Below are 144179 nucleotides of genomic sequence, written 5' to 3'. Positions count from 1 at the left end.
GCAAATATCATATTTATATTATTTTGGTAATGTGTCATTGTTTGTCAAGATGTGAACAGATTTGGAGCCCTTATTCTATTGCTTTATTTTTAAACTTGGTGCTTTTGGATGGCAAAAAAACAAAACAGAAACAACATATTTATGTTGCAGCTGTTTTTGGACTTAGCCCACCATCTAGTGGTAGTGCATATGTGGTGACATATTTGGGCTACACACCTAATAATTGAGATCACAAGAGGTCAGTAAAAACACATTTGTCTTTACCAACATCAGTGAATTACAATGATGAGCATGTGGTGCAGAAATACACATTTGATTAGCTTTATTTTCAGAAATAAAATATGGTGAATGCGCACAAAATGGCAGTTTTGGGTGAGACAATATTGTCACAAAATAAAGAATAACACATAAGAAAAGTGCTCATTTAGACACAGACAGAGGTAGAGATACAACACAAGAGTGAGGAATTAGAAATCAGGACACTGAAGGTCGTTTCACTTTGTAAATTTACAAATAAAATGTAACACTAAGAGATTAAAAACAGCCGAGGGGATACAAATAGTACCATTATTTGAGATTATCTCTAGCACCTTGTTCATTGCGAGGTCACCGTCATGCTACCAGCGTCTCTGTGTCACTCGTCCCCCCTAGCAGATGTAGAAACTTCCTCTTCAGCGTTTCCATACCTGCAGTACTCCACGGGGCGATAATAATGAGATCCATGAGAGCGGCGATGTACGAGGAGTTTTCATATTGGAATGTCTTTTTATTTATTGAACCCACTTAACCCCTCTCTTGAAAAGCAGCACCACTTGGAACCGTACTCAACACTTGAGACTTAGTCCTCATCCTCATGTGACTCCATCCTCGTCCTCCTCTTGCTCTGGCAGGCTGCCGGGACAGGGCTCCATGGTAACGGCGACGCCCATGCCGCTGCGTCCAACGGGCATGTCGGTGACGCACGTCCATTCGTTTCTGTCTGGACAGTAACACTCGACGCTGGACAGGAAGCCGTGCTGGTTGAAGCCTCCTGGATGGACACACAACATGTTCATTGGAGCTGTTAATAAACCAATTAGGGAGCTGTTCAATTATTCTTATTTACTTTTTAATTCATAAATGTATTAGTGAAATGATTTATAAAAAGGCCAATTTAACTTTTTGATTTTCAATTGATTTTATTTACTAATGCGGTTTGTTATTCCTTCCCGACCCGACATTTCATTTGCCTGCTGCTCATCTGTTTACTGTTAACATTTGAACTGTGCTTTACTCTATTTAATTAAACAACACTCAGTCACTGAGCCACAATGAGCCTCCTGACCCAACTGTCTACTAATTAATCAGAATTATCTAATTACTTAACAAGTCGGTATTATTATTGCTTCTACATGCATAAGCGTCTTCATGTACTCACCAGCTGCAGAACTGCAAGTATTGTGACATATACCGGAGATATTAAAGGTTTTTCTTGGGGTTGTCAGAGTTAACGTGATAATAACGCGTTAACGCAAATTCTTTAACGCATTAACGCAACTTGCGATTTTTTAGATTATAGCGGGCTCAGTTTTAAAGAGTGAAGATACTGGTATCATGTGAAACTAGAAAACCTAAGGAATCCATGTCATACTTGCTTGTCGAGAAGGAGGTTAAATAACGCTCCAAAGTTATGCTACATTTTGGCGAGGAAAAACGGGCATGGCCATTTTCAAAGGGGTCCCTTGACCTCTCACCTCAAGATATGTGAATGTAAATGGGTTCTCTGGGTACCCACGAGTCTCCCCTTTACAGACATGCCCACTTTATGATAATCACATGCAGTTTGGGGCAAGTCATAGTCAAGTCAGCACACTGACACACTGACAGCTGTTGTTGCCTGTTGGGCTGCAGTTTGCCATGTTATGATATGAGCATATTTTTTTTATGCTAAATGCAGTACCTGTGAGGGTTTCTGGACAATATTTGTCATTGTTTAGTGTTGTTAATTGATTTCCAATAATAAATATTTACATACATTTGCATAAAGCAGCATATTTGCCCACTCACATGTTGATACGAGTATTAAATACTTGACAAATCTCCCTTTAAGGTACATTTTGAACAGAAAAAAAAGTGCAATTAAACGCGATTAACTATGGACATTCATGCGATTAATCGTGATTGAATATTTCAATCGATTGACAGCCCTAGTTTTTCTAGTATAGACTGATAACCAAGTGAAACTTCTTTTAAGGCGAGAAACCCCAGGTGAATAGGGTAAAACATTTAACTAGATATTGCCATGAAATTTCCCCAGTTGATTACTTATATTAAGATTTTTTTTTTTTTTATATTACAAAGTTTTCTGAAATGTTATGCTTATACAGTATATGCTAATGAGGCATTATCTAATGCTAACTCTTGGTGAATTTAGGAGAAATCTTAAGACGCAAATAGACAAAGTAGTAAAATAAACACCAAATGTATATTTTGGATGTTTTCTTTCTACTAGTCTGAAAGAAGACATGTTATGAAACAAAACAGCCCCAAATCTCAAAATTGACCAGTGCATCAAAAACAATGTTTTTGCCTGGATTGTTTCCCCTTAATAGGAATAAAACATAAATGTTTGTGGTAGTGACTGCACACTCGGTCCACAAAAACGAGATGGTACAATGGGCTTAGATACATGAAACGGTTTGTGTACTAAACAGGCCTGACTTCAGGCAATCAATAGTAATCAATACAAGCTTCTTCAAAAAAGGTATACTAAAATACCCGGGAGCAACACACACAAAAGAAATAATTAGGAAAAAGTTAAAATAGTTAAAGAAATAAAAAAATAAAAAAATATGATAAAATTAAATGACATTTATTAAATAAAATTGAATAAGAAGAAAAAGAAAAGAATCGGAAAAAAGTAAATACTAAAAAATATAAATATAATAAAATTTCATTGAAAAAAAAACACGATAAACCCAATGATACAAAACCTGTTGACCTTATTAGTGTTAATAAAAGATCATTGATCATATATTTTGTGAGTATGGGAACACTACCACAAACACTTTTTTTCTGACCTCATGTCCATCTCAAAACTTTCCTTTATAAATTTCTTTTTATAACTGTGTTAATTTTATTTCATTGCAATTTATTTACCTACATTTTATTTTATTTTATTTATTTATTTATTATATTGTATTTTATTTGTATTTTATTATTATTGTTTTATTATATATTTTTTTCTTGTTGTGAGGCAATTTGTTACGTTGTTTAGAAAAGTGCTATACAAATAAAGTTTATTATTATTATTATTATTATTATTATTATTATTATCATCATTATTATTATTACTATTATTATTATTATTATTATTATTATTATTATTATTATTATTATTATTATTATTATTATCAGCTCTAGCCTCCAGCTCTGCAGTACATGCAGTGTGAAAAGCTCACTCATGTATGAACTTTCTTGTATTTTGATTAGTGATGTAACTGACCGAGGACAAAGATGCGTCCCTGGTGGACTGTGACTCCGTGTGCACTGCGGCAGTACTGCATGGAGGCCCTGGGCTCCCATTGGTTCCTGGCTATATTGTAACGCTCCACAGAACACAGCTGGCTCCGCCCATCGTACCCTCCTATTGCGTACAGGTGAGAGTTCAGACACACCAGTCCTGCAAAGACACACAGAGAGGGAACTTAAAGGAGTAGTTGTCAAAATGGCTTTTCCCGCTTTCTTGCTGAGAGTTAAATGAGAAGATCTATACCGCTCTGTACAATAAACATGCAGCTGGAACAAGCAGTATCAGACTCATAAAGACAGACACACTCACCCAGTCCGCTGCGTATAGTGTTCATTGGTGCCAGCTGCTGCCAGGTGTTAGTGTCAGGCTGGTATTTCTCAGCAGTGTTCCAGCGATTGGTCCCATCATATCCCCCCACCACATACAGAACCCCCCCACACGCCGCCACTCCAGCGCCCAGACGAGCCACCGACATCGGGCAAACATAGGACCAGCGATTAGACTCCGGATCCCACCTGCAAACCAAACAGCAGTTGTTCAGTGCATGCAGTCAGTGTGATAATCTGTTGACAATTCCTAATGTCGTTAGTCAATTACAATAATCAAATAAGTGTATCAGCGCTGCAGAACTTTAAATGATTCGGAGGGCAGAAGCTGTGGGAAGCAACCTTCTCAATCTACATGAGCCAGTCAACTTTAAATGGATTAGGTTAAGCTGGCAGACATGTTTGGCGACTATTGACAAGCTTTACTTGAAGCCAAAGAGGATGTAACACCACAGAGAGCAGACAGAGACAAGAAAGTCCACATGATTCTGTAATTCAACAGACGTCTCTAAATACTTAAATTTAGAGACAGTGTGATAGCATCACAACCGTGCAAGAAGCAGTCACAAAAACTTTACAGGTCTGTAGTAGAGATCAAAACGAAGGTTGAGTTTGAAGATGGGAGTGGTCCGAGCAAGTAGGGGGGTAGGAAATGGGAAATTTTATGCCTCTGGTCCGATTTGGAGTTGTAGTGGTGTGATCCCATCACAAGATGGTCTCTAGTTTAAAGGTCCAGTGTGTAGGGTCTGGCGGTATCTAGTGGCGAGGTGAGGAGACTGCAACCAACTCAAGCCTCTGCCGTGTGCAAAGCGTGTTGGAGATCCACAGCAGCAGACGCAAAAACGCGAATGGCCCTCTCTAGAGTCAGTTGTTGTAAGAGTAGCGTAGGTCATTTGGAGCAGAGCCAGTGTGTAGAGTTTGTGTTTATGTGAAAAGTGAGGGGTGAAGCAAGAGAGAGAGAGCGGCGGCGACGGGAGCGGGTAACGTTATCAATTCTGGCCTAAGCAGGAAAAGTTTACAGAGTTTGATTTGTCCGTTCTGAGCTACTGTAGAAACATGGTGGTGCAACGTGGCGTACGCGCTCTCTATGTAGATATAAACGGATCATTCTAAGGTAACGAAAAGACAATGATTCTTGTCATCACGTGAGTATACACTAAAGAAAACATTCATGTTGTAATATTAATTAAATACATTTTCCAAATACGCTTATTTGCTTTCTTGCTCAGAGTTAGATGAGAAGATTGATACCACATTCACATCTGTCTGTTACATACAGTCAGGAGACAGTTAGCTTAGCTTAGCATAAAGATTGGATGGAAGGGGAAACAGCTAGCTTGGCTATGTCCAAAGGCAAAAAAACCCCCCACCTCTAAAGCTCATGAATTAACACTACCATACTTGTTAAATCAATACAAATACTGAACTGCAAAAATGATAAATTGTGGTTTTATGGGGGGTTATGTGCTGGACTATTTCTTATTGGCAGGGTGCAGTGACTTACCTGCTGTGAAACCACAACATGACATTTTTACTTAACACAAATAAACAAAATATAAGGTGCTGGCAGGTACATTTTTCACCTTTGGACTGAGCAAGGTTAGCGGTTTTGGCTTTTTTTTTTATGCTAAGCTATACTAACCTCCCTCCCTAGCTGTAGCTTCATATTTAAACAGACAGATAAAACAGAGATAAGCCGTAAACTTAAGCAAATAAGCCTATTTCCCAAAATGTTGAACTATTCTCTAAATACTGGAAACGTTGCAAAAGCAAATAATGTGAGGTATAACAACGACAACAAAGGACTGAGTCATGATGAGGCAGGTTGGACTGCATGTTAATGATTAAATCAGTTCTCGGCACTGGGTGTATTCCAGCTGTAAACGGCTGATAGGACGGTGGCTGATATTACATCACCTGCCCTCAAACATTGGCAAAGTGCCCTTGAGAAAAAGCACTAAATGCAAGTCACTTCTTGAGCTGACACTGACCCTGTGCTCTGAACCCTGAAATTACTACATGCAGCGAGGCAAATTTCAATGATAAATGTCGATGCAGAATCTCAATTTAGCACTCTTGAACAAGGAGGTATAGCTCCCTGTTGAATCTCTTACATGTTGCTTGGATTCACTTGGGAAGCATCCTCAAGAGCAGAGCCTTTACTGCCAACCATTGTTACTATAAATGCTCCTTTGATGCGTTTCACATTGAATTTTCATTTGAATAGCTTTATCAGCTTTCATTATATTTAGCAGCTTCTCATGAAAAGACTTCGGCGTCTGATGAGTTCTAATAATTCTCTTGTGACCAGCATCTTTTGGAAATATATACCCTTCGATATAAAAAAAGGGATTGAGGTTACATTTGAAGCACACTTTGCTAATAGTATCAAAAGAATCATCATCATTTGGCTTGACTTAAGTTTTTTTTTTTGCTGTTACAGCACTGTAATTGATTGAAAATGATTTATAACTGCATTAAAACTCCTCCCTGCTCGGCGGTGGCAGCAACAAAGATGTAAAGCATTCCCGACCAGATCGACATTCCTGGATAGTGTGTCTCAACTTGTTTTGAAAGAGCCCGTGCTGTAATTAGGCTAAGAGGAATACCTGCGAACTTCTCGACTGCTTTTTAGGTTGAATAGCAGCTATTCATTTCATCTCTCTCATGCCATTATCCATACTTACACTGGGCTAAATGCGCTAAGAATGTGTGCATAGGGGGGAGGAAATCCACGCTCATTACATTCATCTTAGTAAATAAGATGTCATTAAAAGCGAATTACTTCTCGAGTGCCTGGTTAAATAAATAAAGCCTCCTCACACACGTCTCACCTCTCCACTGTGTTGTGATGTGTGGAGCCCTGGGAGCCTCCGACGGCATAGATGCAGCCGTCCACCACGCCCACCCCGACCCTGTTCCTGGGGATGTTGAGGGAGGCTCGCTGGCTCCACTGGTTGGTCATCGGGTTGTAGCAGCACAGGGCGCTGGACTCGGTGTTGTTTTGAAGCGACAGGTTCCTGCCTCCGACCTGAACAGAGATTATGTTGATGTCTTAAACTTGTCAAAACAAACATTAATCCGTTCATGACTCACAGACAGAGGAAGAGAAGTGAGAAAAAGAAAGTGGGTAAAATAATTACAGTATTAAATATCAAATGTACACAGACTAAAACTTTAGTTTCCCAGTTTTGTATTTCTCATATCATATTGTATCTTAACTAGGGCTGTCAAAGCTAATGAGACAACACAAATTTGTTCTTTGATCTTTCGAAGGTTATAGCCGGCTCAGGTTTAAAGCTACCGAAGATACTGGCATCATATGAAACTAGAAAAACCTAATGAATCCATTGGTACCAACCATGTCATGCTAGTTTGTCGCGAAGGAGGTTAAATCACGCTCCAAACTTATGCTACATTTTGGCGAGGAAAAACTGGCATAGCCATTTTCAAAGGGGTCCCTTAACCTCTGACCTCAAGATATGTGAATGAAAATGGGTGCTATTGGTACCCACGAGTCTCCCCTTTACAGACATGCCCACTTTATGATATCACATGCAGTTTGAGGCAAGTCATAGTCAAGTCAGCACACTGACACACTGACAGCTGTTGTTGCCTGTTGGGCTTCAGTTTGCCATGTTATGATTTAAGCATATTTTTTTATGCTAAATGCAGTACCTGTGAGGGTTTCTGGACAATATTTGTCATTGATTTGTGTTGTTAATTGATTTCCAATAATAAATATATATTTACATTTGCATAAAGCAAGCATATTTGCCCACTCCCATGTTGATAAGCGTACTTGACGAATCTCCCATTAAGGTACATTTTGAACAGATAAAAAAATGTGCAGTTAATCGTGATTAACTATGGACAATCATGCGATTAATTGTGATTAAATACTTTAATTGATTGCCAACCTTAGTCATAACATATAACATGGCTTTGAGTGTCATTCAGAAACTAAAACTCAATGCTGAATGACATTTATGACACAACTGGTGCAACTTACAGTATAGAGCAGTCCAAACAGCGCACAGGCCCCCAGACCACTACATGCAGACCCCATGTCAGCCAGTTTTAGCCACATGTTCCTCCTGGGATCATAAGCCTCCATGGAGGCCAGTGAATGCTGCCGGTATCTGAAAAGAGACAAGGAAACGGTAAGTTCACTCGAAATGTTCTCTCGATTTTAGATGCATTCTTAAATATAAGTACATAGCAGAGAAAGACCTACAAGAAAAGGCCAGTGGCTTCATATGGTGATACATGTATGCATGGTGGGGTTTGAAATTTAGTGGTGGTACTCAAAGAAACATATAAATAAAAAAAAAAACATCTTAAATGGTAGTTTTAAGCTTATAGCTACTTGGGTTAAAACCCCAACTGTGCTTTATGACAGAGGAAAAATAGTTCAACATGCAGTTTGCCACTATAATGTATACTTTATGAAGGGTTTACAAACATAGGAGGGTGCATTCATAACCTCCAAATAGCCACTGGGTGGCAGACTGAGACACTTTCTGGATCCATATTTTGCATCTAACATTAAAAAAACACACATGGCCTGCTACTGCCAAATGTTTGTTTTGAGGAAAGTGCACACAAGTTGTGTATTATAAACTGACATCTATGCTGTGAATGCAGCTCACTCATTAACATGTATGGTATGATATAAAGTGCGAGCAATAAACACAAACTGTTGTCTCAATCAGTCTCTGATGATCAGAAATATGTCCCAAAATGTGTGTTATGGCCCACAGAGTGTCTTACAATAAGTGTTCAATCAAAGCAATGCTGTTGAGGAAACTATATGAGATAAGTACCCGCCGGCCACGTAGATGAGTTGAGTTCCCCGGTTCGGTGCAGGAGGCAGCTTCCTCAATGTCATATCCTGGAAGATTTTAGACAGGAAGTCCTTACAGGAATTGGCCTGGAGATAAAAGAAAAAAGAGATGGTAACAGAGTGAAAATTCTCATCGGTCATGCCAAGGAAACATAAAGCAAAGCTGCAGTTTACCTTGCTGAGGATGGGGCAGGACAGGAGCTGGTTCTTTAGGAACTTAGGTGGCAGGGCGTAGATATGAACCGCATTCAGGAGGGCATGCAGGTACTGGGCTCTGCCCTCCATATCCCAGCGGACCCAGTCTGTGCAGGCCTTATACACCTGACAGGGATTTATTTAGACATGTCAGTATGTGGTTTATGTACATCAAGATACACTCTTGTCAGAACTTGGACTAAAAGCATTTGTGCTATGTTTAACCTTTTTAGCATGATAGGACTGTTGACTCTGACTTTACAGACCAAATTTACAATTTGAATGTCAATTACTGTAAGTTTCCTTGACTTCTAGGTTTTCTGTGGCTGTGGTAAAACTTCAGGTAGGTCAAAAAACTAGACCATGGTGTCTCTAATTAATGGTTCCGATGTTGATCACAACAACAGGCATGCACAATCAAATTATCTTACAATATACAGCACTGTTCTTACGCTTTGATCCAAATTATGCTTTTGTAGGTGAAAAAATAAGACTGGAAAAGAAGACTGTTGAAGATGCAAAAGACCCTTTATTTGCATAAAAGAGTTTGAGTCTCTGCAGAGGTTCAACAAACTGGTTTGTATTTACGGGTACATATTGGTATATCGTAACCCAAATGACCCTCCCCGTTGGCTACCTTAATCATTGTAATGATTACCCACTCCCCTCCCCTTCTCCCCCAAAGTTTTTCCCGTAAGTTAACAAACTTTTCCATATATGGCGAATGTTCTGGTGTAATACAGATAACAAGATATCTAAACTGGAAAAACAAAGTTCGGAAACTTGTGTTTGGACAATTATTTCTCTGTTGTTACATTGCTAATGGTCATTGTATTTTACATCGTTGGAAAGCCTGTTTATTTACCTTCGCAATGATGTCCAACTTGTAAGGATCATGCATTTGTGGGATGAGCAGCACAGCTGATTATGTGGGCCCAAGAAAAATTTGCCAAAATGCTCTGCCAATGGTAAACAGTGTATTCTCATAAGGCTGCCAGGAAGCCTGCAATGACTGCCCTTCACCGTCAGGCCCGTTTGCGCTGGTGTCGACAACACAGACAATGGAACCTTAACATGTGGGGGAATGTCATGTTCAGCGATGAGTCCAGGTTCTGTCTGCGAAAGTTGGATGGCAGGGTCAAAGTATGGAGACAACGCGGAGAACGCTATGCTGATTGTTGCACCGATGGAGTAACAGCTTTTGGTGGGGGCAGTGTCATGGTGTGGGGCGGCATTTTCCTCACTGGCCAATGCAGTGAGATATCGGGATGAGATTCTGCAGCCAGTGGCGATCCCATATCTCCACAATCTGGCACCTAACTTCATCCTCCAAGAAACAACGCTCACCCCCACAGAGCCAGGGTTATCACAGACTACCTCCACAATGTGGGAGTAGAGAGAATGGAACGGCCTGCCAAGAGTCCAGACCTCAACCCAATTCAACACTTGTGGGATCAGCTTGGGCGTGCTGTACGTGTTAGAGTGACCAACACAACCACGCTTGCTGACCTGCAATGAATTCTGGTTGAGGAATTGAACGGCATCCCACAGCAATGTGTGACCAGGTTGGTGACCAGCATGAGGAGGAGGTGCCAGGCTGTTGTGGCTGCGTATGGATCTTCCACCGCTACTGAGGCTCCTGAAGGTGTATTAAATGAATAAAGTGTAAAATTGCCAATATTTCTTGTTTGTTCCTTGTTACTGATAGAGAGTTCAATCATCCAATCCACCAAACAACTCAAAACAAGAGTCAATTCCAACAGGAGAATACACTGTTTACCATTGACGGAGCATTTTGGCAAATTTTTCTTGGGCGCTACCCACATAATCAGCTGTGCTGCTCATCTCACAAATGCATGATCCTTACAAGTTGGACATCATTGCGAAGGTAAATTAACAGGCTTTCCAACGATGTAAAATACAATGTCAATTAGCATTGTAACAACAGAGAAATAATCCACCAAACATAAGTTTCCGAACTTTGTTTTTCCAGTATAGTTGCAATTACTGGATACACCTGGGTTCAACATCCTGTGGAACGATGGCTGTTCCTTCACTATCTAGTCGGTCAGGTCATTGACGCAATTTCAGAATGTTTTGATATCAACCCTTCGACCCTTCAACCCTTTGATATCAAGACTTCGGAGAAGCCTCGAACCAATACAATTCAACAACCAATAGAAACATTAATAAAAGTAACATAAGAAATGAGTTGAAAACAGGGTTATAGGAAAGGCAGAACAATACAATGATTGCAATGTGTTCCTTAAATGCCTGTCAGTCAATTTATAAATAGTTCTTTTAATGCCACACACCTCAGACTCACAGAGCACCTTCAGACTGTCCTGACTGATGAGCTCCAGCAGCTGGCAGTGAGACAGGCTGAAGAACTCCTCTTCTTTAGTCACCTAAGACACAAGAGCACGGTCAGATAAAAGGCATTCAACTACTGAAAATGCACACTTTAGTGCTTTTTCAGATTTTATTTTTTCATGTGGAGTAGGTATTATTCAGTGATTAATGTGGGAGTTGGTAGGTGGGTTTTAGAGCCAGGAATTATAGATACAGACACAGAGGGAGCATTCACACACTTACAAAAGCAGTTTCGATCATTTAAAAAAAAAAAAAAAAAAAGCGTCCGGGAAAGAAAACATGTGCAATGTACTGGCAAAAAGTAAGCATACTGGTGCCAAACTGACAGACCTTGGTCCGGGTAATCATTAAACACCGCAGCTGTACTAACCAATGAGATGTGCTGATGTTAAGGCATGACTAATTAGCTATGCATAAAAAAATGCATATAAACTGGAATGTTCTTTAGCTTCTTTAGTGACTTACTGCCTGTGCAGTCTGTATAAAGTCAATCAGCATATACAAGATCTAACATAAGACAGAATGAAAAGTGCTATAGCTTTTCTGCTGACCCTAAGCCTGTCAGGGGCTTTGGTGACGGCCTTAATGCCTGACATCTATGCAGAGCTGAGAGACCTGAAAACCACGGTGGAAACTCAAGCACAGGCAATTACGGGTCTAACAGCAGACCTGGATGCGACCAAGACGGATCTACTTAACTACAAAGGTAAGGCAGAGGAGAAGGAAAAAAAGTTGGCAGGTAACAACGGGAAATAATATGAAATTACTAAACTTAAATAGTTGAACATTCCATTCTAAAGTCTACTGTCAGAAGAGCAGCACATTTTACAAACCAAGAGCGATCTAGGCTATAATATTAGACAAATACGAAGAAGTTAAACACATAATCCCGACTAAAATGTACACAATTGAAGCTGGCAAATGCAGGAAGGACAGCTAGCAAAAGAAATAACTGTCGATGTGTGAATGCGTAAATTAGCAGACCTTATTAATTTAACGGAATACTCAAAAGTCAGACATAGTTGTCTAGATGGGGCAGTCATATAGCTTTCAAAATAAAATGGATGAATAGATTACGCTTCATTATACCCCTTTGATAATGATGTGGCGTGTATGACTATTTCGGTCTTCTTTCAGCTGCGTCCCAGACTCCTGCGGTGTGAAACGGACTCAAGACCAAGTAAAAAAAATAAATCTGAAAACATAATTCAAAGTGGAAAACACCCACAGCATACAGCCAGCTGTCCTTCCTGCATTCGTGAGTTTAAACTGTGTTGCTTTTATCCTGGATTATGACTTTAAATTCTTTGTATTTGTGTAATATTATCATACGATCTGCGCAGCCTTGATTGGTCAGTAGGCGGTGCTTTTATACAAGTTGATCTGTTATCTCGTACATAACCTGCTGTGGATATGTGTTCAGCATAAGTTACCATGGTGATCTAGCCCGGTAAGAAGTGAACCACCGTCGTAGGACTGTAAAAACCCAGGGTTAAACCTGGCGTTACCTCACTAACCCCAGCTGTGAGCCAACTGGAACAGATGATAAACAAAGAACATGTACTTTTCATGCCCTATTTTCACAGATGCATCCAAAGTGGCCTTCTCTGCAGCTCTGACTGTAGGACTGGGACCCTTTAATGTTGAAACTACACTGATCTACCCAAAAGTCATCACAAACATCGGCGCGGGTTACAACGTCTTAACAGGTATGTGTTTGTACATGTCAACGGCTCGCTGTACATTATCCCTTACATGACATGCAGAAGAAACAAATAGATTATTACGATTATTGTGAGACCATGATAACTGGAAAATTTAACTAAGCTCTCTGTCTGTTTCTTTGCACTTTAATGCAGGTATCTTCACAGCCCCCGTCAGTGGCGTCTACTTCTTCAGGTTTAATACCATGGATGGCCGGATAAGCGTTCACAGCGGTGCAGCATTGTACAAGAACAACCAACGAGTAATTCTGAACTATTCCTGGAATCACTGGGAAGACCATGAGCGTATTTCTAATGGAATAGTCCTGGAGCTAGTCCAGAGCGATACAGTGGACATGCGTCTTCCTGCAGGGTACAGTGTCCTAGATTATGGTGAACACAGTTTCAACATTTTCAGCGGTTTCCTTCTTTTTCCCATGTGAGAACAACATGGCAGGAGTGTGTTAGAGGCTGAACAACACCTCCACTTTGCTCAATAAATACACCAAGTGTCACATGTTTGCCTAACATAAAGTAAAGCACAAATGACAATAAAAAAAAGCTTCCCTAAAACCCTGACTTGTGTTTGCGTTTTCTGTATGTGCACCTCACCTCACTGAAGTGTGTATTGATATACTCTCGACTCCGCTGGTGCAGCTCCGTGCAGCCGATCTCCTCTGCGAAGCGGGCGATGCCGATGACATTAGCAGGCTCCAGGTGCTTAGTGAGGAAATCGCAGCATGCCTTGGCAACGTCATCCATCTGATACCTTGTAGAAAAGAACAGAATACGTAGGAAAAATTCAATTACGTCCTGTCTATTCTCCACCTAAATGTATAATTCAAATGTCATTTTGATGCATTTAACCAGTAAATCCTGAAAGAGTGTCAGAATAACTCTGTGTTACTGTGTAAGTACTGCATGTTTACCTCATAGCAGCCATAAGAACGTGCAACACACACTTCTCTCCCACTGTGATGTGGGAGGTGTAGGCAAAGTCAATAAGTCTTCCCACCACCTGGGGGCAGACATCACGAAGAGTCACCTCGGAGGCGCGACACTCTTTGAAGCTGCTGGTGAACATGGCTCTGAAGTACGGGCTGCAGGAGGCCAGCACCACCTTGTGCACCTGAAAAAAAAAACGTATTGACTGGAATCACTGGATTGGACTGGATACTGTATGTATCGATCAAGTGGTATTCTTCAATACAGCATGATGTTCATTTAGTAAATTATGGTCATATTTAGAGTCAAATAGACCATAAAGCAGGGTATGCTTTAGGACATAGCTACCTTGTGATTGACAGGTCGTTACCACGGTGTTGTCTGTGTTTTCGTCTTAGAACTTTAACCTTTTCACAGTGCGTTTTCAGTTCATTAAAGCTATTATTAACATTTTGGTCACCTAAAAATGTCTTACTCAGAGTGACCCTCTCGTCGAAGAGTACAGAAGCAAAGAGACGAAACTTCTGTGTTTTTTTTTAAGCCATTTTGGGCTGAAAATGTTAATTATATTCATAATATTTTATTGTTCAACACAGGCCATTTCGATAGAATATGACAATAGAGTAGAAATAATTTTGTTTGACTTATGTACTGCACTTTTTAGGCGGACGTTTTACTCGCTTTCAGTCCAAAATGGCAGAAGCATAGCTTTGCTACTGGGCGCTGATGTTGCAAATGGAACAAACAATTGGCTTTCACTTCTTGGCAGTATACGGTCTTTGCTCTCGTGTTACTTCTGGTTGCAAAAAAAACAAGATGGCGATGGTACAAAACCAAGATGGTGACAGCCAAAATGCCAAACTCAAGGCTTAAAAACTGTAGTCTGCAAACCAATGGGTGACGTCACAGTGACTATATCCACTTCTTATATACAGTCTGTGGTATCAGAACATACTGCACACGGTTAATACAAAAAAATTACACTAGATTTTGAAGAATTATGCTTTATGTTGCGCACTGTAATCTAAAGAGTTACCACAATAATATTTATTGATATATTCAGGCAGATTTTTGACTTGTCTGACAACCTTTTACTACATTTAGTCAGTGTCCGGGTTCCATACTGTGCGAGTACTTTACTGCAGGGGTTCTCAACCTTTCATAACTTGAGGCCCACTTCTGCTTGTTAAAAAAATTCTGGGGACTACCTTCTTAAATAAATGACAAACTGGGCTATAAAAATGTCTTATGCCACCGTCAGGTGTAATGACCCACATAGATATTCAGCTTACCCTCACCCATCACTCCCTGCCATTATGAATCCAAAGTATTCAGGGTCATATTTCCTCACCACACACTTTTACTGGTTTCAAAAAATGCTCAACTTTGTGTCCATGCATCTGTTACATATATGTCTGTAAAGGGGAGACTCGTGGGTACCCATAGAACCTATTTCCATTCACATATCCTGAGGTCAGAGGTTAAGGGACCCCTTTGAAAATGGCCATGGCAGTTTTTCCTCGCCAAAATTTAGCGTAATTTTGGAGCATTATTTAGTCTCCTTCCCGACAAGCTAGCATGACATGGTTGGTACCAATGGATTCATTAGGTTTTTCTAGTTTCACATAATGGCAGTACCTTCACTCTAGCTTTAAAAGTGAGCCCGCTACAACCTCTGAAATACAGAATAGCAGGTTAATCTAACCATTTGGCAGCACCTTTGCGGCCCACTAGGTGGCGCTCTGAGGCCCACCAGTGGGCCGCAGCTCAGTGGTTGAGTATAGCTGCTTTACTGCATTTAATTTCGAGGGTGCCTCACCTTGAAGTCCACCGTCCTTTCCTTGTTTGTGACATGTAGCACCAGGTCACACAACATCTCCTGCCGTCTGAATTCCTCCATGACCTCGAGGGATCTGGAAGCGTGGGTCTCGACTGCGTAGTCCAGATACCCGGACCCGTGCATTGAGGGAACCGCGATAGCTGAGAAATCAGGGTCGCGTGTGGTCCGTTTCTTCCTCATATGGCAATGCATTGTGGGAGAGGGGTACTCCAGATTGCTTTTGAGTAATTACCTGTAAAGTCTTACAGTCTTGTACAGTTCAGTGTTTTTAGTTCTTATCCCATTGGGCTCAGACTTCCAACAGAGGAAATTCCTTTGGTCTTTGACTCCGGTGAGCAGATGCCCTTAGTTCCTCCATTTGGCCTCAGATTTAACACAAAAGTCTATTCAGAAAGTAGACATTTCCCAAGTAATTAGGGATGTGGAGAGCGTAATGGTACTATCCATTGGTGATCCCGGCCACAGCCAGCAGGCAGAGCAAGCAGTCCAGAGAAAAAGCCAGTTGCCACATAAAATACGTTCAGCTCATATGTTTCTCTGAACAAATACGGCGGGTAAACAAACTTGCAGACTGATGGTGAACCACATAATACTCCCTCATCCACAGATCCAGGCTCCAACATGACTGGCAGCCTTTGAATCAGGATCAGACAGTTCCCAAAGTCAAACCATGATCATTAAAATCGCTGCTGGTCCAGATTTTACAGGTTTCAGGGTTTTGAACGTGATCCATTCTGACATTTCAGAGAGACTTCTGCAATTTAGTGTTCCACAGGAAAAAAAGGGGAAGTGGTTGGCAAATGTGTGTAACTGCACAATCGGATGTATGCTGGCAGGGATTTCTTGTTGTGATGCTTATCCTGCAAAAAAAGAAGAAAAAAACTGATTAAGTTAAAGATGAGAGACTTTCAGTGGTTTGAAAAAAAAGCTAATGGAATCAAAATCTCATGTGAATGTGACGTTTTTCCCTCGTGTATGAATGTGTGTGTGGGTGTGTGAGCGTCACACACTCAAGGTTTCACTTCCTTGCAACTGAAACAGAAAAGATGTATGCTGTTGAACTGCTGCACACCACAGCTTTTTGCCCAAGGAAATGGTTTCTGTGTTTTTAGTTTGGTTTACTTGGGAAAATACTTTCTTCAACAACTTTTAGGAGTATAATATTCTCAAATACAATCTGTAAGTGTAAGTAATCATGAATTAATTCTCTACCATTTTTATGTCATTTCATTTTTAACGATAAGATACAAGATATAGGAAGGCTGTCCCTTATAGGCTGAACTCTGGCAAAATGGTACCTCTTCATATATATTTTGACACTTTAAAATTTTGAATGGCATTTTTAACATGCTCATTTGTTTATAGGATTTATTCCGATAGACCAGAAGCCTTTTATCAACACAAGATCAGAGTAGAGCTGCGACAATTAGTCAACTGATTGAAAGAAAATTAATCTGCAACTATTTTGATAATCAAATAACCATTTAAGTCATCTTTAAAAGTGCTAAATGCGAGATTGGGAGCATTTCTATTGCCTCCGCATGGCTCTTACCTTATGGCTCTGACCTTATTCCAGGCATCTAACTAAAAACCCATTCAAAAAACCCATTGACTTCCAGATGAGGGAACCGGATGTGCTAAAATGCCAACTCATTTCCAGGTTTTAGGACTCATTCCTGTAGCTCTCTATAATAATGTATACATCCCCAAATAGCCCATTAAATAAGGAATAATCCAAAAACATTATTCATTATTCATATTCAACATTAATTAACAGCAGTGCGGCAGCGGTACTGCCCAAAAAAAATGGTCAGCCCTACTTTCTTTAACATTTGCGAGATAGAGCATTTAGCCTTGGCGGAGGTCATCTAGTTTTGTCATATAATCAGGAATAGTTAAAAGTCTTTTCCTTCCTCGCTTCTTCAAAGAGCTCAGCCAAACAGACAACTGTTTATAGCCACAGCCAAAGTGTTGAGTCACGGAGGAGTGACTGAGACTGCAGACAGTAGCCGGCTGATAACCATATCCAGAAGACACATTCACGCTATTTAAAGCAACACAAGGTATGAATGAATTCCTACCAGACACCAGAAGCAGTCGCTGACCAATCACTCCATTGTTTCCTTAAACAACTTCCACTTCTATTCTTTTCTTATTCTCTGAAGTAAAGAAGTAAATACATAAAACCACTCCCTCATGTCAGCGCAGACCGGTGTCATCTGACTGGAACCTGTTTGACCGTCTATCTTAACTTAGTGAATGTCACGAAAAGAACACGCTCACAACAATGATCTGCCTCTGACGTAACAGGAGAACACTGTGACTTACAAGTACACAAACACTTTGAGGTTTTCAAACACCTCTTATCTTGGCATTTCTGATTAAATCTCAAGGATTGTATTTCTACATTCGTCGTCGATAATCCTGAAAAAGAAAATGTAAACAAAGAACAGGTGTAAGGGAGAAGTTGAGATATGCTTTTGACAGCTTCAATGAAAGATCTTTATCATTCCGCTCTGTGGAAGACATGATGTAATTACTGTATGTGGGTATAAATGGTGCACTTGTCTCTAATAAAGCACAAATTAGAAGCCTTATTAGCGTCTTGTTGATTAAAAAGCCCCCTCAGTACAAGTAGAACACTCCATAGATTACACTATAGATTTTGAGGCAACACTTGTAAGTAATGCTTAACTGATTCATGACTCATGATGATTTAAAGCGTGCATTAATGCAGGATGTTTCAGGGATTCCTGTTGATTACCATTAACAAATGATTAAGTCACTTCATGTGACTAGTTCGCACTCAATAGATCATCAGTTAAGGAGTGTCAATTCATATTTACTTCATACGTTAATTGATATGCGACCAAGTTAGGTAACAGTTTATAATAAGGGTACAATTCATATACTTAAGTAATGCATAACTAATGCATGACATGATACATCCTGTCATCCAGTCATGTATTAGTTCATGACAACCTTGTGATTGACAGGTCGCTACCACGGCGTTGGATGTTGTCCGTGTTTTCGTCTTACAACTTACAACCCTTTCACAGTGTGTTTTCAGGTCATGAAAGTTAATTGTAACATTTTGGTCACCTAAAAATGCCTTTAATTCAGTGCAAAAAACGAAGATGGTGACGACCAAAAAGTCGAACTCGAGGTTCCAAATCCGTAGTCCACAAACCAATGTGTAAGTGACTATGTCCACTTCTTATATACGGTGTATGTTTACCCAACACAGCAAACCCAGAGCATATCCGGCAAACATGAAATATCTGCATTCCACAGAGTCACTTGCTGCTACGGCTTGAGGCAGAACAAATCAGCTCTCAAGTTGGAGAACAAGAAAACACTTCTGCTATGCTGCCTGTTCGCTCCAGTTCACAGTTCCTTAGAATCAATAACAGTAGAATATTTAGCATGAAAGAAACAAACTTTGATCCTACTAGCGACGAAACTACTCCGACCTTCTTTGAGAACCACAGCAATACTCACAGCAACTGATTTTGTTTTTCTGTGCCACCAGCATCTATCAGATGCTGTGTTTTACCGAGCAAAGCACACGGAGGTTATTACACAATCAAATCTGTTCCCTCACCTCTCACCCTACAACCAGTCGGCCTGTTTGCTGGTCATATGACCACAAGTGTGAGACGGAAAGGGAGGGAGAGTGATGCAGATGGGAGAGAGAGATTTTGAGGGCAGCGTACAGTGAGCGAGGGAGAGAAAAACAAAGAGAGATGGCAGGAGTGAAATGATCTTAGATTTAACAGAAGGAAGACTTCAAAGAGAGAGAGGGAGAGTCATTAATACAGTACAGAGCTCAGTTTTCCATAAAGGGCCATTGTGCCTGGATATATCAGCCTGTCCTACTCCCCTGATCAGGCTTTAAGGGGGTTAACAATGCATTACTGTGTAAACACAGTGCGCAGAGCTTGACTACTATATAAAGCATTGCTCAAGCCTGCAGGAGCACTGAGAGAACACAAGTTGTGACCAGTTCATTGATTTCAACTATCAATGCTTGTTTGACCAAGCTCCTGGCTGTTGGCATCACATGGTGGTGATACTGTTTGGTTTTGTCTTAATTTGTTTCTCAAATGGCTGTTTTGGAGGCGGGAAGACCAAATGCAGATTACTGGGGATTCAATGATAAAAATAGCATCTTGGATTCAGTTGTTGAATGATTTCAGGGAGGAGATCTGTGGTATTCATCGGATGAAATTTGTACTTTTGAGACACTAAAACAGAGAATAATAGTTTATTTTTCATAAATCACAGGTCTGGCTTGGTGCAGAATTTATAAGTAGAAACAAGAGAGGCAGAGAGGAGGAAGTTAACCATTTACAGGCTTCTTCTGTTGGCAGGTGGTAGTCAGCTGTCTGGGAACACGTCAGCATGTGCAGTCAGCTTTGACCTAAACGTACAACATACAGGACTTTGTATGAGGAGTGATGATACTCTGACTTAACCTTTGACAATATGTTGTCTAAGACTGCTGACTGTAATGACCACACGTCTTCAGCAATGTTTCGTAACAGCAGCTGCACAAGCTCTTCTTGCCTTGTCATCTTCCAGCGGCCCTGATGGCTGACTGGGGTCAAAGGTTTCTGATGACGTGTGCTGTTTCTTTTGCTCAGATTTCTTATATTTTAGGAATATGAAATGATACAGCTGTTGATATTTGGAGAATTTAAGAGTTAAAAAGCCTCCTCTGAAGACATTTGATGGTCAGAAACATAAATACTAAAATAACACTTGAAAACAAAAGAATTAAAAGTGCCCAATGCTTCCTCCTGACCACAAACTCGCCATATACAAACATACAAACACTATATATACAGTCACTGGACAAAGAAAATTCCTTTCTTATCTGTGGTAAAAAAAACGTGTGCGCACACAAACGTTTGGGAACGCGCTGAACAGATATGTTGGTGTATTGACACATGCAATGCAACAAAAGAAATGTTCTAATATTGTTATTGCAGTGTGTGTTGTATTTAACATGGCCGCAAATTATTATTTTCATTTTCGATTCATCTGCCACTTATTTTTTTGGTTAATCAATGAATTGTTTGGTCTATAAAATGTCAAAACAATTCCCATAACCCAAGTTGAAATATTTATATTACTTGTTTGCTCAGACCAACAGTCTAAAACGAATGACTGTAAAACAGTTAATCAACTGACTAATTGATTAATCAACTAATTGTTTCAGCTCCAGTTTATTTCTATAGGTATTTGATCCTCTTCCTTGATGATGAGAGACGTTATATTTCTCAGCAGGGAGTTACTGCGTATTTGCAATTGCATCTAGAGCTGAAACAATAATTTGATTATCCAAAGAGTTGATATTTTAACTGTTCTTTGTTGACTTAAAATGGTAGTAAACTGAATGTCTTTGGGGTTTGGATTGTTGGTCAGACAAAATAAGACATTTGAAGGTGTCACCTCGGGCTCTAGGAAATTATTATAGACATCTTCACTATTTCTTGATGTTTTAAAGTGTCAATCTCGACTGATTTTCATTTAAATAAATGTCTGTTAAGTGACTATCTATCACCAAATGAAGTAACACAATGGAGATTGAGCCTAGGCCCACTGATGACAGTATTACAATAACTATATATTTGCAGTATTATGAACTGGGTGATATTCCCCCCCAAAAATGCTGTTGTATACACACAACAAATTTAACTATGCACACAATTCTGAAAACTTGAAGCTCATATACATAGAAATTGAATTTTTCTACACTATTTCTATGCTCTTGTATCAACAAAAAGACTCCAGACTGCTAAACTCGAAGCACAATAATAGTTAATAATAGTTCTGTGTGTAGAAAAAAACAAACCCTTGTTACTGTGGAAGTACTGATCTGCCTCAGAGCTTTTCAGACTGTTCATCGCTTCAACGTCTGTAGCAACGGAGTCAACAAAGCAGCTAAATATGCTAGTGTAGGGTATCTGAGGCCACTTCTTCAGGTCGTCCTCCCATCCCTTGATAGTAGAAGGCAGAGCTATGATCACATTATCTTGTTTAAGCTGTAATAGCTGGTGTTCCCACATGATTTACTAGATTTTTTTTAAAGGTCCAATATCGTTCTTATTTTCAGGTTCATACTTGTATTTTGTGTTTCTACTAGAACATGTTTACATGCTGTAATGTTAAAAAAAAAACTTGTTTTCCCTCGTACTGTCTGCCTGAATATACCTGTATTCACCCTCTGTCTGAAACACTCCGTTTTAGTGCATTTCAATTGAATTGCAACGGAATTACGCTGCTAGGCAACAGCTTGGGTCCATGTTTACTTCCTGTCAGCTGATGTCATTCACATCCACTGCAACAGGAAATAAACTGGGACACATTTAGAATGTTTATGTTTAGAACTGTGTAATGGTCTAAATATTGTATATTTGTGACATCACAAATGGACAGAAATCCTAACGGTTTGTTTCAAACGCACAATTTCTGAATACGGGTTGTGTGTATTTCTCCGTATATTGAGCGTTTTGATAGTTCACCAGTATTTATGAAGCACTTAAACCTGCTTTATAATATAAAAGACATGAAAATCTCACTTTTTACAATATGGGACCTTTAATACAATCGCTTTAGGAGAGAGGATTAGCGTACCGTTACCATGGAAAACATGGTTGTGGTTCAGTGACAAGACGTGCCGGAAGTTGTGCCAATAATTCACGCAAGGCATCATGGGGGCTAGGAATAAGGTGGATAGATGAACATGCCATTTTTTTTTTCCAATTATGTGATTAATAGTTTTGTTTATAAAATGCCAGAAAATAGTTTCCCAAAGCATCTTCAAGTTGTTGGTTTTTTTTCAACACTCAAAAAAAATCCCTAGATTTAACTTACAATGATATAAGGAAGGAGAAAAAACAGAGAATGATTTTAACTTTAAAGGTCCCATATTATAAAAAAGGGAGATTTTCATGTTTTTTTGCTAAAGCAGGCTTAAGTCCTGAATAAATACTGTGAAAGTATCGAAACGCTCAATCCACGGGGAAATACACACAGCCCGTATTCAGAAACTCTGCATTTGAAACAAGCTGTCAGGATTTCTGTCCATTTGTGATGTCACAAATATACAATATTTAGACCCTTTACACAGATTTAAACATTAACATTCTAAATGTATCCCAGTTTATTTCCTGGTTGCAGTGTATGTGAATGTCATCAACAGACAGGACGTACACATGGACCCAAGCTGTTGCCTAGCAACGCAATTCTGTTGCAATTTCGTCGCAATTCCGTCGAAATGCGCTAAAACGGAGCGTTTAAGACAGAGTGTAAATACAGCTATATTCAGGCCGACAGTATGAGGAAAATAACGTTTTTTTTTAACATTACAGCATGTAAACATGTTCAAGTAGAAACACAAAATACAAGTATGATCCTGAAAATGAGCAAGATATGGGACCTTTAATACAATCGCTCTAGGAGATAGGATTAGCTACCATTACCATGGAAAACACCGGTTGTGGTTCAGTGACACAACGCGCTGGAAGTTGTGCCAATAATTCACGAAAGGCATCATGGGGGCTAGGAATAAGGCGGATAGATGAACATTCAATTTTTCAATTAGTTGATTAAGTATTGTTTATAAAATGCCATAAAATAGTTTCCCAAAGCATCTTCAAGTTGCAAAAAAAAAAAATCCCTAGATTTAACTTACAATGATATAAAGAAGGAAAAAAAAACAAAACAGAGAATGATTTTAACTTTAAATTGCATATTTGTAAGTTGTCTGTGATGGTTGTTTCAGCTCTCTGAAGCTCTTTATTTTTTCATGAGGATGTTTGTAACAAATGAACTGAGAACATTTGACTCTCATTATATGAATGACACAATGAGCAAAAAGTTTCAATTCCCCCTTTAACGAGTCTGCGCACTACTGAACTGAGGAAACAAACTGAATGCTCGACAACTAAAGTAAAAAGAACAAAACACTACCGGATATCTCTAGTGTCCTGTACAGAAACACACTGCTGTTACTGCGACGACGTGGTATGAAGTAACACAACAAATGTCACCATAGTGCTGCAGTAAGATCACACAATAACAACAACAGTGTGTGAATATCACAGTGATTTCTGCTCCAAAGGGCGCGTCCACTCAGCACATGAAACCCACACTTTTACTTTAAAAGCAGCTGCAGATTCACTCACCAAACAGCAGCTGTTGACTCCGTAGATCACATGAGAACAACACGGGGAGTTTCCTCAACAACTCGACCGCAGGAGGTGTTCCCTGCCCGGGTGTCTGCTCGGTTGAAGCTCTCCGTCCTGTCAGAGAAGCAGCAGATATCTGAACATTAACAGGAGAAACTGTGCGGAGCTGTGAGCTGTGTGAGTGTCGCTGCTGCTGCTGCTGCTGCTGCTGCTCTGCGTCGCCGCGGGCGGACTTCCAAAAGCTGCTGTGGTGGTGGGGAGGAATTTATGCATCAACATGACTCTGCAACTCTGGAGTATAGTAGGCTGCACTGCAAACACAGTACGAGCAGTATACGGGCATGCACACAGATCTGTACACATCAGTGGTTATCATCACATCACATCATGTTATTTTGCACTAGATGGCTACTGATCTCTACTTTCTTTCTTTATTAAACAAAAGAACATAATTCACATTCAGTATAACAATAACACAAGAGAGCAAGGGGTATATCACACTAAGCAATAATATTAAAACCATACATAGTTTAGGCCTATTGAGTGTCTTAATAGCCTTTTTTCTTTGTCAAATTAGAAAGTGGTTTCACATATTGCTCAACATCCTTAAAGGGACTGTTTGTAACTTTCAGAAATGCTTGTTAACAGCGACACCTGTGGCTGTTAAGTCAACGAAAGTCAGCGTCCTGTTGCTCGTGCTTGTGCTCGCTCTACATAGACATGAACGAGCATCGCTCAAAACAGTGAGGCGACACACGTCAGCTAAAACCACAATATCACTCTATATTTCACCTGCTTGGCAGGAATGTTAGCTGACCAGACGAAGGTCTCTCCATGAATCAGTGCTGGTCCTAGTGTTGGCTTTTCCTGCTTCAGCCCCAGAGACTGAAGCAGGAAGAGAAACGCTATCGCCTCCCGACCGCGGCCGGAGTGAACAGGGAGACACCGGCACCCGGTCGGAGACGATAACGTTTCTCGTTGCGGAGCCCCGTCACTTCACAAGACATGGGAAACCTCTGTTGGTCTGGAGGAGCTGCTGCATTTATTTCTGCACAAATGTCCACTGTACATTTACTAGATATTCTCAGAGCTAAACTAACTCTTCTGCAGTGTGTAGTGTGCGCGCATGCACGTGAGGTGGAGCGAGAACGTGCACGTTGTGTGAGTGAAGGCAAGCAGGCAGCGGAGCAGAGGAGTGGTCTGAACAGCGTAGCCACACACGAGCGCGCATATGCGAGCGCGAATGGGATCCCGATCCGGTAGATTTATACCTGTAAAAAGTTACAAACAGTCCCTTTAAATGCTTTATAAATACTGTTAAACTATCAAAATGCTCAATATACGGAGAAATACACACAGCCCGTATTCAGACATTGTGCGTTTGAAACAAGCCGTTAGGATTTCTGTCCATTTGTGATGTCACAAATATACAATATTTAGACCATTACACGGTTTTAAATATAAACATTCCAAATGTTTCACCAGTTTATTCCTGGTTGCAGTGTATGTGAATGTCATCAGCTGACAGGAAGTACACATGGACCCAAACTGTCGCCTAGCAACGCAATTCCGTTGCAATTCCGTCAAAATGCGCTAAAATGGAGCGTTTCAGACAGACGGTAAATACAGGTATATTCAGGCAGACAGTATGAGGAAAATAAAGGTTATTTTGAACATTACAGCATATAAATATGTTCTAAGTATGAACCTGAAAATGAGCACGATATGGGACCTTTAAAGAAAAGAACAAAAGAAGGTATTTATTTATAAGAAAAATATTGTTTTGGTGTTTTTGAAGGAACCAAACACCACATTTTCCCATGATAATAATGTCTTTAAAGATATTATCAATGACAAATCTGCAAAGGTCTTTATGTTTTTTTTTAATTTCTGCATGTAGTGATTGACAAGGTAATGGTAAATCGTAAATGGATTGCAATCATATAGCGCTTCTCTAATCTTCCGACCACTCAAAGCACTTTACACTACATGTCAGCATTCACCCAAGGATAAGCCTTCGGAAGCAATTTGGGGTTAAGTGTTTTGCTCAAGGACACATCGACACGTGACCGGAGGAGCCGGGGATCGAACCACCAACCTTCCGATTGGTGGATAACCTGCTCTACCCTCTGAGCCACAGCCGCCCATATCCATGAATAATTTTGAAGGACCCTTTTTGTAAAACATTTTAATTAGAATTAGTTAAATAATGGATTTTTCTCCAAAGAAGAGAGAAAAATGTTATATAAATGATTCTGAGATTTGGTAATGGTTTATTTCAGCTAAGTACTCTTAATACTTAATACTTAGTACTTAATATTTTGATCTCCCCCTTGCCTCTCAAAAATGGAGGAGGACCAACCTCCTCTGCTCTCTACGGACCAGCTTCCACTGGTATACATAGACGGCAACAAGTCAAGAGCAGCATTCCTCAGACTGAAACTGAACCTGGATCAGCCAGAGCAGGACAGATTATATAACTGAAAACACACTACAGCAGGATCATACACCCACACAGGACACCACAGAGGAAATCCACAGCAGTTCCTATGAAGTTTCATTGATGATTCATGGAGTAAAATAAAACAGCTTTGCATTTCTGCCGTGATGAATCATCTTGACTGATGAGTAAATCCTATTATAACATGGGGGATTTATATAAAGGGCACTTTATGAGTTTAAAGTTATGAGTTCAGACCCATTATAGGAAAATTATACAACACAATTGAGTGTAAGTACCAAATCAGTATTTACTCTTTTTTAAAATGTTATTATCCTTTCCAACGTAATACCATAATGTAGGAGACAATACAGTAAATCAGGGGTTCTCAACCTTTCTGATAGTTAGAAGATTTCCGAGGACCACCTTCCAAAAGAAATGACAAACTGGGCTATAAATTCATGTTATGCCACTTATGTCAGGTGTTATATATTCAGCTTACCGATAACAATCACTGCCTGCCATAATCAATCCAAAGTATTCACAGTCATATTTTCTCACCACACGCTTTGGAGCGTTTACTGGTGCAGGGTTGTCTCCAACATCCCTTTTTTGTTTAAAAAACGCTCCATTTTGCGTCACTGTATCCAAGACCTATATGTCTGTAAAGGGGAGACTCGTGGGTACCCGTTTTCATTCAGATATCTTGAGGTCAGAGGTCAAGGGAACCCTTTGAAAATGGCCATGCCAGTTTTTCCTCGCAAAAATTTAGCATAACTTTGGGGCAATATTTAGCTTCCTTCCCACCTACCAATGGATTCCTTGGTTATTTAGTTCACTAGCTTTAAAACTGAGCCCGCTACAACCTCTGAAAGACAGAATAGCGTCCGTCAGATTTTGAAGAGGTTAATCTAACCACTTGGCAGTACCTCCGCGGCCCACTAGGAGACGCTCTGAGGTCCACCAGAGGTTGAGAATAGCTGCAGTAAGTTATTGATAATAGGTAAAAAAAATAAATAAAACAGAGCCAATCATAAATGTATACAGATAAAATAAGACAAACAAGTGAAGAGAAAATGAGACCAAACTTTCTTTAGTAAATATTCATCCTTTTGATCAGGCCCCTTTTGACGTAAACCTGACGTAAACAGCTGTTTGTCTACGCGCCTACCACTGCTGATTTTGTGTGATTATTGTGAATGTTCTGATTAATAAATGTATAAATAATTCTTTGTTTGTGATGACAGTCTTTAGTTAGTTTAGTTTTAACAGCTAGCGCCTGGGCGTTGTCCAATGTGCTCTAGGCACTGTGGGGTTTTTGATGCGTTATGTGATTTTTTCTCTCCCCCTGACCCGCCGGAAATCCCCCGTCGGAAACTCATGTGCACTCTCACACACACACTCCATGAAATCTATTATAAGGCAAATGATATCACTGGTACAGACAATGTAATGTAAAAAAAACATTCCCCAGTCTAAAATATGTTATGTTATTTTTTCTCCACAACCATCTGGCGACCCCATTGGGGGACTCGACCCCAAGCTTGAGAACCACTGACCTAATAAATACAGTTGGGGAGATTTTGGCAGCGATTTATGTAACCACTCTCCAATACTTGAGTACTTGTTTAAAAAAAGGAGAAACAAAAGAACAATCTAACATTGAAGGAAGGAAAGACCTTGGTTCATTTTAACACTCCCAACAGTAATTATCATCTATATTTTTGAAGTTTAGCTAATAATACGTTTATTTTTGTTGTGTGACATTTATCAACTGCACCTGCAAATTAGCATTCATCAATTTTCAACCCACTTGTCGTGGTCGCCCTTATTCTTTCCTCCAGCTCCTCCTGTATGGGGGATCTCCAGGTTTTACCAGACCAGCTGGGAGATGTAATCCTTCTATAGGCCTCCACAGGGTCTCCTCCTGCACAGTCCTGCCTGGAAATCCCCTAAAGGGAGTCGGCCAGGGAGGGCAGACTAGATGGCAAAACATCCTCCAGCGGCATCTCTCAAGAACTCTATAAGGTCCTCTCAAATGGTTTTGGTCTCTAAAAAGCTTTAGTGAGGTTTGTATTAAACACTGGTGAATTGTTTGAACTCAAGTTTGTTTCAAGTTTCAGTTTAATTTGTCATGTGCAGGTTAACACAGGCTCAACGGTACAATGAAATGTAAAGGAGGAGCGAACGGGCCAACTCAGCACTAAAAGCAATATCTGAGACAAGATAACACTATATACATATGAAAATGAGGATTGTGTGTGAAGGTCCAAGGTCCTCTTTTCTTGTCTCTTATTTTTCTTGTCTTCATCAGTGGATGGAGTTTGCTTACTCATGCAGTTAGCTGATTGGACCTCTTGTCCACGTTGGCTTAGAACTTGACTGTGAAAGTTCATTCTCAACCTTGAAAATATAAGTTTGAAAAAAACAACCCCTTAAACTCCACCCATTGATGAAGACCATGAGATTGCAGTTGAAAACATAGGAAGACCTAGTAAGTGGACCTTTAGTTAAGATAATTTTGTTTAACTACTATTTCCAAGCTCAAGAATAACTTTTAATACTCATTTTTGTTGTCCAATGAAAATAATGCATCTCCAAATTTGGAGATTTTGAATTTTTCAGATAAACTAACGGATTAGGTGTCCTTTTATGTGTCGTAAAAAAATATCCTCCTTCATAGAGTAAATAAACTATTTAAAGACCAATTGGATCATCTGAAAAAATAAACAGAGCTGGTTTTCTAAGGACAAGAGAAGTATGTGTTTTGGAGATAAATGGTTTTTCACGGGACAGCGACGTCACGATAAACTGTTCATCTCTATGGTCTACTGCAAAATCTGAATGAGTTCCCTAACTGTTGACTTGTCTGATGATTAATGAGTTTGTTTAACACCCTGTCAGTGTACAAACAGAACTCCCTGAAGAAAAACATGAATTTAAAAAAAGCTTAAGGGCTTATTTCCATTGTGCGCCCCTGTATGAACTTTGGGATACATAAATCCCTCCTCTTGTCGTAACTCCCCTCACCTGGTCTCTTGTTGGGACCACAACATGTAAGTGCTCATCCTGACCACATCAAACGCATCCAGACCTCAGACGTACCTTGATATCCACTCCATGGACATGTCAAACAACAGGCGAGGTGAAACCACGCCCTTGGCAGACAGCCACACTGAACGCGCTTTGCCCCAGTTCTTAATAAAAACCCACGCAGACATGTTCAACAGCTTCCCACGATCACTTGATTACCTGTAATAGAGAAAGACAAGCTAATTATATTTGTACTACATCATCCTCAGACACATAAAGCCATTTTCACAAGTGATAATGATGGATATTAAAGCGAACAGACGGTGATTAGAGTCTGGGTTAGTGTTTGAGTTCATGTCAGGAGGTAACTTCAGGTTATCTTAAGGTATCTTTCTGACATATATGGTTAATTAATTCAGGACATGATACAAATCCTCATCTGAACATTCTGTAATTACCGTATGCGTCCTAAGCCACTCTGGCTGACAGGACACATGGGTGCGTTTCTTGGCACAAAGGTGACAAGAATGTGACACTGATGTTGTAAGGCAACATAAATATCTACACGTCTCACACCACACCCACCAACACCAAGAGCATGGAAACAAAAATGACCTGCAGATATGACACCAAAACAGGTTGTATCATATTATGATAGTGAGGTGGCTGCATACTCTTTTCCTGCATATAGTTTAATGCTTGGAGATTGTTGAACCCTTATCCAACCAACTGGCCCCAGAGGTATACTTTATGTCATATCTCACAGGTGTTTTATCCTATCTTTCCAAGTTTTCATGACTTTGTCAAACCATTTTTTTCCCGAATGATTCTGTTTTAATTAGTGCTTTTTAAAAATATCAATGTATTGGGATCCTAAGAGATCCAAGTCAAAAGTACCAGGTTGCAGCCTATGCAGTTTAAATAGATGGAATAGAATAGATAGATAACATGTTTGTCATGGGTCCTAATTTAAAGTAAGAAGATTAATTATGCGCACATCACGTAGGTGCGAGGCTATGCACACTGCACACTGCTCCATGCCACAATATTTTTGTGTTGACCTGACACTTTGACCTGACGAAGATCCAAGCAGGATTGAAATGTAGTAGACGATAAAATTATTGTGGTTACCTTTTCCTAACGCTTATGTCTATTTTCGTTTTACACAATATGCAAATTAACTGTAACTTTACTAAAATTATAATCCGTTGAGTTGTTTTGAGAAGTTAACATTTTGCTATGATGGTTGTTTCTTACAGTAGTTTATTCTTGCCAGTCGGTAGTCCTTGTATGTTAAATATGTTAGTAGGATGAGAGTTAAAAACACAACAGCAAATCCATGATGTTGTGAAAGATTTTGCTGATCATACTGGAGATAATAACCAGTGTGAAGCAATGAATTAAGCTGCTAGTTCACTGTGTAATTTATGAACATATCTCTTTCATTTTGATGCAATTTAATATTTGTGGCTCAATTCATTCACTTATATTTGTCTCCTCTTTTGACTATTTTTCAGCTTTTATCTTTTGTTTTGTCTCTTTTTCTGTATAGGTTATTTTATCATATGCAAATACTCTTAACTAACACAAACCTAATCTTGTTCCTGGCGCAATAAACATATAAATGACTCAAATTGTGAACAATAGAGGTCACACATCACTCCCATTTACAGTAAGATGATTATGTTAACAAGGAACATAATTTGGAAGGTGATTCACATCTGATGATTCATTCTGATTCTGTGACACAGAATATGCAGGTAAAGGTGTGGTTCATTTAAGCACATGTACAAGAATGTGCCTGCACGTGTGTGCCCATCTGTAAATGTTTCATATCTATTTATTTTTCTATTTATGCTATTGTGACTGCTTGCTTAAAGAAGATAGAAAACACAGTGATTCAGTCCCAGTGAAGGATGATTTCTCCGAACATTAACTTGATTGTTCTTTATTTTGTCAGGAATTTTTAACGTTAGAGAAAAATACATCTCTTACATGTACTATTTTACTGTTGTATTTTGTTATACTAATGTTCTACACTGTTAGGTAGTTTACTCATTCACACGGTATCATATGTTATGAACTGATCATATGTTTTTAATGTAAAATCATAATTTGTAGTGGAGTAAAAAGTACATATTGTCCCTCTGAGTTGTAGTGAAGAAGAAGTATAAAGCGGCATGAAATGGGAATAATAATAATAAATGCAGGGGCGAAAGAAGTATTCGGATCCTATAGCACAAAATGGAAATACTCAAGTAAAGTGCAAATACTTCAAAATTGTACTTAAGTGCAGTACTTGTGTACTTTATGTTCCACCACTGAATATATTTCTCACTCAACATAACAGAGAGGCATGTTTTTGTGACAAAAAAAACAAGAACACAATAGCTCTGTTTTATAAGCAGCAATGCTAGAATTACTACTTTGGTATGTGTTTCATAAATATAAGGAAACACTTTTATTCAGCTAGGTTTATCTTTGTTCTTTGCAGATGAACACCTGTGTGTTTACCTCTTCCACAGGCATTGTGCTCAAGTCCAGTCACTGCTACGAGGAAGTAATAAAACAAAGTACAACAGCACGGTGACACAGCACATTGCTTGACACAGCACATTGCTGGGCACATCTCAGTTCTGTGAGAGTGATCACTCTTCTTGGATCGACCTCTGTGCTTCCTCCTTTCCTCAGCTGCAACCAAACCACTGCTTCATTTCTTTATTGCCTTATGTCTCTCTTTACACAGCACAAGAGCAGTAATAAGAGAGAACCATAGCTTAGATGGTTCTTGGCATCAGATTTTACTTCACTACATAAAACAACTCATGCACGTCTAACTCAGAGAGAAAGACCTTGTTTGTTTGAGAACACACTTTTTAAATTAAGGGATGAAAGATGTGAAAATGCTGCTTGGTTTCCATTAAGGTCGGTTGTGTCTGGTGGAAGAACCGCAAGGATTTTTATTGACCTTTGTGTTAGTGTGATAATGAGAGGGGGGTAAATACGACAGCATGCACTGTGAATGTGCTGCCCTCTGCTGTTTGAACACAGAAACACAAGCAAATGGGAAAAACACTGTAGTTAAAGGGGTACTCTGTTAAGTTTACTCATGACAGGAGTACAACAATGCATAATGTCTTCAGTGGGTCTGGATGGAGATGTCCAAAGTTTAAAAAAAAATATAAAAACTCAGCTTGGTCTTGAGACTTTATATTTTTTTGGAAAAAATAAAATAAAGCATCTTAGACTTGAATAATTCACTTATATAAGTGAAACATATAGGAACAGGAGGATTCATAATATATTTTATACAGTGTTATCATCAAGACTGAGAATCATTTAAAAAATGTTTGACACCATGCAGACAGCCCGATTTTATGTAAGGGACAATGCCCGACGAGGTGTCCATTGGGGCCTATTAACAGCAGCCATTTTAACATGGCATCACAGAGTAAACATAGGCGTAATTCATCAAATTAATTATGGTCCCGTTTTATTAAAGGTCCCATATTGTAAAAAGTAAGATTTTCATGTCTGTTATATCATAAAGCAGGTTTAAGTGCTTTATAAATACTGTTAAACTATCAAAACACTCAATATACGGAGAAATACACACAGCCCGGATTCAGAAAGCTGTGCGTTTGAAACAAGCCGTTAGGATTTCTGTCCATTTGTGATGTCACAAATATACAATATTTAGACCATTACACAGTTTTAAACGTAAACATTATAAATGTGTCCCAGTTTATTTCCTGTTGTGAATAACATCAGCTATATATTTTTAACTACATAATTTAAAATGTTACAATATAACAAGATGCAGGGAAACAATAATATACAGTAAAAATATGTAAAATAAAAATAAAAATAATAACAATAATAATAATAATAATAATAATAATAATAATGATAATAATAATAATAATAATAATAATAATAATAATAATAATAAAAAGGTAGCTTCATCATTTTGCCTCTGTCAAATACAGGTGGCCATGCCTGTAATTGTGCACAATCCACATATGTATAAAGAAGATGAAAGGCAGTGTAGGAGCCCACATCAACACCATGCCAACTCGAATAAACATTCACTGCCTGTAGAGTCACTATTCAACCACCAGAACGGGAGGATTCCTCAGACGAGACCGTAATCCTCTCTTTCTCAGTTTTACAGCGGCTTATGCCTTAATGCGTGATGCCCATCACCAACAACACATTGGGTCCAGATGGGAGGAGGCAGAAAAGGAAGGAAAGAGAGAGAGAAAGAGAGAGAGAGGGAGAGATAGAGAGGGAGCACGGTTGATGTACATCTGTCATGCATTATTGCAGCGAATGCCAGCGCTGCTATCCTGGCTCTAGAAACTATGTGAGGAGGGGGTTGATGGGGTCCTTAAATCACAATCTGATTCCTCCTCCTCCTCTTCTCCGCTGCCGCTCCTTTTTAGTGACTATATCAACACACAAACACACTTTCTCTCTTCCACACACACACACAAACATTGTCTCTCTCTCTGTCAACCATCGGGTGCTTTCTTTCTGTCTTCCTCACACACCAACATGCACACACACACACACACACCACACACTATCCCCCTATGAATTCCTCAGGAAGGAGTCAGCCTTCTTCATTCCTCTGGACACAACTTTTCCTTAACAAGGTACTGATGGTCTTGACCTCCTCTTCAAACAAACCCTTCCCTCCAATCAGGGAGGATTGTGGAGCTGGGGCTCAGTCGAGGCCTGTGGGTATTACAGAGGAAACGTCCTGATTCTCCTTGATTACTCGCTCTCTCTTTCTTTAACTGTCTCCCCCCCCACCCCTCTTTCTGCCCCCGCTTTCTCTCTCTCTCCAAATATCTCTGTCTCAGTGGCTTCTGGCTCTCCTGATGTCTCTAACCCAATCTCGAACTTTTCTTTCCTGTCTCTGTCTGTCTACTCACTGTCTCGTCTCGTCTGCATCCATCCCTCTGATTACTCCCCGCTTTGCCGCTCAGAGTTTTCCAGTCTCCAGCTGTTTGTTAGCAGAAATTCAACAAATCCTTTCAATCAAGACTTTAAGGAGACTGTTGAGATACTGTATTGTACCTAAACATATGTTATTATTAAAACCCTATGACTATTAAGATGAATTAAAATAAGATCTGCCTTAAGTTTCACCAAACTTTGTCACGAACAACATTTTCAAGATGTATTTGTTTTTAATTTTTTCCTTTCCTCTCTAAAATCTTGCAGAACCAGAGGTTGCTGAAAACAAAGTGTTTCAAATAATTCATATTTTTCTAGTATATATTCTTCACGACAACCTCATTCTTTCCCATCATTAAATACAGTACATACATGTTATTCCAAAAACTATGAGGGGTCCAAATATGTCTTTCTTATAGAAACCAATTAGATGTTTTTCTTATGTTTATGAGACATTTTGTTTCAAATTCTACTTCTACAGATAACATTAGAAGACAATGGAAGACAGATATAGAATGACATATATTAACGTGAACACATGCATCATTATGGTAATTTAAAATATTATTTAAGTGAAGGAAAACCTCCTAAAACACTGAAGAGGAAGTTTGTCTGTAAGATGAAGAGAGGTCTGTGTTTCTTTAGAACATAAATATTGGGATTTTATTATATATATATATATATAAGTGCATGTTTATTAAATGTGGAGTCAAATTCAGTAAATCTTTACCTCAACAGTCCCTACTTTACTGAATATGACTTCCCTTTTAATTAATAGTTTATATATGGCTATTAAAAAAGTGACATGATTGTGCATCAAATGGTTTTTGTTCCAGAGTGCTTTGCAAAATAATAAAAGTGATAATGTACAGATTGTAACATCTATAATATGTGGAGTTGCTGCTTTTGTCTTCTTTAGGATTTTCTTCTTTATTTAAATCTTTTTTCCTCAGAGGAAATAAATATTGTGAATCAAGCCTTAAGAAATATAAAATGAAAACTCACACTCAAAGCGCCAGAATGATACCTGTGAGCCATAATTATTGCAGCCTGTTCTCATCACCAGGGCGTCAAATACAGATGCGTTTTCATGGCCGTTGGCGTTCGATACCGACGCAAAAGGCACGCTTAAGCGCCGGTATGAGATGCACCGAACTTTCCATGAGAAAGTGCTGTGGTGACCCAAGTGTTTTTGTTTAATTCACAACAGTAAGCACGTGTTTACTGCGACCGAAAAGTTATGGCGAGGGGTCGGACAAAGCGTCAGTATACGACGAGTTGGGATGAGAACGTGTTGGTTATTGAGACATTTCACATAAAGCCACAAACCCCATGGTGGTGCTAAAGGAAGAGTCAGGGGGTCACCAAAGACATTAGGGATTATCATCTGGGAATCATGAATGTCTGCACAAAACTAGCATGGCGATCCATCCAATAGTTGGTGAGATATTTCATTCTGGTGTTGGATGGACATTGCCCTCCGTAGAGCCGCGCTGCTAGCATGGCAAAAAGAGCTGCATTTAAGATGGAGCCTCATCAGCTCTCCATCCTGTCCAACATGTGCCATTGGTTTACACCGAGCCTGCAGTGTTCTCATGCTGTGGTTCCAGCTAAAGACATGTAAAGCATATTGTCCTCACATGACTGCCATCATTACAGAGCTAACTTCCTCACTGAACTTCAGCACCACTTTAACGGCTCTCTTGATCTTTCTGACTGTCCCCGTCTCACTCTTTGTCTCCATCTTTACTGCGTTTCACTGCCTCTCAACACTTTGTCTCCTGCTCTCTCCGTCTGCGGTGTTTTGGATTAAGGACTGTCTGGTTGGATGATGTGGTATTTAAATGGCACTGTGTGTTTGAACTGTATGGCACGCATTTGTGCAAGGGCATAAAAAATGGAGGACAATAGCGGCAATAAAGCACACAAGCCGAGACGGTGACACAACATTTTCACAGACGGGGCGAAGACGGTGACGGCTGTCCGTCATAAATCAACTATTCTAACTACGACAATGACCGGGAAGTGACACAGCAGCCGCAACGGTGTCACGAAATTCTTTTCACATTTCCTGGACAGTAACGGCGGGGCACGAGCGGGAACTGCCCCTCGAACAAGAGTCCCCTCTGAGTGAGGAGAAAGGGGGACATTGTAGACCGGGACCCAAAGGTCACCACGGCTGTTAGGCTCATGCTCTGCCTGGACGCCTGCTGACTCAGCGCTGGTCCAACCAGAGGAGGACGACCGGGACTAACGTGTGCATGTTTTGGGCCACTATTAGTCAAATATTAGTCACAGCGCCCATTTAGGTGATGGATATGAAGAGAGTTTCTGTTCTCCAGACACAGTCTAGGTGGATTTCTCAATCCCAAGGTGACCTGATGTCATAGTATTTCCTCTCCCTGCTCTCTGCGCTCCTCCAGAATCTGTTAAAGACGCTTACAGTGACAAACTTCCTGCGTCAGAGGACTCCCACTGAGACGCTGACTGGCTTCCACTGAGCTGATGCCCGAGGGCAACGCTTTGTCTTCTGTGGAAAAAAAAGAGTTGCCCTTCTTCTTCTGTATAATACTATTTACTAGATGCTATGATCTTTCATATTTCTGAGGAAAAGGTGGTTGTTTCACATGTAATCATGTCTTTACTCAGACAGGAAGTGCCTGAATTGGACCAAAAAAGGTGCCAGTACTCTAATTCCACAGTTGCATGACATGATCATCGCGTGTGTCTTGGACATATATTACATTTATACATATATCTTGGTAATGTATCCCAATTCAAATGTATTTTTGTTTGTATATAAATGTATATTTGGTTAATAAACACTTCTTATGTAGCTATTTATACAAATCAAATTGTACAGAAATATAATATTGCATATACGCTAATAACTTAAAATGTGATATCTGTTGGCCTGTTTTCTCAGCTGTGTTGAGACACAGTGACGTGGGTGCTAAGGGGTGCACACCTCACCAGGATGTTGCGGTACGCAATAAGAAGTAAGGGTACTCATGTGGACAAAATTCAGAAGTGCCCATGTTACACCAAAATCTGTGACCGCAAAGACCACATGAGGACCCCCACTGTACCTATCTTTTGCTTTTCATTTAGAGTTTTGTGAATATATCTTTAAAGTAAAAATATTAAAATACATTTATGTTTTTTAACAATTTTGTTTTGTGTGTTTCCCGTCACATATTTGGATTTTCGGAAAACAGCCGACAGAAATGGTGACCTCATGTGTTGCTGGCTCTCTGTGGTCACAGATTTCGATGTAACACCTTTATACACCAGTAGTGAGTACCGAGCGCTTCACAGGAAGTCGTGTCAATTAATCTAGATGCTAGAGGAAAAAAAAAAAGAAGATATTTACTCCTTGGTTTTTGTTAAAAAAAACTCTGGATTAAAACATGGAAGGTTTTTTTTTCCCATAATCAATTTACTTTACTTGCATTTTGATTGCTGCATTTACCTTTTGTCTCCTTCATTGCTTTTAAAAATGTGATGTTTTATAGATTTTTAAAGGAAAAGATGCCTCTATGATCAATTATTTGCATGTTTCCTCAAGATGTTTCATTTTCCAGCAGTTTTTTTTTGCATTGAATACATGTTGACTTGTCATAGTATGAAAAGCTCACGTATAAATAATGAAATTAATAATGGATGAATTCCATTTAGTTGCTTCAGTGCCCTGGCATTGTGCATCTTGGCTACTGGGACAGTAGAATAGAGCTATATGACAAGTCAAAATGTCTGCTGTGAAAACGGCCCGTTGATCCAACTTTGTGCTTCTCCGGTTGGATAATCTATGCAGCATCTTTTGTGTATAAATGGGACTGTTGTGTACATATTTGATGAAGATCCTCTAGACTGAAAGTTCATGTTGAATAAATATGAAATAAATCAGCAGTTTGTGGGCGTTTTGAGGTTTCATGTTTTGACTCATGCTTAGTCAATGTCTATTTAGCAATAGTGACATTTTCCCTACAATAGGACCGAAACCCTGACATCATTGTTTATTGTTTGTAAAGAAAGAGTAACCTGTTTTTCTTATTTCCTTAACATCGATGCCCTTTAGAATAAACCACGGGGTCATGTTTCATGTTAAATATGACAGAAAAAGAGGTTAACTTTTCTCTAAATTTCCACTTTGAAGCTAGAATGTGTAACTTTTGTTGAACAGCAGTCATGTTGTAGGGCTGGTCTTAATTTTGCTCTTAGATTAATGCAAGTTAAGATTGACTTATTGTACGTCTAAAAAAGTTAGCCGCCTGACCCCCGGGCTGAACTAAGAACCATGTTCCCATGGTAACAGTCTGTGAAACCTGCTGACCGCTTGCACCAAATGGCACAAAAAAACAGGAAAACATATCTCATTGTGTAGCGAGTATTAAGAAGAGAAAGAGTTTTTAGAGACGGTAGTAACCTGTTTGAAATATACAGCAGTGAGGACATGTCCTTGTAGCTGTTGAATTCTTCCAGAAGCCAAAACATTTTCTGCCGGACTGAAAGGAGATGAGCAGCTTGATGCGGTTGCTCTCGGTCAGCCATGTTTTTGATTGTGAAAAAAGTCCCAAGAATTCATGGCAAATCACTCTAGGGCTTTCCTCGACCAAACAAATTCTCAGTCGACGAACACTGATGCGATTTTGTCGACTAATGGATTTGTTGATTTAATCAAGTTTCTCCACAAAGAATCACACAAAAGCACCAATTTAAATATTGTGTTTACCAAAGATGTGCTCACAAGTTTCTTGGAAATAAATCATTCAGCATTAAAAAAAAAAGTTAATTCGTCTAAAGAAATCTTGGTCGACTAAGACCAAAACGACAGATTAGTCGACTAATCGAAGAGGGGGCAGCCCTAACAGATTAGTCCTACTCTATAGTCCAGAACTAAACAGCTTTGTGCAATAGATGAATGTAGACGTCTATCTGAAGTCTGACTATCATCTGTTTTTGTGCAGCCTCAAGATAATGCTGAATGCTAAAAAGTAGCGTACTATAGTAGCACAAGTAGCACAAGCGTCATAAAGACCTAACATTAGCCACCAGAAGCTACTGGTCATACCAGACCAAGTAAGGCTGTATAGCTGCAAAGCTCCAGACTGTTAAGAATGTATTTTATTGCTCCTGTATTCACCTTTTCATTTGTAAGAGGAGGGATGTGTTATTGCTTTAAAAAGTTACATTAAACGTTTGTAAATCGTCCTACAGTTAACGGAATCCCACTTAAACTTTGGTGGATTGTAAAAACCAAAAGGTCAGAAAAGATATCAGAAGGCTCTATTCAGATTAAACATGTTTAAAGGTCCCATATCATGCTCATTTTGAGGTTCATACTTTGTATTTTGTGTTTCTACTAGAACATGTTTACATGCTTTAATGTTCAAAAACACTTTATTTTCCTCGTACTGTCTGTCTGAATATACCTGTATTTACCCTCTGTCTGAAATGCTCCAATTTGTCTCATTTCAACGGAATTGCGTTACTAGGTAACAGCTTGGGTGCATGTTTACTTCCTGTCAGCTGATGTCATTCACATATGCTTCGTCCGAAATCACATACTATGCACTACATACTCAATATGTGTACTATTGTTCAACATATTTTTGTGTGAATAAACAGTAAAAGGTATGTTATCGGACGCACTGAGCAGTAATTTACGTTGTCACTTCCTGACACTAACCATGGTAACCCGTGCCAACCTCATGTGACCAGAGCGACGGTTTGTGAGAATCAAAGTCTAAATTAATAAAATAATACGCCTAGCAAAGTGGAGTCTTATACTTAACAGTTAAATTGAAGCTTTATTGATGTTACAGAGCTGTCCGTCAACGTCTGTTATGAACGTTTTCGTCACTACCGCATTGCATTGTGGGATATTTATGCTGCTGTAGTGTCCAGTGGTTGCATACTGTAATATTAAACCGTAATATAGCGTGCAATTTGCGTACTATTAGTTTCATATTAAGGTTTCGGACGTACTAAAATATCTCACATACTGTTTTAACGTAATAAATAGCTTGTTAGTATGGGAATTACGGACACAACCATACACTGCAACCAGAAATAAACTGGGACACATTTAGAATATTTACGTTTAAAACTGTGAAATGGTCTAAATATTGTATATTTGTGACATCACAAAGTTACAGAAATCCTGACGGCTCGTTTAAAGGCACAGTTTCTGAATACGGGCTGTGTGTATTTCTCCATGGATTGAACTTTTCGATATTTTCACAGTAATTAAATAGCACTTAAACCTGCATTATAATAATAATTTTAAAAAAAAGACGTGAAAATCTAACTTTTTATAATATTTTTTTATTGAAAACTATGGGTCAACTGAGGGCCACCAGATTCTTTCAATCCAACACACAACGTGTGGACATAAAGAGATATTTAGCCAGCTGTTTCCGATGTTATTTGACCATTATAATACAGTTCTGTCGTGTCTGAGTCAAAAATGACAATTCAAAGAGAAAACATCATAATCAAGTGGGTACAAAGAGTTATTTTGTGTGTTTGTGTGTCACTCTCTCGATGGACAAATAGATAAAATGACACAAAAAGACACTTTACTTTCCTGTAACTTGTCAATGAGTCAACAGGATGCTATGGTGAAAGCTGTGAAACAGAGACCTGAGGCATGGAAACTAACACAGTGACTCAGTGATTCAGTGATTCAGTGAAAGTGAATGGACTCGGACTCCCCTGCGGTAGTAACCTGTTGTAAATATACAGCAGTGAGGACATGTCCTTGTAGCTGTTGAATTCTTCCAGAAGCCAAAACATTTGTCTGCTGGACTGAAGAGAGACGAGCAGCTTGATGCGGTTGCTCTCGGTCAGCCATGTTTTTGAGTCTTAATTTCCTCAGAAGTCATGGCAAATCACTAAAGGGCTGTCCTCGACCGAACAAATTCTTAGTCGACTAACACTGATGCGATTTTGTCGACTAATCGATTAGTCGATTTAATCAAGTTTCTCGACAAAGAATCACACAAAAGCACCACGTGTTTACCAGAGATGTGCTCACAAGTTTCTTGGAAATAATTCATTCATGGTTTTGATTTGGAAACAGGCACATCTGGCTGCAGATGTTTTGAATGTTGATGAATGTTTTTTTTGATACTTTATGATTTTAAAATTTGCATTTTCAATTGTTATGTTTGTTTTATGTCTGCAACTGTGTAAAAAAATATACAGTTTTAGTCATTGTAAACATCAAAAGCCCTGATTAGACTATTATAGTGATATCATATGGGTTATAAGTACTATTTTAGAAGGATATTAGTCAATGCAAACAGAAAACTACAACCCCTGATATGGATATTATAGGAATATAATAGTGATATCAATGTAGGATAAAGAAAATATACTGTTTAGTCAATGCAAACGTTTGTTTTATGTCTGCAACTGTGTAGCTGTGCTGCTGCCTATCTTGGCTAGGACACTCTTGGAAAAGAGATTTTTAATCTCAATGAGTTTTTTTTTACTCCTGGTTAAATAAAGGTTAAATAAAAAAAAAATTCAGCATTAAAAAAAAAAAAGCATTCAATCATCTAAAGAAATATTGGTCGACTAAGACCAAAACGACCAATTAGTCGACTAATTAACTAAGAGGAAGCAACCCTAGCAGAAAGTGAATGGACTCCCCTACCCATCACTGAAGAGAGGGAGAGGTTGAAGAGGAAAAAAAAGAGCAGTGAAAGGACGGAAAGAGGGGTGTGGGAAGAGAAAGAGAGAGAGAGAGAAGAGAGAGGAGGGGCTTATAAAGTATGAACTTGTGTATGATTTGAGCTGCAGGAAGCATTAAGAAGAGGAAAGAGTGCAACCAGGACGAGCTATACTCACTCTTTTGAGCCTTTTCCTGAGGACGTGTTGCTTCATGGCTTCTCACAGGGCCACTTTTTCCAGCTGGTCACACTTTGTCTAGTTGCTCTCCTTCTCTCCTTCTCTCCTTCTCTCCTTCTGTCCTCTCAGTTGTCTTCTTGTAGCTTTTTGTTTTTCCTCTCTCCACACTGTGCGTAATTTCTATCCAGGATCGAGAGGAAAAAAAGTCGACATCACAACAACACGAGGACTGAAGAGGAATCAAGACAGAGATTTATATATATATTTCTATAAAAAAGCAGCTGTGAGGTGGAAAATGAAAGCCTTGTTGGATATCTGCTGTCTTTTCCTCCTGCTGCTGCTGCACACTCCCGGCGTGCTGTCCTTGTCCACACGTAAGTAGCACACAGATGTCCATCGATGCGCAAAAGTCGTGGCTTTGCATGGGGAAGGGTTCTGGTTCTGGTTCTGGTTCTGGTTCTGGTTTGGGTACAGTACAGTACATGGCCACTAAAGATCAAGTTGAATCTCTTATGTGTCACCTCAGAGATCTCACTGTAAACAGCTCTCTGTGTGTGACATTATGGGCTGCATGCTTTTAAAGATAAAACAGATGCAAAAAGTGGATTTCACAACAGTGCAACACATTATATAAGTGTGTTTTAGTCAATACAAACATTAAACTACAACCACTTGATATGGATATTATAGGAATATAATAGTGATATCAATGTGGGATAGAGAAAATATACTGTTTAGTCAATGCAAACATTACAAGCCCTGATAAGACTATTATAGTGATATCATATGGGTTATAAGTACTATTTTAGAAGGATATTAGTCAATGCAAACATTAAACTACAACCCTTGATATGGATATTATAGGAATATAATAGTGATATCAATGTGGGATAAAGAAGATTTATTGTTTTAGGCATTGCAAACTACTACTACAAGCCCTGAAAAGACTATTATAGTGATATTATATGGGATATAATTACTATTTGAGAAGGATATAAGTCAGTGAGAACACTGCATAAAAACTGCAAGCCCTGATAATAACATTATAGGAATCTTATTGTAGGTTATTATTATATTATTATATATGTTATAGTAGGTACATTTCATCACAATACGATATTATTACGATATTTGCTGATATCACAAAGTCTGCTACAATACGATTAAATCATATGTCCATTTAACACAATCAGTTACATTTATATATCAACTCACAAAAAGCAACTAAAATACAACTACGTTTGACAATTTTATTACCGGCTTTATTACTATGACATTGAAATGACAAAAAAAACCTTTTTAATAAAAAGAATAAATAGAAAGGGGCAATTTCAAAATAAAGACATAAAGATGATGATATGTATGTTTTCACTTTACATCAATGATATTGCATCTAGTGTTGTAAAAAATGCCGTAGTATCGATGCATACTAATATGCTGAATATTTGAAATGTTTTCAATACTCATTTTCTGCAGTATCGATACACGGGTACCAGCTATGAGTGAGTTGACACCTAAAACCTGTTATTTATCCTTTAATAACAATCTAAAATTCTATGCCCTCAATGTTGTGTCAATTTTTCCTAGTGGTATTGAAAATGGTATTAAATATCAATATTTTTCAAGGTATTGGATCAAAGTTAGAAATTCCAGTATCGTGACAACACTAAACTAGAGATGTTCCGATACCATTTTTTCCTTCCCGATACCGATTTCGACACCTGAGGTTGCGGTATATATCGGCCGATATCGTCAGCTGTTTGCTTCTGACCATGTATGGATAGTGGACAGTAGTTACCAGCGGCAGCGATCAGGGCGACAGCACAGTGAAGGTTACTGTTTTGGAGCTGCGAAGAAGAATTGATTTCCAGTTAAACAAATAGATTTTTTTCTGGGTTAATAAATTATGGTATCGCATCGGTGTGTAGACTGGCGTAATCGGCGATACAAAATTTTGGGCAGTATCGGATGCATTTCTGATACTATCGGTATCGGTATCGAAACAACTCTACACTAAATCGTTGAATCAATATATCAATTGAGATGTATCGTTACACCCCTGTAACTTATAGTGATTAAAAGAGAATAAACACTAAAAGGTCACTTTAACTCCACTAAGAGTAAAGATATGGGGCTTCCGTAGGAGGGTAAAATATGTAAATCCCAAACAGGAACACATAAAGTGATGTTTCATTGGGTAACATGGTATTTGAAATATGTTTCCAGTGCAAAATAACTCTTGCATAATGAGGGCTCACAGGATCCACTCTGGCTGATTTCTGGGACACGTTCAAAAAAAGGACAAATGCCACTTTGTCCACTTGACACCTCCTGTTATTGATGTGCTCCTGCTCAAGTGTATCTGTTGTATCCCAGCAGAGAGAGCTCATCTCCCAGGAGGCTGAATTTCAACAAGTCCAGGCCATAATTCGTTTAACACATGGAGGGAGAGCAAGGGGTGGTGGGGGTTTACTGACCGCAACAAAACAGTGACATCATTTGCTCGGGGTTTGGAGAATGTTAACCGGCAGCTTAATGCACAGTAACGTAAATAAATCAAAGTTATGTCCGCTTCCCCCGTTAAGTGGCTGGATTAGTTTTTATGGTGAGCTCACTGGCAGAGAGCAGCTCCCTCGGAGAGGATCTCCTGTTATTCATCCTGTTTGAAAGGCGCTAATAAAAGAAAGTATAGTTTCAGGGGCTTACCGAAGACAATGGGACCTGATTATAAGCTGCCCTGCTGTTTATTACAGGGCCTAATTGGTCATTACTGTTTTATTCACTGTAATAATGGAGGGCGCTTCCCTTTCACTCGGTGTGCTGTGGTTTACAGATGCCACTGATATAAAACAGTTTAAATGTGGAATTTTCTTACCAACATATAATTAGTTTTTAGTGCAGCTCATAATCCCATAACGGTTTGAGTTTAAATGTTCTGTTAGCACATAAAGAGGTTGGATATGATCATTTAATACCAAATAGTCGATTCTGAAACACACAAAATCCTGAAAAATCTTCTTTTTTTAACCTGAAATTAACTTCTCATATCCTCCGGTACATGTCCCATTTCTCCTGTTTGTTCTCGGCCTAATTTGATTTGACATTAGTCAAGATAATCTCTCCTCTCTCCAGATATGAACATCAGTTAAATACCTAAAATGTTAGCTATGTACATAACATTTTCTATCTGTTCAAAATGTACCTTAAAGGGAGATTTGTCATGTATTTAATATTCTTATCAACATGGGAGTGAGCAAATATGCTGCTTTATACAAATGTATATATATATTTATTATATATGAATCAATTAACAACACAAAACAATGACAAAACAATATGCTCAAATCATAACATGGCAAACTGAAGCCCAACAGGCAACAACAGCTGTCAGTGTGTCAGTGTGCTGACTTGACTATGACTTGCCCCAAACTGCACGTGATTATCATAAATTTGGCATGTCTGTAAAGGGGAGACTCGTGGGTACCCATAGAACCCATTTTCATTCACATATCTTGAGGTCAGAGGTCAAGGGACCCCTTTGAAAATGGCCATGCCAGTTTTTACTCGCCAAAATGTAGTGTAATTTTGCAGCGTTATTTATCCTTCTTTGCGACTAGCTAGTATGACATGGTTGGTACCAATGGATTCCTCTGTTTTTCTAGTTTCATATGATGCCAGTATCTTCACTGGTGGCTTCACTAGCTTTAAAACTGAGTCCGCTACAACCTCTGAAAGATCGATTGCTTTAATGCATTATCGTGTTAACTTTGACAGCCCTGCTATACACTGTATAAACTTTATATAAAAAACTAAAATCTGCTGCTGTCTCCTCCGTCTCCCTTCAGATGGTGTTGCACGGCTCATTGTCACTAAATATTGCGTGACTTCTTCCACTTGGCTCGTCCGCACTGGCCCCTCAAAATGTTCCACTTGTACGTCTATTGAACAGCACACAGAGGAAACCTTTCCTTGAACTGTTGCATGGAAGAGTGGAGAGTAAATAGTTCTTTAGAAAGAGGAGAGGATGTCATAAAGAAACATGTTTTCAGTCCACCAAAGACATAAAATCAGCCATAAATGTCAGTGGAGACCCCCATATGCCCAATATCTCCATCCTCCTCTCTCGCACTCATCCCCTGCCCTGATCAGAGCTGTGCTCCAAGCACCCTCAGCCTCTCCAAACAAATAATATTTTACAAGCCATTTCCTCCAGTGAGCGTGTCGAGTAGAGACAATAAACAGCAGTAATTGTGTCTATCACTGTAACGTTTGAACTGCGGAGGGAAGGGGTGTTCACACCCCGCTCTGGGGCACCGTCCCGTCCTCAGCGCCAGGAATACATAAACACTGATTGTTATTCAGCCGGATCAGCATATTATTGGCTAATCACGGTCCCCCTTTATGTCCGCCGTATCCGGTGACAAAGACAGCCTCCATCTGTGAGGGTGTTTGTTTGTGTTCATGTGTGTGCATAAATGTGTGGAGGTGTTGGAGCTGGGGTCGTGATATTGATATTAGTGGGGATTTACAGTTGAGTTAAAGGGTAACTTCAGTGTTTTTCTACCTGGACCCTATTTTCTCATGTTTTTGTGTCTAGCTAACGCAGACAACAATGTTTGAACTTTGTCCAGCATTGAGGGATAACGCTGTAACTGGCAACCGGGAGACATCAATGTAGCGTTACGTCCACTAAAAGTGCTGTTTTTTGCTACTGAGCAGGCTCAGATTGTTATCATAAGTGTCTGACTACATTATGGAAAGGACCCTACGTAGGAATAAAACGTTTTTCTTATCTTTCTCTTGATCCGGTCGGTTTGTTTTTGTGTCCAAGTCCTGCTCAAAGAGAAGTCTCGTTGCGAATACTGGATATCCGTGTACTCTGGCTCAAATAAATTAACTTCAAAGATCTCATCCACTTTGTCAAAATCATCTAAATATTCATCCATGTCGTTGAAAATCTTTTGGATAACAGTAAGCTATGCTTTCTGTACTCCAACACAACAAACTCTGCCCGGCTGGCACTCGCATTTCCACTGTGGATGTATTCCACTATTCCACCGTCACGTCACCTCGCCAGATTTCAGAACGAGACTTTTCCTTGAGCGAGACTCTTTCCATAATGTCAGAGACTTATAATTACAATCAGAGTCTGTCATGGCCAAAACAAGCACTTTTAGTGGATTTAAATGACGGTGCCAGCTTGCCCCAATAGCACCATATTGCAGGCTGCGAGCAGCTGCCCTCTACAGCGCTCTCCCTCAATACTGGATCAATTTAGAAAATTGTTGTGTCAGTAGTTAGACACAAAAACATGGGAAAATAAGATCCAGGTTTAACTTCTTCAAAGGCGGCTCCCACATAAAAGACCACACAAAGTCTGTCAGCGTAAGGTGGCTGGCATCTGAATAGATGTGGCCCCCAGGCGCAGATTTGTTGTGGTCTGACAAAGTGTTGACTCTCACTGCGCAGTCATTTCTGCATAGAACTCGTCTGACTTAACTTGTTTTCATAAAGCCGTCTACTTAGGTGGGCAACATTTTTTTAAAATCCTCCAATCAGAAGAAATAAACTCTCTAAATCTCTTTGGTTCTCTCGTGAGCTGAAACCTGAGAACAAAATATACAACATCAAAACAACACGATTCGGTCACTCAAAGCCGGCGTCACACACAGACACAGTAATTAAAACACTCACAAATATTATTTAAAAATATCTTTTAAGTGCTATAGAGTGTTAAAGTCCTTCAGAGAAATGAGTTTCTCTAACTATAATTTATTTTGCAGTTTGCCACTTGTTTGGTTGTAAATTAACATTCAGCTGTAACAAATGATAAATAGCAAAAGTATTTATTTATTTGGCAACGTTCCTATAGAGATTACCAACATGTTTTACAGGATTAAAAACCCAAGACCACACAGACAAATAAGCAAACATCAGTACCCAAGTACTGTAAGCCAAGTGAGAGAAACAAATGTAGGCAAGAGTGATGAAAAACAGCAGAAATTATCAAACAATTAAAACAAATGCATAAAAGTAAGAAACTGAAAACAGTGTTTAAACAGCTGCTCTTTAAAAAAAAAAAAACTTTCACATGTTTTATCCCCAAAATAGTGCTTGCTTTACATTATTGACAACCATTTGTCCCAAGTTTTTAAACCTTTTCCCACATTTTAGCATGAAAATCAACCTGCAGAAACATAAAACTTGCTTCAGATAGGCAATACAACACAGTGAACATTTCCTTACTTTTATTTTTTTTGCCATAGTTTCGTCACAGTTTCATCAAGCTAAGGACTGTTTTTCTGTTCCACCATCTGAAAGTCAGCTGCCACCAGTCACCTTTTAACTGTAAGGCAACAAATCACAAAATTCACATTATTATCACATTGCTGTCATCAGCAGGGTTGTTATAAGACTTTAGAAAGGTCCAATCAGAGCCACAGACGACGTTATACAGTTGCTTTCTCATGCTGAGTAGAAGTGGCGAGTAAACTGACCTTAACGTGTCCGTCTCCTCCAGATGTAGCAGTAATCTACCCCCAGGACCCCGTCCTCCGCATGGGGTCCAACCTGACCGCCAGCTGCTGGGTCCACCCCGACCTCGGCGTCCACGCCAGCTCTCTGTTCTGGACGCTCAACGGTCAGCAGCTGCCCAGCTCGCTGTACAAAGTGCTGAGCCCGACCAACCTCAGCGTGACGCTGGCCGGACTCAACGCCTCCCGGCAGACGTCCGGCGACAATTTGGTCTGTCACAACCACAAGGGACACATCCTGGCCGGCTCCTGCCTCTACGTCGGCAGTAAGTTCAACTTTGTCAGTTGTTACAGGTCCATATTTTTTAGTTTGTCATTATATTAGTATATTTATTGTGTGTATGTTTTTTTGGCCAACATTTCTCTGAGGAATATGTTTCTGCTTCACGGTCAGTTAATGAAAAATGGTAAATAAAGGGTAGAAGAGTGAGAGGAGTGAGAAGGAAATGGGAATAAAGGGAAACAACAAGGAAGCAGTGGGCAGATTTTAATGTGTCTCTGTGGCTGTATTTTATGTTTAGTATTCCTGAGAGGCCTCAGTGACCTGTGTGGTCCATTACTCGCACAATCACTCACACAGCACACGGTCATAGGACATTTTACACACACACGTGTTTGTATTTCTACGAGGACCAGCATTTACATAATGCATTGCCTGGCTCCTAAATTACTTTATTTTTTACAGTGAACGTTATTGGGCGATCTTATCAATGTAGTCCCTTATAACAGTGGTTCCCAACCTTTTTTCCTTGAAGCCCCCCTACTTGTATCTAAGAAAATATTTAAATAAACATATTTTCTGACATCATAACCCTAAAAAAAAATTTAAATCCTCAAACAAAATCCTCGATTTGAATAATGTGATTCATTGTATTAAATTAGTCTTTTTCTAAATAAATCAACTGTGTTTAATGAATATAACTCGTCCGTGCGGGCCTTCCTTTGTGTGTGGCGAGCGGGAGAGCAAACAGTTTTTATACCGCAGTGAAAATGTTGTTTTTGAAAGGCTAAACACCAACAAATATGGATTGAAGCAGAATATTTTGTTAGATAAATACATGTTGTGATTTTTGGAAATGATTACATCTATCTTTTTTCCCAATCATTTTTTACTTTTGGACTTTACAACACCCTGGAGTTATTAGAAATGTGATCACACAAGTTGGAAACAATCCTACGCAGCCACGGCTGGACTCTTCTACAAATAGTATAATGCTAATAAGATTAGTGTAGCCTGATCTTTATCTGCAACTGTGCACAAATACAGGGTTTAAACAGAATGTGGCCTACTAAGTAGCACAAAATATATGTTTTTGAATAGTTTAATATACAGATTTTTTTATAAATGATCCAGTCAGTGTGTTATTATGATTGTAGTTATACATGTGCAAATCTAATTTTGACAACCTCAGAGCAGACTTATCCTGGCCCTGTGATCTTTGATGGCCCTAGATTGGGAACCACTGCCTTATAATAACCTTAAAATAACCTTATTTTCTACAGAGTCAATCCTTACCTTCAAGAAATAGTTTGACATTTTGGGAAATACTCTTATTCGCTTCCTTGCGTAGAGTTAGTTGCTTATTATCACCGATGGAAATGATGGCTGAAGCTACACAAGTTGTAATAAACTAGACGCATCCTTAAACTCTCAAAGAGCCCTTTGAAGAAGTAAGGAGAAGCCTCACTCTAAAAATGATCCTCTTAAAGATAGAAGAACATGAAAACACACACACACACGCACACATACACACGCACACACGCACACACACACACACACACACACACACACACACACACACACACACACACACACACACACACACACACACATGCACGCACACACGCACACATACACACGCACACACACACGCACACACACACACACACACACACACACACACACACATACACACACACAAATACACACACACACCTTTATCTTTGTTACTCCTTTTCTGACAGTTCCCATAGACAGAAAAACACCTGGCATTTCTAAAACTGCGAAAGGTGATGAGATGAAAAATGACAAAAACTTAAACCATGAAGAAACATGTGCTTGCCTTTTGTCAGACACACACACGCACACACACACACACACACACACACACACACACGCACACACACACACACACACACACACACACACAGACACGGAGGAGATGCAGTCGGGATCCTAATCTCTGTGCGACGCTGGTGTTGAGCACCCGGTGTCCTGAGAGACGAGGAATGTTGGCAGGGATCCCGAGTCTGACCAAATCAGACAGCACACACACACACACACACACCGACACACACACCACCACCAATTAAGAGAAACACACACCAATTTCTGAGGAACATCACCAGTGGGTGAATTACACTCAGAGGTAACTTGCTACTCTCCTCTCTCCTCACCCATGTCTCTCACTCTCCTTTCTCCCCTGTCTTCCCACCTGTCCCTCTTTCTGTCCCAGTGCCTCCAGAGAAGCCGGTCAATCTGACCTGCTGGTCCAGGAACACCAAAGACCTGACATGCAGCTGGGCCCCGGGAGGAAGAGGAGAGACTAACATCAGCACACAGTATACGCTCAAGTACAAACTCAGGTAAATACGCACAGACACTACAGCTACACTCAGTTCACTAGGGTATCTGAAAATCAGCTCATATACACACTGATTCAATTGGTTCAATTAGTACAACACACCCTTTCTAATAGTAAAGTGACTATGCCATATAAATGAATGGAGTGAAAACCAAGCAAAAACAGCCTCGAGTTCAAATGTTCTAAACATCCAACTTGGTTAGTAGTCCAGCAATAATGTAACTTGACCTCACAGGAATTGCTGCAAAAGCTATTTTACTTGTATCGTACCCCTAAAGGTATCCTCTGACATATAAAAAGTTTTAGTGGATAATCTGAAGGGAAAATCCGGTTGTGTCTAGAAGGTAGCACGCAAATTGCGAAACACTCGCGAGATGGTTTTTAGGTTAGGCGTTGACCTTGATTTGGTTAAGGTTAAGATAGGTCGTTGGGCAGTGAGAGTTTTTGCACGTTTTTGCAAGTTTTCTCACTTTGCGGGTTACCTTCTAGACTGGACCGGAAAACCCTGAAAACTGGGAAATTCAAAACGGCCAACATCCGCCCTATTGACAATAATAATGTCATGTTTAAAGGGTTAAAATCTGAGATGGGCCATATTTCTGTTACTTGTTTTTGAAATACAATTACGTTTTAAGTATTTTGTAATTGGTATTTGACAGGGCTGAAAACAAGTTACTTTAGAGTGGAGTATTTTCAAAATACTCTCAATACTTTCTCCATGATTCATAAAACTTAAAAAATAAGTTAATGTAAACACACCTTAAAATGAAGAACAATACACTGAGACACACTCACACACAGTGATTTTGTAAGGCCACTCAGTATTTCCGTTATCAAGTTCATCTTCTAGATCTGGGTAGAATAGGACCAGTACAGAATAGGACCAGATCTGGGTAGAATAAAACCAGATTTAGGTAGAATAAGACCAGATCTGAGAAGAATAAGACCAGATCTGAGAAGAATAAGACCACATTTGCGTAGAATAAGACCATATTTGCGTAAAATCAGACCAGATCAGAATAGGACCAGATCTGGGTGGAATGAGACCAGACCAATGATTCTTCAAGGAAAAATACAGTATGGTCAAATCACAACAATGTTGGCTTGTACGGTCACCGAAATCTGGCTAAAAAGTCGTTATTGGTCGGATTATACTTAGGCGAAACTTTCCGTTGATACAATTCCTCAGGACTATTTGTTCTCTCATTCAGAACATTTTGAGGACACAAAATCCGTTGAGTTTGTTTTTGTTGCAATTTGAATGAGGTTGAGCCCACAGTTTTGCCTATTGCCAATGTTCCCAGTCCAAATCAACATATTTCAGGAGATGTTTTTATGATGCTGACGTGCATCAAAAAACAAGCTGGAAACAGAGAAAACACCTTATCTGTTTGGCAGATCTTGTTTTAAGAGAAATAACAGCGGTAGCTGCCAGAGGGTGGAAACCCTTCGTTCGTAGAAAAGTCACATCTCATGAGAATTAGGAAAACGGGTTTTCATCTGGGAACGATACAGTTCCGAAAATAAGTTTCAGATGGGTTGTAAGCTCTGGTCACATTTTTAAATAATTAAATCAGCAATTTAAAAGCAGAAAAAGGGGAAATGGTTTGACATGGATTGCCTGCATTTGTGCCAACTGCAGGGAGATCTCTTACTGCAGCCAGATTAGTGTAAATAAGGACCTTATAAAACTACTTGTGACTGATAAACTGGCTACACATTATACAATAACTTCTATATCGCATGCATTATTCATGGATATTAATGCTGTCAAGAGTTATTTGAGTATTTTCTGTTTTGCTCCCAGGTGGTACGGCAAAGAGAAGGAGTGTGAGGATTACACTCATACGCAGCCTTACTACTGCAGCATCACGCGGGACCTGCACCTCTTCACGCCCTACGAGATCTGGGTGGAGGCCTCCAACCAGCTGGGCCGGGCCACCTCCGACGTCATCACCCTCGACATCCTAGACGTGGGTGAGTGTGAACTTTGACCCTCTTTCTTCAACTGTTTTTCAGAGCTTTAGATCTCAGTGTCAATGAGCCCTCAGGCTAGAATACAGTAGGACAGTGGATACCAGGCTTTTAGACCTGCGACGCCTCATCATAGGTTACACACGTCTACGACTTGTGAGCAGTTCAACCAGTGACGGATTTAGTGATTTTCCCCTCTCCCTGTTGTCATAGTCGTCTATGGTTCCACATAAAATAATAAAAAGTTCAAAATCGCACAATATATATATTGTTTTTATTATTTATTCAAGCTTTATTTAACCAGGAGTAAAAACTCATTGAGATTAAAAATCTGTTTTTCAAGAGTGTACTGGCCAAGGTAGGCAGCAGCACAGTTACACGGTTGCAGAGATAAAACAAAACATAACAATTTAAAACAAAGACAAAAAGCAAATTACAGAATCATAAGGTATCGAAAAAAACATTCATCAGCATTCAAAACATCTGTTGCAGCTGTCATCTCATTGATAGCGCTTTGAAAGGTCAGCGGCACACAAGGTCAAAATTGAAATAATCTGAACTTCTGAAGTGAACTGAAGCGCTCGGTGGCGATTTCGAGCAGTGCGCCACGCCGAGCTTCCGCCTAGTCGGGAGGCACCGCGCTCCCCAGAGGACAACGATGGCACAGCCAGTGCAGAGTGATTTCACCGCTGATCATGTGTGGGCGGCGATATGTTAGTGAGTTATGTATTCCTGACAGAAGAAGCTCTTTAACTCTTTGAACATGTTTGAAGGATTTATTTGTTTATCTTAGTATCCGTTGATTAAAAGGAATAGTTAGACATTTTGCTTTTGAGCTAGATAAGAGCATTGATACCACTCTCATGTCTCAGAGCAAGGAGGCAGTTATCTTAGTTTAGCATTGAGACTGTAAGCGGGGGCAAAGATCTAGACGAAACATAAAAAAATATGCCCTCCAGCACATCTAAAGCGGATTAATTAACACGTCGTGTCTTGCTTCTTTAATCAGGTGGAACATTTTGCTGCAATGACAACAATTTGTGGTTGTAAAGGGGGTTATGTGCCAGACATTTTCTTGGCTAGAAGCAGTGACTTCATGTTTGCATAGCAACACCTACAGTATAGAGCTAGTAGGGATCCCAAAGTTTCTAAAGATGTGTGGAATAAAATTATGTAATAACCTTAAAGGTGCTTTATACAATATTCAGAGCATTAATATAGCAGCAAACAACTATTGTCTAAGTAAAGATATAGAGGAGTACTGTCTACCTGAGCAGAGAATGAAGTCACTCTCCCTCTGTGTGTGTTGAAATCTGAGCTTCTTCATGTTTTGTTGACATAGCTGGGGCGTGCGTGCATGCTTTTAGTGCATGTTTGTGCATGTGAGCGTGCCCCACTGACTAGCTCACGGCCGCTGCTCTCATATGGCGGTTACAGCTGTTAATGCTGCCGCGGAAGCGTAGCACCCACCCTCCGGTTCCCCTCCAGATTAACACTGTTACGGTACGTTCAAACCAAGCGCGAAGCGAACTTTTCACGCGGCACGATTACAAAAAAAGTCAATGCAAAGAGGCGAAGAGATGCAAATTCACGCCGGGTGACACGAATGGCAAATTTGCGGGAGTTGAAATATTTCAACTCGAGCGAGAACTAGAGTGTGACCATGTTGAGAGCCGTGCGGAGGCAATAGAGATGCTTCCAATCTTGCATTTAGCACCTTTAAAGCTACTTAAAAGTGAAACGAGGAGGGCAACTGCTAGTTAAGCGGTTCATTCCTGCCCCTATTTATCATCTCATGACCCCTCAGATTTATTTTGTGACCCACAGGTTGACTTCCGCTTTAGCTTTAAATTGGCTTTTATTCCCACAGACAGGACATTGGCTTGAGTTCTGTGGCTTTTTGGAGAAAGTACTCATCCAGCTTTACACTGATAGGAACTGAGCGGTGTTTCCTTTTAAAGCTTTGTTATGTGGTCCGTTGCCTAGCTTAGTGCGGTTTAAGCAAGTGGACCACAAGATCAAAATTCTTCTTTCTCTCATTATCCTCTCAAAACACACACACAATGATACACACATGCACGCACACACCTGGATGACGAATGGAAACGCCCTCGCTTTTGATGAGCTCATTTTCTCTTTACTCATGCTCACTGGACACACATACAGAAAACACGCACAGAAAACACTCGCTAACCCCCTTTTATGTAGCGTTGGAATGTGCCAGACTGATCCTCGAACTTAATCCCGTCTCCGAGCCGGCCGCAGACCCCCCGAGGCCTGAAGAGTTTCAGGGCTTTGAGGCTTTAAGACTTGGACCTGAAATAATACAACCTGATTAGCTCGAAGCTCTTCACCTGGTTCAACACGCTGCTAACGGTGTCGGGGAAATGTACCGAGAGGAAGCCCATATAGAGTTTCGGGGTTGAACACGTCATCGGCACGGAAACAAGTGTCCGTCAAACTGTAATCCCTTTTCCGTTCCCTAATGTATGCACGCACACACACCTGTTTACACACCCCGAGGGCAGGGCAGGGCCTAGTAACAGTATAGAAACAGAGAGGCAGGCAGAGTGTAGGCGGATTCTGGACTTGTGTGAGCGTGGGGGTTTTTGTTTCACTCAGGTTGCCCCGGCCATTCTTTTCATGCAGTTTCCACAACAGTAGCGGGTCATAAAACACAGCAACCACACCTACGTGGTGCTGCTGTGAGTCACTCGCGGCTACGGTCATGTCCAATCAGTTATGAAGGCGAGGCGGAAACACCTACAGTTTTCTCTGCATTCCTCAGTCACGGGGAGCCCTCAGAACCGAGAGACGAGAGGCAACTTGTATCGCCGTCTGACTCTGAGACGTGGATATGTTAAGGGATGACATAATATATATGTTAACAGTGATTCATCTGTAATTTGACATGTCTCACTGACTTTTATTGCCAAGTGCACATAATGTATAATGGAAAAACACATTTCCTCAGCAGACAAAAATAACTATTAAAAATACCATTTAAACCATTTTCTCTTCTAATTATACTACAGAAGGTTGCAATTATTTTAATTATATTGTTATCCAAAGATATCTTGGATTTTATTGTGATTACAGAACAATTGTCTTGAAAAAAGCAAATAAGAATGACGTCATAGAATGTCTTCAAAATCTCTCAAAATAAATATCTGAATGACATTTATTATCAGGCTCTGCAAATTAAAGGTAGTCAAATAGGACATTTTGAAATGCCATGTATGTTATGAGACCTCATACCTTATATGAAATAATATTAGTATATTGGATCTTTATTACAGAGAGCACTGTCATTTACTGTCTCATCTTTTAATGATATTCAATTCCAGCATCTTTACTGATTGTAAACAAAAATACAGATTAAGTGGCATCATCATTTTTTAAACGATACCCAGCCCTAATGACAAAGCACTAAAGCGAGGCCGGCCCGGCTATGTCAACAAAGCACAGAGAAGCTCAGATTACATCTCACACACACAGAGAGAAAGAGAGAGACTTCATTCTCTGCTCAGGTAGACAATACTCGTCTATATCTTTACATAGACAATAGTTGTTTGATGCTATATTAATGCTCTGAATATCAAATAGAGCACCTTTAAATACTATTTATTTTTATTTGAAAAAAAGTGCAGAAGATTTTGAAGTAGTTTCTCCAGACCTGAGTCTTGTCGGCAGTCCTGGTCTCATCTCTCTTCGTCCAAACATCCACCAATCAGAGGGGGTAGGGCTGTAGCCTCTTTGTAGCCTGAGAGGCAAAACATGGAGCAAAGAAAGTCCATAAAACACTTGTAAAGAAGCTTGTAAAGCTTAATTGCTGTGAGCGCAGGAATAACTGAAACCATATTAGCGTTTTTATAAACTCCTCTCTTCTCTCATCTGAAACATGGACAATTCTATCTTATTGCATTTGTCCCTAAACTTGTCATTGGTTTGGACTATTAATGTCTCCACTGTACCAAGAGGCTTTAAAACTTTAGTTTTCTTAGTTTTACTCTCCTCTTTTGTGTTAAAAATAAACATTTTTCTAATATGGATGACTTTTGCGTGCCACTGTTGGGTTTGTACTTTTAAAATCACCCATGAGGACGAACTGACACGTCTGAAGTATAACACATAGAGAGTCTCCGGTTCCTCCGAACACTGGGGACCAGAAACAAAGTCCTCTGAAACTCTCGTGTCAACTCCCACTTTTTCCCCTCCACTGAATCTTTCCCATCTTCGTCTTCTTTCCCCTGGGTTCGTCTTGTTTGTTTATTGGTAAGGGATGACATTATGAAAAGAAACTGCAATATATATTGAAACGATCTCGAAAGCCCAAAACGAAAAAACGCGAGCAAAGTTAAAATAATGGTCTGTCAGCACATGTTTGTTTGTCGAAAAGATAATCGTTGTCAGATGAAGAAGCCTCTTCCAGCTCACACAAGTCAAGTCTTCAGAAACTATAAGGCACTCAGAGACCACAAACCCCCGCCAACGCTGAACAATCCTTCAATGAGCTGTTACACATAAAGACATCACTCCTACCGCTTTAAATTTGAATTGAGTGGATTTCTTGACCCTGCAAACATAACCCCTAAAATGTAGAAAGAAGCCCCTCTAGCTACGAATTCTTGGCTAAAAATGATAATCTGGGCCATCTGGCCACCAGAAGTGTATCATTAAGTTCTTAGGATAGAAATATACTTGTTAATAGATGTAATAAATTAAAAAAGTACCTCAGTATGTGCTTCTCATGAAATCGTTTGTGCATTTGAGAGTTTGCACTGTTTATGACATTATAGTCACGCACTGTTTTTCTCAAAACATAAATAGAAATCCAGCAGGTCACACACATAAAACACTCTTTTTACGATATTTCTGAAATCCTTTAAGCTGCTCTAATGTGAACTGAGTCGCTTGTCGTGACGAACCAGCAGAGAATTATAAACAGTTCCCCTCAGCTCTACCGAGCTTTAGCATCTTTCAGCTCATTATTTTTGTTTTCTGGCCCATAACTCTACTGTTTTGGTTTATTCTCACCGCTGTCATCAACCTCATTTCCAGCAGCAGGGAGCTGTTTTTAGTGAAACATCTCTGTTAAAAATCAGTACACTCTTGCTCAGCACCAAACAACTGACAAAACTAGGAACTAAATGGTGAAAACAGTGAAGCATTTAGCAGCTAAAGAGCCACTTATTGTTGGTGGAGACCAAAACTGAGCTAAAACAGTCAAAATTGGACTTACATTTGTCAGGTGGCCAAAGACAAAACTCCTAATGAATGATAATGTTGCTCTGTGTGTAAATAAGTTTGCCAACATGTTCACTATAACAACTTTAAATGGTCACAATATGTCAATGTTGTGTTTTTAACTTGTTTCGCTGCCCCCAAGTGGCCAAAAAAAAAAGCAAATAATGCTGCTTTAAAGATCCCTCTTCTCCTGTCTGTATACAAAAATATACCAGTTTGGTGTAAAGTAGATGCAACAATTAGTCGATTAATCAATTAGTCAATCGAAATTTGTCTGTTTGTAAAATGTACTATTTTACTACTATTACTATTTTTTTGACATGCTTTATTTTATAATTTTTATAACGTGGCATGCTATCTTTATACATTTTATAGACTAAACAAATTAATTGATTAATTGGGAAAAAATATTTTCCGGGTTGTCAGATTTCATCAGAGACCCATTTTTTTACATTCTTTAATTTTTGTCCTTGTTTTTATCTCTGTTATTACTTTCTTTATTCCTTTATTGTTTTTCTAATTTTCAATCAACTTTTACTTTTTCACTATAAAATATATAAACATTGTAGGAATTATATAAGTTTGAACAACATCAGATGTAAGCAAATTAGGGCTGATAAAGTTAACGTAATAATAATGCATTAACTGAAATTATAATTTCTTTAACGCAACTTGCAATTTTTAATTAATCTCTTAAAAATCCGACGGGCAGCCGATCTTTTGGAGGTTATAGTGGGCTCAATTTTAAAGCTAGAGTGAAGATACTGGCAACATATGAAACTAGAAAACCTGAGGAATCATTGGTACCTCCATGTCATACCAGCTTGTTGTGAACGAGGCTAAATAACACTCCTAACTTGCGCTAAATTTTGGCGAGGAAGGGAGGTCCCTTGACCTCTGACCTCAGGATATGTGAATGAAATTGGTCTCCCCTTTACAGGGCTACAACTAACAATTATTTTCTTGATTAATCGATTAATTTTTGACATATTTTCATCTTCGATGAGATCTTCTTACTTAATAACCTTCTCCGTCTCCTCTTCCTCCAGTGACCACGGACCCTCCAGCAGGGGTGACGGTCAGTCGCGTCGGGCAGCTGGAGGACCAGCTGAGTGTTCGCTGGGAGGCGCCGCCCGCTCTCAAAGACTTCCTGTTTCAGGCCAAATACCAGATCCGCTACAGACTGGAGGACAGCCAAGACTGGAAGGTATAGGACAAGGACACCCAGTTATGAAGACATAAATCTGTCCTCTTTGTCTCTTACACACAAACAGAAATATATCTCCGCAGCTGTTTCTCATCCTAATGCTGTAATCACCCCTAATCTAGTCTGATTGAGGCCTCCTCTGCCAGACGGGTTAACAGCTCAGAAACTTTCATCAGCCATAAATCTACAAGTCGGGTTTTGATCAGGAGAAAAACACAGGCCAGAGCCACTGTGTATACCTCCGTTCAAACATTTAATGAATGAAAAATACAGTGTAAAACCCTTCGGCCGCGCAGATGGTGCTTCCCGGGATCCATTCGAGTCCTCTGGGTACGAGTGAAGATTCTCCAGTAATTAAGGGGGAATTACACAGATGTAATATAAGCAAGTCTTTGCTCGCAAAGTGGAAAAAGAAGAAAAGAAGGGGAGTGGAGGAGAGGCGGCGGAGGGATGAGGCCGCTTCGAAGGAAGAGAGAGGAGACTTAAAGTGGCTTTAAGGGTTCGGTGGTGGAAACAAAACGCCGTTTTCCCTCTGAACCGGCCCTAATCATGAGGTCATGCTCAGGAATGGAGGGATACATCTCAGCTGTTAATGCCTTCAATATGGCCGTAAAGACGCTCAGCGGTAATGTCTGCCGATTTGGCCTCCCCACGTCACATCATTAGCCCTCTGATGCCTGTAATTTCCATGCTCTGTTTTCTGTTGTAGTCGTTCCTAACAAGTGTTTACAGACTGAATGCCGGAGAGAAAGTGGGGACTATTAGATTATTAACTGCAGTGTGTGGGCGTCTCTTTTCTCTCGTCTCTTTATTTCTGCTGTCTTGTATTCGTCGAGTGCACGTGCACGCTCCTGTGTGTGTGTTTCTCAGCTCCGTAATAAGTAATAGAGAGCAGATTTTTACCCAGCAGGCACGGTCACATTAAAACATTTTCATAAACACGCTGATCAGGAGTCACTAAACAATGTGGTGTGCATGCATGCTTAGGTCTGTGCGTGGTTTGTGGTTGTGTTTTCTACATCTTGACTCTGCCCTGTGTTTTAGTTCATGCACATTGGTATTTAATACTGCGGTCAGACCTCCAACTCTTCTGTTTTTGTGTCTTTTTTTTTCCTGCAGGTGATGGATGACGTTGGGAATCAGACATCTTGTAGATTGGCTGGATTGAGACCTGGAACAGTGTATTTTGTCCAGGTACGGTAATGCTCTGGTTGTGTGTGTGTGTGAGTGTGTGCACCTCAGATTTGGTCCATGTTCATAATGTTGTATCCTCTCCAGGTTCGCTGTAACCCCGTGGGCATCTACGGCTCTCGCAAAGCTGGGATCTGGAGCGAGTGGAGCCATCCTACTGCTGCGTCCACACCCCACAGTGGTGAGCACACTACTCAGAATACATTTTCTTGCTCTTGATCTCAGTCTTTGAGAGCATTTTAAGAGGCAATTTGTGCCACTAAAACTTACTTTATATCACGGTGCACCACACGTCCCACAGCTCTCTCCCACTGCTGGAAACTGGGCAGAAGATGGTGTTGTTTTACACTTCTTTACCCTTCTCCCAGCGTGTTATGCATTGCGTTGGCAGTTTTATGTATGGCAGATGCATCGGTCAAATCAAATCAAATCAAAAATCGTTGCCAAACCAAATCACGTTATTGCCAAACCAAACATTAAAAAGTCAAACCAGACTTTTGGGATTATGTAATGTTTTAGTTGCAACACAAAAGGGGCTTCACAAAGAACTGATAAAAAGACCAATAAAGGAACACTGAACACAATTTAACTCGTGCTGTTCGCTCCACAGGAGGCTATAAAGCTGAGGCTACCTGCTGTTGTTGCCTCTCCAGATTTAACAATGAAACCGCTCAGTAAAATAGTATCATAACAGACAGGAATGATGGCCACGACTATGAAAACTTGAAGGGTTTCCCAGAACTTCTCATGAATTTTGGCAAAAGATTGACTGAAAGAAAGCTCCTCTCGGTTACTGTGTGCATTCATTGCCTGAACTTTTCATGGCTCTCAGTGTATTCAACACTGGAGCACACAATACAGTAGACTACACATGTTGAGCAATTTCCTTCTTCTTTCCTTTAAAGGGGACATATCATGAAAAACTCACTTTTTCATCTGGTATCTGGAGTGCCTACCAACCCACAAACTGTGAAATCAGACAACTCAGTCAGTTGTTTGTGGGCTGCTTAGATCAGAAAACATGTGATTCAGATTTGGCTCCCCTTCCTATGTCACATGCAGACTCATTAGAATTGACCGATCCTAAGTCCCGTTAGTTACTGTTGCTAGGTCGGACAAGCTTGACAAAAAGAAACGTATTTCAACATACTTCTGGGTGGCACAAAGCACAGATAATATAAACAAAGAAACGAAATCAGACGAAATCCTGCAGGTTCACCAGAAACTCCTTCAGCTCAGAACTCCAGCGGGGCCTCCGGGTGGGACTTAGGAAGGGTCGATATACCGTCCACGGCTTGAGAACTACCTTTGCAAAGGTGCACCATATTTTTCTCGCACGCCAATCAGAGCAGACTGGGCTTTTTCAGGAGGGGGTCTTAAAGAGACAGGCGCTAAAACGGAGCATTTCAGACAGAGGGTGAATACAGGTATATTCAGACAGACAGTATGAGAAAAGTAATGTGTTTTTTAACATTAAAGCATGTAAACATGTTCTAGTAGAAACCCAAAATACAAGTATGAACCTGAAAACAAGCATGATATGTCCCCTTTAATACTATAACTCTGCTCTGCGGTGTTGGAATGTAACTAAGTACATTTAAACCTGCAATAACTGACTGAAATATTACCACAGCTGCTCTGCGAGATATTTCATTACAGAACACCAAAGCCAGTCTAACTCCAGTGTCTCCTCCCTTCCTTCTCTTCCCTTCATGCAGAGCGGTTGATGTCGGGCTCCTGTGACTCAAAGTCCAGCGGGGATTCCAACTCCACCCTTCGCAGGGAGCTGAAGCAGTTCTTCGGCTGGGTGCGGAAACACGCCTACGGCTGCAGCAGCATGTCCATGAAGCTGTACGACCAGTGGAGGGTGCTGATGCAGAAATCCCACAAAACTCGCAACCAGGTAGGTAAGCATCACTAATGCAGGGGACACTCGGACACTAACGGATACGCTCTCAAAGTAAGAACTAGATTTGTTTTATGAAAGCTGATTTGTAACAGATTTTGTCTTTTTTTGATTTAGGTTCTCCAAGGGGATAAATCGTAGCACACGCTGCCTTTACGAGTCAAGAACAGAACCGAGTGAGTGTGTTTTTGTCTATGTGTGTGTGTGTGAGAAAGAGAGATTGTATTCGTATATGGGAATTATAAGACATTGTGCTCTGGACATTTTGTGCGAATACCAGCCGTGGCCGTGAGAGGACATCCGACGAGAAACTGGGATTTCCTTTCTTTATTGCGTCTTTTCCAGCCGACATGAGCGCTTTTTCTGTCTGAAAAGGTGCAACTGAGAAGGTGGAACTCGCCACGGACATCCTGGTATCATCATTAGCAAGAGACCATGTGGACTACTTTCTCAAAAGGACATTGTAGCATGAATAACAAAGACGCTCCTGCTCTAAATGTGCACCAAGGTGATCAAAACAAACTAACTAGAAGAGCATCTGAAAGTATTCTGACCTTTTTTTTCCGAGTTCCTCCTGTGGATCCAAAGCACCATCTAGTGGCCGTTCGGCGTCCATGGATGCTCCAAATCAAAGCTTTAACTGTGGTAAAAAAGAAACAAAATGATCATACAGTATTTCTGAGTCATGCTTTGTTATATAAGTGCCAAACTGGTTCAGCCAGCATTCATGTGTTTCTGAGCGACCGTATGTGACTGATGACGTGATGGTGTTTGTGTATGGAGACGTTTCACTGCCTTTATTTTTGTACTGAATTGTACCAGCATATTTAAAACTGTATAAAGTTATGTTTTATGTCTTAAGTTATGTTTAGTTAGTAAAGAAATATCAATGACTGAAGTTGTTATCGATCTCTAATGTTGTATAAAAATGTTGTCAGAAACACACTGGGGTTTGGTTTGCTCCTCCTGTTATGGATATCTTTAATATCCATATCTTCCCATAGAGTGTGACTCACTGCTCCACACATTTCCTCCTGCAGGGATTTCATGTCAGATTGTCTGAACTGAAATATTTACCAACAGCGATTTAGTGTTTATGGACAAAAAGAAGACGTCATGATATGAAATGAAATGGAATTAAATTTCCTCTTCATATGCCACCAAAATAAGCAGAATGGATGCAACAAATTGTGTGACTTAGACCGACACTATCAGTAGAAGATGAAATGTCTGGTTAGTAATCAGTTGGTGCCTTCAGTGTTCTTTTATTTTTTAAAGTTATGGTGGAAATGGCATTATTTATATAAAGTAAAACACAAAATTAAGGCGCAAGGGTGACAATTCAAAATATTATTATTATTAAAAAAATTAAATTATTACAAAAATATAATAGAATATAATGCAATGACACTCTCAGTCATTCTGTATTGCATTTAACAGTGACATCAAGTTTAAAAAAATGGTCTCACTACAATGAAATGGCTACTATGGGGACTAACATCATCACACATGAATACAACTGGGCTCATTGGATCCACAAGAGTCTCAGCTTTACAGTCATACCCAATATACCCAATGCAATTATGTAATTCCAAGACTGTTTATGGACCCCAGTATGCAGAAATATTCAAATACACTATTTTAGAAAAGGCAAAAATAACACATTTATACTGCATGCATAAAACAGCATGTTTCTTTGCCCCAAACTGCATGTGAGTATCATAAAGTTGGCATGTCTGCAAAGGGGAGACTTGTGGGTACCCAGAGAACCCATTTTCATTCACATATCTTGAGGTCAGAGGTCAAGGGACCCCTTTGAAAATCGCTTGTTTTCCCTCGCCAGATTTAGCCTATGTAGCGGTATATATTTAGATCTTCGATCTAGTCTGAGTCTGCTACAGCCTCTTAAAGACAGTGATGTTGGGTCTCAGAGGGTTTGATAATTATTTTTTTTAGGGGGTGCTGAGATGAAATTTAGGTGTGCTTGAGCTCCTCTAAAAAGAGTCTAAAATGGCTCGTTATTAACTCTTTATCTAGTGTTAATATGAGATTCTACATCCGTGCACGCTGTGGCTCACGGTCCGCATCTCAACCCCCCCCCCGAGCCACAGGGACACTCTTAAATTTGTGACTTTAATATTCAGAAAATGTTTAGAATAGTTTTAAGCTGCGACTGGATCCAGATCTGCTTCAAAGGGTAAACATGCTCAGTTATCCAGAATAGGTCAAAACTCCACCAACACTTGTACAGAACAACTTTCAGCTTGTGGCATTCATCAGTCTCATCATACTAACTCTTTTCCTTCTCAATGGACCTTGGAAGGAGGTGGAGTTGTGCTCAATTATCTAAAACGCCAAGCTTATCTAAAACGTCCAGCTTAGGGTTATATTGTGCAACATTTCAAAAGGGTCAAATTAATCACATTTTGATCAGCTCAGGATCCTGCAAAAGCCATTTAAATGTGGTTACAGTAACCAAATGTGTTTAACAATCATGGCCAAGCTTGCAATATTTTAGCAACCATAGAAAAATGGAAAAGGGTGTGTTATTGGAAGTTCTTGGAGTGGCAAAAAGTGTCTCAAAGGCAGAATACGTGTTTTGATGGAAGCTTCTAAACCTCATAATTTAGCAATTACAAACATAAAATGCTGACCACATGGTGGAGCCACCTGCACCTAAATCTAATTAGTTCCTGCTTGATGCATGGCTTAACTTTCCAAGAATTGTCATTGGACTCTGTGAATGCTCTCCTGCTAACTACCAAAGAAAAACAGGAATGTAAACTTTGGAGAGGGCATGAAAGGCTGACATCTCTGACAAATACCTCCCCTAATGAATCCAGGCTGTATGTCAAACCCAGTCCCACAACAGTGACGGGGCAATGCTCGCTGTTTATCAGGGGAACTTAAGACAGTGGTTGTGTTTCCTGTCAGTGTAGCGGGTTCCTCAGCAGAGTCTTATTACTGAGCCCGTGATCACTCAGAGTCACTGGTGCTTAATATTTAACCAGTGTGAGGGTTAACTTGGCCGTGGCTCTGCTCTAAAGGCCTTAGTTACCTCTGTGTTCAGGGATAGAAGTAGTAGAACGGGAGAGCAAGAGGGAGAATTTCTACCTGAGTTTCTCACGCTGGAAAGCAAACATCTCTGTTATTTACCGAAAGTTAATTCACCTCAGGCCTTTTCTGTCACAGTTGACACTTTTCAGATGCTGCCTGGGTGCTATGCTAGCAGTCAAAGTAGCCTACTATAGGATATGGTGGAGTTTTCTCAACCTTTATTTTAGTTTAGTTTAGAAATTGACATTTTTTAATTGAAGTTTTGTAGTTTGAATGTCAGATGTGAGTATTTTTTTTATTATTTTCAAGGGTATGGATTGCAGCTTTTCATGGATTAAATAGAAGTTCTTTAAACATATATCTATTATTGCAGTTTTAAGTCAAGGGGAGGGTCCAAAGAAAATATTGGTAATGCTGATGAGGGTCCTGCTTTTTTTTTTTTTTTATAAAATGAAATATAAAATTCAGCCCCCCTCCCCACCCCAGTCATATTTTTACAGTCCCTTAGATCAACCTATTTTCCTTGAAGCCCCCCCTACTTGTATCTAAGAGCTACTAAGTAGCAAACATATATATATATTTGAATAGTTTTATATACAGACTTGTATATATTATCAAGTAAGTGTGTTATTATGATGTTATACATGAGCAAATCTAATTTTGTCAACTTCAAAGCAGATGGCGCACCCCCTGTGATCTTTGGTACCCCCCCTAAGGGCGGCCTGGACTCCAGGTTAGGAACCAGTGCCTTATATGATTAGAACTATTGTTTAAAGGGACAGTGTGTAGGATTTGGCAGCATCTTGTAGTGTGGTTGCAGATTGCAACCAACTGAGAGTACCCCTCCGCTCACTCCTTCCTTTCCAAGACTGCGATAACGTGAGCTGCCGAGTGCAAAAACCATGGTAACGCAGTTCATCCTTACCATAATAACACAACTTTACGAGCGACGGAAGTCAGACGGCGGCTGGCGGTACAACTGTTTAGCACTCTGCGGCTCACGTTACCGCAGTTTCACAAGCGTGTCGAAGAACTACGGTGGCCTTCAGGTAACGTAAAAACACAAAAGACTCTCTCTAGAACCAGTGTTTGGTTTGTCCGTTCTGGGCTACTGTAGAAACACGGCGGAGCAACATGGCGGACTCTGTGAAGAGGAGCTGCTCCCTATGTAGATATGAAAGATTCTAAGCTAATGAAAACACAACAATTCTTAGTTTCAGGATATTATACACTAATGAAAACATAGTTATGAATATTATATTCCATTTCTGCTGATATGTCCCCCAAAATGTTACACACTGGTCCTTTTAATGAAACCATCTGAGAAAATCTGAGGATTTTGCAACTGAAAGATGGTGGATTAGAAGTAGTATAAGAAGAAAAATACGCAAGTACATGTAAAGTACCTCAACATTGTACTTATCGACAGTACTTGAGTAAATGTACTTGCTTCCCACTACTGAGTGCTGATACATTTTGGCTTTTCACTCCGGCTGATTTACCAGCCAATAGAAGAGAAAAGGCACAAACATCCCCGGAGATTTTTCAATATTTAAAAGCCTTTTTGTTTGTTTGTTTTCCTTCCCGGAAGAAGCCATTTGGCACGCTGTTACATCACCTTACTAAATTTACCCCGCCGCTCTGGCAGGCAAAGAATCATTTAGAGATTTTGCATTGATGTATAAAAATATATTTAACAAAAAGCTGTCCAAATGTTAATACTCACCAGCCCATGGTTTTCATTACAGCACCGGTGAGCTGGCACCTGCAACAGAAGATCAGTGTAAGTCCTTTCATTTTTAATAGCATGGGCACTGAGATGCTATTAGTTACACTTACAGGAGAGTGTAGTTGAGTGGGTCACCACACATACTGTTGTAGTAACCTAATGCCTCAGAATAGGATGAACTACATTACGTGTTACTGACATTATTGTTGCAGTGCTTTACTTAAACAAAGCACTTTAACTCTGAATTGCATCTCTATTTAACTTTAAAAGATGTGTCCAAGACAATCACTGTTTCTCTGAGTCAACTCTTTGGCCCTGGTTGTTAAAAACATTCAGCCCTGAGGGGACTTTGGTGGAGAAAAGGAGGTGGAGAGCAGGTTGGGGCGTAACCGGGGCCTCGTCGGTCAAGATAGGGTTTCTTTCACCTCACGGTCATGTATAATTCAGCCCAGGAGGCCACGGATCACCTGGAGACTGAGAGCCACACACACAAAAAACAGGATGTGTCTGAAGTGACAAGAGAACCAAAGAGGAAGAGACAAAGAAGAAGAAAGACAGGAGTATGCAGGAGGTGATGAAGAAACGACCGATAATCTCTGCTAGAGAAAGAGGTCAGTTCAAGAAATCTGTGTGTGTGTGTGTGTGTGTGTGTGTGTTATCATAGCAGCGCTGCCTTTGTGCTCTCTCACAGCATTATGCAGCCGTTGCTCCATACTTGTTTGAGGTGTCTACTTTGTTTAGAATCCATTTTCCAAAAACATGCAGAGGAGGAACGTTAAAAAGCATAACCATAGAAAATGAGAGAAAGAGCTCCCATATGGAAATCATCAGAGGCAACGTAGCCCAGAGCCAGAGAGCCAGTGGTGGGTGTGCCATACTGCTGCTGCATGGAGCTGAATCTGTTGCATCATTTTCATCACCCCGTCCTCCTCCTCCTCCTCCTCCTCTTCCTCTCTTTGTCAGGCCCTGGCCCCGGACGCTACGCTCTGCCCCCTACAGTCGGATACATCAACCATGACTTCACCAAGCCCAGCAGCCCGGCGTACTCCTTTCACGGCCGCATGAGCAGCACCAGTGAGTTGTTATATATTCATGTTCTGTTATCTGCAGTGCCCCAGTTTTCACTCCACAATGTCTCTTTTTTCATGCTAAATTGGTTTTTAAGTTCATTTTACGAGGTCTTTGGATGATGGTTTGTGCATCCTGTTTTTTCTGTAGTGATCTCTGTGGACTCCAGTCCAGGACCGAGGTACCACATTGGTGCCAAGGTCACCCGGTTTGGCCGGATGGAAACTCCCTCCTACTCCATTTTGGGCAGAGGAAGACGCACAGTGAATAATAAAGGTGATAAAAACGAACAAAAAACCTCCTGCTCCACACTATTTACAACATTTCAGTCTACTCTATACCTTCATCACCGACACACCTTAAAATGAATTAAGATAATAAAGGAAAGACCAAGACCAATTTCTATCCCTGTTCATAGCTGAGCTGTACCAGACTCCAGGGCCGGGGGCCTACAGCCCCGAGAAGGCTCCACCTCTCAACGCTCACCACAGACCACCGTGCTACACCATCGGCTCTCGCTCCAGATACCGCTCCATGGATGCCGTACCAGCACCCAACAGGTGAAGACAGCAGGACAGAGACTTTAAAGGACAAGGCTGGTGATAGGACCACACTTATTGCTCCAAAACTATTAAAAACACATCAATGAGACAGCCTTGTCTCCTAAAAATTACGTGGATCGTGGATGGGTCAACCAAACACAAGGCTTTCACCTAGGAGACCGTTGTTGGTGTCCCATGTGAAACCAAAAGTCAACGTACACCTAGGTTAATTTACGTCCATAGCTTAAATAACAAAAGTAGTAATTTTAAGCCAAACCATGATGTGTTTTTTTTTTACTAACCTTAAACAAGTAGCTTTTCTGCCTAAACCTAATGAACTACTTTTGTTGCATTATGTTTTGTTGTTTCATTTTCGTAGTCATTTTAAGCCAAACCATGACATTTTGTACTAAACCTAACCAAGTAGCTTTGTTGCGTTTTTTGTTTCGTTTCAATTTACAACATTTAATACGTGTTTAAAACTGTTTAAAACTGTTTAAAACTGTTTAAAACTGTGACCATAATCCAGGAGAAAAAACGTTTCCCTTGAAACATAACTGAGAATGCGATTTAGTTGTATAAAAATGTTAAAATTTTGTGGGAGACAGGGTTGCAATGAGATGACGTGTAATTATGATGAACACTTTAGTTTATTCTGAGTGCATCCCACATATAAGGTCCCAACAGATATACTATTTACTCCTGTTTGAGTAACATCTGCTAAAAAACTACAGTGCTCAGCTTTTTTTTTACCATATAATTTAGCTCTTTAAAGAAAAATGAGTATGTATTTAAAGATTTACGTCTTCCGTAGGAATGAATGGGCTTAGCTGGGGATTTGGGAAAGTATTGAGGAGCAGAATATTTCCAGCCTTATCATTTAAATCACTGTTGCTGAAATGAAAAGTCTCTGAGGCTCAGTCTTAATACATGTATTGTTTTTCTTCCCTCCAGCTATAATCTCCCTAATCTACTGGGCTGCCAGGTTCCCAATAAACCCTCCAGTGCCAGCTACAGCTTCTCAGGCCGGAGGAAGGTCGGATCTCCCTCCGAAGACCTCTCCATGAGCCCCGGACCGGCAAAATACGACACCATCAACCCGGACATTTACCACCAGCGCCAGCCCTCCTTCTCCATGCAGCAACGGACTAAGAGGCTTAATTATTCCTCTGCTATTCCCGGCCCCGGCTCCTACAGCCCAGAGAAGTTTCACGTGCATCTCCCCAGACCGCCGTCTTTCACGCTGGGCGTCAGACACTCAGAGTTTGTCACCCCACTGGTGGTGAATGTCATTGACTGATTGGTCAGCAGATTCAATACGAATGCCTTGTTTTTATTCAATGTTTCACACAAATGAGGAGCTGCCACACAATGATGAAAACATAGTAAAATGTGTCTTAAAAGAGGTCAAAAGGGGGTCATAAACGGTTGAGGTAAAAACTGATCAGACTATCAGACACCCTGACAAACTATCACAATGTCTTACAGTATGGTTTCTATATTATTATTATTACACCAAGAATATTACAAAAAATTAAATAACATTTTCAGTGGAAATGCTGATTGTACACTGTACAGATAATATCCATTTATAAATAAAACAAAATATGAATAACTGTTGCTTGCATTGCTTGTGCAGATAAAAGACACTGGAGGTGACGGTTAAATAAAACAGGAAGTGAGAGGGAGTCTCTACAGTTTCGTTACTGGTATGGTGATATTTGCAGGTGAGCTCCAGTCACTGCATTCGCCCAGACCCAGCAGCTCCTTAGCACACACCTGGAACATGTAGGTCCTCCCTGGGGTCAGCACCTTCAGCTCAACCTTGGTGGTCTCAAATGGACCCAGCTGGAGGAGAAAATATAAGTTCAGACAAGTGGAAAGAAAACATCCAAAATACACATATATGATTATTTTACTACTTTGTCTGTTTGCATCTGTAGATTTCTGCTAAATTCAACCAATGTTAGCATTAGATAATGCCTCATTTGCTTATTTAAACATACCATTTCAGGAAACTTGTAATACAAAATATAATCGTCTTAATGTAAGTATTCAACTGGGGAAGTTTCATGGTGGTGTATATTAGTTAATTTTTTTACCCTATTCACTTGCAGCGTCTTGCAAAATGTATGGAATTTTACAATACAAATTTTTAAAGGCTGCTTTGTCAAAATTAGGTTTTTCTCAGATATCTCCACTTCAGTAGCACTTACATACACCAAACTTTCCAGTTTCCTTCCTATCTATATCCTGAAGTTTTTTACAGAGGGCTTTGTTCATATATTATTCATAGCTTGATTTATACAACATTTTATTCCTAAAAACATGGCGAAATTGGATTTTTTACTGCTGTTGACAATTATTATTCTGTTTTATGGAGTGATACAAAGAGAAAATTCCCTCTGTAAAAACCTTTGACTCTGATACATCAACAAAATGAAACAAGAATTTTGAACATGGCTTTATCTAAAGTTCAGATTTCTGTTCTGGGAATTGATGCAAATTAGCACATATTTAATTAGATACTGCCTCATTTGCATATTTAAACATAACATTTCAGAAAACTTGTAATACAAAAAATAATTGTCTTGATGTAAATAACCAACTGGGGAAGTTTCATGGTGATATCTATTATATTTACCCTATTCACCTGTAGTGTCATCCCTTGCCTACCAGCACCAACACGAACATGAGTAAGCGTATTTCCCAAAATGTCAAACAAATCTTTACACGTTTGAGCATTTAAATGAGGAAACAAGCTGCCTTCCAATCAACATTTGTCAGTTTAAAGTAATCATTAATGAAAATTTTACAATTCTAAACACTATAAGATGAATCATTGTGTGTATGTTTACGTTTATACTGAAAAGCTACTGTACTGCCCCATAATTAAACATTTTAATGCTTTAAATGAATTCAAACAAACAATTCTAAAAAAACAAAACATTACAACTTAGTTGAAATGGAAGAAGGAAGGATTTCCACAGATGACGGAACTTCCTGAAACGTTTTTGAAGTTGCCTCAAAAATGAGGTAATTTTGAACTTCCACATGTGATTATCTGTGTAATAATGTAGAGTTTTTAAATCACACTGCGGCCGCTGCTGATGATGAAGGTTATTCTTACATTGACAGACTTTTGGGTGCCCTTGTGTTCCCACTGGTACAGGATCTGGTATTTTAGGGGGAAGATGTCTAGGTTAGCCCAGGTAGAGGGAGGAGACCACTCCACCAACAACAGGTTTCTGGTATCATGAGGGGAAACCCGGACGTTTTCGGGAGGATCTGGTTTCACTACAGAAGAAGACAAGTAGACAAAGACAGGAATTTTAAATCAAAACAAAAGTGTCTTTACAGTTTACACTACATTATCATCATTATCATAATCTAAACTGTCTATCAATCACTCTCTCTATTCTCGTTTAGACCATTTCAGTTCTCACCTATATCCTCCAACATGAAACTGGACAGATGGGAGCTGCTTCCTCCAGAATAAACGGCCGTGACGTTGATGATGTAGTTGGTGAGGAGCTTCAGGTTGGGCAGGTTGCAGTGCCACAGCTATTAAAAAAAGATACAGGATTATATGTGATGTTAGGTCATATATTATGTATAGCTTTATATCTATATATATTATTTATATGTTAATGTATATTTCATGTCTCAATTTAAAAATTACTTTACTAATTTTTGCACACTGACAGCTTAATTTAAACTTAATAGTAAAGACATACGATAAATTATAGATATATATATGCATGAGAGGATGGATGCTCCCAGTATTATAAATTCATAATTGCTAGCAGCCAAGCACAACGGCACTTATTTCTCTTATATTACTGACATACTTTTCACCTCAGACTCACAAGAAAAACATGAAACTGGTCTGTGGTTTGTTTACAGCTGCTGTTTAACATGAAATGTAAATAGGGGTTTTCCAATCCTCTGAGACCAGTTTAGATATGAAGGTGAGAGGATCAACATTACAGTAACATTTTCATCATAATATTCTCTATATTCACTGAGGTGTTGGTTTCATTTAGACTAAATCAGAGTGAGTTTTGGAAACTCCCCTCTTCAGCTACAGTGTATCTGCTGCAAAGGTAAATAAAGCTGGTACCCGCTCAGATGATGGTGACGGTGCTGAGGTCAGATTCGAAGATGCAGAGTCGGGCTGGATGAGATGGCACTGCTCGGTGACCGGCTGTCTGTGTCTCTCACTGGAAAACACATTAACACACATATAAATGATGGAGCTCTGTTTTACTAAAAAGGGGTCAGTGGTTTGGGGTCACCAGGAAGAGGACAGCTGCTGTCAGATTTACCTGTAGGTGGCAACGTAGTGTGTTGGTGGGGACTGAGAGGGTTCAGGCCAGGAGCAAAGAGTCACGTTTGGGTAGCTTGCACACCTGCAATGCACTTTGGGAGTGGCGGGAGGATCTGAGGGAAGAAAATACACATAATGTTCAACATGAGCAGAGCAGAAGATGTTTATATTCATTTCGTGTTTTTGCTTCTATGTAAAGGCTGTATTGCTCCCTTTTTTCTTGTTTGTTTGTCACTTAAAGGTCCAGTGTGTATAGTGTTTATTTAATTTTTTTAATAATTTTATAGGCACGTTATTGTTTATGTTTCATGCACTTTTTAGGATTTCATTTAAATTTCGTTGTACTTGTACAATGACAATAAAGATATATTCTATTCTATTCTACTTAAAGGTCCAGTGTGTAGGATCTGCCGGTATCTAGCGGTGAGTTGAGGAGATCGCAACCAACTGAAGCCTCTCCCGTGTGCCAAAGTGTGTTGGAGAACTACGGTGGCGGACGCAAAAACACGAATGTCCCTCTCTAGAGCCTTTTTAGAGTGTGTGTGTGTGTACGTGGGGAGTGAGTGGTGAAGCAAGAGAGAGAGAGAGAGCGGCGGCGACGGGAGCGAGTAACGTTATCGACTCCGGCCCAAGCAGGATAAGTTAACAGAGTTTGGTTTGTCCTTTCTGAGCTACCTTAGAAACATGGCGGACTCCGTGAAGAGGACCCGCTCCCTATGTAGATATAAACGGCTCATTCTAAGCTAACGAAAACACAACGATTGTTATTATCAGGTGATTATACAATAAAGAAAACATACTTATTAATATTATATTCCATTTCTGCCAATAGATTGCCCTAATTGTTACACACTGGTCCTTTAAAAGGCATTCAAATATTAAATAAAATCAATAAAATATAAGTTGAAATATCTCAAAAAAGGCAGAAATAACATAAAATAATGGCATAAGGCACACAAAAAGGCTCTATAATCACTCATAGCAGGTAGAAAAAAACATCTAAACAGAGGTGTGATTTTCCGGGTGTAATAGCAGCATCATATTTTAAAAATCTATTACTTTTCATTCAATAATTTTTTATTTACTCAAAGAGCACTTTTCCAGATGCAGGAACAGAGGTGATTTATTCAAGTACTGTACTTAAGTACAATTCTGAGGTACTTTACTTGGGTATTTCCATTATCTGCTACTTTATACTTCTACTCCACGACATCTCAGTGGGAAATATTGATTCACTCCACTGCATTTGGTTTGAAAACGAAAGTTACTTTGCAGATTCAGATAATATGACAAAATGTAATCAACACATACATTATGATGTATTATATTAAGTTAATATAAAACTTTATAGATCCCCGGTGGAAAGACCCACCTTTACCAGCTGCAGTATTAAAGTTATGAACACATTAATGTATCAATAATTCATATTCAGTGATATAATTTTCTGATACAGGCCATTCTGCATAATGAGTACTTTTACATTTTGTACTGTAAGTATATTTTAATGCTGATACTTTTGCACTTTTACTTAAGTTTTGAATGGAGGACTTTTACTTGTAACATATTTATAACCTGCAGTATTACTACTTTTACATTAATAAAAGATCTGAGTACTTCTTCCACCACTGTGCAGGAATATAAACACAATAACAGGATATGAGAAACCATAAAAACAACAGCATGATATAGTAGAAGAACATTACAACAAAATGATAATTTCCTGTTTTTGGATTCTTGATTAAAGTTCCTGCATGTTGGAAACACACTCACACCTTCAGCCTCACAAACTACATAAACATTGAGCACATTTTCACTCAGATTGGTACTCACTCCCTGATGTTGCCGTCACCCTCAGCAGGTCGAGCGCTTGGCCTCCGAGAACACACATGAGGAGAGTCACAGTGACGCGCACACTGCCAACCATCGCAGCCATCAGAGCTTCAGGTGGGAGCTTTGTAAACACTGTAGTGGACCCTCACCTATGCAAGATATTGACTGCTTTTATTCTATTGTTCCCTTGAGTCAAAGTACAGAGATAACTAACCGCCTCGCAGCCTGTTGAAGACTCTTCTCTTCTCGTCTGTCTGTGCGTTTGAGCAGCAGCTGATCAGCGCTTAAAAAGCCTGCTCAAACTGAAAGAGGAACAGCAAATGTGATTTACTTTCGCAGGAAACCTCCATCAGAAAGACCCGCTTGGTTTCTACCCACGAGTCAGGTTTCCTTATGTCATACACAAAAAACTTGTCACAGTTGCTTTAATATTGTATTCAATTTGTTTACAAATGAAGACACAAGAAGTACAGCACAAGTATAAAGAATTATGTACAAAAAAAACTCACCCGGCGCACGGATTTGGTTTACAAATATAAAAAATAACTTCATCAGTGTGTTCAGTAGTTGGAAACAGACAAGAGAGTACATGTCTGACAGCACCTGTGTGTGCTCTCAGGTACTCTCTTGTTTTGTGCTCTAGACTGCCCTCTAGTAACACAAAACCAGAAATAGCAGCTACAGTACTGAATACATACTGCACATAACATAATGTGAATAAATACTCTGAGGTCCGATCTTTCTATTGTGTCACATTCACAGTCCGAGCCATCAGAGACCACCGTCTTCTCGGTGGTCTCTGTGAGGCCACGACGGCATCTTGGCCTTCCATTCAGAGAAGGAGGCACGGTGGAGATTCCAGCTCAGTGCGGGAGCTCCACGTGCGGGTATGCTAATACTGTTAAGACCCCCTCCGCTGCCGGAGGTCTGCAGCGAGGTGAAGGCCTTACTGATCCAGGTGTTCTTTGCATCCTGGAGGTCATTGGTCAGGATTCCTTTCTGGTGCTCCAGCTCCTGTACGAGAAGGAAACAGACGTGTGTATGTGAGAAATACAGCAGGAAAAGTTAAATTCGGTGTATATTTACTGTTAATGTTCTTGTATTTCTCTGAAAGACCTTGTAATATTGTATTTATTTCTCAAAAATTTAACAAAAATTAATTCCTTAAGGAAAACTAATAAGTAAACTTATTAACAGTATTAAGAAAATCCACTTTATTGTACTATTAATATATCTATTTTTTTTACTTTGGAAGAATAGGCTGATTTCCAATCGAAGTAGGCTATTATAGATTTAATTAAAAAAAATATATATATGTACATATATTGTACATATTTTCTATAGTATTTTTCATGTTATTATTGTATTTTTCTTTCTATTCCATAATTGTTTCTTGATTTTTGCAATACTTGCTTTTATTTTTAATTTAAATGTATCTTAAACTATGTTAATCTTATGCACCAATACATAAAAGCCAATTCCTTGATGTGAAAACCTACTTAATATTTAATTGCGATTAATCCCATGATTGTCCATAGTTGGTCGTGATTAGTCACAAATTAAATGCACATTTTTTATCCGTTCAAAATGTACCTTAAAGGGAGATTTGTCAAGTATTTAATAATCTTATCAACATGGGAGTGGGCAAATATGCTTACTTTATGCAAATGTATGTATATATTTATTGTTGGAAATCAATTAACAACACAAAACAATGACAAATATTGTCCAGAAACCCTCACAGGTACTGCATTTACATAAAAAATATGCAACAACAACAGCTGTCAGTGTGTCAGTGTGCTGACTTGACTATGACTTGCTCCAAACTGCATGTGATTATCATAAAGTTGGCATGTCTGTAAAGGGGAGACTCGTGGATACCCATAGAACCCATTTTCATTCACATATCTTGAGGTCAGAGGTCAAGGGACCCCTATGGAAATGGCCATGACAGCTTTGCAAGTTTGGAGCGTTATTTAACCTCCTCCTCAACAATCTAGTATAACATGGTTGGTACCGACGTATTCCTTGGATTAATGCGTTAAAAATTAGTGGCGTTTGTTTTTGTTTTATTCCACCCCCACCAGTGTCCACCACCAGTGTCTAGACTCGGGGGGGAATCCTGTCCTATTTCCTATCTTCATATGGACCTACATGTCATGAGGATGCTTCACATCGACGGAGTCCAACAGACAAAGTCTTTCTCTGGCAATGAGTATATTCCTAGGAAAGTACCCAAAAGTACAAACCTTATGTTCTCTGTTTCATTTACATTATTGTTCATATTAAAGAGACAACGCATGATGTAACCTGGAAACAGCATGCTTAGATTCACAAAATCTGTTAATGTATATTTATATACGTGTTGTGTGATGATTTGATGGTCTGCTCTGACCTGGATCTTGCACTTGGCCTCCACCATCTGGAGTTTGGTCTGGGCCAACTCCTGTTCCAGCTCCGTGATCTGGGCCTTGAGGGACTCCTTCTCCAGGTCGTTTTTTTCCGCCTGCTCTGCCTTTTTGAGACCTTCGTCGTCCTCTTCCCAGACCGGTTCAATCGTCCAGCGGATTCCTGTCGCTGCTGCTGTCGTTGGAGACGTTGGAGTTGATGGTTCAAATGATTCTATGACGCGTCGACAGCGTGAGCAAGCCCTCACTTTATTCTGGGAAGGTGGAGAATGAGAATAAGAGGCAAATTGTGAGACAGATTGAAGACTAATCCGCCCCTAATGATACTGTGTTCAAGTGGAAGCATGACAGAGGGAAAAAAGAGACATAAAAGTAGGAAGGATGACAGTAGAGTTCTCCGGGAGGAGTACTATTCTCACATGGAATGAATCTAACTCTTCTCTGTGGGCGGCCTGCTGCCTCTCCAGACGTTTTGTCATCTCTGAGCAGATCTGAGCAGAAGAAAGAGCATCAACATCATTAGAGCACTGTGTTGTTTATTAATATATCCTCTATTGAAGTATACATTATTTCCTAATTCCAAACTGATTCCAACCATTGGTCCTCTCTACCTGTTTGTATTCTGCAATGATGCCCGACTGCCTTCTGACTTCCTCCTCAGTCTTCTGCAGCTCTCTCCGAAACACTTCCTTCGACTGTAAAGAAGAGAAGAAATCCTTCACTCATGCACATCGTCAACCATTACATTAACCCTATAACGACTGTTATAACAAAGCTTACCACTGCAGCTTCCTCCTCTCTCTCTCTTTTTTCGTCTTCTGTAGCCTGCAGTTCGTGTCTGGTCTGAAAAAGGTCTTTGGTGAGTTCATCCACTCGGTCCTCCGCCTGCAAACACAAACTATTCTGGTCAGCAGCAAATACTCTCCGTTGATTAACATCATTGTATTGTATGAATACATTTTTCATTTTGTGTGTCAGAAATGATGTAAGCTAGATCCATACATGTCCAAACTCTATTACCAAGAGTCCAGAAAATAAACAGATTTTCAGGCCTTAAAGGGTAACTTTTATATTTTTCAACCCTATTTTCCCATGTTTTTGTGTCTAAAGTGACAAAGGGGACAACAATTTTTGAAAATGGTCCAGTATTGAGCGAGAACGCTGTAACCGGAAGCCGATGAATGGGCTGCTATGTAATCGCTCGGCGCAATTGCTCACCGTTACGTTCACTAAAAGTGTTTTTTTTTTGCCACGGACAGGCTCAGATTGTTATTATAAGTGTCTTACAGCATTATGGAAAAGACCCTACAGAGAAATAAAATGTTTTTCTTTACCTTTCGCTTGATCCGGTCTGTTTGTTATTGTGCCATGTAACTTGTTGCTGAAAGACGTGAGCAAGAGTTGGAGAGAGGAGTGCCGGTGTTGTGTGAGTTTGTTTGAGTTTAGTTTATTTGTAGAGCACATTTTAAAATAACAGAAGTCGACCAAAGTGCTGTACAGTGGCAAAAGAACAATGTATAAGAATCAATAAACCAATAAAAACACAAGTGGGGAGAACATACTGTACAGTAGATACAATCAGAAAATGACAAGTCAACCAAAACAAAACAGAACTGCAGGGCAAAGTTCAGGTGGGCACAAATGCTCAGGAATAAAGGACGGTTTTGAGTTGGGTTTTAAAAGAGCTTCGGAGCCGAAGGGGCTGATCTGAGAGAAAGTGGGAGACTGTTCCAAAGTTTAGGTGCCAAGTTTAGGTCTTTGTATTTTTGTAGTTAGATGGTGGGATGACTAGGAGGCTGCGCTCTAGGAGTGGAGTGGGGGCTGAGGAGGTCAGATGAGTAGGGGGGGCGCCAAACCATTGAGAGCTTTGAAAGCAAACAGGAGGAATTTAAAGTGAATTTGGAGGTGAACTGGAAGCCAGTGCAGGGAGGCAAGGATGGAGGCTCTCAGCGAAGCTTAGTGTTTTCTAAAAACCTTTTCAATGTCAATGGCTAAATATTTAGCTGATTTCGACAATATGGATGCGACACAAGATTTCAGAACGAGACTTCTCCTTGACTTGCACACAATAACAAACAGACCGGATCAACCGAAATGTAAGAAAAACGTTTTATTTCTCTGTAGGGTTCTTTCCATAATGTTGTCAGACACTTCTATTAACAAACTGAGCCTGTCTGTGGCAGAAACAAGCTCTTTTAGTGGAGGTAAACTGATGGTGATGAATTGCCCTGAGCGTTTACATTGCAAGCTGTTTAGCGGCTGCCGGTTACAGCGTTATGCCTCAATAATGGACCAATTAAAACAAATTGTTGTCCCCTTTAGTCACTTAGACACAAAAACATGTGAGAATAGGGTCCAGATTTAATGTCTACAACTAAATTAATAAATTACTGTATTACATAATCCTGCAGAAATCGGAATAAAAATGAATTAAACAATACATCTTGCCTTTTTTCTCTCCAGGCTTTTGTGACAAGAAGAAGAGGTTATCATCTTTATATTAGAATATTTAAAGATCTTGTTGAGTCATTTCATGAAAAATTGACAATCCTTAAAGGGGAACACCACCTAAAATAAGAATCCCAGTATGTTATTTCCACAGCCTAGGAAAGTTCAATGAATATTTGTGAACATGAGCGACTCTCTCTCAAAGCCAGAAAACCAGAGAAGTAAGTCTCAAACTAGTGATGTCATCGGGTATAAAGTCTGGAGCTGCTCCAAAGACAATAAATGGGAGACTGATTATTGGACCCAAAATTTGTTTTCTTTTTTATACCTAAATGAGCTTTATTCTATTGCAGTGTTGTCGGTTGTGAAACAGCAAATGTTCCCATATACTCAGAACGCTCCCCTGGGTGTGTCATCTAGAACATCTCTCATATTAATTGTTAATGAGCAGCTCCACACTTTATATATGATGACATCGCAAATTTGAGTTTTAGCACTTTAGTTTTTTGGATTTGGGAGAGAGCTGTTCATGGTTACTAATATTTTTTGGGCTGTCTTAGACCATAGGAATAACATGTATGCATTTTGAAAATGTTCCCCTTTAATCATATTGTACGCTTTATATTTCTTCAGACAAAATGACAGCATGCTTAGTAGTGCTGGTCTGTTTATTGGAGAGTATAGTTGACATTTTGAGCTCATGTACAACTGCAGAGTTGTTATGCTGGAAACGTTTTGTTGAGATTACAGTTCGGCCGTCTCCTGAGAGGCTGTGTGATGACCTTTAGGAGGTGATAATGCTTTTTTTTAAATAAGTTCTTTTACCCTTTTGGTGAAGGGCAGCAGCTAATCGTACCTTGTCCAGAGCGTTCCTCAAGGCGACCTTGCTGATGATCAGTCTGTTGGCGAGGTTGTCGTTCTCCTGCTCCAGACGGAGGCTGGCCTGCTGCAGCCGATGGTTCTCCCTCTGCAAAAAACACAGAGTATATTAAACAGGGATAAAGTTGAGGTTGAAAGTGGACTTGCTTATCAGTGGAGTGACTTAAATGTATGTTTCTGGAAAAAGATTTCTGACCTGGTATCTCTCCGAAGGCTCTTCTTCATCATCCATTATTTGAAGCCGGCTTTCCTTTAGTGTAACTTCCTCCGTTGGGACCTGAGGGAGGGGGGAAAGAAGAGAGTCAACGCTAATGAAATACAGTAATGTCAGATTTGACTGAGTCTGAAGAAAGCAATCTCCTCCAAACAGATCTGGTGCCGGATGCTGTTACGAGCGCGACGAATCAAGAACAGGCCCCCAAAAGGAGATCAAGATAGGGATAAGTAGGAGATAAGATGAAGCTGAGCGCATGGGGGACGGACAATTTAGGAAACATAAAGGGATAATAATGGAGGGGGAGATTTACTTTAAGCTTGAATTGACAATTTCCATATCTCAAATATCTAAAATGAACAATCACAATTCATTTCCTTCTGTATCGAATCTCATATCTGTCATGTAGAGGAATGCGTTTCGTGTTACTGTCAATCAGAACTCTAATAGCGGCTTAAGCAATACTTAAAAAGCAAAGACCTTTTGTGTCTTGTGTATTCAAGCAAAGCAAATGCTTTCTAGAAAACAGTAACCTTGCCAATACTAGAGTCATGTGATGGTTTTGGATCTAATTAATGGTTAGTCTGTCATTGTGGATCAGTTGTTGATATTAGTTGTGGTGATCTAAGTGACCAAGTGAGTCTTACTGTGAATCTAGGTTCTGTTTCACCCACCAGGCAAGCGAGAATCTCTTCCTCGGTCATCTGTTCCATAAGTTGGGCATCATAGGCCATAATCATGGACATCTCTTCCATCATCTTGTGTCTTGATTTTGCAGCCCCAGGAGCTGCTCACACGAAAACGAACAATCACAGGCTTTCGCAGGTAAAACTTCCAATTCCAAACAAGAGAAATCAAGCAAATCCACCAGGAGTGTTGGACACGCTGCACCTCTTGCGAGTTCAGAGAGATGTAGCTCTCTTGTTGTTTACTTGGGATGATGCAGGCGAGAAGTCAATCCAGCGTTATGAGCATGAAGAGGAAATAATCTGGATAAAGTCCAAGTCGTCCCGGTGAAAATAAACTATGATGGTCCAAAGGTGAACAACAGAGAGAGATATTCCCGCAGGTAAAGTGTAGCTTTAACACCGCTCACACAGTGTCAGGTGGTGGTGGTGGTGAAGGAGTGTGTGTTACAGGTATATAGGCCGTAACAGGTAAAACAGGGTTTATATGCGACCTGAGAGTGCGTGTGAAAGAACGTCAGCCTTAGACACACCCACTTCACCTACTTTCTCTCAAACACACAAACAACACTGAAAAGATGAAGTCACCTGCTTGTTTCTGATTATTTTTGGTGATAACGAGCTCCCACAATAACTTTTTTGTCATTAATTAAATCCTCTATTCCTTTTGTTCACACTCTAGCTGGCAGAGCTGCTGTGTGAAGCTGCCAGACTGCCACTGCTGGTGTATCAGGACGGAGTAAATGATGAGGTATGTCACCCCGGGGTGTTGGCGTCACAAAAGCTCGACAGTCTATTATTGTCATGGGCTGAGCAGCTTGACGGCAGAGCAAACGGGTCCAGCAGGTAAAGCGATTGAATACCAAAGCATGACTGCAGAATAACAAAGAGGATGCAGCACCTCCGCCCCTGTAAATGACACCCACGTGTTCTCCCCTCATATTTTCAGTCTTACTTTTACTTTCCTAATTTCTCCTTTAAATCACTCACTTAATCTTCTTTTTCCCGACGACTGGTTTCTTTCACAGTTTCACTTCCCTTTCTTTGAGCTTCAACGTCAATCTATTTCTCACTTCTGTCTTTGAATTGTACTTTTATTTTTGTCCCTCTGTGGTTCTTCCCGCTATATTTCGGTGCTTTTTTTTCCTAAAACCAGAAACTGTTGTGATTTCAACATCCTGTGCATCTAATGTCTGAGTCATTGTGAGCGAAAGACAGACCGAAAAAAGTCCAGGCAGATATAAACATTTATTCCTCTTCAAAAAAAAAGGAACAATTTGTGAAACGTGGTGGATTTTTTTCCTCACTGTATCAGGGAATACCAAAACTTACTCTTAGTTTTATACAGAAAAAAATCCGAAAAATACATTTCAACAGTCAGAAAAAAGACTGACTAAAAATAACAGTTCAGTTCTGACGGTGCTCTTTGTGGTGCAACAAACTGGTCATCACAACAACTAAACACCCCTTTCACCTTGTTGAGTGAGTATATTGGCTATGTGGCAGTGAACACCAATGCTGAGTGGACGTCTAAATCAAGAAGTTGTTTTTACATACAGTATATAATTTAGCACATACTTCTGAAGAACAAGGGGGATGTGAGGTGAGGAAAGCTAAGAGATGTGATAATAAAGCTCACAGCTCAGTGGAAACAATGTGGTGTGAGAAAATACAGAATAAATATCTTTTATACGTCTAATCTGTTATGCTAAATATCACTGTATTTTTTTACTATTTTTCACATTTTAGCTAAATGTAAGGACGATTTTAAAGTGAATTTCCTGTTTTCCAAATGTACATTTCTATTCTCTTCTCCATGTATTCATCAAGTGGCAGAAATACAGAGAAAAGTCAACATGGAAGAATGACTGAAGAGTATGGAAAATTCACTAAAAACACACTTATACCCTGACATCCCTCACAAAAACTACAACACTCCTTGAAAATATATAGCTTCAGATATACTGTGGAATAACACTGCATCTTGTTACTGTACTGTGTAGCAGATATAATGGCTTATAAGTTACAAAACGTAAGCTTCAAGTTCAACAAAGTATGGTACATAATCTTAGTGTCTCCTTTCAACACCTCTAAAATGTGAGGATGATTTTCTTTCTGTTCATCCATCTCAATCTGTAAACATGAAAACGTTATATCGACTTATATGGAAGACGCTGCAGAACCTGCCTCCTTTTAGTTGTCTAGTTTCATTACGACTGAAGTGAAAACACAAGCAAACTAAATTCATACTTTTCTAGCGTACTAAAACTAGACTCCTTCAAATAATTGCACAAAAGATGCACAGAAAAATGCTTGAAAACTTGTAGTTTCTCCTTCACTCTTCGTGTCTGGAGAAAAGCTATTAAGCTCCATTAGTAGTTTGTGTAACTGGCAAACAACAACACCTAATAGAAAAAACTGTTAGCCCTCATGTACAGTAAGCTGGAGGGGGTGGGGGAGGGTTTCTCTGGCGAACACTGACCCTCTCAGTTAACACCAGCACGGTGAGAGCGGGAACAATGCAGGTGAGAATAACAGAAACTAACAAGGTGGCGGTCGTTTTCAGACGCTGTATCATATAACCACACAGTCAGACTGTAAAGACCAAGCTACAACAGACTGCAGCTAACACCCTCCATTACAATAATCCTCCATATCACCTCCCAGCTCATATGTATTTTAAAACTATGGATGCTGCTAAACAAAAAAAAAAGATATATCCCCGGCTATACAGGCGGAGAAGAGGATTTCCGTGGCTAATCCAAGCCGACTTGGCTATGGACAAAGGCAAATAATCCATCAGTGTTTTGGGAGTTTGTCAAACTAGAACCACAAAAACTCAATCAGTGATTGAGATGTCAGTCAGGAGGTCAGGGTAGCGTATTATTTTATGTTTTTACTTCATATAGGCATTTGTAGGCTTCAGCCTTTTGACAGAAAAAGGAGCTGAACTTTGTTTTTTAGTGTCTAAAGAACAAAAAAAAGAAATGTTATTAAGGTCTTGACACTTTATAAGTGTGTTACCTGTATTGTATATGCTTTTTACCACAATGTAGTTCTCAATTAATGTACATATTGTATTATCTTTATTATTCTAGGATGCCTAACAACATCAGGGAAAGGGACTGATGATGGAAAATAGCCTCTCAGCTAACTCGGGAACATTTACATTTGTTTGAATGTTGATTAATGTACGTTGTCCCAATTCAAATGGAAAATAAAAATCAAAGTTAATGTCATTAGTGAATAATAGCAGTTGGAGAAGGAGCAGAAAATTTGCTAATGCTATATTTTATGGGTCCATAATAATAACGATAATTTCCTCATACTTCCCCACGAAGTTTCCTAAAGGACCCGTGTAATTTGGTGCTAATTGTAGAGAAAATGGAGACTGTGTTCAATTACACTAATGAATTATTAATCCTAATTAATTACTAGCGTAACCTAGAGAGTTTTTTTTAATAGCAAATCAGCTGAACATGCAAATGTGAACAGTTCAACACGCTGTGCTTTGGAGATTAAAGTTACTAATAATAAACGAATCAATTATGTTAATGTCAATTAATATTTACTTGGGTTTAAGTTTTTCCTTTCTTTTAGTACTTAATCACACCGTTACATCCAGAATACTCGATTCTGATCAAACACAGCGTTCTGTGGTTTGTTATGGGCCATATTTGTGTCAAATTATTGATTTCTTTAGTAAGTAGCCGTGTAATAAGCGGGATAATGTACAGTGATATAAACCCCTTCAGGGCGATGCAAGACCCAGACGTGAATCGCCGTGTCGGGGTTAGCGGCTCGCTGTACATTATCCCTTACTTATTTAATTCATGACTCAAACCATAAGGTGCAAAAAAGCTAGTTTTTTTTCGGGGAAAAAACATGTATTTTGTATTTTATAAGCTTTTAATGATTAATCGCTAAGAATAAGTCATTAACATGGCTTTATGGGAATTGCTTAAAATTATTCCTAGCACCTACACAAGAATATTGACTTGGCTGTCTTTCAGTGTGCCTATAGGGACCCTTTTGTGTCCACACTATATATACTACATGCATGGTCACGTGTGTCCCTGTCCACCTTCAAAATTGGCTTGCATTAATCCAGGTGCGTTTTGCACCTAAATTTAGACACATTTTAGTACCGCATGTGATTTGGCCTTGTGTGAAACAAAATGAGGTTTGTACTAGAGTTATGTACCACTTCCCTGCTGATCTAACACTGGTTTATGCTGCTGTCTGTAGCTCCCTGTGGGTTTGGTCCAGGGATTTGTTGCCCACACAGAGGCTCCGTCAGTGGGCTCAGTTTATGGGTCAACCACATGGACGAATGAGTCAGTAATGTGGGCATTTGTGTAATTGTGCTGTATCGTAATCCATCACCTGAACTTTGTCCCAAAACAGCATGTGCTAAATGTCAGAAAGGTTTTCTATATGTGTGTGTCTTTATGGTGCAGCAGAGGTCAGACCTGGGTGCTGTAGGGGCGTGGTGGTGGGGGAGGAAACATGTCCGTGGGACCGTAGTAACTCAGAGGGGAGGAGCTCTGCGGGTTGGCAGAAAGCGGGAGAGAGACGCACGGGTTCTCGTAGTAGGTGTGGAAGCCCAGCCGCTCGCCGCCGTTACGCATCTCGTCTGTGAGTCCGGAGCGGAGGGAGTACGGCGAGCAGGTGGGGCAGTGGCTGTGGTGAGAACCCGAGTCCAGCTGATCCAGAGAGACGGGGGTGATGGCGGCGCCGTCCATGGCGAGGGCGTTGCAGGCGTTGCAGGGGAAGTGAGAGAGAGGGTCCGCTCCCACCACGGAGCCCACGTCCACCTCAGAATCATTCTTCTTACAGCAGTAATACTGCAGAGGGGTTAGACAAGGTAGTAGGTGAAGTAGTGCCAGAAATCCCAACTCTGCTTTTAAACTACAACTTTCTCGTGATATTCACACATCGCTGAGCTCACTTTCTTTTAAAAGGTCATCTATATAAAACTTTATATTGATTTTTCAAGCATGCTTTTGAAATGACTGAAGCACAGACACATTCATACACACACACAGTGACACACTGATACCTGGAGTCTACAGTAACAGAGCACTGCTACAATGCACAGCAGTATCACTCCGGCGAGAATTCCTCCGGATATAACAATAGTTCCCGCTGACATTCGACCAGCTCTCCATCAAACCCTTCAGAGGGAGGCAGAGTTTGAAGACAGGACAGAAGAGTGAGGGAAAAAAGAGACTGTGAATGAGCTTATTAGACATCTGGACTCCGGTAGTGCCGGTAGAGATTAAACTACTGCAAAATATTCAACATACTTACGTCCAACAAAGGTTTCTATAATGCCTGCAAAGAGAACCAATGTAGGCTGAATTAGTACATTCATGTAACATCATGATGTAACCTCAACTGATGAAACATCTTGTAAGTTATCATGCAGCTGTTATCAGAAAGCTTTAGATGTGTCAGGTTTCATAGATACAGATGGATGCTACATTAAAAGGAAAGAAAGAAAAAAAAAACACCATGATCCTATAGAGAGCCGAAGTCAAGAAATCTGAACGGTAGTTAACGGAGAGAGATAAATATTGTTTTGATCCTGTTTGAATTGCACCATGAATCACACATATGATGTTTGTCAATTTAAAACATAATTTTGCAAGTCAAGGATGTCTCAGTTTGTTGTAGTATCATTTAGTTTTGCGTGAAGTGAGACCCGCTGCTGGTGTGAGTACATCCCAGTAGGAAACACACAGGTATCGTAGCTTCAGCTAGAGAGACGTCACTTATGCAACTTTTGGGTGTGTCGTCTTTCTAATTACGTAGTTTCACAAGTCTGATACTTCAACAGTTTAACAACAAACTGAGACTTTCTTGACTTGCAAAATTATCTTTTAATTTGACAAACATCATATCTGTGATTCAAACGGGATCAAATAAATATTTGTCTCTCTCCGTTTACTACCGTTTTTTTTTTTCCGAAATAAGGTCCCATGGTGGTCCACCGGAAGGGGGTGTGACTTCGGCGCTTGTGGCTAACAATATGTTGTTTTCAGTCGTTATGAGCTTAGTAGAAAAGTAATTTTGCCACTTGATAAAGCAGTAATTCTTATAGAAGAGAGAGACACTTACATTAGAAGACAGCGGGAGATGCAGAGATGGAGGAGTGTGAGAAGGTAGGAAACCATGACAGGCCTGTGGAGCATTACTCTCAAAACCTCCTCTCACTGTAACTCCTGCAGGAAAAGAAGAAGAGGCTTCTGTCAAGAGAAAATTCAAGAAATACAGCTGATGATTATATTCATGCACCCAATTCATTCCTTTTCAGGCCGTATGTGCAGTATACGAAAACTGTACCATCTACTTTTATTTTACATTATTGTGTTTTATCAATACATATCAATACTGAATATTTCAAAACGGTTTCAATAATCATTTTTCACAGTATCGATACATGGGTTAACAAGCTGTGCTTTCTGCTCTCTCTTCTCTCCCACAGCGAGTTGACACATTGACATTTATCTTTGAATGAAAGTCTAAAATTTGATGCCCCGATTTTTCCCCGTGGTATCTAAAATGGCACTGAATATCAATATTTTTTAAGGTGTTGTATCGAGGTTAGAAATATCAGTATTGTGACTACAGTATATTACATTACAAGCAGACAAAACAGAGGCACTGTATTTCATTTTGTCCGGTCTTGCTTTTCTTTTTATTTGAGTTTATGAAATTGTTTAGACTATAAAACGCTGAAAATAATGACAGGTGACTGTTACAAATTACCGTAGCCTGAAGTGATGTACTTCAAACTGCTTATTTCGTTGGATCGACAATCCAAAAACCCACCAAGTATTCAATTTACAATGACGGAGAAAAGCAGCAAATCCTCACATTTGAGGAGCTGGAACCAGACTATTAAGCTATTATCAAAAATGTCAGATTAATCAACTTGACTATTTGTTACAGCACTAGAGTTTACATCACATCCACCATTTCATATGTGCTCATAATAAGATCCATGAATGCAGGCATGAATTATATATAATTATACTGGCTGCGGGAATCTTAAAAGCAACAATTGCAGTGTGACTGAGACCACTTTGGATGGCAAACACACACACTCAAGATGTAGATGGATCAGCATGCTGAATGCAGCAGCACCTTGCCGTGCACACTTGCCATATGGCCAGTACGTTATATGCATATATGCAGTACATTTCCAGCATACTAAATCTGATTCCTATGCTAGTGTGACTGATTCAACAACACCTCTCAAAGTTGCATGAATTATCATCATGTGATCTCCTGGATTCGATACCAAAATAGCAATTAAACAACAGAGTAAATATGATACGATATGATATTATCACGATATTTAAGTCACGATACAATCTTATTATGATTCTAAACATTTTGCATTTAACACTCTGTCTTCATCTCAGAGTTTTCATTCACATATCTTGAGGTCAGAGGTCAAGGGACGCCCTTTGAAAATGGCCATGCCAGCTTTTCCTCACCAAAATTAAGCAAAACTTTGGAGCGGTATTTAACATTCTTCCCGACAAGCTAACATGACATGGTTGGTACCAATTGTTTGGTTGGGTTAGGTTCATAAGATACCGGTTTCTTCCCACCACAACCTCTGCGAGTAGCCGTTGGATTGTTAACACGTTAATAGTTTATATAGTAAAAGATCGATACTTGACGTCCTGGTATCAATACAATATTGCCACCTGACACCACTGAGACGGTATCTAACATAGTCTAGATACTCTGCCGGGGTAAAGTCAAGAAAAGAACCAGATGCATGCACAAACACTCACTGCCAAATTATAGTCAAGTGATTTCTAAAGTCATCCAGCATTCGCTCTGCATTGCAGGTAAATAATCTTGAACAAATAGCTCTGATTGGCAGAGACACGCAGGAGCAAAAACGATGTATGAAAAGAAATCAAGAGTCTGCACACATAATTATCTCCCCCTGCATACAGAAAATGTACTGTCTAGTCTCAAATAGACCTTATAAACAGCTCCATCTGACAGAAAGCAATAAATTAGCTGCATGATAGAACATGTGTACGAATGCCTTGGCATTCACATTAAAATGCCAAATAAACACACAATCCAAATATGAATACGATAGAATTACTTTTCACATCAGTATATAAAATGCATGATTTTGACATTAATTTAGACCAATTTATATGGTTGAGTTCAGGCGGAATTATTCATTTTAAGCACTGCCATTATAGTAATTACAACACCAGACGACTTTGTTTATCTACTGTTCAAGTTGATTAACTAAACCATCCAGATATTTCTCAACGGAAGAATAACATTCAATTATCCCAATTAAATTGATAAAAAATAATGACGAACTTCTTTCTCATTACTGGTGTATCAATGTAATTTTCTAAGAGCTCCCAAAGCTGTAATTTACAGTGAATTGTAGTCTTATTGCCTAATGAAATGGTTTAAACATTCTAGTTCTTGTTGTATAGAGTGGTGCAGGGATGATGTATTTTTGTAGCCCAATCTGGATTCCCTTGATAAAAAGCAAATGGGATTTTTCCATTGGGTTTTGGATTATTGCAGAAAATAAGCTCTGTGGCAAACACACATTTATAATGCTTACTGGTTTTGTTCAGCAAGAATCTCCACAAATGAACAACAGTTTAATGATTTTTGAAGTGTAAATGATTGCCAGGAGTAAAAAGTTAACGTTAGGCTATAAACAAACTACACCATATTTACTGACATATTTTATATAGTAGAACAAAACATTAAAATCTCTGAAGCTTGTGTGAACCACAGACCTTGTTTCATGCATCTAACTAAAAACTTGTGCTGTCAATCGATTAAAATATGTAATCGCAATTAATCGCATGATTGTCCACAGCTAATCGCGATTAATCGTAAATGAATCGCACATTTCTGTATCTGTTCAAATGTACTTTAAAGGGAGATTTGTCAAGTATTTAATACTCTTATCAACATGGGAGTGGACAAACATGCTTGCTTTATGCAAATGTATGTAAATATTTATTATTGGAAATTAATTATCAACACAAAACAATGAGAAATATTGTCCAGAAACCCTCACAGGTACTGCATTTAGCATAAACAATATGCTCAAATCATAATATGGCAAACTGCAGCCCAACAGGCAACAACAGATGCCAGTGTGTCAGTGTGCTGACTTGACTATGACTTGCTCCAAACTGCATGTGATTATCATAAAGTGGGCATGTCTGTAAAGGGGAGACTTGTGGGTACCCATAGAACATATTTTCATTCACATATCTGGAGGTCAGAGGTCAAGGGACCCCTTTGAAAATCACCATGCCAGTTGTTCCTCGCCAAAATGTAGCGTATGTTTGAAGCGTTATTTAACCTCCTTTCCAACAAGCTAATGAAATGGTTGGTACCAATGGATTCCTTAGGTTTTCTAGTTTCATATGATGCCACTCTAGTTTTTAAAACTGAGCCAGCTACAACCTAAACATAAAAGAAATTGTTAATGCGTTAAATAAAATAGTGGCATTCAAACTAATTTACATTGACTCTAACGACGTAACTGTAAAATCTGCTGCCTGACTGAGGAGCCACATGTTTCCCCACCTTATCCAGAGTGAAATTCAGCCAGAGGTTTCTTTCCTCTGTCTCTTTTGTGTTTCAACCGTCTGAATTGAAATAGTGGGGTGTGTCCCTTATCATAAATCTAACATTTAACACCGAATGCAACATAAATCTGACAAATTGAACACAATCACAGAGAGAAATGTGTTTGTGCGTTGAAAATGAGCATGTGAGCCTCTCTCCTAGACAGCTCACTCGGTGCAGTATCTTCCATTGCGTCATCGTACTAAATTATATACACCACGGGCCACGCTAATGTCGTTAAAAGCGATGTGAAGTCTCTCTTGCTCCCCATTTCTCCATCTCTTCCCTTTCTAGCTCACTCACTATCTAATGTCTCTTCAGTCCTCCTCTTGCCTCTCGTCCTCTCCTTTACTCTCCTAATCTCCCATTCACTCTTTAAGCCATATCCTCCTCCTCCTCCTCCTTCACCACGCTGTACATCATCCCACTCCTGGTCTATCTGTTCAATTCCCTCGGCTTTCACGGCATGGCAAGACTGCTGAGGCCACTATAGCAAAATGATGCAGAGATTATATGATGTATATCAACACAGACAAAGCAATGGAACCTTTCTAGAACAAAAAATAAGAGAATTTGATGAATTATGCTAGAAAGGGAGCATTGAGGTAAAGCCTCAGATTAGAGAGTTTCCAACAGACTGGAGAGACAAAGACGCCAAGTGACAGAGGTTTGGAGACTCAACTCTAGCGCTGTCAGAGTATCTTAACCAACGCAGTCCATATATGACTCTCAGTGGGTTCAGAGCTGTCGGATTCAACTGGGAAACACACGCAAACACAAATCCGAGCAAACACACATATAAGAACTCTCACAAAACAAAAAATGTGGCCTGAAAGGGATTTAGAGGATCTGCCATAAATCCCCGTCAGATGCTGACTTGTTAAACTGACAGGGGTGAAGGGGGATGAGACGGTCTCAGAGGAGCCAACATCTGATGTGTACAACACAAAACCTCCTTTAAGTAATCAAGCGTACGACTCCCAGGTGACCAGTAGACAGTTTGTGTCTGTCAAAAGAGCTTTAGTGACAGTGAGTAAAGAATCCAGTTCTTCACTGCACAAGAGAAATGCTGAAGGAAATGTGTATCCCTGAGATTTGCAGGGATTTTGACTGAAGCACAAAAGCAACGCTCAGCGGTTTGTTGTGTGTCTGTGTGTGAGAGAGAGAGAGGATCAGTGGGTGGAGTTAGTTGACGGTTCAAGAAGTAAAAGTCCTGCTTATTTTACGGTCGTGTTAGGTGACTGGCAGTTGGAGCACTTCCAAGGAATGAATGGACATGAGATTAACTCATCAGTACAAAAGATGTTGCAGTACCTTGCACGGCAACTGGATCCTCGTGATGTTACGAGATCATGCAAGAATGGTGGGATCACATATCACATGAAAATCCATCTTGTCAAGTAATGCGTTTGTGGCCACGGGCCAATCAGCATCCTGTGAGGAGCTACGAGCGTGGCTTAATGACACGTAGAGGCAACTAGTCATTCTAAACAATGGTTGCTCATAAAGAGGTTAGTGTAGATGCTGCAATAACATCGGTTATATCAGAACTGAAGTGTATTTCTTCATTTACATAAGAGCAAAGAACGGCACTGTAGGCTTTTCCAGATGGAAAAGATGTTTTTGCTCTTCTGCCGCCAAGAATTTGATTGATGGATGGTTCATCCAATCACCTGCCAAGTATTTTTTTTGAAAGGGCCTGCCCTTTTCCAAAGACGGCTCCTCAGACGGTTATGTGTAACAAACCATCTGGTGGGACAGGTTACACAAGATGACCACCTGCATTGGGAAACATCTTCTTTCATTAGAAGTTTAAGACATAAAAACTTCAAGAGGAGAAGTCAACTACAACTCCTGAATAGTGTTTTGGTGAAACACATCCAATCGTAGATCTTAATATTCTGCTGCGTGCAACGCTAACATCGAGCTGAAGCTAAAATATAAACTTTGTAGAAACCTCATAATATAGTCAACATTAAATCAGTTCAGTTTTAGAGTCTGTGCTAGTTTTACTAGTTAAGCTACTGGGTATCACAGCAGAGCTGAAATGAGTAGTCAATTAATCAATTAGTCGACCAACAGGAAATTAATTGGCAACTATTTTGATAATCAAATTATCATTTCAGTATCATTTTCAAGAAAAAAATGCCAAACATTCTCTGGTTCCAACTTCTCAAATGCTTTTCTTTGTCGTATATGATAGCAAATTAAATACATTTAAGGTTTTTGTACTGTTGACGATAAAATAAGTAATCTGAATGTCCCATTGGGCTCTTAATTGAGAAAGTAATTGACAGATTAATCAATTGTTGCGGCTCTTTATTATAGTATTTAGAGCTATTTGCCATACCAAACTGACGGAATGAATTGGTCTTCTTGGAAATAATCGTTGCCATAACATAAACCTACAGTATGATCCAGGAGACTCCTGTGTTTCCATCCTGAAGAACATTGAGGATATCATTGGGAGAAAACTTTAAAATGAGAATATAATGTAAAGTCATAAAAAAATACTTTTAAAACCAGTGGCTCCTGCTACTCAGCAAATCAATTAACAAAGTTTCTTGTTTCACATGTGATAACAATGTTGAATGTTGCACTGAACATTCGCTTGAGGCAGTTTCATGTGATTTTTTGATCATGATAAGAATATATTCTTATTAATATTGTGATGTTGAATTTAATTATACAACCCAAACATACAGATCAAGAAGAGTGCTCTTTTTTGCTCTTTCATACATAAAACATACTCGTACTTAATTGGTGATATGATTAAACCTTTGTTCAAGCTACCGCAACATCATATAATTTCGACCTTCATAATGTTGGAAATGTTGAGAGGTGGAGAGGTTTCACACTCCACTTGCAGAACTATACTTAGCAGTTCTGTCGTCTCTTGACACAGTGAAAAGCAGGAGATGAGAGGCAGCTGAGAGAGGTGTCATATTTTAATTTGTTTTCTCTGTGGGAAATGAAACGATCCTAGCAGTCAGCTAAATGCAAACGCACAGAAACACACGAGCGTGCGTGGGTGAACAACCGGCTCACACACACTCACACACACATCCATCACCGATCATATCCCTAATCGAAAGTTGGAGAGGTAAAAACGCTTCCCTCTGAAGTTTCACGTGGGATGATGTGGTGATGATTTTGTGTTTTGAAATTAAGAGCTCTTACTCCCATGTGATGCCTGAGAGAACCAGGAAAACTAGAGAAGCTTTGAACGGAAAATGTAATCACAAAACCAAACTTTATCTACAAGTTAAAGGAACAGTGCAACGTTTTGGGAAATAGGCTTGTTTAATTTCTTGTTGAGAGTTAGATGGGAGGATTGATACCACTCTTATATTTATCTGTTGAATATTTAATCAAACTCTGGTGTGGTTCGTTTGGGTGATTGTGAACTCTGATGCGGACCAAAACAACTGATCCAAGACCGCTTGCGAGAGGTGGTCAAGCCAACCAAAACGCAGGCTGCCTTTGCAGGCATTTGTTGAGATGTACACAGGTAAACAAAGTCCGATGTTTGCCTGACAACTAGGCCAAAGAGAACATACAGAATATGCTAAATAAAGTCCACAAAAATAGTGCTGTTTATAAAGTAATTCTGGATAAACTGGAGGAGAAGAGATTCGTGCGCACAGTAGATTACACAGACACAGTAGAGGTCAAAGTGAAAACATTTCGACAGCAATATTTCAAAGTCTCGAGAAAGCTCTTGAGACGAAAAAGATAAATTTGCTCCTTCGTACATGCCCCTCAGCAAATATTTTTTTTTATTTGAACCACATTAAATAGAAAACTAACCAAAAGTAACAATTTCACTCAGATTCGGACTAGCCAAAAGGGCTACGGTTTGTGAGAGCACCTTTAAAGCTCACTAATTAAGAAGTTATATCTCGCTATTTTGATCCGTACAAAAAGCGAAGTGTAAAAAACCCCACATTGTGGTTTCATGTGGGGTTAGGTTGTGGACTATTTCTTGGCCGGGAGCAGTGACTTCCTGGAGTCTTGTCATCACTCTGAGGTTGCCTGGCAACCAGCGGAGACTGTAGGAAGTGGCTCACTGAGCCCGGCCAAAAACAGTAGTCCGACACTTAAACCTCCGATTGTCTCAACTTTGGACAGAGATGACTAGCTGTTTCTTGTCTTTATGCTAAGCTAACGGTCTCCTCAGTTAAGTCTTAAAATGTTTCGTTTTGTCCGACCAACAGTTTGCCATTAACTTCTTCCACTCCTTGAGGGCGCCAGTGCCCTCGGCCGGGTTTACTGTCTTTTTAGAGGCTGTAGCGGGAGCTAAACGTATCATATGAAACTAGAAAACCAAAGGAATTCATTGGTACCAACCATGTCATGCTGGCATGTCAGGAAGTTAGGCTAAATTGGTGAGGAAAAACTGGCATGGCTATTTTCAAAGGGGCCCCTTTATGATGATCACATGGCAGTTTTGGGCATAAACCATGCTGTTCTTTGCATGCAGTATAAATGTGTTATTTTTTCCTACTAAAAATGCTTTCTGCATACTGGGGTCCCTAAACCAACATGACATACATTCTGCTGACCTGCCATCTCCCCCTAAAGACCCCCTGTCCCCCCGTAAAAAAGACAAAAATGGGTCTATGAAAAAGAGGGGTGGAGTGGAAAAGGTTAACAAACTATTAACAATGATATAAAACAAACAAATCCTCATATTTCTAGATCCTGGAACCAGCAAATGTTTGACATTTTTGATTGATAAAGGCCTTAAATAACGAATCAACTCATTTTCTGTCAATCAGCTAATCATCTAAGGTAATCGGCTAATCATTGCAACCCATTATAATCTATTTTTAATCCTATACATTCTTTAGAACCTCTCCTGGAAATCACTCTGGCTTAGTGCCCTAATCAATCAATCTTTAGAGTCTCACCATTCTGTGTCTTTGCAGATCAATAGAATATAAATAACTATGTGAGCGCGGCAGTACGTTATAGGTATTTAAAAAATCATTTTGAAAGCTGAAACTCATTCTAAGCTCCCAGAAGACATTAGCTAGTGGCAGAGTCATTATGTGGATGAGCTTTAATCCATTTCAAAAGGGGACCAAATAGAGAAGCTGGGTTGATTCTACAAAAAGGAGATGGATGGGAAACAGAAACCCTACACAGAGTGAGATGGAGCGAGGAGGATGGCAGTATACCTGACCGGCTCCTTGCTACATCTCCATTCTTAAATAATGATATGAATATTTCGTTGAGGTGGCCTCCAACTTTTGCGCTGGAAATCACAGTGAGTCCCTGCAATTTTAAAGCCCTGGGGCTTCAATTATTCAAGTATCATTCCTTTAACAATATTTTTCCATCACAGGGCAATTTAGCCAGGTAGTAAAATCGGGGCTTTTCTGCCTCGTCTGCCTCTGAAAGCACTCATCTCAGCGTGTGAGGAGAGGAACACATCCACATCTAGGACAGAGACACCCACTGCTAGAGCAGGGGCAAACAAAGACAGCAAGGAGTGGGAGAGAAAAAGGGGGGAGGAAAAGTGGATGATTTTCAAATAGTCTAAACGGAATTCAGTCATCCGTGTTTTCCATGTGACTGACGACACACACACTCGCTCTGGCCTCTTCTTTTGTGTTTGGAGTGTCATAATTACCTCCTTTATTTTGGATAATTTATGGTTGAATAAAACTGGGATTTGTGCACTGAGCAGGGGTTGAATTCTGTGCAGATAATGCCCAAAAGAAAAAGGGAAACCATTGAAATCTAAACAAGCTGTTGAAGATATAAGAGCTGAAACACAAGTGAACACTTCTAGCTACACACAGTTCGCCCAGAGCGAGATCCCTGAGGTGCAGAGATCAGAGACAACACGCCAACAACCTGCCTGGCAAACAGTGTGTGTGTGTACAGAGAGAGAGAGACAATAAACAAACACACCCCCTTACCTGTACAAGTCACCATCTGGGGGGATAGGATCCTTGATTGTGCTGCAAAGCCCCCTGGGAAAGAGACATGACATCAGTTAGAACAATGATGCTATAGGAGACGCCTCGGGGCCTCAGCAGTGATGTGGTCAGCACTGCAGAGATCCAGTAAATGATCATAAATTCATTCATTAAATCCGCTTTCATAGCATTCATTACTCCTGCACCGCCTCAGTGCTCACAAGTTATAAGAAATTGTTTTTTTTAAAATAGTTTTGTACATGCATAATTGAAATCTAACATATAGAAAACATATATCATGTTACAAAAGTGGCCATAATCATGCAGGATAAAGTACAGATGGTCATTAATGCACTAGAAGTTAATGTTGCATATGATTCTTTGTCTTTCTATTTCTCTTCTAGTATAATGCAAACAGACTTCTGTGTATTGATTTACCATAAACAGGAATAAAATGGAAGATAAACCCCCATTATAAATCGATTTCTACACCTGTCCAGATTATGTTACTAATCCAGGACACACATCACTGCAAGTAATATCAAACTACAGTATAAACAACCGTTTAGCAAAGATAAAAAAAATTGCTCCTGCACCGCCTTAGTGCTCATAAGTTATAAGAAATTGGTTTGTTAAAATAGTTTTGCACATGCATATATGAAATCTAACATATAGAAAACATATATCATATATTAAATCAGCATAAAAGTGGCCATAATCATGCAGGATAAAGTACAGATGGTCATTAATGCACTAGAAATGAATGTTGCATATGATTCTTTGTCTTTCTATTTCTCTTCTAGTATAATGCAAACAGACTTCTGTGTATTGATTTTACCATAAACAGGAATAAAATGGAAGATAAACCCCCATTATAAATCGATTTCTACACCTGTCCAGATTATGTTACAAATCCAGGACACACATCACTGCAAGTAATGTCAAACTACAGTATAAAACGATAAAAAAACGTCATTAAACACTTTTCTAAGCTCATGTTTGAAGTGAATGGGCGGCTGGAGGTCAATTTATCAGCTGTTACATCACTGATGAGCCTCATCTCTACTCTAATTAAGCGGATACATGGATGCGCAGAGCTCTGAAGTGGCGCACGGAGGATTGTAAAGAAAGACTCATACCTTTCAGATTGAAGGAAATCTCAGCAACCTGTTTGAGAGACCGTTTTCTTCTTTGTAAGTCCGGTGATGTCCTCTCTCTCTCTCTCTCTCTCTCTCTCCAGCAGCACCGGTTCATTAAAGACCCTCCTGCGCTCTCTCTCGCTATACAACCGGAACCATCACGTCATTATCCTCCGGTCGGTTCGGTTATCCTCCCGGTTCACGCACAGCCAGGTGCAAGTGAGGGCCTGTGGGGAATCTCATGGCATCCTCCTCCTCTTCCTCTGTGGAGCGCTGGAGACGGATGAGACGAGGTGGTGGTCCTGATGCTGAGTGGCATCGCTCGGCGTGGCTGCTGCTGCACCGGGGGGCGGTTTGGCACCACAGCTTGACACCGTGTGATATCACTTTACCGGGAGGGTGGGAGGTGGAGGTGGTGTGTGGACAGGGAGGTCGTCACCAGCCTTAATTTGATTTGCACCCTGACTGACAGCCAGCCACCCCAAACCCCTCTCACACACAGTCACATGATATTGATCTTTCCCAGTTATGTTGGCTTTTTTTTTTAAGTTTCCTTTCTTTCTTTCTTTCTTTAAAGGGACTGTTTGTAACTTTCAAAAATGCTTGTTAACAGCGACACCTGTGGCCGTGAAATCAACAAAAGTCAGGGTCGGCTTGCGCTTGTGCTCGCTCTACATAGACATGAACGAGCATCGCTCAAAACAGCGAGGCGACACACGTCAGCTAAAACCACAATATCACTCTATATTTCAGCTGCTTGGCAGTAATATTGGCCGACCAGATGAAGGTCTCTCAATGAATCAATGCTGATCCTAGTGTTGACTTTTCCTGCCTCAGCCTTCCGACCGCGGCCGCAGGGAGACACTGGCACCCGGTCGGAGACGATAACGTTTCTCGCTGCGGAGCCCCGTCACTTCACAAGACACAGGAAACCTCTGTTGGTCTGGAGGAGCCGCAGCAGTTATTTCTGCACAAATGTCCACTGAATATTCACTAGATATTCTCAGAGCTAAACTAACTCTTCTGCAGTGTGTAGTGTGCGCGCATGCACGTCTAGAGGTGGAGCGAAACAGCGAGAACGCACGCGGTGTGTGAGTGAAGGCAAGCAGGCAGCGGAGACTCCGGCCACACGCGAGCGCGCATCAGGAGCGCACATACATAAATGAGCGCGCATACATACGGGAGCGTGCATGGGATCCCGACCCAGTAGATTTATACGTGTAAAAAGTTACAAACAGTCCCTTTAATTTATTTTTCTCTCCATTTGGTTTTATCCATATTTCATTTTATTTTATTTTGTTATGAGGAAAAGGAAGGAAAGAAGAAAAAAAAAAGAAACTCCTCAACGGCCCGTGAATGGGCCATGATGCCTCAACACCAACTGGGCTCCTCCTCCATCTCCTCTCTCCTCCCTCCAACCATTTCCTCTATGGATAGAAAAGGGCATAATCCCTGAGCTATCAAACCAAGCCCACGAATTTACGAGTACGTGTCACCAGCCTGAGATGAAAGAGTAAAGCTGCTGGAGTTTGAACAGAGGTGCTGCTGGAGGTTCACATCGGCTTTTTGTTGAAGGAAAATTTCCAAATTTACATCCAAAGCCTTGATCTCTCTGTAAAGTAAAACCCTATTTCTTGACTCTGCAATCCTTACGTGGAACTTGCAAGAGCATGCTGCACCTGTCTCAGTAGGTTTCAGAAGGCTGAAAGAATGGTGGCAAATAATCTCACAAGCATGCCCACCAAATTACATGCAAATCATTTCATGCGTATTTGAGATATCTTTACAGGAAAAAAATCCTTTAAGTACTTTAAACCTCAGTAAAAGTAAAATTAGATTTTTTTTTTAAAGGTACCAAGTTAATTTGAAATATAAGAAACCCCCAAGTGTATGTGATCTTACATAAGCTACAACTTCAAAATGAGTTTAAAGTTCAGTTTAGAAATGAAAAAAGCAAAGTTAAAGCCACTGAGAACCAACGAGGCTCTCTTTGGCAGGAATGTCTTCATCTCACTCACACACTTCTACTGTAGGGCTGTCCTCCACCAAAGACATTCTTAGACGATTAACACTAATACCATTTTGTCCACTAATCGATTAGTTGATTTAATCGACAAATAAAAATCTCTCTTGCAGATGTTTATCGGACACTTTGCCTTTTTAGGTCTTTAGTCAGTATCAGGAAGACATGCTCCAATGCACCATTTGACCTCTGACCTTCTGTAATAAGAGCTGCGGGGCATTTCTGCATTAACATTTACAACTGCAGACTTGAATTTACTGTAAAAGCCATTTTATCAAAGAAACCTGTTATGACTTAATTTATTATTTTTATATACCGATTCATGCTTAGAAAGCGATAAACACATGAGCATTTATCAATGACTAAGCAGTGCCCGTTCAAGGTGTTACTGCTTGCAGCTGTCACGAGAGCCGCTCATCCAAACAACTTCACACTCAACACTGCGTAACTAATAATACACCTGCCATGACATAGTTGCATCTCCTAGCAATGCTAGACGTGTCAGTTGAGTGCAAAATCTTACACGGACATCGACAGAGAGTGAGCTGTACCCAGCATGCCGTCCGACGGTGTAACAATTAAGTTAACGCGCTGCATAATTAAAAAAAAAAAAATCGAAATCTAATCTAATGATCTGCGATATTAGAAGGAATGATACTTGTTACATAATTATTCTCATTTTCATTTAAAACCCATTCAAATGATTATGGTGTGATTTTTGCAGGGACCAAACAAAGATGTTTTTTCTAAAATCTGCAGAATCATAATGTGCAGGCCAGGATATCTTTGCAGGACAACAATATTTAATTTTAAATGGTATTTTGAGACACATTTCACCTTTAAAAAATATTGTGATTTCCTCCTCATCCTGCGATTTGAAAATTGCAGAAGGCCATATTTCGATTAATTGTGCAGCCCTATATATAACGCACTGCTAATAAATATGTCCCGTAGATTCCAAAGAGCTCATACTCAACACTGCACTTCCTTGGTCCTCAGCAATACAAAGAAAAAGTGTGTCTTATTAATGGTAGATAACAGATCTATAAAGCACAAATAAATGATTTATTAATCATTCATAAAGCCACTAGTTACATTTTCTGATACCTTTTTTCAGGACGCCTTATGAGAAAATGGTACTATGAAGAAAATAGATTGATTTCACTATAAGTTCGAGAGTAAACAATGTTGGAATGACACTGAAAAGATGTTTCAAGCTCCTTTCCTGCTGTTAAAGGAACTGATATCTCAGGTATGGGTACCTGTCTCTTAAAGATTACGGGGTCATCGACCTCACAAAAACGTCTAGACAGTAAAGTCTCAAAGGAAAACAGTTTGGGTGAGCTTCGAGTTCGAGCTGCTGTCCATGGTGCTGAAGTTCACTCTGAGAATAGGGCAAACACAAGGACAATCATCTCTTTACATGTAACTAAAGGATTAGTTTTATACATCTTTGTTACACTATCTTCCTTGTTCTAATTCACTAAAGCAGCTGGAGCTAACCATCTCTAACTGCTCCTGCAAACAAGATCCATCTTGACCATAATACCCATATAATGAGGGGAATTAGCCTGGCTACATTTGTTTAAGTATAATCTTGATCCGGGGAAAAAAAAACCTGGCTCATCTGTTTAACATTTCTCTGCCGCCGTGTGTCTCTGGCTAAGTTAAGCTAGCTTTGTAGCAGGGGGCTGATGAAGGCAAGCCAGTGGGGAGTTCTGAGATTACAGCTCAAATTGAATAAAGGAGTCGACACATTACAGCGGCTTAGAAGATACACCCCACTGCACGGGTTCATTTAACAACCAGCACAAACACGGCACACAGAAACACACACAAGCAACACGCTTAAACCCGGCCAGCCCCTCTCCTTAACGCCGTCTTTACCTTTCCTCTCCGCCACACACAAACACACGTGCACGAACACATCAAACGACTCACAACCACTCAGCGTGGCCCCCCCGCCTCATGACTTGAGTTCATTATTGCCTTGGCAGGGTTCCTCAGATGAAATTAGAATGACAACAGGAATGACACAGAATGCAGCAGTGGAGAGTTTACACAGGGTGAAGTCGAGGGCGTGTGCACGTGTGTGCGCGCGCCGAACAAATCTAATCTTCTCTGATTCATGGGCAAGCTTGTCTGCATGCATTTGCGATACACTTCCTCTTTGCGTATGTACTCAGTCTAAGAGATGGAGACAGAAAGCGAATGAGAAAGAATGGCTTGTGACATTAGAGCACAGCGTGAGCACAACTCTCCGGGACAAAGTCACAAAGCCTTTCTTAGCAGGACCACCAGCTAGTGTTGACGGCGCAGGCTGAGTTCATTTACTGGCAATACTACTTGTGACACAGTTACACAGTCTGAATTATGAATTCGCTGTTGCACAATCAGACTATGGGGGGAAAGGCAAATTCTAATTTTCCTCAAAAGCACAGATAACAGCGGGGTGGATGCTGACTGTGCTTTATTAAAACTGTGAACTATTTTTTCTTTTTCTTTTGTGTGTGTGTGTGTGAATTGTTTTAAAAACTTTCATTCTTTTTATATAATATACGGCACTGGTTCCCAACCAGGGGGTCCCGACCCTCACTAGGGGTCGCCAAAGCTTCACGGGAGGTCACCAGGCCTTCTTGATTTTAAGGGGTATAAGTAAATGTACATTTTTGAAAATATTATAGTTGGCCTTTCAGCATTTCATTCATTTCTGTGAAGAAAAAACTAAATGAAATTGTTTGCCTCTTGGGCACTGCCCAGGTGCCCTTGAGCAAGGCACCAAACCCCCAACTGCAGCATGTTAGCATGCTGACTTTAGCATTTTGGTAAGTGCACTGCTGTGCCAAAGTACAGCCTCTCAGAGCCGATAGCATGGCCACCATTAGGGCTGTCCTCGACCAAAGAAATTCTAACACTCATACGATTAATCGATTAGTTGATTTAAATCAACAGATCTGTGAAACTGAGTTTCTCCACAAAGAATCACACAAAAGCAGCACTTTAAATCTCGTGTTTACCAAAGATGTGCTCATAAAGTTTCTTGGAAATAATTCATAAGTCAGCATAAAAAATGACGAGTCGGCTAACGAAAACTTAGTCGACTAACACCAAAACGACCGATTAGTCGACTAATCGGCTAAGAGGAGGCAGCCCTAGCTGCTATAGACTTTTTGTTTCTTTGCAAACGCAGAAAGGGCAATAAAATCTAATATACAAGCAATAAATTATTTTTGGCTACATTTTTATAAAGGAAATCTATTTTATAAAAAGCTGAATGTGAAGTATTTCTTAAAAAAGTGGTCAAAATGTTTCACTGCAAAGCTCAAAATGAACTATGAAATCTTTTATTGCCAGCGACAGGCAAAATTGTCTGCTGCAATCCAGTGAGGTGCGGCGACAAGGAGAATATAGCCACGGTAAATCTTGTTCTACTAGTAAAAACACAAGCTGATTTACTCCTCAATAAACCCCTTTCCACTACGGCACCTCTGCAGAAGAAGAAGGATCAAACTAATGGAAACATCACATAAAAGCTCTGAAGACGGCTGAACGCCAGGCAGCGTTACACCTGGTTTAAAACATCACTAGCAGTCGCCACTCTTTCAAAAAGGCCAAATGGTCTTCAAACATGTTTTCATTACACCAACACAGTCGAGTGTCTCCTGTGGCCTCTGAGCTCACCAGATTGAAACATCTCTAAACCTTTATGGGAAATCCTAGAGAACACAGTGTGATAATAACTTCTTTAACCTTCAAAGAACTGCAGGCTTTTCCTCTTTAAGGGTGTTTTTGGACTGAAGTACACACTTCAGCGCAAGAAGGACTGAAGCTAAAACGTGTCCTTCATATTCATATTCATCAAAGTTTCAGTATCTTTGGTTGGGTGTACTGTAGGCCAAGTGTCCTGTCCTTAATATCCTGTATTCTCCACAGAGGAGATTAAAGCAGCTGATCAACCAGGGAGGCAGCAGCTCTCACATCACAATAAACTGAAAGCTAATTAAATCGGTTTGTCACCACCAAGAAAGCTCTGTGGGACTGCACAGTGCTGCAAATTGCTTCCATATACTCAGAACTTACTACGCTTTTATTGAAGACCGGGAGTGTAACACCACCATCTATCACACAGGTAGATTATTACTTCTTTTTAGCTGGGCTCCCTTAAATGTTTCTCTTTATTTTTGTACTGTGTTATTAATGCTGGAAAAAGCACATTCAGTTCTCTTTTTAATTTTACTGTGCATTACTAACCTACTGCTACTTCCTTCGCTTACATCTCTCTGCAAAAGAACTGCATTCACATGTCCTTTTCAGCTCACATTATTTCCAGATTTGACAACCTGAAGTAGATTTACACTGAAACAAAGAAATCTGAATTATATATAGTATGTGTTTTTTTCTGTGTCAGTTTCCAGCTGTGACACAACGGCTGAAAGTATGTGGACATTCCTAACCACATACTATTGTGTAACGTTAGCTAGCTATCTCAACCTGACCCCAACCTTTCCTTGGATTAAACCAGTTAGTTATCTATCTCTGCTAACTCCTAACCATAACCCGACCTAAACCTTCTCACCCCAACCGATATGAGAAACATCATTTTAGCGGGAGGGAAACAATATTTTAGGGGGCAAATATGCTTGTTTTATGCAAATGTATGTATAAATGTATTATTGGGAATCACTTAACAACCCAAAACAATGACAAATATAGTCCAGAAACCCTCACAGGTACTGCATTTAGCAAAACAAATATGCTCAAATCATAACATGGCAAACTGCAGCCCAACAGGCAACAACAGCTGTCAGTGTGTCAGTGTGCTGACTTGACTATGACTTGCCCCAAACTGCATGTGATTGTCATAAAGTGGGCATGTCTGTAAAGAGGAGACTCGTGGGTACCCAGAGAACTCATTTTCATTCACATATCTTGAGGTCAGAGGTCAAGGGACCCCTTTGAAAATGGCCATGTCAGTTTGGAGCGTTATTTAGCCTCCTTTATGACAAGCTAGTATGACATAGTTGGTACCAATTGATTCATTAGGTTTTTCTAATTTCAGATGATAACAGTATCTTCATTCTAGCTTTAAAACTGAGCCTGCTACTAGCGTAAAATCACAAGTTGCGTTAATGCCTTAAAGAAAGTGGCGTTAAAACAAATTTATCGCATTAACTCTGACAGCCCTAAATAATAATAATAAAACTTAAAACTATCTCTATTATTCCTGTTGCTCTTACGTAATCAGTTAGAAGATTGCGTACTTGATGTCTTTCCCAGCAGGTTCCCCGATGTAATAGTGTTTTCCATCATGTCGTCCTGATATTAACTCCCTTCTTTCTTTGTCATACCTGTTGCAATCTATAAGTGCATGTTTGACAGATTAGGGTTTATTACAGAGTTTGCATAGTCAAGTTGGGTGCGTGCCTATTCTATGGAGTGTTTGCTTAAATCCTGTATGCCCTATTTTCACACGGGTAATGACCTCCGTATTCCACCAACGTCTACATGTTTTTGAATAAAGCAGGGATGTCTCCCTGTGTCACTTAAATCCCAGGTTTGTGCATTATAGTCCTTTATGATAGTTCAATATTATAGAGTCAATAGTGTGCTTTCAACTTTGTGGCAAGGCCCTTTCTTTCCTGATTTAACATGACAGTCCCCCCTGTGCATGTATAGTGATGAACTTGAACGCCGACTGTGAGCCAGGCCTTAATGCCAAACATCAGTGTTGGACCTCACTAATGCTCTCTGCAGACAGGTTCCAAAATCCTGTGGAAAGGTCATTAAAGCAGAAGATTATATATCGTGGTTTTGAAATGAGATGCATCACAAATAGGTGAAAATGTTTTGGTGTCTACATACCTTTGGCCACACGGTGTTCCCTGCAGTACACACTTTATGTGGACAAGCTGGTTTGCCATCCGTCGTACAGGTAGCCCACTTATCATTATACGTGAGGCTACTGCAGGTGAAGACTTCGATGCTTCCCTGTGGGCATATTAGTCAATTCTGTTAACACGCTCTGCTGTGCCGGGCTCCAGGATTAGTCTTTAATTACATTCAACTGTGCAGATGTCACCAAACACACGCCCGACACAATGTCGCCTGCAAAAACCTTTCCACCAGGGAGAAGGAGGTGGAGAGTCTGTGAGTAATGTACGATTTACACATAAATGAAACCTGTGTAAATTAATGAGCTGACGCCATACTGAGTCACCAGCATGCAAACACCTGTGGCTTTAAAAAGATGTGGATTATAGCAATTCGCGGTCGTCTGTGGTGTTTAGTGTGATTTGTGTGTTAAGAAAATTGCAGGTGTCAGGTAAGCTGGCAATTAGAGAAAATATACAAAACGTCAAAATAGTGTAAATGTAAATTCCTTCAAAGATATGTATAGTATGAGCTGGCGGAGAAAATGCACTGAAAAAAAAATCTAAATAAAGTGAATTACAGTCTTAACATTTCACAAGTTTGAGTGTACTTTTTCTACTTCAATAGATTCAAGTATGTTTACAGTAGTCAGCTTCATTCATGCACTCATCACTCATTGATTTATTCTCTTTGCAAGTTTCATACCAGGGCACGATCCAGGTCAGCTAAGTGCACAGCAGAGCTTGAAACCCAGCACACGATCACTCAAAATACACACATCTGGAGTTCAAAGGACTTTCGGCAGTTTTCACGGTTGATTTGTGTTTTTAAAATGGGTTTGCGGCTTCACAAACAAACAGTGGAGAAGACAGGGATTTCTGAGCTGTAATAGCAGCAGCACAGCTCGGAGGAACCAAATAAATGAAAATTTGATTCAAAAGATTTTCCGTCAGTGTGGGGATAGAGAAATAGATAGGAGCGCTCCCACACTACCCGGTGTCTGAGGATATGAAATAATTGAGTGTGAGAAAGCAGGAAAGATCATCTGTTAGTTAAAAGAAAACTATCATCACCATCACATCCAGGCTCCTCGCCTATATGCACACAGTGTGGGTAAAAACTACTGCCGGGCGCCAGAGGCAGAATCCATGTCCATAGAGGAGCCGTTTTAACCTTCCTTCACCTCCACATATTAAGTGCCTGCATCTGTAATGAGGCGGAGTCCCTGAACGTGGCTCAGTGAGAGGCAAAGCGCAGCCATCTGTCCGTCTCGCGGCCTCACAGTTTATTCGAGTATCTTGTGGTAGGGGAAGAGCGGGAGGTCTTTAATGAAAGCAGGGATGTCCATGACGGCTATGGCGCCCGACATCTTGGGTGAGGCGGCAAGGAAGGTGAGCTTTGACACCTCGCCGTAGGAAGAGCCACCTAAATCCTCCTCTTTGCCCTTTTCTCCTTCTTGTTTCTTACCACCCCTCTCCTCATCGTCATTCTCCTCAGCACCAAATCCCACCACCTTTAGGAGACAGGGATACATTTAATGTGCCGCTACATGCACACAAACATGTGTTTCACACTCATACAAACATAAAGGTGTGTTGCTTACGTGCACGCTGAGTTGGCGGCTGTTCTGTCCTCGATGTTCTTTGTACCAGGAGACCAGCTCAGCTCTGGTCATCTGCTTCAGAGCGTCGATCTAAACACACACAAAGACACTGACGGTAAGAACTCTGGGAATGACAGGTGCCCTTCAGTGAAAGTTTAGCCTCTTTATCTTATTGTTATGATTTTTATGGCTCATTTAGTGTAATGGTTCAGACAGTCTGCTGTCTTTATCGAACCAGTTTGCAGCAAAAAGAAAGCTCAGAGAAAACCCACTGTGCAGCAGCAAATGGTACACAAACACAATATCTAGCTGGTGGAGAGAGTCAAGCCTCTAGCAGATCAAGAGCCAGATATTTCCCTCAGGAGTTTGTGGAGAGCAAACCAAAGCTAAAAGGGGAAGTCAATATTGGACTTACAATCAAAAGGTGGGGATGGCAATGTTACCTTGTGTCTACTGCATGTTTGTGTGTAAATTAGCAGTTTAAATCACCACGTTGCATATTAGCACATATTGAAAATGATAATTCTGTTAATGCATGTGCTCTTTTGCCCCCTAGTGGACAACATTTAATTAATGCTGATTTAACACACTTAATATGGAAATATTAGGAGTGAGAGTTTCACTTGGAACTAAGGTAGGTTTCAGGTTTGTTTTGTGTTGTTGATATGATATGAGAAAGGTTGGGGAAAATGGTAAAGAACAAGACACACATGGCTAACTAGTAGTGGATTAAAGCTGATTAACCTTGAGCAATTTTTATAAAACTGTCATATCCAGTAGTGCATGAGACAGATAATCTGTGAAAAAAAAAATCATGTTCCTCTGCCTCCTTTTAGTGCTCCTAATGACATCTGCAAGGTTCTACAGCGCCCAAACAAAAACAACCAATCAAAGCCGAGGAGTCTCTGGGCAATCACTGCCCGCGAAACTCGCAAACTCCGATTAAACTGTCAAACAGAAAGTTTGTGACCCGGCACCGCCCACCGGCCGGAGCAAACTTTCTCATTACACAGCTAAACAGTTCACTACGAGATGTTTCTGACAGTGGTGGAAGAAGTATTCTGATCTTTTACTGAAGTAAAAGTAGCAATACAACCGTGTAGAAATACAAATGCTGCATTCAAACTCTAACTTAAGTAAAAGCACAAAAGCATTAGCATCAAAATATACTTAGCAAAAGTAAAAGTACTCCTTATGCAGAAGGGCACATTTATATTATATTATATTACTGGATTATAATTACACGTTAATGTTGCAGCTAGTAAAGGTGGAGCTACTTTTAACTACTTACATACACTGCTGGGTAGTTTAATCTATAATAATACATCATAATGTGTTAGTTGATTTATATTTTGTATTGATAATCTAAATCTGTAAAGTAACATACCTCTCTGTTGAGCCTGTCGAACACAAAGTGCTGTGTAACCACCTCGGCCCAGTTCCTGTCCACCTCCTCCCCGAGGTGTGTGTCCTCACACTCCTTCAGCTTCACTAACGCAGTCACCTGTACAAAACACACACCCACGCACACACACAGCACACAGGGTTTCTACACACTGTTTTTGATTTCTGGAGTATTTGAAACAGCAGATGTGAGTGTGCAGCTGGGTCTGACATGATTAGGGAGGAATGTGTTATTAATCCAACAAAGTAACTTGAAAAGAAACTTTTGACATTTCTAAAAACTTTTTGTATCATTTTCTGCAACTTTTCTGCTTTTGCATAACAAAGGAGGAAACTCACAAATACACAAAATAATACACACACACACGCACACAGACCTGAGTATTAAAGGCCTCCTCCGTCAGCGAGTCGAGCGTCTCCCCAAATGAAACCAAAAACTCTTCAATCTTTGACTCCACCAGCTCGGTGCTGCGAGAACAGAGGACATGAGAGGTATAAGAGATATATTAGAGGCTATGGGGTGTATTTGACTCCTTTAGTCATTTATCAGCTCCACCGGCTCCTCTCTTTCCAGGGCCACGTAGATAAATTGTAGCTTGGGTTTGAGTGAACAGAAAGATATATTACAGCTTGGTTTTGGGAAAAGCGGTTCAGATAAATCGTGTCTTGCTTTTGGGCGAATGAAAAGGTTACGATTGTGTTGCAGACTCACTTGAACTTGGTGGCCTGTGTTTCCACGGTGACAGAGAAACCCAGAACGCCTGAGGTGTTTCTGCAGGTGGGGTAGACATGGTACCTGCAGGGGGAGACATGAAAACAGACAGCGAGGATGAGAGATGTCGGAAAGCAGATAAACCGAGAAAGATCAAGATAACCAGACGAGAAAGTGTGTTACATTTGCCAAAAGGTAAATGTCCCACCTGCCCTGACTTTCTCTACTTTGCACTCTATAATAATGCTAATAATAATAATAAAAATAACAGTGTGGAAAGCTGGAAGTTGGAATTTAACCATGTAGTAACTAACAGAAGACACAATTTGAACTGCAGATAAATGTAAAAAGCATTGTCCAAATGTAACTAGAGCAGCTCAAAACTTGAAAAATCTCCCTTTAAGGTACATTTTGAACAGATAAAAAAGTGTGATTAATCGCGACTAAATATTTGAATTGATTGACAGCCCTAATAGAAACAGTTGAAAAGTTCTATTTTGCCTAAATGTCATGAAATTCCTTTTAAAAAAGCAAACGTTTTATTGAGAACCTATAACTATACTCACCCAAGAGTCTCTTTAGTGCGGAGGAAGTCAAAGCAGGGTTCCTCCATGTGCATCTGAAAGACAACAACAACAACTCAGTCAAGCACGGAAGAATGACACCATAGGCCTATCTCATTTACCAGTTTGATTCCTTTCCTCGCCTCCTCTCCTCGCGTCTTAGTCCGTCCCACAGGAGATGAGAGCGGAGGAGGCGAGGAAGAGACATCCTTGCCTTGGAGCCATCATTTTAAGGCAACGTCAATTCTGTCCACTGTTTTGTTATACCGCTGTATTTATGATCTCTATCAAGACTACTTATATATTTACTATTAATTCAATTCACAACATGGCTTTCCAGCTGTGTGTCACGCATCTTTTATACGTCGCTGAAAACACTTATGCGAAGGATACACTGGTGTATCGCTTACAGCTCCTCCACCAAGCCTCCTTGCTCCTCGAGATGCATTTTAGCAATTCCTTCAAGATGGAGCACTGAGATCGACCTCCAGGGCACAAGCCAGGAGAGCGAGGAGACGAGGAGGCACAAAATTGGGAAATGAGAAAGACCCAATGACTGAATGAAAGGATGTAGAAAAATTAAACGCACCACCAACAGCTCCATCAGTGTGTGTTCCCTCAATAGCTTGAGACCAGACTAGACAAAAAGGAGAGAGAAAGAAAGGTGTGTAAAACATAAATGATGCTATATCGGAATATGTTTAAGTCAGAATGTGAAATGTTTTGATGTGATTTGTACCTGGTAGTAAACAGTGACCTCAGAGTTGGCGTCTCCCTTGTTGAGTGATTTAACCTTACAGATGTGGTGCTTCAGAGGGAGCTCCACCACTCTGAACATCACCGGCACCTCTGCTGGCAGCTTGGAGAACTGCAACTTTCTAACAGAGGAGGAAAAAAAAGGAGGACAAAACGGGAGAAAGGAGAGAACAAAAATAGGTTAGGAGGTGAGGAGGAGAGGAAGGAAGAAAGGAGGGAATAACGGAGTGAAGAAGGTGAAAGGGGAATCACGGCGTGAACAACTGAAGCTAATACAAATTGCTGTGTATGGCTGCAAACAAATCCATTTGATTGCATGGTATCGGTGTTCTCATTAGGGCGTGCATTCAGTGTAATAGCCGACTTACTCCGTGACATACTGCAGGAACTGCTCTGACTCCTGTGGAGAAAACACAATAAAGGATAATGAACAGGTAGAGATAAGAGAGTAAGAGAGAGAGAGAGAGAGGAGAGGAAATCAAGCAAAACATGAGGACAATGTCAAGTACACTCAGAATCAATTGATGCAAGTGCAGACATGAACATTAACTGATTCATTAGCTAATCAGCTAATTTTATTGTTAATCAATCCACTTGTCTGAGTGCTGCCTGCCATCCACTCACAGCGCTCCTGAAATTGCCCTGCACCAGTCCCTCGGCGTACAGCTCGGCCCTCAAACTGCGGCTGAAGTCCATCAGCTCGTCGCTGGTCAGACCGGCCGTCAGAGCCTGATACTTCTCCACCATGGACCAGCGAGAGTGCTCCAAGATCAGCAAACGCACATCCCTGAGAAAGAGGGGAGGGAGGGAGAGAGAGAGAGAGAGAGAGAGAGAGAGAGAGGTGAAAAGAGGACAATGAGAGCAGGAGGTTTTTCCATTCAGGTCCGTCACACATTTCACCACTAGAAGGCATCACAGACTTGAAGATGAGTCAGCAAAGTGAGCTGGAAATGTCAGAACATAGAAGGTAAACAACTCACTTGCCGAGTTTCTGAGGTTTAATGAGGATGTTAAAGTAGGTTTTCTTGAGCTGCTCTGTGAACATGCTGAAGACGCCGGGAGAGGCGGAGAAATCAGCCAGGTGGTCAATGATCAGGTGGAACAGCAGCTAAAGAGACACATGGACAGACAGTCGGACAAGATGAAGAATCACCGTCATTACTCATGTATGAAAACAATACAAACACATCTGTGTGTGTTCATGCTGACCGTCAGTTGCAAGAGTAGTTGAATCATTTCTTAAAGGAATAGTTTGAGATTTTGGGAAAAACACTTCTACACTTTCCTGCCAGGACTTAAAGTGGCAATACACAACTTATTCCCCCCTAGCGTTTCCAACTGGTGTTATTGTTGTCGCCGCTGTTGCAAAGACAACTACATCGCTTTCATCAGAGTCCACTAGTGACAAATTTAGCAACTTGTTCAGACCATCAGGGAAAAAAAGCATGAAATATATTCACATATATTATATTTTAATTCATTCCCAAAGCTGCTCAGGGTAATCGCAGTCCACGGCTCTTCCACCAACAGCACGGGGTCTCTCCCTCTCCCTCACTGCAACTGACACAACTACTAAGCTTCATGCAAAGGAGCACATGACGTCATAAAGCCACTTTTAACTTCTGGAGCTAAGGCTAGATACTTTCACAGGACATTGTGCGCAGACAGAACTGCAGAGTGAAAGGGAGGCTTATAGGGAAGCAATCTGAAAACTTTGATGGTGTCATTATTCTATAACCATTACATTATGCAATCAAGATTTACTTCACGATGATAAGTTAAAGCAAAAAAACGGATCTATTGCCACTTTAAATAAGAAGATTGATACCGGCCTCATGTTTGTACGGTAAATATGAAGCTACAGCCAGCAGCAGCTTTTGTACGCATTAAACAAACAAGACATAACTTGTTAATAAGTGAGTTTAAGAGGTGCTGGTAGGCAGATTTTGTAACCTTTGGACGAAGCCAGGCTAGCTGTTTCCCCCTTGTTTCCAATCTTAATGCTAAGCTTAGCTAATAAGTGTATTTCCAAAAATGTGGAACCATTCCTTTAATACATTATTGATCACCATAAGGCCAATAATAAGACCAACTATTTGGTTGCCAGGGTGTGACAAATATCAGAGGGAGAATATCCTCCATCTAAAATGTCCAGTATTTCTTATAAAGGGCAAATCATGATGGTCTATTCTATTATGATGATCTATAAAGTATTAATTAATGATTCATTACCATTGATGAATGGTATGGAGCATATGGTAAAATAAGGATTTAGCTTATATTGTACATATGGTGTTATCTGGTGCTTAATAAGGATAAGTACTACTGTGAAATAGTATATTGCATAATGCACACCTGAGCCATACATCCCCAGTATGTTTATTAATCAGTGTGTGGGTTTATGCATATAATCGTATCTATATCTGTTTGTGTGTGCGGTTTCTCCAGACGCGTTCACTCACAGGCAGTTTGTGGTTAAATCCTTTAACCTTGATGACCAGGCCGTGTTCACCGGCCACCAGTTTATACTCCAGCTGGGCCACTTCAGCCTCGTAGGCCGGCTCGGCAAGGTTGTGGCCGAGGATGTTGACCAGCAGGTCAAACAAGACAATGCTGGAGAGGAGGGAGGAGGACAGGGGTCGGGATGGAGAGAGAGAGAGAGAGAGAGAGAGAGAGAGAGAGAGAGAGAGAGAGAGAGAGAGGGAAAGGTAGAGGAAAGGAGATGAGATGCAGGGGAAAAAATGGAGATGGAGAGGAAGAATCAGAGGAAGGAAAGGGGAAGGACAAAAGCGAGATAATAGAGGAAATGAAGTAGGAAAGGACAGACGGTAAGAGTGAAGTAAAAAGGAGGATTGATTGGGAAATTGTAGCAGAGAGAGAGAGAGAGAAAGAGAAAGAGAGATCAGGAAAAGAAAGAGATGTTAATTAGAGTTACAGCCAAAAAACAAACACTATTTTCACGAGGCCATGTTTGAGCCTGAACGTACTTCTTAGCAGATTGCTGGATTACAGGAGAGATTAGGTGGAATCTGATGTAGGCTGCAGGAGGAAAAAAGGACAAACGAGTGTCAACACCTCTCTAATGACATTTAAAGTCTCTGAGGAAACATCCTGCATGCTGAATGATGTGCACAGCGCAGGCTCACACATATTTCACCTTTAGGGATTTTGAATTTGTTGTCCTTCTTGTACCACAGGCAGCCCCTGTCGCTGTCGGCTATCCGGACAGGAAGCTCGGTGTCTGGGCAGTCGGACGGCTGCAGGGTGAAGTCAGTGGCTGAACAAATGCACATAAACAATAAAACATCATAATTCTACTTGGTGCAATCTCATAAATAATGTGTGAGTTTCAACAATTCAATATGTCCAGTTTGGGACCAACATGCAGCTGGATGTGGAAACTGTAAAAGATGTCACCCACATCCCCCCCCCCACTCCAATAAATGATTCAGTAGCCCTGGGGCCAATAAGAGAAGACGCATTATTTCTCAATATTTTATCAGAATTGGCAATGTGGTGCCTTCCTAAATTTATAAACAGAGCACAAAGCCGAAATGTATCAGCTCTTAAAAGTTTGGTCAGATTTGAACCAGAGGTGCCTTAAAATGCAACGCGTCTCTCCGGACTGGACTTAAATTACAGGAGAGTTCACCATGACCGGACACATTGACCGAAATGCACTGTTCCTCCCGGTCTGTTTCAATCTATCTGATTATTTGTTTTACGGATGAATGGAGAGCAAAAAGTACAAACTGCAGGAACAAGTCTTGCTCATGATCATCTTATTGGACACTTTTCAGATACAGTGGAAGCAGCTTAAAGTGATCAAACAGCTTGGGGATAGAATCATTCCTATATAAATGCGATTTAAATAAGTTGCTAATAGTAATTAAGTAGTCCAGTGTTCATTTAGGGTCTTTTCATACGTGAGAAAAATGTTAAAACTACAGTAATTCTATATATAGTATAGATTTTTTTTTACTTTACTACCTTGACGCTTTGCCTCGCGGCTCGCTGTAACCCATCTGCCTTCCAGCTGCTCTACCTGAGGCTGGTTCTGCGTGCACATTGATATCATGATGGGAAAAAGAAAATCGTTTTCTCTCAAATGAAACGAGAAGTAGCAGCGAAACTTGGTGTTCCTCGGGCTGCCTTACGGAAAACGAATGTGCACGGGGAAAACACCTGTGGATGGAGACGCCCTCTTGAAGTGGATTGATAATACCCGGTCCAGTAATGCCCCCTTAAAGTGAAATTCTACCGATCCTCAACTGGCAGCACATGCAAACGAACGGCGCCCGGCCCGCCTCCCGTCATGCCACCAGCACCCCAGGGCTCAGTCTGGGTGAACGAGGAGCTTCGGCAAAGGGGCGCCGTTCATCTGCATGCCTGTACTGCAATGACAGCTGGCAGAAAACCGGCAAAGCCTCACCCGACGCGGGGCCTTGGTGAGGGACAAGGCAGAAGAATTGGCAGCGAGCCTGTAAATAGCAAAGCTGTTGGTTTCATTACTTTATATTGATGTAATAAATAGGGCTGTGTATTGGCAAGAATCTGGCGATACAATACATATCATGATGAGGGGGTAACGACACAATATATTGTGATATATTGCGATGTTTTCCAATCTAATTTTAGGAAAACTGTCATAATTAGTTATTATGTTTAGTATCTCAAAACATAATATCGTGATACTCACAGGTATGGATATATTCTTACGCCCCTAGTAATACATATTCAAATGTCAAAAAGATGGAGAAAGAGAAACAAAATAAATCAGTTATAATAATCATCTGCTTATAGTGATCAACTTGACCTGGACAGATGTGATCACTGTAAGCTGTTTCCACTGTACCTGCAACAGTTTTGGGCCACAACAACATACTTCTTTTTTTTTTTGCCCGTTGTGCACAAAGATGATTCACCCACCGATGAACTTGTTTTCAGCAGGAAGGGTGAGGTCACTGTTGAGCTCCAGGTTTCCTGTCCACCGCTCCATCCACTCCTGCTGGATGTCTGCATGAAGGAGAAAACATCTATTAGCACACAAGAAATATTTGCAGTTTGGAAATGAGTGATTTAATGAGTGAAGAGACATCATATGAAACTAGAAATCCAACCATGGCATCAACCATGTCATACTAGCTTGTCATGAAGGAGGTTAAATAACGCTCCAAACTTGCGCTAAATTTGGGTGAGGAAAAACTGTCATGGCCATTTTCAAAGGGGTCCCTTGACCTCTGATCTCAAGATATGTGAATGAAAATGTGTTCTATGGGTACCCACGAGTCTCCCCTTTACAGAGATGCCCACTTTATTATAATCACATGCAGTTTGGGGCAAGTCATAGTCAAGTCAGCACACTGACACACTGACAGCTGTTGTTGCCTGTTGGGCTGCAGTTTGCCATGTTATGATTTGAGCATATTTATTTATGCTAAATGCAGTACCTGTGAGGGTTTCTGGACAATATTTGTCATTGTTTTGTGTTGTTAATTGATTTCCAATAATAAATATATACATTAATTTGCATAAAGCAAGCATATTTGCCGACTCCCATGTTGATAAGGGTATTAAATACTAGACAAATCTCCCTTTAAGGTACATTTTGAACAGATAAATAATGTGTGTTTAATTTGTGATTGAGCGCGATTAACTATAGACGATCACACGATTAATCACGATTAAATATCTTAATCAATTGACAGCCCTAATTTGATTCCAACAAAAATATAGTTTTTTGTATATTTAAAAAAAAAAAAGAAATGCTGTTCCACACTATTGTTCGCCGTCTAAAAGACAGAGATAAATGCTGGCATTTCTGCTGCTGGCTGGCTGCATTATATCAGCCTGAATATCACCACACAAGGGGAAAAAGACAATGTATTCACTGAATGCCTACATTGTGGGAAGGAGCTGTTACACTGGCAGTAAACACACAAAGACACGTACACACAGAGAAACACACCCTCTACGCTGTATTGTGTGCCAAACCACTTCTCCCGGAGGGGACACTGGCCCTCATGTTCTGGTGACAACAGCATCAGGTTGGCTTTCTCGGGGGTGAGGAGGGACAAAGCTCCACTGATCACCTACACACACACACACACAAACACAAACACACACACATGAGGAAGTACCGTCAACTTTTCAGCAAAGAGAGGAGAGTTGTTTTTCTCCCCCTTTGTTCTAAATTACTTGTTTACGGGAAAACAATTTTAGCTGTCAATCACAGTAAGAGGCAGCAAAACTGAACAGAAGTTTCTGTCATCACAGAGAAAATATGCAAAGCCACAATTAGACTGTAACGTTTGATGCAAAATAATATCCACCAATCAAAGGCAGAAGCAGAAGCTCTAGAAAGTGTATCTCTGTGGTGGTAGCTATAAAATCATTACCATATCAGACAGGAAAAAAATATCTATATTTTTCCACTTTGGATTGACCTGCTTCATTAACATCTATATCTAAAAAAAGGAAATATAGGATTTTAGAATGAACTGGTTCACTCCCCGAACTACTGAACTACTTACTGCTGGGTCGTACTCAAACATCAACTGATCTCCTGTCAGGAAGTCTTCTTTCGGGAACAGCTGCATGTTCTCACAGATATCCTCGACGTACTCTATAGGGTCAATCTGACAGGAAAGGAAGGGAGGGAATCATTCTCACTGGTCAAAACGTCCAGAAAGCATCAAATATACAGCAACACGATGAATATTTTGGATTCTCACCTGCTCCTGATAGTGAAACTCGTTGGCTTCAATCTTCTGAATCTCTTCATATATTCTGAACGCGTGAATAAAAACAGAACAGAAATATTACCTTTATGCTTCGCAGACAGAAGCTCAGATGTCACAACATCAACACTCATTAAAACAACATAACAAAAACAAAAACAATAAGGCCATAAATTCATAAATGAGCAAAAAAAAAACACATCTAGCACATAAACCAGTCAGGTATTAACTTCCTCCTACACTACAATGGACAAAAAAGCCAGAATATAGAAGTTGTGTTTGAGTAAAAAGGCAGTACGTCTCTGTTGTGTTGTTTATGAGACTCAATCACTACTCCCTACTCACTATCCAGGGAGTTCTATAAGGTGGTCGTGTCGAGAAGCGAACCAGTAAATTGGGGAAATTCTCGCGAGATGGTTAAGGTTAGGCATTGACCTCGAATAGTTAAGGTTAGGATAGGTCGTCGGGCAGCGAATCTCGTGAGAGTTTTTGCAGATCTCAGATCAGATTTAGCAATTTGCGGGTTACCTTCTAGACACGACCCTATATAGTGAGCTCATCTACACTCGGACACTACTCAGGTCATTTTCTCAGCGGCATTAATTACGTCATTGCTGTCGCACAATTAAAACGTGCCAGATCAACGTCTGCTGGTAGACCATCCATAATAAATACCAACATGTATTCTGTGTGTGATCAATACATATGTAAACTATTTTGTTGAGGTGTTTTTTTAGCGAAATGCTCTGAGTGAATTTAAGTTTAAGTTCCCGTTAGTAAGCAGTGATACAGCGTATATGTGTAGGGCTTTTATTGTGAAAGGTAAGAATTAGCCGTCGTTTTTTCCCAAATTGTTAAATACAAAGTATTTTGTGGCCGTTTGTGTTGTGATGCTGCTCTGATCACATTAAATACATTATTTTCGCGCTGCTCTCTCTCTCCTCTCGTCCGTTCCCTTCAGCGCAATCCATGATGGTATATAGTGCTCGGTTAGTGACAATCGTTGTCCGATACTTTTCATGATGCATTGTGGGATACTTTGGGTCTACTACATAGGGTATAATACAGTGCTGCAGGGATGACGTATTTTCGTAGGCCAACAAGGAAGTTAGCATCGCCCTGGTTCCCTCGACAAAAAGCCAATGGGTCCATTAGGTTTTGTATTATTGCAGAAAATAAGCTCTGTGGTAAACACACGTTTATGATACTTACTAGGGCTGACCCGAATGCTTTGAAGCTTCGACCGTTGCCATGGTATTCAACCCTCAAAATCAGTATTCGAATGCTTCGTTTTTTTTGTTTATACTGTATATGAGTATATTATAATAATGTATAAATCCCAAAATAGCCAGTGAAATAAGGAATTATCCAACATTATTCATATTCAACATTCATTATTATTAGTTATTCTCAGTGATTTTGGAAACAGCCTGTGTGTGTGTGTGTATGTGTGTGTGTGTGTGAATGAGTGACCGTGCCTTTGCTGTGATCCGAGCGCCTGCAGCATCTTCAGGTACTGGAACACCAGGTGAGTCACCTGTGAAAGACACACAGTAACTTTAAAGTCGGTCAGCTTTAATGAATCACTACCAACGTGTTTTATAAAACCATAACAATAACACTGATATGAGGCAAAGGTTGCCAATCGTGTTGTATGGTTTTTGATTACAGTTATTAGAACAAACTAGGACAATCATTTGAAAAAGGTGTCGTCATTTAAAGGATGGATAAATAGAAAGTAATGTGTCTTTATTCGCCCCCTTTTGGAGATTCAAACATGTAAATGTCACCTTCGCCTCTGTGAATAAAGAGTGATAATTATTAACTGTGAACAACAGTTTGTCAGCGGAGAACACAGGAAGACAAGTATGTCAGCGTAATTGCTATGGATGTGATGGGTGCATGACACAGAGTATAGACAACTGTAATTGTAAAGACATGTGAGTGGCATCAATCTTCTCATTCAGCTCTTGGCAAGAAGGTGAATCAAAACTATTCCTTTGAAGAGCATCAGAAGTGTTATTCAAAAAAGTGACACAGACAACTCCAAGTTCATCCTTTCTCAATGGAAGACTGAATGATGAAGTGCTAAACAGCATCCTCAAGGCTGTTGTAGCATTTATACCAGGTGGCAACCTCCAGGTCTGAAAAGTGAAGCCAATGTGGAAGTGTTTTAAACTTGCATTCTTTCTAATAGCCAGCAGGGGGCGACTCCTCTGGTTGCAAAAAGAAGTCAGATTGTATAGAAGTCTATGAGAAAATGATCCTACTTCACACTTGATTTATTACCTCAGGAAACATTGTAAACATGAGTTTATGGTCTCAATCACTAGTTTCAAGTCTTCTTCAATACAACATGATGTTCATTTAGTAAATTATGGTTCCATTTAGAGTCAAATAGACCATAAAGCAGGGGATGCTTTAGGGCGGGGCTACCTTGTGATTGACAGGTCGCTACCACGGCGTTGTCCGGTCTGGGAGTTGTCCACATTTTCACAGTGTGTTTTCACTTCATGAAAGTTAATTGTAACCTTTTTGGTCACCTAAAAATGTCTTATTCAACGTTCGGTTGTGCTTAGCTCCACCCTCTCGCGTCACTTCTGGTTGCAGAACAACAAGATGGTGACAGCCAATATGCCAGCTTCAAAACCGTAGTCCACAAACCAATGGGTGATGTCACAGTAACTACGTCTATTTCTTACATACAGCAGGGCTCAACAATAAGGATTGCCCGTTTGCCCGGGGCAAGTAAAATGCCCCTTCGGGCTAGTAAATCTAGCAACTCACTTGCCCGATCGGGCGAGTGGTAAAAAAATAATTAAACACATAGTTTTCTCCGGAGCTGATGATGAGAAATAGTGAGGAGGAGAGCCATCTCACCTTCTCACCTCTGTTGAGAGTTGCACTGGTGTAGTGCGGCAGGCAAAGTTTATGAGCTGAAGTGCAAGAGAGCATTTCAATCATCCTGGAAACAGGAGTTTAGTTGGGTGGCGTTAGAGGATGTGGGCAAAACTCCAGATTAAATTAATTAAAATGAATATTAAACATGATTAAATTTGGTCTTTGTATAGGGGCAAGTAAAAATTAACTTCGGGCCAGTAGATTTCTGACCCACTTTCCAGACCGGGCAAGTGAAAAAAAAACATTAAACCCTGTACAGTCTGTGATTTATACAGCAGTTACGCAGGTTTGACTGAGACATTTCTCCATTAATTATTAGAACAGTGCTCCTGTTGAATGCTTGCCAACTACCTCCCTGTTTAACACACGCATTGTCATAGCAACTGATAACACAGATTGCTCCCTTGAAGTCACCTGTTATATTCATGAAAAACAAGACAAACAGGCCAGCTGGGTCCACGCAGGGTACATCTAACTTTACACTGCTACCAGTCTCTGCAGAACGGATGATGAATGATTCTCTGTGATCTGACAAGAAATGATTTGAATGAGACACTATGAACTGAAGATGAATGCGTAAACCCGCTGCTTGTTTTTGGCCGACTTCTTCTTCTCGGGCCGGAGTGGCGGCGTCTCCGTGTATCCAGAGGATGAAAGAATAATGAGGAGAAGAAGAGAAGAGATTTTTTTCTTTACCTCGTAGAAGTTTTGGAAACCTTCATCAGTGAGGGTGATGGAGATGGAGAAGATAGAGTAGGTGGTGTTTTGGTCAAAGCCTGTTTCACTGTTCCCTCCGAACAAAGCCAGGGCCCAGCACCTACACACACACAAACGTACAGAGACATGAACACACGCAACAATTAGTTACAGAAAACACTGGACTGCTGGTGAAGATTCACTCCATAAACTGGAAAGAGGATGCACATTAAGTGTTGAAATATGTGCATGGCAGTAAGTATAGAATGTGTCACTTCATGCTTCTTGATTGCAGGCAATTTAACAAACACTTTTGTGGTCCCTTTGAGGCAGTCAGCACCGCTTTACAAATCCCAGAATGAAGAAATAACACGCCATATCATTCTGTTACGCATTCACCCGGCTGTACAGGCAGCTTTTCATTCATTCAAGGAGATACACGACAGGCAAAAACATTGTTTTTCATGCACTGGTCAATTTTGAGACTGGTCTTCTTTCAGACAAGTGGAAAGAAAACATCCAAAATACACATTTAGGTGTTTATTTTACTACTTTGTCTATTTGCGTCTGTAGATTTCTCCTAAATTCACCAAAAGTTAGTATTAGATAATGCCTCATTTGCATATTTAAACGTAACATTTCAGAAAACTTGTGATACAAAAAATGTATTGTCTTAATGAAAGTGATCAACTGGAGAAGTTTCATGTATTTTAGTCTAATATTAAACCCTTTTCATCCGTAGTGTCCTCAAAATGTCTGGAATATTACAATACATATCTTTAAAAGGTTGTTTTCTCAAAAAGAGTTTTTTTCTCAGAAATCTCCACTTCAGTAGCACTTACATATATCAAACTTTCCAGTTTCCTTCCAATCTATATTCTGAGGGCTTTGTTCATATGTCATTCATGGCCTGATTTATAGAACATTGTATTCTTGAAAACAGGGCGAAAATGGATTTTTTTCATTCTGTCTGTTGACAGTATTTTCTGATTTATGGAGTGATAAAAAGATAAATCCCAAATCCCCTCTGTAAAAAACCTTTGACTCTAATATGTCAAAATGAAACAAGAATTTGTAACCTGGCTTTATCCAATGTTCAGACTTCTGTTCTGGAAATATATGCAAATAAGCACATATTTAATAAAGTAATTAAATCTAACCCGTGACAGCAGATTTTGGCCAATCACAGGTCATTTCAGAGAGAGCTATTTGCTGTTCATTCAACGGAGGCAGCTGTCAATCACTCGCAAACTCCGATCAAGCGGTCAAACTTGGCAGCGCTGATCAAATATGAATCAATATTCTGTTACTGTAATGCCTATATCTCTCCTCAAATGTTTTCAAAATCATCTTGTAGTGCACTATTTAGCTGTAAAATGAGAAAGTGTGCTCCGGCTGGTGGGCGGTGCTTTGTATTTCCTCATCTGTTCTCAACATGGCTGCCAGGTCACAAACTCTCTCATCTTACAGCTAAACAGTACACTACAAGATGTTTCTGAAAACATTTTACGCAAGAAATAGGTATTACAGTAACAGAATATTGATTCATATTTGATCAGCGCTGCCTAGTCTGACCAAGTGATCGGAGTTTGCGAGTGATTGACAGCTGCTCAGAGACGGCAAAGTTCCAGATCAGTTCTGATTGGTTGTTTTCCTCCGGTCTGTGAAATCTTGCAGATGCCATTAGGAGCACCGGAGGACACAGAGGCACATGATTTTTTTCAGATTTCCCCTCTCATGCACTACTGTCAGGATATAGTGATAGTTTTATAACAAAAAATAATGTTTTTTTAATCATAATTGCTCCATTTCTACCCACCGCAGCTTTAAAAATGAAAAACAACTTGCAGAGATTTGAAACTTTCTAGAGCTGGGTAATTCGTCACATCATGTCTGCTTTTATCTGCATGGAGACATGTTCTAGTGCTATGATGGATCGCACCAAGCGAGTTTTATATCTCATAGATTTCATACTGCACTGAAATGAGCTGAAACCAGTGGTATAGAGTATACAGTTTTATTCTCTTGTATAATAAATGCACTAAAACCTGCAAAAAAAATGCTGGTCTGGTCTTTTAAACTTTAAGGCATCTGATCAGTTGAGCTCCAAAACAGTGTGTGTGACGGACACACACATAGACAGACCAATCCCCAATTTCACTGCAGGGGACAACAATGGCCCAATTTCAAACCAACCTCTCGGCTGAACTCAATAAAAACAAGCACTCTACTGCCTCAGCAGTTTGCTTCGACTGGGAATTGAGACCGAGCACACTCAAATTTCACTGTTGTCATTTATCAACAATTGAAAACAGCACACACAGTAAATAGGAATATTCTATCAAACGCTCCAAGTGGTGCTGATGGTAAAGGGACTATTGGATGGTCTCTTGGTATTGTGGGACCACAGAGGGTTTGTCGCATCACTTTGCCACTTAGCAACAAGAGGCTGAAATGCTCTCGTGTAGCCACATCCACGATGGGATGAGAATGTATGAATCACGTCGTCAAGTGGGCTGGCAAAGTGTATAGTTTGAAGATTGGGCTCCGACACTCGGGCCTTTCGCTCAGAGCTTGAAAAAGCTCATGTATACCCAGCAAATTGAAGACCTTTTAATTGGGTTTTTTTTTTGGAGCGCCCTTGAATCAGAAAAACAAACAGACAGAGGCAATAACACTCACTTCTTCCTGAGCACTGAGAGGATGCTTCCTGTGCCTTCATGGCCAATCAGCCAAGAGATGTAGTGGAGAGGCTTCACTCTGAAAAGAGGAGGGAAGAACATGAAAAGGAGAAACAAAAAACATTGATGCAATCCCTCTACAATCAGGGCAAAACATGGTATCTTTTGGCTGGTCTGATTCTGTTTATATGAAGAGGCAGCACTCTGGAGAAAGGAGACGGGGACATGAGGGAAAAGGAGAAACAAACACTTTTGATGCAATTTATTCCAAGTCTGGGGAAAGTACAGTCTGCTGTGGGTTGCCTCATTCTGCATTTATGTGCACATATATTGTATATTTACTGTATGTAGCTCACCTGTAGTATTTCTCCTGAGGGGGGAGGGCCCAGGTGATATTCAAAGCATGAACTTTCCTAACAGGGACAACTGCAAACACACAGACACAAAGTTAGAGAAACACCATGATAGAAGGATAACTTTCGCTTATCACTGCTGGCTTCTATTTCCTTGACCTTTTTGGCTCGTGATGCATTAATACAAAGCAGCTATGAGACTCTGAAACATCTCATTAGTTTGCATATGTTAACAAATTGTAAGTAGTTCAACCAAAACATTTATTTTTCCATCTCAGACTGCTCTATTTAAACACATGAAGAGGTACAAATCTAAAGTAATGTAAAGAAAAAAGCAAAGATTAGAACAAAATCTGAAAAAATAAACCTATTTCTGCAATGCAAAAAAATATAAAAGAAATATATCTTTCTGTTTTACTATCCTTTAAACCAGAGGTTCCCAACGTGGGGTCTGGGCGCCAAAGATCACGGAGGGTGGGAGAAGATTTGTCTGCTCTGAGGTTTTCAAAATTAGATTTGCAAATGTATAACTAAAATCATAATTATTGTAAAGTCCAAAAGTCAAAATGTATTGAAAAAAGCTAGATGTAGTCAATACAATTGTTTTTATCTAACAAAATATTCTGCTTCAATGGATATTTGTTGGCGTTTAGCCTTTCAAAAACAACATTTTCACTGCGGTCAAAAACCTGCCTGCTCACACACTGACAAGTTATGTTCATTAAAGATAGCTGGTTTATTAAAAAAAAGACTAATTCATTTAACTGACTCACTTTAAGGGGCTACAAGGAAATAGGTTGGGAACCACTGTTTTAAACAATCTCCTGACCCCCTCAGATTCATTTAGAGGTTAGGTTGAGAGACTGATCAGTACCTCTGTAGAGCTGGTTGAAGGCCGGTGTGTCAAAAGGATCCAGCATGTCAGAGAAATCGGGCTTAGACAGATCACTGCAGACGAAAAAAACAGAATGATGAGAAACAAGAGTGATGATGCTGCATCAATTAAACAATGCCAATATGTCACTAAACATACATGCCTTACCATACCCATCATAATTGTAAAAATCGAATTGCGTATGTTTTTTAACAACAGAAAAAACATTTGTTCTAATGTAATTACATTGACTATTTTCAACAAGAGATAATTGAAAAAAATTATTGAAGTTTAAAGATAATTGTCTCCAATTATCACTTACATCTCACGAAAATAGCACCTTGTTTCTGCCTAACTCCAAAATGTTAACTTTTTATATGTTTTCAGTGAGATGAAAAGGAATGTAAAGGAGTTAAAAGGCAACTTCAGTATTTTTCAACCCTATTTTCCCATGTTTTTGTGTCTAACTGACTAATAGGGACAACAATTTCTGAAATTGCTCCAGTATTGAGGGAGACCGCTGCAGCCGCCAGCCGCTAAACAGGCTGTGATGTAATCATTTGGGGCAACCTGGCACTGTCAGTTTACGTCCACTAAAAGTGCTTGTTTTTGCCACGGACAGGCTCAGATTGTTATTATAAGAGTCTGACAACATTATGGAAAGAATCCTACAGAGAAATAAAACTTTTTCCTACCTTTCTCTTCCTGTTTGTTGTTATGTCATGTGACTTGTTGCCGCAAGACAATGGTGCGAACGTAAGTGAGAATGGAGAGAGGAGTGCCGGTGTTGTCAGAGTTTGTTGTGTTGGAGTACAGAAAGCGTGGCATAGTGTTATCTAAAAGATTTTCAATGTCATGGCTGAATATTTAGATGGTTTTGAAAATGTGGCTGTGACGGGAGAGCGAGACGCACAATAACAAACAGACCGGATCAAGCGAAAGGTAAGAAATACGTTTTATTTCTCTGTAGGCTCCTTTCCATAATGTTGCCAGACACTTATAATAACAATCGGAGTCAAAAACAAGCACTTTTAGTGGACGTTTAGTGGACGTTTAGTGGACTGATGGTGCCAGGTTGCCCCGGGCGATTACATTACAGCTTGTTTAGCGGCTGGCGGCTGCAGCGTTTTCCTTCCAATTTCAAAAAGTGTTGTCCCCGTTAGTCACTTCGACACAAAAACATGGATGAAAAACACCAAAGCTACCCTTTAAGGTTTGCAATATTCTTTAAGCTCATAGATGAGAGAACATTTCATCAACCCATACACAGTCCTTTAATTGAAATTGAATGAAAAAGCATGAAAAACTGGAGGTTATGTGGTTTCACAGCGATATGCATGTTGATTCTCTAAAAGAAAAACCGGCCGCAGTGACTCATAAAGCAGAGTGGAGTTCTGTAAGAAAACACTAATTCAGTTCAGCTTCAGGGAGAAATTATCCCTTTCAGGTGTATGATGTTGAAAAAAAAAAAAAAAAAAAAAGACGAGGTGAAGCGAGGTAAAGAGAGACGGAGGAAGGCTTGACATTTACATTTGAGCAAAGTCTCAAAGGATATTCAGACTCAATCTATATCACAGCAGCACCTCATCACGGTGACTGAGAGCCTCTTCTCCAATACTCACTTGTTAGGCACCTTGCTGAAGATCTCTCTCACCCACTTCTCCAGAGTGTCCAGCTTCTCTAAAGGACACACCGAGTGAAGGAGGAGAAATTGGAGTTCAAGTGCGTCTCAATAATTCTGGATGAAAAACTCATCATTCTGGGTTTGGGAGTTTGAGTCGCTGACTACACATTTAAAAAGGCCCAATCCATAAACGTTTTTTTTGCTTAAATTGTTTTATTATTATAGATACAGATACAGCTATGATCACATGTATAATTGTGGTCAACATATAATTGAAAAGTTAATTATATGTCAATTACATGTTGACCACAATTATACATGTGACATTAAAATAATGAATATTGTTTATAAAAAAATGAAAAGTTAATTATATGTCAATTACATGTTGACCACAATTGTACATGTGATTATAGCTGTATCTGTATCTATAATAATAAAACAATTTAAGCAAAACCGTTTATGGATTGGGCCTTTTTAAATGTGTATTCAACGCCTCAAACTCCCAAACCCAGAATTATGAGTTTTCAGCCAGAATAATCACATGTATAATTAAAACATATAATTGAAAAGTCACCACTTTCTGTGTTTCTAACCAAATAATACTTGATGATATACACCTGTTTAACTGTTGTTTTCATATTAGTAGTGAAGAAAGTAGTAAAATATCATAAAAAAAATGAACTGTGTTATACAGTATATATATATATATATATATATATATATATATAAAAAAGCCAGGGCTGTCGAAGTTAACGCGATAACGCAAATTTGTTTTAACGCCACTAATTTCTTTAACGCATAAACCTAAGGAATCCATTGGTACCAACCATGTCGTGTATAGCTTATGCAATATATAGTGTATATATATATATATATATATATATATATATATATATATGTCATTGTTTCACTGTAACCAGCAGAGTAGAGTCCCTCTTTACTGTGTGGGATTCAAAATAACACACAAGGGCTTCATAGAAAAATAAGCATGCATGTTTTTCTCATTGATAAAAGCCTCCCTGTTTACTAAGCACCCTCCCACAGTAGGGGTATCTATACTAACAGTATCAATAGCATAAATATGAAGTTGGATTCCGTCACTCCTCTTTGTGCAAGCATTCAGTGCTTGAGGAAAAACACTCCCGCCCTGCACGCAGCATGAGATCAGATTGTGATTGAATGCTCACAGCATGATGGAAAAAAGGCCAATTATTGACTTTATTCTTTAATAAAACAATGTGACACTGAATCTTTTCAGCCCAGTCTGTTTGGCTGTGCTGTAAATGGATACAGACGTTGCTCTTCTTCAGCAATTCTGACAGAAGCTGATCAAGGAGAGTTTTTCTGCCTCCAGAAATAGATACTCGTGTCATTCAGATGGACCAACCAGGACTTAAACCTTAAAAAGAATAACTTAAAGCTGCTATAAATCACTTTTTCTAGTGACCGCAACTTCACTGGTTTGGTTCACTCTCACCGTTATCGTCAGGATTGTTTCCAGCCGTGGTTACGTCAGAAAAAAAGCTCTCATAAACCCACTGTAAACTTATAGCCCCACTTAGTGGCTAGGTTGTGAACACGGTGGAGCATTTAGCAGCTAAAGAGCCTGATATTTTCCTCAGGAGTTGGTGGAGACCAAAATAGAGTTAGAAGTAGAATGAGTATTGGACTTCCATTCATAACGTGCACACAAATAAGACGCCAAATGAATGTTGTCCCATATCCACTAGATGTCTAAATAAGCAACCGTTTGCCAGAAACTTCGCTATACCAACTTTATAATGTGATAATAATGTGTGTGTTTACAGCTCGATGCACTACCTGAAAGTAACCAAAATCAATAAATGCTGTTTTAAAGTGGCTTTTCATCTCGGAAAACGAATTTCAACTTTATCGGTTTTCATATTTCCTTATTAGTAGTTAACACTACTACGAGGAACTTTCATTTCGTGTTGATTCTGTCGGTCCATGTGGACAAGAACGGTAGTGTTTCTGAGCACCAGTGTCCCTTTAGAAAACCTCTCATTTTACTGCAGCAGGGTCTGACAGTCTGCCTTGCACAGTCCTGGTTCTGGTTCCCCAATACCTCCCTTCCCTCCAGTGGGCCCAGCAGTAAGGCCTGTGCCCTCAGCAACGTAATGTCTGTGATGGGTCCCAGCAGGGAACAGCGGAGCCCCGAGGCAAAGCTGCCAGAGCTCCGACTGCAGGTCAAAGGAGGTGGCAGCAAAAGCCGGATCTGGGTCGATCTGCAGCCAGAGGCCCCGCTAGTGGAGTCTGAGCTGAAGGGAGTTTCTCGTGACGTAAATCGCTTCGTCTGATTTCTCGGGGAATCGGACCCCTTTGACAGGCATTGAGAATAATTGTTTAGAAATATCCACTAGTCTCGCTGATGGTCTTGTTCGCTTATGTAGGTCATATAGAGGCATTGGTATTAAATTGAGACTGTTTCATAACCAGTTAAAAGTTCCTCACAGAAACTTTAAATGCTGCATCATTTTCCAGAAATCACCATGACACCTTTGCATCACTTTACAGTAGCTGATTTAGGTGAAGGCAGATTTTAAATAGCACTGGAGGTTTCAGCAGGAATACAGAAAGCAAATAATTCAGCCGTTTTATTATGAGTATGATTTTTTTCTCAGCACAAATGTCAACACTAGTCATTATTTTACTTGCATTCAGCAGTTAATTAGTCGCGTGACATTTTCCGTGAAACCCTGAAAACACATGTTAGATATTCTGTATCTGACTTTGTTTTGAGAAATATTTCAATTTGAGTTGATTCAGAAATGATTAAACCACAGTCGGCTGAACGTGGATGAATCCTTATTAGAGCCGCGACTAATTATGTTTTTAATTGTCCGTTAATGTACAGATTGCTTTTTCAATTAATTCATTTGTTGTATGAAATTATTGAAAAACAGTTCAGTCAATGTACTAATAAGGCTAGTTCTTGATGTATAATAGATTTTGCTGACCTTTTGACTGCACAGCCAGAGTCATGTAGTGGGCAGAGTAGTGTTTCTTCCAGAAGGCGCGCAGTCGCTTATAGACATTGATCTTCTTCTCCTTTGGCTCGTGCTTCAGCGTCTGGGCATTCCCTGGTGTTGTCACAAGTAAGCAATCAATTCAGCAGAACTATAAAACAACTGTAAAAAAAAAAAATACCTTTTACAAATGCAGGGATATCAGCAAGAAAGGAAAAACTTGGCGTCTGTCTCAGCACTCCTGTTTGTTATTGCTGAACATACCCCAAGGAGGCCCTGTGTGTATTATGCGTCCCAGCGGTTGTGTTTACCAACTCACCCCAGCAGAACTTGCCCATAGGGTGTCCAGGTTTGGCCAAACTGCCAAACAGCATCTCCTTCCTGTGGGAGTCCGACGGCTTCGCCAGCTGGTACTCTGACAGACAGAAGGAGACGTATAAAAACTAGAGACGACAAGAGGAAAACGGTAATGTGCAAAAGAGCAGCAATAAAAGTTTAACTCCAAGAACAGCTGAAATTTAACTTCTCAGCGCGGAGTAGGAGAGATGCGCCGAGACTCACCGCTGTCAACGGCCTCCACCTCCCTATCGATGGCGTCTCGGATCATCAGGGGGCAGATGAAGAACTGAGCCCACCTAAGAGGGTGAAGGGACAGAAAGGCTACAATCAGGGGGCCACATACCGGCCAGAGAGAAAGGACACCGGTCAGACGGAGACAATCAGATGTAGACCGATACAGACGAGACAACAGCAGGGCGGCGGGCGGCTGATTGAGCCTGTAATGTTTGTCCGAGTCTGTTCGTTCACATCAGGAGTCTGCGTTACATCATGTCCTGTGACTCATCAGATTCTGACACATGGATTTCAGCTGTTTTGCCACAGTTAAAAGATGCTTCCCCCGTAGTATTTAGACAGGGTCACATATGTTGTCACAGTGAAATCACAGCTATCAAATGGGAGCACTATACTGGATAACAGTCAAAATAAAGCATTCAATAAAGTGTGATAAAAAACCAAAACATTTGCAGTGATAATAAAGCTAAAATTCCTGTCACAGAATCCAGTGCAATGCTGGTAGTACCAGCAGTCTGTAAGTTCAAACTTAGCTTAGTTATAACATGTTTACTAAGTGGAGATTTACACATGATTAAATGAAAACAGCTCAGACCACTAGGGTGGACATTTCTTAAGTTTTATTGGTGCATCTCAATCCTGAACTGGTTTGTCGATGTCCAACAGAGTACAAGTTAAAAACAGGATAGTGTGTTTTCTCTGTATGTACAACCCGGAAGAGTCTTGCCACAAAGTTTTGAAAGAGCCATCATCTTCTAGTTGGTATGTAAGAAGTTTTAAACATATCTTGTGTGTGTTTTTTGGAGTTTACTTTCTCCTTTCCTTATTCCTGTGTTTTGTGTTTATGTGAAAATCACTGGATGGATCACAAGAAGTCCACTTCTTAAGAGCGACTTCTCCGAAAACAAAAAAAACCCTCTGATCCTCCCTCACCTGTCAAGAGCCTCTTTGAAGCTTTTCCTCTGGACGTCAAACTGGAAGATGGTCCTCTCGCAGTCGGTGGAGGCGTTGTCGCTCCCACCATGCTTCTTGAGGAAAGCATCAAAGCCATTTTCTGAGGGGTACTTCTCGCTGCCCATGAACACCACTGGGACACAACGGGAAAACAGTAGTAGGGGGGGGAGAGAAGAGATAAAGTTGTAAATCAAAAAATAAAGAAGTTTTATAGGAGAAATCCACCACAGCTACTTGGTTGATGTGCGTTGCGTTTGTGGTCTTCTTATTTCTGTGGAAAGCTGGCCAAAGAGACGTTGTGGCATTATATTTCCCGCTGAGCCGCGACACAATTTGATGGCGTTTTTAACATTTGGTGACAGTTTTGATGACAGTCTGTAAGAATGAATGATCAATTCTTTTCAAACAGACCACTTAGGAACAATGTTCAACAGTCACATCGGTAGAGGAGACAGATTTAAAAATTCCTCCACTGACAGTCGACTGGAATGTAATTCATAAGACATTTCAAGAAAAGAGAGCAAACGTTTGCTTTTTTTTTGGACCGGAATAAAAACTTAAAGTTCCTAACCATCTTTGTTGCTTCATTTTTTTTTGCTAGGTGGAGGGTATTTTGGGAAATTATTAACTGAAGTAGAAGTAGACAAAACAGGTTAAGGAAAAGAGGGTACACTGAATAATTTAAAATAACAAAACAACTCCTGGAATGCATTAAACACTGGTTGCTGTTCCTGAGGTTTCTCTCCTTCCCCACATTAAAGTGGAGTTTTGTTCTTGTCCAAATCCAACGAGTCTAAGGATATAGAGTGCTGTATGTCGTACAGACTCTGAGGAAATGTATGATTTGTGATTCTGGGCTATATAAATAAACTATATGTGACTTGACTTGACAGGTGATAGAAAACAATGTAAGAGTACTGTAGAATTTCCTTTTCAAAGAAATGACATGACCCTCTCCGGTTCTCTCTCTGGTTGGTTACTCACTGTGTTCCAGAAAGTGAGCGAGGCCGGGGAGGTCACCGGGGTCGCTGAAGCTGCCCACTCCGACACACAGCGCTGCTGCAGACTGAAACACACACACACACAGGCGTCGTGTTTGAGTCTGCCAATGCTCTTAAAGGATAAGTCTGGCGATATTAGAGTCTGATATTGTTGATTAAAAACTATTAACACCACATGGATGGAGCAAACTATTGCACTGGGTGACATGTTCCTTTTTAACCATGAACAGGGGCACTGTAGTTTATCTTAAGTCATTCCCACATACATTGCCCTGCTGCTGTGAATACTCAGAGGCCTGTCACAATAATTACTATATTGATTTATCGTACAATAGATGGACATGACCTTGATCATTTTTACTTCATGGACATATCGTCCACAGCTCCGGTGTGGAATCATTTCAGGTTTAAGTAGAATGAGAGAAGAATGTTGTTGTTGTTGTTACTTATATCTAATTTATAGCTAATAAGTTGTTACTTTGCACATTTTGTTGACAAAGGTCCAAACCACTGAGAAACTGATTGGCAGGATACTGCCTGTTTAGGAATGAATGACTCTCTATACCCCTGTGCCAAACGTCTAATATTTATTCAAGTGCAAATTGTGTTAACAGAGCCAGACAGTCCATTTCTATTATTATTATTATTATTATTATTTATTGTTGTTGTTTTGGTTGTGTAGTTTTATTTTATTTATGTTTTATTTATTTATGTTTTTTATATTTTTTTCACATACCAATTCCAATGTCTGCATATTCTTAAAAACTAAAAGTTCATTGCTCTTTTAAAGTGTATACTTGCATTATTATTATGTTATTAAATCATCATTATATTGTCAACAAAATTAGTTATCGTGACAGGCCTAAACACTCACACCATCTGTAGCTGCAAACAGTCCCTAATAAATGCAATATTTACTCCAGTATAAGTAATGTTTGGTAAAAACTGCAGTGCACGGCCTTTTTCAGAGAATTATTTACCTTGTTTAACAATGAAATTATATATTGGTTTTTAAAGATTTACGTCTTGGAACGACTGGGAACGGAGCCGAGGGCAGCAGACAGGGCAGGGAAGTATTGAGACACAAACTAAGAAATTAGTTTTGTTCTTTTAATGTTATTTGTTGGCAATGAGAAAAATATATCCTTTAAGTAGCCTGAGTCCTGTGAAAATGTGTCTGCATTTAACATTAGTATAAATAAATTACAGTTTGTGCTGACAATCCTTTTGCATAAATCTACATATCTCATTTCAACACAAACTTGGTTGCAATTTTGTCATCTAGTCTGCTAAAAAAACAACTAATGGAGCTCTCTATTAAGCTCCCCAGGGGTACCTGTTTCTCTGAATTTCTTTTCTTTTTCCCCTCGTTATCATCATCTTCATCATCACTGCCCATCTCATCGTCATCGTCCTCCTCCTCGTCCTCATCTCCAGATTCATCGTCCTCTTCTTCCTCTTCGCCCTCGTCTTCTCCATCCTCGTCTTCGGACGCTGCCAGACTGCTGTAGTCTGAGATGAGCAGAGCTCGCAGCCCGTTGTCCAGCACAATGTATCTGGAGGGAGTAAAAGTCAAAAGGTGAAAGAGCACAGAGAGCTTTGAGGGAAAAAGTGTTGTTTCATTGAGTTTTACAGCATTCATTGTTTTGTCTTATCCTTAACCAGCTGTTAAATCAAATGCCTCTTTGCAGACTCATAGCCTTTTGAGACTATCTTCTTCTCTGCTTTTTTCACAGCACATTTCGCTGTGTATGCCCCACAGAGGCCTGAGGCACTGGCGTGTGCTCATAGCATGAAATCGTCCCATCAAACTACAATAATGCTGTACTGATCCAGCTGGAAGAGAGAGGCGCGGTATCATTTTGGGATCTGGGTTAGTGGATCTGGGTCATTTTCTCAGCACTTTCATGAATATGGGAAAAATAGTATCCTCACATGTGTATCATTGCACGAAAGAATCATATTAATAACAGAGACTGAAGTGCAAAAGATAAATCATGTAGCAGGGCTACAGTGAGTAGATATGTGTGTTTATATATAAATATATGTTCTTGCCTTATTCTTTACCATCATCGTTAAGCATCTTTACATCTAATTGCTCATATGCACGCTCGCATATGACGCGCTCGCATATGACGCGCTCGCGTGTGGCTACGCTGTTCAGACTTTGACTTAACGGCCACAGGTGTCGCTGTTAACAAGCATTTCGGATTCCTACAAACAGTCCCTTTAACTTGTGTTGTATTTGTTAGTTTAGATCTTTCTTCCTTTTTTGTTATTGTTTTTCTTTCCTCCTGGGGTTGGGGGGAGGACCTTTGTATAAGCCTGTGGCTTCTTGACCTCTCCTGACACATTTCTTTTTTTTTTTTTTTCATTGACTGGATTTTGTGCAGTTTTATATATGTGCAAATAAATAAAAAAAAATGTCCTGAAGCTTGGAGCATGGATTTAACTTCCTTTACCTGTACTGTTTGGGGTCACTGGGGGACTTGATGATCTCGCTGTCTCCAACATTGTCCTCTCCTCCTCCTGGTCCTCCTGCAGCAGCAGCAGCAGCAGCAACCAGGCACTCCCTCCTGGACACCGGCTCTGCATCTTCTGCTGAGGCTGCACCACCTTGGACCGGACCTGAAGAGGACTCAGCCGCTGCTGTCTTCCTGGACTTGGTGGTCTTGTTCGTCATCTTCGGCACAGATGATGATGATGATGATGATGAGAGTTTGGCACTGCGGAGCTGATGAAGACCATAAACAACAGGACAGGTCGCTGCTGTCACCGGTAGTTTACTCCTCAGCACGGCAACACACCGTGTCAGCCTGAACACAGCTATGATGAAAACCCTGACTGACTGACTGAGTATAAAACACAGATTAACCAAGAGACCTCACACACACACCAGCAGCCAGCAGCCACCACAATACAGCTATTCACACAGGCTGTCTGGTGGTTTCTATTCATCTAGGTGTCAGCTAAAATACGACCCAGCCAGACCACCCCAACCTGAACCTGAACCTCTCATAGACACACACATAAACCACCACAAAACCCACAAAAACTCCTTTAAAAGTCTCCTTTAAATACACAAAAACACACATGGAGCTACAAGCTGACTAATGTCAACAAACTACTGAATATTCATTACAATAAGCTTCAGTTAATAGTCTGTTTTAAAGGCAAAACGGAGTCAAAACTTTCATTTCGTAGACACCATCATACCTTTCCTCCCTGTTGACAGCAAGGGCCTTAATGTGAATACAAGTGTCTCCCAGCACCAAGCAGCACTCTGATTCGCTGAGGGGATTCGGCCCTTCACTATACCGCGTTCTGATTGGTTCTAAGCGCCAAAAGAGGGCGTGGTTTGGGGTGCTATAACACGTGTTGTGGAGGAGAGTGAGAGGTAGTGATGGGAATTCAGGCTCTTTTTAGTGAGTCGGATCATTTGGCTCAGCTCACTAAGAAAAAGAGTCGGCTCTTTCGGCTCCTAAACGGTTCGTTTTTTTATCACCTTTTTATAATTCAGCCAAATTTAGCGCTGTTTTGATTTTTTATTAGTATGTTTGCAAATATAGGGTTAGGGTAAGGGTTAGGATTACGGTCTGCAGGACAGATAATAATCCACTATACTCATTTTTAACAGTCTCTTCTGCACTATTTTAACTTTTTTTAATAGTCGTGTATCACAGCTGTTACACTGCACTATATTCAGTTTTAACAATTTTCTTCATCTCCTTGTATTTTTATATCTGGTATATTTTTTTTGTACTTTGCACTACTAACTTTTTAACTGCTTTTTTACTAACACGTTTTGCACTATGGAACTGTGATGCTGGAAACTTGAATTTCCCTCAGGATTAATGAAGTTACTATCTATCTATCTATCTATCTATCTATATCACTTAAATTATTCAATATAATTATACTAAACCCTATCATTTCCTGAATACCATAATTTTACAAGCTGCTTCGTTTCCGACTGTCACTCATCTTGTCTGCTATTTGCGCACCGCACTCCTCTCTCTCTTTCTCTCCTCCTCTCCCTCCTGCTCTGTACCTGTAGACCGTCAGCGCGCCGCGCACCCCCGCCCCTCCCTGCTTGATGGTATTATCCTTGTCTGTCATCACCTGATTGGTTGCATGGACATCATTAACACAACATTCAGTCACAGTCAGTGCATGGAGTGCCCGTGGCGTGGAGAAGATCGTCCTATCATTCTGCCTTGAATTAAGTAAAGAAAAAAAAAAAACTCCCATCGTTCACTTATAAGAGCCGGCCTAAAGAGCCAGCTCGTTCTCGAGCAACACATCACTAGTGAGAGAGGACAGTGGCAGCGACAAGTAGCCACCTGGATGCAACCAGCAGCTGCCATCCATCTGTTTATGATTATGACTGCTAGATTGAGGATGTTCAAGCGACCACTTGTCATAGCCAGTAGATGTCATTGTATTTTTTTTCATCCTCTTATCCTCAATATAGCCGGCCGGAAGTCAATTGGATGTGAATTATCTTGTCAGCTAGCCACATGACAGCCAAGGTTCAGCATGGAAATTGTACCCCCCACATGTCCTAATGCACCTGTGCAAGGCTCCAAACTGGGCTGATTGGTTTAGGGGCCGCTAGGTGGCAGACATAGGCCACCAGGGATGTTGGGCAAATTAACACCTGATTTGTTAAGGATTGTTTGATGCCTCCCAGGCTCCTATTAAAGGGCTACTATTACCAATCTGTATTTTTTTCCCCCACAGCATTTCAAGTCTGATAGCCCAATATAACAAATCACAAATTTGCCTCAGGGGGCTGTACAATCTGCACAGCTAAGGACACCCTCTGTCCTTTACAGTAGGGTGAATTAGCCTAATGTGGGACATTTTTTGCATTTCAAACTTCTGAAATATATTGTGATATGAAGCCAATACATTAAATCCACACCCAGTACCACTCCGAAATCCCCCAGGATGTGTCCTAATCAAACCGAAAAAGAAAAATCACACTCATAAAAGAAATGGTTGACATATTAGTGATTATTTCCTAATGTGGGAAAGTCATATCCGAAATGTGGGACACTGAAAAGTCTGTTAAAAAGCTTAAATCACCTTAATTATAATGTAGGAAACACATGCAATCCCATATTCAGTTATTTTACCACTTACAATGTTTGACTATAATAGTTTTGAAACATTTAGGCATATTAGAAAGACATATATTATCATTTCTGTTATGCAAAGAAAGTATAATTAAATGCACAGCTAAAAAAAAAAAATCATGAATCTGGTGTGAATTGCAACGTTAAAATGTTAAACCATTAAAAGGTTTTCATTTCACTATACAGGGAGCACATATACCCGTATAACAGGCATAGGGCCTGTGACACAAATCGATACATATAATCTGAACATAGATATGAAGAGATGGATGCAGGAGGATGTCAAGCAGCTTCCAGGCGTCGCCAGACAGACCTCCTCTCCACCAAATTTAAATGGCTTTAAATTAAAATTTGATTAATGTTCTTGACATATTCATTTTGAGTAAAAGCAGAGCAAACAGTGGATAAATCTCAAGTGAGTAAACAGAAAAAAAGATAGATTTATGGTAAGGGTTTTCTGCCTGATTAACAATCATCTGATAATTACAGTAATATACTGTAGGCTACCTCATATCACAGTCAAATGTTAAAAAACAGACTCTTATCATGAATAAGCCACATTGACATTTGTCCAATGCCCTTCCTCAGCCTCCCCTCCGCAGCGTGTTGGCATTTCACCCCTCCACTGTGCCAATATGTCCTCCCCCTCACTCACCAGCTCTCCCTCTCTCTGTGTCTCTCTGTCTGAAGCCAATCTGATTTGCCCCTGGGCTTCTGTCGGCAGAAAGAGGTGATAAACACCGCAACCATGACAACCGGCGAGCCAGACACACGCCTGAGTTCCTGTATCCTAATGGCTTTACTTGGCATCCTCTCCTCCCTTAATTCATCAAGTCCAGTCTTCACCTGAGCTGATATTAAGGCGCTCGGGACAGATGGAGGCGGCATGCTTTCCACTACAGTTTGAGCTCTCTCATCCCTCGCCTTTCAAGATAAACTGATGCTAGATCTAACAACACTGTTAACACTAAAACCTCCACATTGCTTAAAATAGACTCCCATTAGTCACAGAGTAAATATTTCCCCAGTCTGATTAAAATTAACAGAAATGTTAGCATATTGATTCCTCTGACTTGCTGCTCCAAAGCAGTCGGACAGAAAAATGAAAGCACTGAGCTGATTCTCACAAATATATCCTATTGATCACTAATGGAGCCCTTGTGAGAACACTGTGAATGATGTTTTTAAGAGTCTTGCGCCATGCAGGCTTACTGTACTGTATAGCAGCTCCCGGTGTGAGTGCAGCAGCCACTGCTCGGCTGAAATTGCAAGGCTGCGGTAATAGCGAAGATAAGCAGCCTATTAGAAGTGTGTGAAAGTGCCTTTACATGCCTCGCCGCCACGTGAAAAAACTCTCAGGGCAGAATGGTTGTGTTAGTGATCGATTGGACGGGGCCTCTGCAAACCATGAAACTTCCCCTTTAACGCCAACACACATGGCCTTTTCATGGTGAGGTACATTGTGTTTGCACGCATCATAAATGCACATTTTTTCCACTTTTTGTGCCCAAATTGAAGGGGGCGCCTCGGGCCTCCCCTGAAAGAGAAAAAAATTGTCTGTGTGAAAATGCAGCTGAATCATTGTATGAATGTATCCCCCTCAGTCAGCTTCCTGGAGAGACGAGTCTTTACCTTGAGTTTCCAAGGGGGCAAGGTTCCCACAGCAACTGATTTCAATCCTAATTAAAACAGGAGATTTGATTAATTAGCTCTACCGCGCGTGTGTGTGTGTGTGTGCTCTCTGTATGTGGCATGTGTGTGGGAGTTCGGCATGTTCTCGTGAGTCACAGTGTATCTTATGTGTAGTTATGCTAAATGAGGATGGGGGTGTTATGTATGCCTATAAGTGTGTTTATGTGTGTGTTCGGGAGCCTGTGGGTAATCCTGTGAATCACTACTGTGTTTCCAGCATGTGTGCTCATGTGTGTGTGTGTTTCATGTCTCCCGGGAGGCTTGTCCTTGCCTGCAGTACTACTGTGTGAATCAGAGGTGAGTCCTCTGGAGCTGCCCTCTGCTTTAATCTGGAGCTAATGACAGAACCACCTGCCCTCCTGGCCATCCTCCTTCTCCTCTTCCTCCCCCCCCATCTCTCTGTTGGTTCCCCTTCTCTCCCTTCAACACACATCTCACAAACCTCCAAACTCCCTCTGCTCATTGTCTCCCTTTCACTGTCTCTATCCCACAACTGGCCTGTTATTTTTCCCTTTTTCCCTCCATCCCCTCCTCCTCCCTCGCTTCCACTTGCTTTCTACTCTTAGTGCCCTTGCTTGCCTCTCTGATTGCCTCATCCCGCTGAGTAACCAGAGAGACTGGGAGGCAGTGCGGGCCACAAAGAAACCAAAACACGTGTTAAGGGACAGCTCAACAGTATGCGAACAACGTGTAGGAGCTTTTTTCTGACCCGTGGATCGGCATTGGGGGAGAGGAATAAACCATTACTCTTGTCCTCGAGTCTTCTTGAGCGTGTGTGCAATTGTGCATGCAAGCCCGTCCCCTGTGGATATCTTAGGAACAAAAGCGTAATTGGGGAGAGCTGCAAAAAAAAGAGAAAGGGATGACCATTTCCTGCAACGTGTCCAAAGTGGAAGAGAAGAAGGAGTGGGCAAAGGGAGGAAAACAAAGAGAGAATTGCGTCTAAACCAGTCTGAATCGACAAAAACCCCACAGGGGAATCAAAGTAAGAAAGTAAAGAGGGAAGAAAGGGGAGTGATATAGAAAGAATCTAAGTATGATCTGACAGACATAATTCAGATGAGAGAAAGAAAAGAGGCTTTGGAGAAGAAGAAAGCGGAGGAGGAAGAAAGGAGAAGTGGCTGAAGTGAAACAGCACGAATCCCCCATCCATTTCACCACCGGACAGCTCCACAGACAGCACTAGGCCAGTATAAATAGATCCCCTACTTTAGAGGCGCCGTCAACGCTCCAAAAAAAGTGCTTTATGTGCTCAGAGCGGCTCCTGCCCCTGGAGAACAGACGCGCAGGTATCTGATGGTGCCTGATAACCATCTTCTCTCAGTTCCTCTCCGTTTGTTTTCTTAATTTAGGGAGCCTCCACGGTTCAACGACAACACTACGGTGAGGAAAAGCAAAGAGTGTTTTTCTCCCAGCTTCTCCGTCACGGGCATCGTTACGCTCTAGACGATATAGCCTCGGGTCTGGGATCACATTACCCCCTGCCACATATCTGGCATCACCAATCACGGAACTGCAGCAAAACCTCATTTCTATACATCAGCTGCATGTTAAAACTTAAATGTGTGCATGTGCTCCACAAATGCATGCGGTCGTGCATACGTGCCCCTGCGTCTGCCAGCCTGTTTCCATTGCAAGTGAGCATTAAGTAGCCTTGTGGGGAGGCTGTAATACAGCCTAATGCACCTGAGAGCCCTGAAATCTATAACCATCATCTACATCTTCCTGATATTACTGGAACCGTCTCTGTTACTGTTTCAGATAGGAATCTCCAGGGAGAGCTTTCCCCTCCACTGCTGTAGGGAGAGGTATATGGGGAGAGAGAGAGAGAGGAAGAGGAGAGAGTGTGTGTGTGTGTGTGAGGCAGAGATGCACCTCTCCATTTCCTCAAGGTGATTCACCTTAATGCACGCTGAAATCAATGTGAAATTGAACTGAAAATTGAACTTTCAGCTCAGTAATGTGGAAGACATGTTGTTATTAAATCTTTTCCTATAGCCATGAAGCCAGCTGACTGATATTTGAACGCTTTTGAATGCTTGTTTTCAACGCTGTGGCACCGCGGTGTCCTTGATGGAGACCCCATTGGTGCACTTGGGGGGCTTCACAAGGGGGGTGCCACTTAGAAGCAGTATTGATGGAGCAGCAGCCACCTTGGTGAACTGGTGTGCTCAACTCAGGGTTGGTGGTGGTGGTGGTGGTGGTGTTGGGGGGGGGCTTCATCGCTCTCCATCTCTGCACCATCTGTTGCACCCACCTGCTTTTGGCAAGACAGGTGTTTTGATGTAGGCCTGTGCAGACATCCAGAGGCCTCCCTGTAATCTCAGCTGTCCTCCTGGTTAGAGCCATGTTGTATTATTTACAGTTTTTTATGTATTTGATTCTCATTTTTCAAAAGTAAATTGTGTTATGCCATTGGAAATGTTTGAAATGCATCAGAATTACGGTCAATTAGTCATGTTGTAGAATGGGCTTTGTGATCCATTTGGACTCTTTTATGTGTGTTTTGCGCTATTAAAGCTGCAGTGGGTAGAAATGAAGCAAATATGATTAAAATAAGTTATTTTTATAAAACAGTCACTATATCCTGACAGTAGTGCATGAGACCAGTAATCTGAAAAAAAAAATCATGTGAATCTGTGTCCTCTGGTGTCCTCCCCAAGCCCCCAGGAAGAGCGCCGGTCTTTGATGCCAATTTCCGTAGTGGCCAAACGGCGGTACTACAACTTTTGTGTCAGTCACGTGATGCCATTGGACCCAAAAATACTTTTTCGCATAGACTTACATTGGGAAAGAGACGTCTGTAACTCAGCGGCTATTCTTTTTTTAGGTAAATCACCTTCCCAGCATGAACACTTGAATAACCCTTATTTTAAATCGTTAGGTCCTTAAAGTTGTCGCCAGCCTGCTCCATGGGCTCAATGGATGTGGAAGATTGCCGGAAGATCCGGGTACTTTTTCAGTCGGAAGTCGAGCCATTTTGGCTTCATGCACCACTGAGCAACTTTCATAGGAATGAACGGGGCCCCGCCTCCAATGCTGTATCCAGTTCTCTTAATACATCCATGGTCCTCCGTTGCTCCTAACAGCATCTGCGAGATTTCACAGACCGGAGGAAAACAACCAGTCAGAGCTGATCTGGAGTCTGCCGTCCAGCTTCCTGCTATGAAAGCCACGAGTCAATCACTGGCGAACTCCGACCAAACGGTCAAACTAGGCAGCGCTGATCAAATATGAATATTCTGTTACTCAAATTCCTATTTCTCAATTGTTTTCAGAAACATCTTGTAGTGTACTGTTTAGCTGTAAAATGAGAAAGTTTGTGACTCAGCAGCGAGATCAGTTGAGGAAATACCAAGCACCGCCCACCAGCCAGAGCACAGCCAATAGGAACGCTCACTAGGAACGCTGTCTCTCTAAAATGACCCATGACCTCTGATTTTTTAAAAACCTGAAAACAGAGCCATGAGGAGATGCCTAGAAGTCTAGTTTTCTCTCAGAACACTTGAATTACAATATGCTGAAAGGCTATTATGGAATATTTGATGCCAAAAACTGGTTGCCTACTGAATTTTTAAGACCTGCTCCTCTAGTCTGTCCTGCTATTGGACAATTTGGATGTGTCCCTTTAAGTCTGACTGGTGGCTTCAATGGAGCAGGATGGGGAGCCACAATTTTCCTTGCTGCAGATTGTAGACTGTAATTTTAGTTATTTCCATCATTGCATATGGATATATTTTTGTTTATTTTCATGGAATAAACTTCTTTCACTGACAATACAAGCCTCATCTCTTGGATAGCTGACCAAGGAGTGTCTGCAGAATGCAAAGAGGAAAAGTTGGGACATCTCCACTGAGTCAGAAGAAGCCTTTATTATAACAAGCTGCCACTATCAAACTAACTAACTACACCCCTCATAATAAAAAGTCACCACAGTTTTCCACCGACAGACCGATGCGTGCTCGTGCGCGTGTATGTGTGCGTGCGCGACGGGGAGCCAGCTGGCACGAGTCTCCATGGTAACACACACTGGTTTCACTAAAAATCCGTCGTTGGTGCTTAAGGGCAAGAAGAGGAGAGATGAATAAACTAATGAGATTATAAATTATTGTCGGTATAGCTGAACAGTCGGGGTGTTTTTTGTTTTTTTTGTTACCAGACTGCACACGAGGGCAACGTGAGGAGAAAGTTTATAGGGGCCTCTTTATTGTCTGTAATGTGTTTATTATGATGAAGAGGAG

At 40.3% G+C, this 144179-nt stretch overlaps 7 protein-coding genes and 1 long non-coding RNA gene across 12 annotated transcripts; 3 read left to right on the top strand and 5 right to left on the bottom strand.

The window, feature by feature from the left end:
* Nucleotides 1-307: 307 nt before the first annotated feature.
* keap1a (kelch-like ECH-associated protein 1a) lies at nucleotides 308-24182 on the bottom strand. 3 transcript variants are annotated; one of them, XM_037746878.1, is made up of 12 exons: nucleotides 23935-24182; nucleotides 15719-16599; nucleotides 13884-14083; nucleotides 13567-13723; nucleotides 11194-11286; nucleotides 8858-9004; nucleotides 8664-8770; nucleotides 7850-7979; nucleotides 6672-6868; nucleotides 3821-4026; nucleotides 3485-3661; nucleotides 308-1030 (listed from the first exon to the last, which is right to left on the bottom strand). In XM_037746878.1, the coding sequence occupies exons 2-12, from the start codon at nucleotides 15929-15931 to the stop codon at nucleotides 852-854; spliced, it is 1806 nt and encodes a 601-aa protein (XP_037602806.1). In that variant the 5' UTR covers nucleotides 15932-16599; nucleotides 23935-24182; the 3' UTR covers nucleotides 308-851. The 3 variants fall into 3 exon arrangements, with proteins under 3 accessions (XP_037602806.1, XP_037602808.1, XP_037602807.1); XM_037746880.1 differs by lacking the exon at nucleotides 23935-24182 and adding an exon at nucleotides 19241-19259; XM_037746879.1 differs by lacking the exon at nucleotides 23935-24182 and adding an exon at nucleotides 17821-18306.
* On the top strand, nucleotides 11903-13476 carry LOC119474700. Its single transcript, XR_005203623.1, has 3 exons — nucleotides 11903-11957; nucleotides 12838-12960; nucleotides 13111-13476. It is a non-coding gene; the product is annotated as an uncharacterized LOC119474700 (long non-coding RNA).
* Nucleotides 24183-41878: 17696 nt separating the features above from the next.
* Nucleotides 41879-63818, top strand: crlf1a (cytokine receptor-like factor 1a). Of its 2 annotated transcripts, none has more exons than XM_037796121.1 (9): nucleotides 41879-42606; nucleotides 48753-49031; nucleotides 51222-51351; nucleotides 53158-53327; nucleotides 59621-59778; nucleotides 60898-60972; nucleotides 61057-61150; nucleotides 62688-62876; nucleotides 62993-63818. In XM_037796121.1, exons 1-9 carry the CDS (start codon nucleotides 42528-42530, stop codon nucleotides 63007-63009), a joined length of 1191 nt encoding a protein of 396 aa, XP_037652049.1. In that variant the 5' UTR covers nucleotides 41879-42527; the 3' UTR covers nucleotides 63010-63818. The 2 variants fall into 2 exon arrangements, with proteins under 2 accessions (XP_037652049.1, XP_037652048.1); XM_037796120.1 differs by having other exon boundaries at nucleotides 41880-42606; nucleotides 62688-62872.
* A 4405-nt stretch (nucleotides 63819-68223) lies between these two features.
* Nucleotides 68224-70639, top strand: odf3l2a (outer dense fiber of sperm tails 3-like 2a). The gene is made up of 5 exons (XM_037747453.1): nucleotides 68224-68272; nucleotides 68625-68735; nucleotides 68880-69005; nucleotides 69148-69289; nucleotides 70226-70639. Exons 1-5 carry the CDS (start codon nucleotides 68224-68226, stop codon nucleotides 70569-70571), a joined length of 774 nt encoding a protein of 257 aa, XP_037603381.1. The 3' UTR covers nucleotides 70572-70639.
* ebi3 (Epstein-Barr virus induced 3) lies at nucleotides 70584-75791 on the bottom strand. The gene is made up of 6 exons (XM_037747452.1): nucleotides 75432-75791; nucleotides 73600-73714; nucleotides 73395-73494; nucleotides 72718-72835; nucleotides 72402-72568; nucleotides 70584-71119 (listed from the first exon to the last, which is right to left on the bottom strand). Exons 1-6 carry the CDS (start codon nucleotides 75532-75534, stop codon nucleotides 70964-70966), a joined length of 759 nt encoding a protein of 252 aa, XP_037603380.1. The 5' UTR covers nucleotides 75535-75791; the 3' UTR covers nucleotides 70584-70963.
* A 100-nt stretch (nucleotides 75792-75891) lies between these two features.
* LOC119475015 (rab GTPase-activating protein 1-like) lies at nucleotides 75892-82542 on the bottom strand. Its single transcript, XM_037747451.1, has 8 exons — nucleotides 82055-82542; nucleotides 81363-81443; nucleotides 81144-81254; nucleotides 78620-78724; nucleotides 78451-78534; nucleotides 78259-78330; nucleotides 77827-78093; nucleotides 75892-76445 (listed from the first exon to the last, which is right to left on the bottom strand). The coding sequence occupies exons 1-8, from the start codon at nucleotides 82136-82138 to the stop codon at nucleotides 76203-76205; spliced, it is 1047 nt and encodes a 348-aa protein (XP_037603379.1). The 5' UTR covers nucleotides 82139-82542; the 3' UTR covers nucleotides 75892-76202.
* Nucleotides 82543-83300: 758 nt separating this feature from the next.
* LOC119475018 (protein FAM163A-like) lies at nucleotides 83301-99280 on the bottom strand. Its single transcript, XM_037747454.1, has 6 exons — nucleotides 98790-99280; nucleotides 97651-97704; nucleotides 88190-88293; nucleotides 87380-87403; nucleotides 87129-87243; nucleotides 83301-86913 (listed from the first exon to the last, which is right to left on the bottom strand). Exons 5-6 carry the CDS (start codon nucleotides 87219-87221, stop codon nucleotides 86533-86535), a joined length of 474 nt encoding a protein of 157 aa, XP_037603382.1. The 5' UTR covers nucleotides 87222-87243; nucleotides 87380-87403; nucleotides 88190-88293; nucleotides 97651-97704; nucleotides 98790-99280; the 3' UTR covers nucleotides 83301-86532.
* An 8051-nt stretch (nucleotides 99281-107331) lies between these two features.
* On the bottom strand, nucleotides 107332-136429 carry LOC119474383 (nardilysin-like). Of its 2 annotated transcripts, XM_037746395.1 has the most exons (32): nucleotides 136322-136429; nucleotides 135568-135839; nucleotides 134442-134661; nucleotides 133089-133170; nucleotides 132084-132237; nucleotides 131139-131212; nucleotides 130897-130992; nucleotides 130569-130691; nucleotides 127589-127646; nucleotides 125967-126040; nucleotides 125096-125165; nucleotides 124741-124818; nucleotides 122059-122179; nucleotides 119940-119998; nucleotides 118456-118510; nucleotides 118255-118359; nucleotides 117690-117813; nucleotides 116651-116737; nucleotides 114879-114998; nucleotides 114709-114760; nucleotides 114184-114334; nucleotides 112702-112829; nucleotides 112346-112508; nucleotides 112090-112121; nucleotides 111705-111843; nucleotides 111555-111602; nucleotides 110969-111021; nucleotides 110403-110486; nucleotides 110068-110158; nucleotides 109674-109790; nucleotides 108287-108376; nucleotides 107332-108196 (listed from the first exon to the last, which is right to left on the bottom strand). In XM_037746395.1, the coding sequence occupies exons 2-32, from the start codon at nucleotides 135786-135788 to the stop codon at nucleotides 107969-107971; spliced, it is 3297 nt and encodes a 1098-aa protein (XP_037602323.1). In that variant the 5' UTR covers nucleotides 135789-135839; nucleotides 136322-136429; the 3' UTR covers nucleotides 107332-107968. The 2 variants fall into 2 exon arrangements, with proteins under 2 accessions (XP_037602323.1, XP_037602322.1); XM_037746394.1 differs by lacking the exon at nucleotides 136322-136429 and having other exon boundaries at nucleotides 135568-136315.
* Nucleotides 136430-144179: the final 7750 nt, after the last annotated feature.

Source organism: Sebastes umbrosus, chromosome 16, assembly GCF_015220745.1.
Source record: "Sebastes umbrosus isolate fSebUmb1 chromosome 16, fSebUmb1.pri, whole genome shotgun sequence".
NCBI lineage: Eukaryota > Metazoa > Chordata > Actinopteri > Perciformes > Sebastidae > Sebastes > Sebastes umbrosus.
This window is presented reverse-complemented; position numbering and strand designations above follow the sequence as displayed.

Excerpts from the sequence above, each read along its gene's own strand:
- keap1a (XM_037746878.1), bottom strand. The coding sequence starts at position 15,931 with ATGCATTGCCATATGAGGAAGAAACGGACCACACGCGACCCTGATTTC. Across the intron at positions 6,869-7,849 it reads TGTTTGGACTGCTCTATACT|GTCGGAGGCAGGAACCTGTC; the intron begins GTAAGTTGCACC and ends ATCTCTGTTCAG. Across the intron at positions 4,027-6,671 it reads CATCACAACACAGTGGAGAG|GTGGGATCCGGAGTCTAATC; the intron begins GTGAGACGTGTG and ends TTTGGTTTGCAG.
- crlf1a (XM_037796120.1), top strand. The coding sequence starts at position 42,528 with ATGAAAGCCTTGTTGGATATCTGCTGTCTTTTCCTCCTGCTGCTGCTG. Across the intron at positions 42,607-48,752 it reads CGTGCTGTCCTTGTCCACAC|ATGTAGCAGTAATCTACCCC; the intron begins GTAAGTAGCACA and ends CGTCTCCTCCAG. Across the intron at positions 61,151-62,687 it reads TGCGTCCACACCCCACAGTG|AGCGGTTGATGTCGGGCTCC; the intron begins GTGAGCACACTA and ends CCCTTCATGCAG.
- odf3l2a (XM_037747453.1), top strand. The coding sequence starts at position 68,224 with ATGCAGGAGGTGATGAAGAAACGACCGATAATCTCTGCTAGAGAAAGA. Across the intron at positions 68,736-68,879 it reads CGGCCGCATGAGCAGCACCA|TGATCTCTGTGGACTCCAGT; the intron begins GTGAGTTGTTAT and ends TTTTTTCTGTAG. Across the intron at positions 69,006-69,147 it reads ACGCACAGTGAATAATAAAG|CTGAGCTGTACCAGACTCCA; the intron begins GTGATAAAAACG and ends CCCTGTTCATAG.
- ebi3 (XM_037747452.1), bottom strand. The coding sequence starts at position 75,534 with ATGGCTGCGATGGTTGGCAGTGTGCGCGTCACTGTGACTCTCCTCATG. Across the intron at positions 73,715-75,431 it reads GGTGACGGCAACATCAGGGA|ATCCTCCCGCCACTCCCAAA; the intron begins GTGAGTACCAAT and ends TTCTTCCCTCAG. Across the intron at positions 71,120-72,401 it reads GCACCCAAAAGTCTGTCAAT|CTGGGTCCATTTGAGACCAC; the intron begins GTAAGAATAACC and ends TTTCTCCTCCAG.
- LOC119475015 (XM_037747451.1), bottom strand. The coding sequence starts at position 82,138 with ATGATGGAAGAGATGTCCATGATTATGGCCTATGATGCCCAACTTATG. Across the intron at positions 78,725-81,143 it reads TGAGGAACGCTCTGGACAAG|GCGGAGGACCGAGTGGATGA; the intron begins GTACGATTAGCT and ends TTGTGTTTGCAG. Across the intron at positions 78,331-78,450 it reads TCATTGCAGAATACAAACAG|ATCTGCTCAGAGATGACAAA; the intron begins GTAGAGAGGACC and ends TCTTCTGCTCAG.
- LOC119475018 (XM_037747454.1), bottom strand. The coding sequence starts at position 87,221 with ATGTCAGCGGGAACTATTGTTATATCCGGAGGAATTCTCGCCGGAGTG. Across the intron at positions 86,914-87,128 it reads TCTGTTACTGTAGACTCCAG|TATTACTGCTGTAAGAAGAA; the intron begins GTATCAGTGTGT and ends ACCCCTCTGCAG.
- LOC119474383 (XM_037746395.1), bottom strand. The coding sequence starts at position 135,788 with ATGACGAACAAGACCACCAAGTCCAGGAAGACAGCAGCGGCTGAGTCC. Across the intron at positions 127,647-130,568 it reads TCTGGCTGTGCAGTCAAAAG|AGAAGCTGGACACTCTGGAG; the intron begins GTCAGCAAAATC and ends TGTGTCCTTTAG. Across the intron at positions 110,487-110,968 it reads CGCACTAAAGAGACTCTTGG|GTACCATGTCTACCCCACCT; the intron begins GTGAGTATAGTT and ends CTCCCCCTGCAG.